The sequence below is a fragment of the Scyliorhinus canicula genome, chromosome 2, assembly GCF_902713615.1.
Source record: "Scyliorhinus canicula chromosome 2, sScyCan1.1, whole genome shotgun sequence".
Lineage (NCBI taxonomy): Eukaryota > Metazoa > Chordata > Chondrichthyes > Carcharhiniformes > Scyliorhinidae > Scyliorhinus > Scyliorhinus canicula.
Window position 1 is genome coordinate 87,510,614 of NC_052147.1, and position 134,797 is coordinate 87,645,410.

Below are 134,797 nucleotides of genomic sequence, written 5' to 3' on the forward strand. Positions count from 1 at the left end.
AGACAGTCTAAATCATTGGAATTAGCTAAAATTCAATTCTAAATTAAATAATTAGAAATGCAGGAAAAAGAGAAAGAGAAAGAAATAGAACTGAGACAGCTTGAATTGGAATTTAAAAACATAGGAAAAAGATAAGGGGGATACGAAAAGGAAAACCAAGGAGACACATCCTGAGTGAGACACATCTAGAGTGGGATTGCAACTTGGTAATTTGGTGCAGTGAGGTAATTCGGTGCAGAGTGAGAGAAGGTGATTTTTGGAGGTGCTTTTTAACCCTGGTAAGTAGTTTTTCTTTTCATTGTCTAATTTATTTATTTTTATTTTGAAATTGTTGTTGTATAAGTTTACCTAAGGTTTAAGATATGGCAGGAGATCCCAGACCCGTGTCATGCTCCTCGTGTGCGATGTGGGAGCTCAGGGACACGTCCACTGTCCCTGGCTCTTTCACGTGCAAGAAGTGTGTTCAGTTGCAGCTCCTGTTAGACCGCTTGACGGCTCTGGAGCTGCGGATGGACTCACTTTGGAGCATCCGCGATGCTGAAGAGGTCGTGGATAGCACGTTTAGCGAGTTGGTCACACCGCAGGTGAAAATTAATGAGGGAGATAGAAAATGGGTGACCAAAAGAAAGAGCAAGAGTAGGAAGGCAGTGCAGGTGTCCCCTGCGGTCATCTCCCTGCAAAACAGATATACCGCTTTGGATACTGTTGAGGGAGATGACTCACCAGGGGAAGGCAGCAGAGGCCAGGTTCATGGCACCGTGGCTGGCTCTGCTGCACAGCAGGGCAGGAAGAAAAATGGCAGGGCTATAGTGATAGGGGATTCGATCGTAAGGGGAATAGACAGGCGGTTCTGTGGACGCAATCGAGACTCCAGGATGGTATGTTGCCTCCCTGGTGCAAGGGTCAAGGATGTCTCGGAGCGGCTTCAGGACATTCTGGGGGGGGGGGGGGAGGGTGAACAGCCAGCTGTCGTGGTGCACATAGGCACCAACGATATAGGTAAAAAACGGGATGAGGTCCTACAAGCGGAATTCAGGGAGTTAGGAGTTAAACTAAAAAGTAGGACCTCAAAGGTAGTAATCTCAGGATTGCTACCAGTGCCACGAGCTACTCAGAGTAGGAATGTCAGGATAGATAGGATGAATGCGTGGCTCGAGAGATGGTGCAAGAGGGAGGGATTCAAATTCATGGGGCATTGGGACCGGTTCTGGGGGAGGTGGAACCAGTACAAACCGGACGGTCTGCACCTGGGCAGGACTGGAACCGATGTCCTGGGAGGGTGTTTTCTAGAGCTGTTGGGGAGGGTTTAAACTAATGTGGCAGGGGGATGGGAACCGATGCAGGAAGTTGGAAGGTAGTAAAACAGGGACAGAAGCAAAAGGAAGTAAGGGGAAAAGTGCAAGGCAGAGAAGACATAGTCAAAAATCTAAAAGGGCGATAGTACAAGGTACAGTGACTGAGGGGAGCTCAGTGAATAGGCCCAGTAATAACAAAAGGAATAAAACTGGAGATGTTAAGATTCAAAACAGAGGTAAAAAAAACAACATAAGTGTACTTTACCTGAATGCTCGTAGTATTCGGAATAAAGTAAATGAGTTGATGGCACAAATCATCGTAAATGACTATGATTTAGTGGCCATTACTGAAACATGGTTAAAGGATGGTCACGACTGGGAGTTAAATATCCGAGGGTATCAAACTATTCTGAAGGACAGAGTGGATGGTAAGGGAGGTGGTGTTGCTCTGTTATTTAAGGATGACATCCGGGCAATAGTAAGGGATGACATCGGTGCTATGGAGGATAAGGTTGAATCCATTTGGGTGGAAATCAGGAATAGTAAGGCGAAAAAGTCACTGATAGGAGTAGTCTATCGGCCACCAAATAGTAAGGTTATGGTGGGGCAGGCAATAAACAAAGAAATAACTGATGCATGTAGAAATGGTACAGCAGTTATCATGGGGGATTTTAATCTACATGTCGATTGTTTTAACCAGGTCGGTCAAGGCAACCTTGAGGAGGAGTTTATAGAATGTATCCGCGATAGTTTCCTAGAACAGTATGTAATGGAACCTACGAGGGAACAAGCGGTCCTAGATCTTGTCCTGTGTAATGAGACAGGATTGATTCATGATCTCATAGTTAGGGATCCTCTCGGAAGGAGCGATCACAATATGGTGGAATTTAAAATACAGATGGAGGGTGAGAAAGTAAAATCAAATACTAGTGTTTTGTGTTTAAACAAAGGAGATTACAAGGGGATGAGAGAAGAACTAGCTAAGGTAGACTGGGAGCAAAGACGAACAGTGGAGAACCTTCCAAGCGATTTTTCACAGTGCACAGCAAAAGTTTATACCAACAAAAAGGAAGGACGGGAGAAAGAGGGAAAATCGACCGTGGATATCTAAGGAAATAAGGGAGAGTATCAAATTGAAGGAAAAGGCATATAAAGTGGCAAAGATTGCTGGGAGATTAGAGGACTGGGAAATCTTTAGGGGGCAACAGAAAGCTACTAAAAAAGCCATAAAGAAGAGTAAGATAGAGTATGAGAGTAAACTTGCTCAGAATATAAAAACAGACAGTAAAAGTTTTTACAAATATATAAGACAAAAAAGAGTGGCTAAGGTAAATATTGGTCCTTTAGAGGATGAGAAGGGAGTTTTAATAATGGGAAATGAGGAAATGGCTGAGGAACTGAACAGGTTTTTTGGGTCGGTCTTCACAGTGGGAGACACAAATAACATGCCAGCGACTGATAGAAATGAGGCTATGACAGGTGAGGACCTTGAGAGGATTGTTATCACTAAGGAGGGAGTGATGGGCAAGCTAATGGGGCTAAAGGTAGACAAGTCTCCTGGCCCTGATGGAATGCATCCCAGAGTGCTAAAAGAGATGGCTAGGGAAATTGCAGATGCACTAGTGATAATTTACCAAAATTCACTAGACTCTGGGGTGGTCCCGGTGGATTGGAAATGAGCAAACGTGACGCAGAAAGCAGGAAATTATAGGCCAGTGAGCTTAACTTCGGTAGTAGGGAAGATGCTGGAATCTATCATCAAGGAAGAAATTGCGAGGCATCTGGATAGAAATTGTCCCATTGGGCAGACGCAGCATGGGTTCGTAAAGGGCAGATCATGCCTAACTAATTTAGTGGAATTTTTTGAGGACATTACCAGTGCAGCAGATAACGGGGAGCCAATGGATGTGGTATATCTGGATTTCCAGAAAGCCTTTGACAAGGTGCCACACAAAAGGTTGCTGCATAAGATAAAGATGCATGGCATTAAGGGTAAAGTAGTAGCATGGATAGATGATTGGTTAATTAATAGAAAGCAAAGAGTGGGGATTAATGGGTGTTTCTCTGGTTGGCAATCAGTAGCTAGTGGTGTCCCTCAGGGATCCGTGTTGGGCCCACAATTGTTCACAATTTACATAGATGATTTGGAGTTGGGGACCAAGGGCAATGTGTCCAAGTTTGCAGATGACACTAAGATGAGTGGTAAAGCGAAAAGTGCAGAGGATACTGGAAGTCTGCAGAGGGATTTGGATAGGTTAAGTGAATGGGCTCGGGTCTGGCAGATGGAATACAATGTTGACAAATGTGAGGTTATCCATTTTGGTAGGAATAACAGCAAACGGGATTATTATTTAAACGATAAAATATTAAAGCATGCCGCTGTTCAGAGAGACTTGGGTGTGCTAGTGCATGAGTCACAGAAGGTTGGTTTACAGGTGCAACAGGTGATTAAGAAGGCAAATGGAATGTTGTCCTTCATTGCTAGAGGGATGGAGTTTAAGACTAGGGAGGTTATGTTGCAATTGTATAAGGTGTTAGTGAGGCCACACCTGGAGTATTGTGTTCAGTTTTGGTCTCCTTACTTGAGAAAGGACGTACTGGCAATGGAGGGTGTGCAGAGGAGATTCACTAGGTTAATCCCAGAGCTGAAGGGGTTGGATTATGAGGAGAGGTTGAGTAGACTGGGACTGTACTCGTTGGAATTTAGAAGGATGAGGGGGATCTTATAGAAACATTTAAAATTATGAAGGGAATAGATAGGATAGATGCGGGCAGGTTGTTTCCACTGGCGGGTGAAAGCAGAACTAGGGGACATAGCCTCAAAATAAGGGGAAGTAGATTTAGGACTGAGTTTAGGAGGAACTTCTTCATCCAAAGAGTTGTGAATCTATGGAATTCCTTGCCCAGTGAAGCAGTTGAGGCTCCTTCATTACATGTTTTCTAAGGTAAAGATAGATAGTTTTTTGAAGAATAAAGGGATTAAGGGTTATGGTGTTCGGGCCGGAAAGTGGAGCTGAGTCCACAAAAGATCAGCCATGATCTCATTGAATGGCGGAGCAGGCTCAAGGGGCCAGATGGCCTACTCCTACTCCTGCTCCTAGTTCTTATGTTCTTATGTAAAACAAAAGAGATTCTCAAAACAAAATTGAGATGAGGAGTGCAAGAGAATATCAACTTAAAATGTTGACGTTACAGGCTGAAGTTGAGGAAAGTTTAGAGAGAAGAGTAACTCCTCCCAGTTAAAAGCGCAGTGAGGATATATTTAAATATGTTAAGCACTGCTAAGTTTGATGAGGAAGATGTGGAAGCCTTTTTTGATCTACTTTGAGAAAGGAGCTAAACAACTGAAGTGGCCAAAAACCATGTGGGTATTATTGGTTCAAATAAAGTTGTGCTGAAAGCAGGGATTTCAGACATATTGTATTATACATATTTGGTGCAGTAATGTTAAAAGCCTAGATTAGTGTGTGTATGACTGGTGCAGTAGTGTTTTTAAAAATCCTGGTTTGCAAAACAGCTTGGCTTTTTGGGAGCCAGAGGTTCGATTAAAGCATTGTAATAGCTTGGTCTAATGGATTTCTGTTTGGATTAAGAAGGTTCCTCGGGGAGTAGATAGTTGGAGAAACTGTGATTCAGCTTGGTAAGATGATGTAGCTAATGGGAGGAGCTAGAGTACCAGGCATTTTGCGGAAAAGCAGTTTAGTTTTAGATTGTAACGTGAACAGAAGTCAAACTTCTGCTCTCTATACAGTTCAGTTGATGATCTGTGTGTCGACAGACGAGCAGTTTCTTTCCAAGCAGTTCAGTTAATTGTGTGGCTGGAAGGCAAGCTGAGAGGCAGCTCTGAATAAATAAACCCAGAGTTTCTGCGTTGTTCCAACAGGGTCAATTCTCTTTCTTTAAAGCAGACTCAAAAGTTCTTTCTTTTTCAAACTGGAGTTTCAAGGCATATCTGTATAGCACCTATTCCCGAGTGCTAACTGTTTCCATTAGCAGGGGAGACTAGGACGCGGGGGCACAGCCTTAGAATAAAAGGGAGTCACTTTAGAACAGAGATGAGGAGAAATTTCTTCAGCCAGAGAGTGGTAGGTCTGTGGAATTCATTGCCACAGAGGGCGGTGGAGGCCGGGACATTGAGTGTCTTTAAGACAGAAATTGATAAATTCTTGATTTCTCGAGGAATTAAGGGCTATGGGGAGAGAGCGAGTAAATGGAGTTGAAATCAACCATGATTGAATGGTGGAGTGGACTCGATGGGCCGAATGGCCTTACTTCCACTCCTATGTCTTATGGTCTTATGGTATCCAACAGTGGCTTGGGATCTGAGATGGTTTGGTTGTTTGAATGAAGTAAAGATAGCAGTCAACGGTTATTGTATCACTGTGTTAATTAGACTGTTTAAGGGGTAATTGTAAGCTAGTTTCTTGTGATGTTGAAGGTATTTTAATACTGTGTTAATAATAGTTTGTTTCAATGTACAATATCCCTATTTTATGTGAAATCGCTCCTGAAGCGAGGTATCCTTTCTTCAGTCTTACAAAATGAAAATAATTATTGGGGTTTCTGTCTAGTATCCTAGCCACTGTTGGGGTCTGGTCTCGGATTGTAATATAGTTAATAGGTAGAGCTAGTGAAGCATTTGCATCACTATCAGATGAGGTATCTCGGGATTATGGTGAGGTGAGAAAAGCCATCTTAACCGCATACAAACTACTGCCAGGACCTTGGGACAGAAGTTTAGAAATCTAAGGAAAGAACCAGATTAGATGTATGTAGAATTTGAAAGAATTAAACAAAATAATTTAGATAGGTGGATAAGAAATTTAAAATTGCCTAATGTCTGAAGCTCTTAGAGAAACGATTATTCTGGAGGAATTTAAAAATTCACTTCCCACAGTAGTGAGACCTCGTGGAACAGCAAGGGGTTAAAACAGCTAGACCAAAGGGCAGCATGGTGGCCTAGTGGTTAGCACAACTGCCTCACGGCGCTGAGGTCCCAGGTTCGATCCCGGCTCTGGGTCACTGTCCGTGTTGAGTTTGCACATTCTCCCCGTGGGTTTCGCCCCCACAACCCAAAAATGTGCAGAGTAGGTGGATTGACCATGCTAAATTGCCCCTTAATTGGAAAAAAAATTGGGTAATCTAAATTTTTTTTAAAACAGCTAGACCAACAGCAGAAAGGCACATGATTTTGAATTAGTTAATAAATCAGGATTTGGTTTTCAACATCAATTTCAATCTGTGAAGTATAGAAACTGGGGAAATGAGAAATGTACAGGTGGTCGTGGCAAAGTTGGTCTAGTTTGAAATATTGGAAAGATTTTGCCTCAGGTTAAAAAGAAAACATGAGAATGGAAGAGAGATAAGAAAACTCAAATGTTTTTATTGGAATAAAGTTCGACACACAAAGTCGCAGTGTTGGTAGCTTAAGAAAAGTATTGGGAAGACAGACATTTTAAAAGAGGATAAACCAGTAGGGTTTATTAAAGTGGCAAAAGAAACCATGGTTGCAGTTGAAGATGTGCAAAATAATGTACAGCCGGTTCAGAGTTTTTTTTTCTAAATTTCCAATTAAGGGGTAATTCAACGTGGACAATTCACCTTCCCTGCACATCTTTGGATTGTAGGGGTGAGACTTGCGCAGAAACATGAGGAATATGAAAACTCCATTTGGAGAGTGATCCGGGGCTGAGATCGAACCTGGGGCCAGGAACAAACCCAGGATCTCAGCGCCTTGATGTAACAGTGCTAACCAGTGCACCACCGTGCCATCCTAGAGGTTGGTTGATAAGAGAGTGTCAAATTATATTTGTGAGGGTAAAGTTTAGTCATGTGTACAAGGTGGAGTATGTAAGGAGGTTAAAATCTTCAGTTTTCAGGAGCAATTCAATCTTTAATGGTGAGAGATAAGGAGATGTGTAGTGCAGAAGAAGTATTGCCAGAAAAGGTGGTAATATGTGGGATTACTGGTGAAGTAAGTAGTATTTCATTATGTAAGGTAATGTTAGAAAGTCCGGTTAAAAGTGATGGTGGGATTGGGAAATTTTGATATAACTGGATCACAGGTGGAAGCGATGCCTACTGTTGTTGAAAAGCCAGTGGAAAGTCAAACCACTGAGGTGTTGCAAGGTGTGTCCAGACTGTGTGGTAACAAGATCAAAAAGCCACAGGTTGAAACAGGAGGAGAGGAAATCAAGGAGTAAATATACGGAGACTGAGGTTCAGTTCTCAGAAACAATCTTTGACCAGATTGTTAACGAAGAACAAGAGCAGGTGGTGGATGAAGCGGATATCTTAGTTCAGGAAAGTTGGTAGAATTACAACAGAAGAATTCAGATATAAAGCAGTTGTATCAGAAAGCATACACAGAAATAGAATCTGAGTGAGGGGACCACGGTGGCGCAGTGTAAAGTTAGCACTGCTGCCTCACGGCTCCAAGGTCCCAGGTTCAACCCCTGCTCTGGGTCACTGTCCGTGTGGAGTTTGAAAATTCTCCCCATGTTTGCATGGGTTTCGTCTCCACAACCCATCTTTGGTTGGGTAGGTAGATTGGCCAGGCTAAATTGCCCCAGGATTGGAAAATGTGAATTAGGTAATCTAAATTTATTTTTAGAAAAGAAATAGAATCTGAGTGTATATTGAAACATTATTACACTAGAAAGAATGTATTAATGAGGAAGTGGAACTTTTACATATTCAGGCAGATGAGAAATGGGCAGATGGGGAGAGAGCGGGTAAATGGAGTTGAAATCAACCAGGATTGAATGGTGGAGTGAACTCGATGGGCCGAATGGCCTTACTTCCGCTCCTATGTCTTATGGTCTTATGGTCTTATGTTCATCATATGGTATTACCAGTAGGTTATTGGAAGGAGCTTTTGTGGATAGTGCATGAGGTTCCAGTAAGGTGTCATTTAGGAGTAAGGAAAACTCAAGCAAAACTACAAAAACATTTTTATTGGCTTGGACTGCATAAGGATGTGGTTGAATTTTACCGTACGTGTCAGGGAATAGGAAAACCTCAACTGGTAATCAAACCAGCACCCGGAATACCCATTCTGGCATTTGTGGAACGTTTTACTCGGGGTCCTAACTGATGGGATCTTTTCCGAAGACGAAAGTGGAAATCAGTTTTTATTGACCATAATGCATACTAGATTTCCGGAGGCAATTCCATTGCAGAATATTACAGCTAAGAGGGTTGTAGAGAAGTTAACTAATTTTTTTTTACCATATACGGATTACTGAAAGAAATTCTATCAGATCAAGGATCCAATTTTATTTTATTCAGTACCTCGCCCATTTCCTCTGGCTCCACGCACAGATTCCCTCCCGTGTTCTGGAGTGGGCCGTCTCAATGACATTTGTGGAATTTTGCTGTGTGCAAATTTGCTGTTACAACAGTGGCTGTACTTGATTGATTGTAAATTTCTTTGGGAACCTTCTGCGGTACGGAGAGGTACTATATAAAACACAAATTCTCTCTTTATTTAACATTCTCCGTCTTTGATGTAACCCATCTTTATTTTCCCAGCTTTTAGAATTTGCCAGCACAGAAGTCCATTCAGCCCATCATACTTGTGTGGGCTCTTTAAAAATGCTACTCAGTGAGCACCACATGCCACCCCCTCCTCCACTGTAGGAAAAAAGACAGTAAAACTTGGGAAATGAGTGATGTTGGTCCAAAGTGGTCTTGTATATCTTAAAGTGGGACTCCAATCCTGACCAGTACCAATCATTTCTCACCTAATATATTGCTTTTTCTATTTATTTTAATTGAATCTGCTTCCACCATCCAATCAGACAACGCATTCTCCTTAAGAACAACTTTCTGTGCATAAAAACATAACTCCTCCTTCACTGTTTCTTGTGTTAATTGTTGGTGGCGTTGGTTACAGAAGTGTGTCTTAAAGCAGGGGTTTTCAAACTCAGGGTCGTGACCCGTAGGTGGGTCGCAGGCAGGCTTCAGAAGGGTCGCGGCGTGATCGGTCACATCATTCCCAATCACGGGAGGAATGTCCAACATCCACAACAGGCTTTTTAAAATGCCGGGCACAACAGATTTTTGAGATTACCGGCCATCCCGTACATGCGTGCCGGATCAGGCAGTGCACAGGCCCGGAGCCCAGCAGTGTGGACAGCCTCCTCCTGACATGAATGCGCTGTCCAGGGCCTGTTTTTTCAGCAAACGGCAAGAGTTCTCCCACCGGAAGCGGCGGCAGAGAGCAGGTCACCCGCAGGTACGCTGATGTCACGTGTTCTGGGCGCAAGAGCGATCCCTCCATTTTGAAGCTGCCAGCATCCTATTGTGAACTCCAGGACCTCTGTTGAACAACCCATGAAAAAGCTGAAAACAAGAACAAAGCAGCATAAAGATGATTACATGAGGTATGGATTTATTAATTGTGCCAAAGAAAACCCGGATTCAAAGTTCATATGCAGGGAAGCACCGGCAAATTAAAGTTTAAAACCCTCAAAACTTCAAGGACATTTGAAGACTAAACATGGGGAGTTTGAGGACAAACATCGTGATTTTCTTTCAACAGAGATTTTAAATCACCAGCTGAAGTCATTATTTGAAATGTAACATATAACATAGAACATAGAGTGCAGAAGGAGGCCATTTGGCCCATCAAGTCTGCACCAACCAACTTTCTTTTCTGAATTTAGAGTACCCAATCCACTTTTTCCAATTAAGGGGCATTTTAGTGTGGCCAATCCACCTACCCTGCACATCTGTCGATTGTGGGGGCGAAACCCACGCAGACAAGGGGAGAATATGCAAACTCCACATGGACAGTGACCCAGAGCCGGGAATCGAACATGGGTCTCTGCCGCTGTAAAGCCAGTGCTAACCACTATGCTACCATGCTTGAATAACAAAGCAAGTGAGATCATGAGGACCAAGTAGGCTCACCTGTCACAGTAAAGTGAAAATGGTCGGTCGTGAAGTCGATCAGCATGGGTCATGATGGTTGGCTGGCATGAGTCATGATGCTCAGCTGGCATGGGTCACGATGCTCAGCCGGCGTGGGTCACGATGGTTGGCTGGCATGAGTCATGATGCTCAGCTGGCATGGATCACGATGCTCAGCCGGCGTGGGTCACGATGCTCAGCTGGCATGGGTCACGATGCTCAGCCGGCGTGGGTCACGATGGTCGGCCGGCGTGGGTCACGATGCTCAGCTGGCGTGGGTCACGATGCTCAGCCGGCGTGGGTCACGATGCTCAGCCGGCGTGGGACACGATGGTCGGCCGGCGTGGGTCACGATGCTTAGCTGGCGTGGGTCACGATGCTCAGCCGGCGTGGGTCACGGTGCTCAGCTGGCGTGGGTCACGATGGTCGGCCGGCGTGGGTCACGATGCTCGGCAGGCGTGGGTCACGATGGTCGGCCGGCGTGGGTCACGATGGTCGGCAGGCGTGGGTCGTGATGGCCGGCCGGCGTGGGTCGCGATGGCCGGCCGGTGTGGGTCGCTAAGGTAGGCCATGGTGGGTCCCGAAGGTCGGCCGGAGTCGGTCGCGAAGGTCAGCAGGAGTCGGTCGGGAAGGTCGGCTGGAGTCGGTCGCAAAGGTCGGCCGGAGTCGGTCGCGAAGGTCGGCCGGAGTCGGTCGCGAAGGTCGGCCGGAGTCGGTCGCGAAGGTCGGCCGGAGTCGGTCGCGAAGGTCGGCCGGAGTCGGTCGCGAAGGTCGGCCGGAGTCGGTCACGAAGGTCGGCCAGAGTCGGTTGCGAAGGTCGGCTGGTATAGTTTGCGAAGGTCGGCTGCCATGGGTCCCAAAGGATGGGTGGTTGGTAAAATTGGGTCTGTGCAAAAAAAATATTGAAAAACACTGGCATATAGAAGTCTTTCTAGTTTTCAGTCAGTTAACAGTCTTTAGTGACTACTCAAGCTATTTACACATGTACAGTAAACGATACAGGCTAGGAGCTGTCTCCGTGCCTTTACATGCACAACACCCACTGAGCCCTGCTGGGTCCTGTGCCTTCATACATCACTGTGTGGGGTAGTACTACACTCAGTCCCACATTAACCCTGTATGTGCCAGACACTTATACTACTCCAATTACCTTAACTTGCATCTTGTTACTGACCTTTCTGTTACTGGAAGCCGTTTCTCCTGATTTAAAAACCTCTGTTATATCTCCCTTTTCTACTCCCAGGTGAACAAGGTCGCCTTCCAGTTGCCTGAAGCCCCGCCTATCCCGTTGCCATAACAACAGCTGCTCCTCCCCGTGCCCTGGGAATGCCTCCTGGCCTGTTGGGCTGTATTCTCGCTATTGGATGTCCGGTTCGGGATGCCGGAAGTGGAATGGTTGGCAGGGAGCTGGCTGTCACCCCCAGCCTGCTCCAGTTCGCCGCCTGAGGATGTTACGTGTCTTCAGCATGTTGGTCGCCACCGGTCTACTGCTGGCCTGCCTCACCGCCTACGTCTTGGAGAATTACACAGTGCAACCTGCCTTCACCGAGGGTAGCGGCGGCGGCCACCCGCGGGCTGAGCAGCCTCCCTACCCGGGCCGGGCCATGGACAACATCTTCTGGTTCCTACAGGTAAAGGACGGCGGGCCTCCGCTCCTGTGCCAGCCCAGAGAGGGAGAGCGGTGCCCGTGGGTTATTTTGCCCGCCTGGGGCTCACCTGCGCCGGCCTGGGGCTCACCTGCGCCGGCCTGGGGCTCACCTGCGCCGGCTAGACTTTGCCCCATCATGTCTGCGGTATCACAAGTGAGGCAAAGTCCACCTACCCCCTTGCCACACTTCGCCTGTTGAATCATTGCTGTATGTTACCGAAATTGTGAAGATTAATTCATACGATGTTAGGGTGAGAATCACCTAATATACAAACGTTTTCTGAGATTTCAAATGAATGAAACCCGTTTAAACCATGGCCAATTTCTGTGCCTGCCCCCCCCCCCCCCCCCCCTCTACCTAAACATGGGTCCTTTTACAAAACCCATGGACAAGTGAATCTGCTGGATTGAATTCACTTTTACCGTTTCTTTCTTTTTGTTTGCCTTTTTTTTCCACATACGTTTTATACCTGGAGCCACATTAGTGGAACAGTCTGATGTTCAAGATGATCTCCTGATCAGTGTCTCAAATTTTTTAAAAATATAAATTTAGAGTACCCAATTATTTTTTGTTTTTCCAATTAAGGGGCAATTTAGCATGGCCAATCCACCTAACCTGAACATCTCTGGGTTGTGGGGGTGAAATCCACGCAGACATGGGGAGGGTGTGCAAACACCACATGGACAGTGACCCAGGGCTGGGATTCAAACCCGGGTCCTCAGCGCTGTAATCCCAGTGCCTCATGTTGCCCTCGACCAGTGTTCAAATGACTCGTATGCAGACCAAAATTAGTCCTCCTTGAACACAAAAACAGATGTGCACATTGACCATTTAAGATTCAATAATGTCTGTGTCTTCAGCAATACCATGAAAAAAAAATCAGCTCACTTGGAATTTTGGACTTGTTTGGCCAGTAGTCCTGCCCTGTTAAAGAATTTGAATGCTAAGATATTTTGCATGTTGTCATTATGTAAAAGGATTGATTCATACAACATGAAATGCAGATTTATACATTATACCAAATGCGTGTAATTGATGAGGGTAGAATTGCATACCTGAAGGATTAGTATGTTTTTGTGGCAATGGCTGGTGTTTTTTTTAATTTGTTGAAGGAGGAGGAGGCTTTGTGTATGCTGATTTTTAACATCTCTTTTACAAATATATATGTACTGGCTTTGTTCTAGTGGATTTAACTGAAAAAATGTTTTTCTGCTCAGGTGTCTGACCTTCATATCAGTAGGTTTATAGATCCCCAAAGAACCCCTGACTTTAAGAAATTTTGCACAGAGACCATTGATGTAATTAAGCCAGCAATCGTTTTCGCCACAGGTAGGTCATGAAACCCAACAAAAAATAATGGTTGTGAATAGATTTATCATTGCTCAAATATTCTAAATTGGCACAGGGGGATCTTGCAAACTTGCAGCAATATTACAAGATCACTAACCACTTTCTTAACCAGAGAGTTGCTTAGAACAGGGGTTCTCAGCTAGGGGGGGGGGGGGGGGGGGGGGGAGGGGGGGGGGGGGGGGGGGAGTGAGAAGTGATCTGCCAAATCAGCGACTTTCAACTTTTCAAGAATAAATCAACTCAAGGTCAACATAGGAAAACAAAATTATTCACTACCAACATTAGTGGTGCCTCCTTTTATTAAGAATGAAATTGTTTATATATTTTTTACCTACTTCCAAAATCAAGAGAGTTTAATTTAGTGCGCCAATGTGAAGTTGGCTGAGGTACAGCTGACCCACCCCCACTGATGTTAGAGGAAGATCATCACATCTTTGGGTTGTCCCATGCAGACACGGGGAGAATGTGCAAAATCCACACGGTGACCCGGGCCCAGAATCCAACCCAGATCCTTGGCGCCGTGTGGCACCATTGCTAACCACGCAACGACATTTAGTTATTTGTATTATATCTGAGTTCAATGCAATATTTGAAAGGGAGAAACATGGAGCAGTGACTAAGATTCCAGGTTCAAGCAAGGCTGACTTCAATGGCATGAAACCAACATTGTCAACAGTAACTGGAAAATCTGTTTATCTTTATATACACCTGAAAGGCAAGATATCTACTTGCCAAAATGAAGCTGTAGATGCCTGAAGAGCAAAAAGAAAACATATAAAATTCAATGCAACATGTAGAAATGCAAGAATTAACGTAGACCCTAGCAGCTGGGAGAGAGATAATGTACAGCAAAATGTGGTATGTTCAGAGCTACAAAAGGGGGTATTAAAATAAACTTACAAGGGATATCAAAATTAAAACAATTGTTTCATAATTATTTTAGGAAATACAGGGTTGTCAGGGGTGATGATATTGTCAATGTATATTTAGAAAAGCAGATATGTTGAATAATTACTTTGTATCACCATTACAGTAATAAAAGAGGTCTGCATGTCAGACATCCCAAGGAAACTAATATTCAATCAGGGGAGAAAGGCTTACCAAAATTAATGTAAGAAAAATAATGTAAGAAATAAAGAAAATAATGGCATCAAAGAGTGACAAATCCCAGGACCAGGCTTTCTATCCCAGGGATTTAGTAGAAGTAAGTGAGAACATTTCTCATGTCCTAACTATAATCTTCCAATTTTCTCTTGATTTGGGAATTGTTCTTTAAGATTGGAAAATTAAGCATGTCACCCAGTATTTTAGGAAGGTGAGAGAAGGAGACTATGGAACTAGCTAACCTAACGCATGTTGTCAGGATATTGCTACAATTTATAATTAATCATGGGGTGACTGAACATCTTGAAATGTTTCAACTGACCAGAGACCAGCATGGACATGTAAAACAAATCTTTGGATCCTCACTGTCTTCAGGTGATGTCCTGGAGGACTGGAGAATAGCCAATTTTGTTCCTTTGTTGAAGAAGGGTAGCAAGGATGATCCAGGGAACTACAGGCCGGTGAGCCTTACGTTAGTGGTAGGGAAATTACTAGAGAGAATTCTTCGAGACAGGATCGACTCCCATTTGGAAGCAAATGGACGTATTAGCGAGAGGCAGCACGGTTTTGTGAAGGAGGGGTCGTTTCTCACTAACTTGATAGAGTTTGTCAAGGAGGTCACAAAGATGCGGGTAGGGCAGTGGATGTTGTCTATATAGACTTCGTTAAGGCCTTTGACAAGGTCCCTCATGGCAGACTGGCACAAAAAGTGAAGTCACACGGGATCAGCGGTGAGCTGGCTAGATGGATACAGAACTGGCTAGTCATAGAAGGCAGAGAGTAGCAATGGGAGGGTGCTTTTCTGATTGGAGGGCTGTGACTTAGTGGTGTTCCGCAGGGATCAGTGCTGGGACCTTTACTGTTCATAGTAAATATAAATGATTTGGAGGAAAATGTAACTGGTCTGATTAGTAAGTTTGCAGACGACACAAAGGTTGGTGGAATTGTGGATAGCGATGAGGACTGTCAGAGGATACAGCAGGATTTAGATCGTTTGGAGACTTGGGCAGAGAGATGGCAGATGGAGTTTAGTCCAGACAAATGTGAGGTAATGCATTTTGGAAGGTCTGATGCAGGTGGGGAATATACAGTGAATGGTAGAACCCTCAAGAGTATTGACAGTCAAGAGAGATCTAGGTGTACACAGGTCACTGAAAGGGGCAACACAGGTGGAGAAGGTAGTCAAGAAGGCATACGGCATGCTTGCCTTCTTGGCCGGGGCATTGAGTATAAAAATTGGCAAGTCATGTTGCAGCTATACAGAACCTTAGTTAGGCCACACTTGGTGTATAGTGTTCAATTCTGGTCGCCACATTACCAGAAGGATGTGGAGGCTTTAGAGAGGGTGCAGAAGATATTTACCAGGATGTTGCCTGGTATGGAGGGCATTAGCTATGAGGAGAGAATAAACTCGGTTTGTTCTCACTGGAACGACGGAGGTTGAGGGGTGACCTGATAGAGGTCTACAAAACTATGAGGGGCATAGACAGAGTGGATAGTCAGAGGCTTTTCCCCAGGGTAGAAGGGTCAATTACAAGGGGGCATAGGTTTAAAGTGCGAGGGGCAAGGTTTAGAGGAGATGTAAGAGGCAAGTTTAAAAAAAAATTTTTTTTTTAACACAGATGGGTAGTGGGTGCCTGGAACCCGCTGCCGGAGGAAGTGGTGGAAGCAGGGATGATGGTGACGTTTAAGGGGCATTTTGACAAATACATGAATAGGACGGGAATAGAGGAATACTGACCCCGGAAATGCTAATTTTAGTTTAGACAGGCAGCATGGTCGGCACAGGCTTGGAGGGCCGATGGGCCTGTTCCTGTGCTGTACTTTTCTTTGTTCTTTGTTCCAAAGCCAAAGGGAAAATGCCGTAAAATCTTAGCAGATCTGAGATGTGGGATCATCCAATAGCTAACAGTTTGAGAGTTACTTTGTCAAATCTCTTCTGGAAGTCCATATCAAGAATATCCACAGAGATTCACTACTTGAATTAAAAAACTTCAATCTAGGGTGGCACGTGGCACAGTGGTTAGAATTGCTGCCTGCGGCACTGCGGACCCGGGTTTGAATCCCTGCCCTGTGCCACTGTCTGTGTGGAGTTTGCATATTCTCCCCGTGTCTGCGTGGGTTTCACCCCCCACAACCCAAAGATGTGCAGGTTAGGTGGATTGGCCACGCTAAATTGCCACTTAATTGGCAAAAAATATCAATTGGGTACTCTAAATCTAGAAAAAAGAAGAAAAAATTCAGTCTGATTCATCAGGCATGACCTGTGCTTTACACGGCCATAGACCTGCTGAGATTTTCCAGCATTTTCTCTTTGGTTTCAGATTCCAGCATCCACAGTAATTCTCTTTTATTATGGACGTGTAAAGCAGAGGTCATGCCTGATTAATCAGATTGAAGTTTTTTAACTCAAGTAGTGAATCGCTGTGGATGTTCTTTATATGGACTTCCAGAAGAGATTTGACAAAGTAACTCTCAAACTGTTAGCTATTGGATGATGGGGTGTAATATTCAAGTTTGCTGATGATCCAAAGATAGGCAGCATTGTAAGCAGTGTCTATGACTGCATACAATTACAAATAGATAGTAATAGATTAAGTGAGTGGGCAAAAGGAGGAACACTAACGATCCAAAGAAACTTGGGGGTCCAGGTATATAGATCATTAAATTGTCATGAACATATACAGAAAATAATCAAAAAAGCTGATAGAATGCTGGTCTTTATATCCAAATGACTAAAATACAAGGAAACAGAAGTTATGATTCAGCCATACAAAGCCTTGGTAAGGCCACACCTGGAGTGCTCTTGAGCAGTTCTGGGCATCGCGTCTTAGGAGTGTTATTTAGTTGTGGAGGAACTATAGCATTGTTTAATCAGAATGATATCTGAATTCCAATGGCTAAGTTATAAATTCTAACACAAGCTTGCCTTGTAGTCCCTGGGATTTAGGAGATTAAGAGCTGATTTGATAAGTTTTCAAGATGTTAAAAAAAGCAGATGAGGTAGATAGAGCGAAACTATTTCTGCTCTTCGCAATCTCAAAGACTGGTGAGCTTAAGTGAAATTATAGGAAACATTTACATGCGAAAAGGAAGGTAGAAGTATGAAATTCTCTTCTACAAACTGCAGTTGACCCATGATCACAGTCGGACAGTGGTTAGCACTGCTGCCTCAAAGCTCCAGGGATCTGGCCTCAATTATGGCCTTGGGTGACTGTCTGTGTGGACATTCTCCCTGTGTCTGCTTGGGTTTCCTCTGGGTGCTCCAGCTTTCTCCCACAGTCCAAAGATGTGCAGGATAGGTGGATTGGCCAGGCTTACAATTGACCCTTAGTGCCCAATAAGATGTGCCGGTGGGTGAGAGTGCTCTTTCAGAGGATCAGTGCAGACTCGATGGGTTGAATGGCCTCCACTGTCTGCATTCAGAATCTATGGTCATTTGAAATCTGAAATTCATAAAACTTATTGCCCAAAGATATTAAAGGACATGGGGAAAAGTTAGGTCTCAGATCAGCCAGGCTCCCATATAATGACTGGGTAGGCTCAAGGGGATAAATGTTCTCCTGTTCCTGTGTAATTGGGTCGAGGGTTACTTGTTGCCCCTTTCTCTGAGAAATGCATGATGGGTGTTCAACCATTCTGCTTTGGGGAGCAGTCAAGCCTCTGAGGTTTGATATTAGCACTCTATAGATTCTTGGTCACAGACTTGCATCACCCCAGTCTGTGGTATAGTGCATCACAGAAGCAGTACACCATGCTGTGACATAGAAGAAGAAATGAAGAAAAATAGAACATGCTGGAACTATTTATATGGCAAGCAGCATCAATGGAGAGGAAAATAGAGACTGTTTTTCAGTACAGACCTAAAACATTAACTCTGTGGGGTAACTTTTTCATAAATATAAGATTGGTTGGCTAACTGGAAGCAGAGAGTAGGTATGAATGGGTCATTTTTGAGTTGGCAAACTGGGACCAGTGGAGTGCCACAGGGATCAGTGCTGTGGTCTCAACTGTTTACCATCTGCATCAATGATCTGGATGAAGGGACCGAATATATGGTTGCTAAATTTGCTGATGATACTCGATAGGGTGGAAAGTAATATATGAGAAGGACATAGAGTTTAAAAAAGGACTTGGATAGGTTAAGTAAGTGGGAAAAGATTGGCAGATGGGAAAATGTGAACTCTTCCACTTTACAAAAATAATAAAAAAGTAGCATATTATCTAAATGGAAAAAAGTTGCCCACAGCAAGACCCCATATCAATGAACAATTGAGCTGTCTGCCTGATGTTGGTTGAGTATTGACAGTTGAGTATTGAAATCTCCCTTGCTCGTTGCAAAGTGCCAGGCACCTTTTAAATCCTCCTTAAAGAGAAAACCGGACCTTGTTTTAATGTTTTATCCAGCAAAGACACCTTGGATTGTGCAGCACTCCCTCAGTATTGCATGGAGTGTCAGCCTGGATTATGTGCAGACCATGTCAATCCCTCTTGCCAACCATTTAGCATCCTATTCATGTGCAGTATAAATTGTTGTTCCTTGAGATTTTGTATTCTTGCAGTTTTTGTTCCTATAACATTGTACTTGTACAGTGCCCACTGCTTGTAGTTGGCCCATTGGTGTGAGCACAATTTTCTCACTCTAAATGAGAGCAGTGCAGAAAATATATAATGGATGTGACCTGATGGAGACACAAAGGAATTCTGGATGAATCTAAAAGAATGCCCAAAAGTCAGGATGCTATGTTTAGCCATGGAAATGTCTTAACGGTAGTCTGATTGCGACAGAGGTAGACAGACAGTACGTATAGAAAATCAAGCCCAAATCCAAAGCAAATACTAGTTGCCTGATTCTCAATAAGCTCCTATTTCAATTAAAATTGTCTCTCAAGAATGCTTAATGTGCTGAAGGACAGTCTTTGTCACTGACATGTTCTTTATACACGTAAATGTAGCACTCTATCATTTGGAGTAGTTGAGATGAGTGACATTGATGCATTTGTCTGTGTGGTGTTTGCATATTCTCGCTGTGTCTGTGTGGGTTTCCTTCCACGGTCCAAAGATGTGCAGGTTAGGTGGATTGGACATGCTAACTTGCCCCTTAGTGTCCAAAGTTGTACAGGTTAGATGGGGGTTACAGGGATTGGGTGGGTAGTGGGGCTAGGTAAGATGCTGTTTTCGCAGGTTGATTCTGCACCGTAGGGATTCTATGGATTTAAGGGGAAACTGGATAAATATGCAGTTGAAAGGAAAGAGGGCTCTATTGATGAGATTAGAATTAGGGTAGAAGAAGATGAGTACCAGCATTGATCTTTTGGGCCAAATTTTCTTTATCTGTGCTGCAAATTTTATTGTAAGGCAAGTGATTACTGCAATTTGGCCACTGTAGGTGGTTACCTGGAGTTAAGTGGGTTAGTGTAAGTGGTATCTGTTAGGATCGAAAGAAGTGGAAGGAATTGCGATGTGAAATGTTAGCATTTAATAAAACCTAAATGTCATGCAGGCTTCCTTAACTTAGCAAAGGTATTTTAATTTATGCAGTACTGGTCAGTTATATGTAGATTTTTATGTTCAATAATATCTTGTGACATTTTAGTTTAATATTGCAATGGGCTGACCTTGAAACCATCTCTGCAGCTGAGTTAAAGCTTTAATAAGTACACTGCATTTATCTGTTACTGATCAATCTTGGGTCTTGGAGAGGCCTAAATATGTGCTGAACAGCTACAACCCAGAACCCTTTGAATGTCTTGGTTCATAATGGAAAATGAAAGTGCCTTCTCCTGCTGTGATACATGGACAGATTTATGTAATTCTGACATGAGGAATAATTTATTTACCTAGGTCATTCCCAGTCCCACCCCTTCCAGTTTCCACCAACAATAACACCTCCATTCCAAGAGGGTAATTCCTGAGTCACCAAGACCAACATTACAGGAGGTTGGCTAATATGTGTAAACCAGCACAGTTTACGAATTTCTTTTAGAACAGTTCAAAGTCCCCCTCAAAAACTTATACTGGTATGCAACCTCTAAGCTGTAAAGGCAGAGTGTTCAGGATTGTGTAAGCCATCTTTACCATTATTCATAGAATTAACAGTGCAGGAGGAGGCCATTCGGCCCTTCGAGTCTGCACAGACCCTCTGAAAGAAAATTCTGTCTAGGTCTATTCCCCCACCCACCCCCTGATACCCCATAACCTCACCTTACCTTTGAACACTAAGAACATAGAACATAGAACAGTACAGCACAGAACAGGCCCTTCGGCCCTCGATGTTGTGCCGAACAATGATCACCCCACTTAAACCCACGTAACCCGTATACCCGTAACCCAACAATCCCCCCATTAACCTTACACTACGGGCAATTTAGCATGGCCAATCCACCTAACCCGCACATCTTTGGACTGTGGGAGGAAACCGGAGCACCCGGAGGAAACCCACGCGCACACGGGGAGGACGTGCAGACTCCACACAGACAGTGACCCAGCCGGGAATCGAACCTGGGACCCTGGAGCTGTGAAGCATTGATGCTAACCACCATGCTACCGTGAGGCCCCAACAATGACTAAGGGTCATTGTTTTTCGCATGGCCAAGGCACCTAACCTGCACATCACCTGCACACCGGCAGCACAGTGGTTAGCACAGTTGCTTCACAGCTCCAGGGTCCCAGGTTTGATTCCCGGCTTGGGTCACTGTCTGTGCGGAGTCTGCACGTTATCCCCGTGTCTGCGTGGGATTCCTCCGGGTGCTCCAGTTTCCTCCCACAGTCCAAAGCTGTGCAGGTTAGCCGGATTGGCAATGCTAAACTAACCCTAGTGTCCAAAAAAGGGTAGGTTACGGGGATAGGATGGAGGTGTGGGAATAGAGTGGAGCTTTGGGCTTATCTTGGGTAGGGTGCTCTTTCCGATGGCCGGTACAGACCTGATGGGCTGAATGGCCTCCTTCTGTGCTGTAAATTCTGTGAAATCTTTGGACTGTGGGACGAAACTGGAGTATCTGGAGGAAACCCAGGCAGACACTGAGAGAATGTGCAAACTCCACACAGGCAGTCACCCAAGACCGGAATTGAACCCGGGTCCATGGTGCTGTGAGGCACCATGTCATTATCAAATCAACATTCGAGACTTCCACCTCAACAGCATGTTGATATAGCATAATGTCTTATTACCATATGGAGGCACGGTGGCACATTGGTTAGCATTGCTGCCTCATGGTGCCAGGGCCCTAGGTTCAATTCCTGTCTTGGGTGACTGTATGGCGTTTGCACATTCTCCGCGTGTCTGTGTGGGTTTCCTCCGGGTGCTCCGGTTTCCTCCCAAAGCCCAAAGATGTGCAGGTTAGGTAGATTGGACATGCTGAATCACCCCTTAGTGTCCAAAGATGTGGACATTAGATGGGGTGACGGAGATAGGTTGGGATGTGGGTCCAGGTGGGGTGCTCTTTCAGGGGGTTGGTGCAAACTAGATAGGCCGAATGGCCCCCTTCTGCACTTTAGGGATTCTATGATTAGTAAAATACTGGTTTGTGCGAGTCTTTTCCTTCTAAAGATATATCCAAGGTGGTCAAGAAAAACAAAGGGAAATCAAGTCTGTATGGTTAGACCACACTTCAGTACTTTGCATGGTTGTGGCCTCCATATTGCTCAATTAGAAGCACTGGAGAGTATGATACTAGAATTGAGAGGTTCTAGTTGTCAGAGACATTTGAATCTTTTCTCTCGAAAAGCGAAGGCCAACGAGTGACCTAATAAAGATCTTAAAATTATGAATGGGTTTGATAGAGTACGATGGTTGCCACTAGGAGGGCAATTCAAAACTAGGGGCCATAAATGTAAGAATAATTTAGAAATTCAGGAGAAATTTGTTTGCATTAGGACATTGAACAGTTGGTGTTGGGGGGTGTGTTGTGGTAGATGAATTTAAGGAGAAACTCGGTAAATGCATGCGGGTGAAAGATTTGTTGATTTTGGGGGATGTTCGAATAAGTAGCATTGGGAGGACGTTTGAGTGTATCATAAACTACAGCATAGACTTGTTCTTTTACTGTAGGTTCACAATTCTATCTTTAAAAAGCTCTCCTGAGGAACATAGGCATTGCTGGCTGAAAAAAGACTATGTTTTAGCTAGTCCATCCGTGTGCATTTCTTGGTCCTCAAGTGGTATTGTTAGAGCCCTCTAACACATCATCATTTTTTTGAGTCAAACAATGTTGAATGACTCCGCATGACCAAACTGAGGGGCAGAAAAATACACCAGGAGCCAGGAAAACTGGCACAATGTAATTCCCAACAGTGGCAGCTGATAGGCACTGTGCATAATGGAGAGAGCAGGGTCCTTTTCTGTTGTGTCCTTATGGCCTTGATTTCATGGTTAGATTGCATTATGTCTCACAGGAGATCTGACAGATGCCAAGACAAAGAACAGGATTGGATCTGTTCAACACGAGATTGAGTGGCAAACCTACCAGGCGACCCTGAAGCAATCCAGAGTTTTGGAAAAGACAAAATGGATCGATATCAAAGGAAATCATGGTACAACAGTTGCCCTGATTCTTTTTGGCATTTCCCCTTATGGTTATAATGCAGCTATTCAGTTATTAAATCACTATAATTGTATCATAGAATCATTACAGTACAGGAGGCCATTCGGCCGTTGTGTCTATGCTGGCTCTCCTCTGCAAGAGCAATTTGGCTGGTCCCTCTTTCCTGCCATTACCTCTTTTCCCTGAAGTTTCTTTTCTCCTCTGCTAATTATCTACAACCCTTTTGACAGCCAGCATTGAATCTGGATCTCTCAAGTCATGCACTCCAAATCCTGACCACTTGCTGCGAGAAAACCTTTTTCCTTGCGTTGGCTTTGGTTCTGCAGCAATTCGCATTAAATTGGTGTTCCCTGAAAAAAAGATTTGCATTTGAACTGCTCTCACAACCTCGAGCTGTTTCAAAGTGCTTTTGAGCTAATGAAGCATTTCTTGAAATGTAAGAACCCACAATAGCATTAAACGATCCAAACCAGACTATCAGTGTTTTTGTTTAGCAACATTGGATAAATATTGGCCGGGACACCAGGACCTTGGTTTAACATCTTGCACAAAAGATTCCACCTCCCATAGTACAGTACTATCTGAAGTGTGGGTCTGGATTAACTGTTCAGGTCTCAGGAGTTGGACTTGGACCCACAACCTTTTGAATCTGTGATGAGAGTATTGTCACTGAACTATAATGAGGGATCAGTAAAAACAGCCACCAAAAAAACAGGGGAAATCCAGTGTTGTTTCAAGTGTCATAGAGTCACATAAAGGGGCCATTCAGCCCATCAATCTATGCAAGCTTTCTATAAAGCATTCCATCGTTCTATCTTCACAGAAGATTCATCACCTCCGCTCCCATCTCTCTCGAAGGAAGCAAGTATCAGGTCATTCCCACCCAAAACCTAAATCTGTGTCTACTCATCTGTGCCCCATCAGCTAATGGTAACAGTTCTCATTTGTCCACCTTATCAAAACCTGTCATAATCTCGTACACCTCAAACAAATCTCCCCTCAGTTTCCGCAGATGCTGTTAGACCTGCTGAGATGGTCCAGTATTTTCTGTTATTGCTTCAGATTCCAGCATCTGCAGTAATTTCCTTTAATCTCCCCTCAATCTCCAATGCTCCAGGGGGAACATCTCCAGGTTCTCCAACCTAAACGTGTCGCCAAAACCCATCATTGTTGGAACCATCCTGGTAAATCCCTGCATTGTCCCAAGGACCTTCCAATGCATTCCAAAGTGTAATGATCAGAATTGAACACGTTTGTGACCTAACCATTGCTTTTAAAAGGTTAAGCATAACCTCCATTCTTTTGTACTCAATTGACTGAATCTTCTGAGGAATAGCAATCACTGTTGGATTGCTCCACCACACCTATTCTTCTTTTAAAAATATTTTTATTCTCCTTTTTCACATTTTCATCCAAATTTACTCCCACCAACAAACAATCAACGGTAACAAATACGATGTCAATCACCTGGCCAACAATTCTTTCCTCCCCCAAACAATCCTCAACATTTTAAATACAAATATTTTTTAAAAAGGAATGAGGAATGCACCATCACCCCATACATAAGTCATCAACAACATACACAGTTCAAACCCCCCCCCCCCCCCCGCCCCCACTAGTGTTCAATGTCATCCAACTCCTGAAAGTGCATTATAAACAAACCCATGAATGATAGAACCCTTCCATCCTTCCCCTCAACTCAAACTTTACTTTCTTGAGTGTTTAAAAATTCCAACAAATCCCCCTGCCACGCTAGGGCACAGGGTGGAGAAACTGACCTCCACCCCAACAGGACCTGCCTTCGGGTGATCAGCGAGGCAAAAGCTAAAACATCTGCCTCCGCACCCGTTTCCAACCCCGGCCAATTCGATACTCCGAAAATGGCTTCCAGAGGACCCGGTTCAAGCTTCATATGTAATACCGTCAAAATTACCCTGAAGATCTCCCTCCAATACCCCTCCAGGTTTGGACAGGATCAAAACATATGAACGTGATTTGTGGACGCCCCCCCCCCTCCCCCCACAACGTTCCAGCCCCTCAGAGTCGGCTCAACCTCTCCTTTGTGAGGTGTGCCCTAAACACCACCTTCAGCTGTAGCAGCCGCAACCTCACGCACGAAGTTGAGTCATTCACCCTCCGGAGCACCTCACACCACAGCTCTTCCTCCCAATTGGCCTTAATCCCCTCAAGCGATGCCTTATCTTCTCCCAGAATAGCCTCATAAATCGCCGACACCACCCTCTTCTCCATTTCCCCCGTCGTCGGCACCTCCTCCAACAGTGTAGGGGCTGGCACCACCGGAAAGCTCTGTATCTCCTTCTTAGCAAAATCTCGGACCTGCATATATGTAAACATTTCTCCCCCAGTTTCTCCAGTCCCACAAACCGCCCCCAGAAACAAATCCTTTAGCGCCTGGATTCCTTCTCCCATCTCCGAAAACTCCCATCCCACTTCCCTGGCTGAAATCTATGATTCCCCTGGATTGGCATTTCCCTTGACCCCGCCCCCAGCCTAAAGTGCTGCCTCCAGATTTTCAACATATAAGGTAATCTTTTCAACCTCCTTGTGCCTTTGGCAGGAAGAGTGTCAAGCACTGAAAATAAACAAAAATCGCGGCAACACATTCATTTCAATTGTCTGTACTTGACCTGCCAGCAACAGAGGAAGACCTTGGAGGAAGCCAGGTCAGACCCCATTTTTACCTCACTAGCTACATCTTCACTCACTAATACACTGAACAGCTTTGAGACATTAAAATAGCTTTTCACTCTGTTAGTGAATTAGTGTAAGTGAGGTATGTGGGTAGTAGCCAGCTGGGTAGGGTGGCTAGGTGGGTGGGTCAGGAGGGGAGTGGGAGGGTCGGGGAGATTCTGAGATTCAACGCGAGGGTAGTCGGAGAGTTGGAAGGAGGGTCAGGCGGTGTGTGAGTCGGGGAGTCAGAGAGTGAGTGGATGTGAAGAGTCGGATGGCGAGTGGGTAGGGGAGGAGTCGGGATGGCGAGTGGTTGAGGGACTCGGGTGGGTGAGAGGGAGTAGGGAGGGCGAGTGGGTGAGGGAATCGGATGTGTGAGGTCGTCGGGTGGGTGGGGAGAGTCGGGAGGGCGAGTGGGTGGGGAGAGTCGGGTGGGTGGGGAGGGCGAGTGGGTGAGGGGGAGGGCGAGTGGGTGAGGGGGAGGGCGAGTGGGTGAGGGGGAGGGCGAGTGGGTGAGGGGGAGGGCGAGTGGGTGAGGGGGAGGGCGAGTGGGTGAGGGGGAGGGCGAGTGGGTGAGGGAGTCGGGAGGGCGAGTGGGTGAGGGAGTCGGGAGGGCGAGTGGGTGAGGGAGTCGGGAGGGCGAGGGAGTCGGGAGGGGGGAGTCGGGAGGGCGAGGCGAGGGGGAGTCGGGAGGGCGGGAGGGAGACGGGAGGGTGGGTGGGGGAGACGGGAGGGCGCGTGGGTGGCCGGGGGAGACGGGAGGGCGCGTGGGTGGGCGGGGGAGACGGGAGGGCGCGTGGGTGGCCGGGGGAGACGGGAGGGCGCGTGGGTGGGCGGGGGAGACGGGAGGGCGCGGGGGAGACGGGAGGACGCGTGGGTGGGTGGGGGGGGAGTTGGGCAGGCGAGTGGGTGGGGGGGGAGAAACGCGAGTGGGGGGGGGGGGGGGTGGCGTGTCGGGAGGGCCAGTGGCTGGTGGAAGCGCTGCGTCATAGGGACATAGGAACATGAGTAGGCCATTCAGCCCCTCGAGCCTGTCCTGCAACTCAATGAGATCATGGCTGATCTGTGACCTAACTCCATACTCATATCCCTTAATATCTCTGCTTAACAAAAATCTACCTACCTTAGATTTAAAATTAACAACTGTTCTAGCTTCATCTGCTGTTTGTGGGAGAGAGCTCCAAACCTCTACCTCTTGGGTGAAGAAGTGCTTCCCAGCATCTCTCCTGAATCGTCTCGCCCTAGCCTTAATTTACAGACGGTGCCCCAGTTTTAGAACCTCCATCCAGTGTAAATAGTTTATCTTTATCTTCATCTACCCTGTCTTTCCCTGTTAATATCTTGAATAAGTTGTGCAGCTATCCAGGAATTTGACATGTTTTTTTTCTCCCTCTCGTATACCTTTGGGTAAAAATAGCCAGGTAAATCAGCCATGAAGTTTGACACTTTTTTGGAAGGTCCTGGCAATAGGAAAATTGTCTCATGGAAGTTGAAACTTCCCAAGCAATTCCTGTGGAGTCTTTATGTTGTGACTTCCAAGGGTCCTTTCGTGCTTCCTACGGGGCATATCTAGTCTCTGGCCATCTGAAGACAGGAAGATTTGGGCCGATCTCTATTTATGAAGCCTAAGATCCATATGCCTTGCTAACTACTCTCTCAATATGTCCTGCTAAAGATCTGTTCACATGATCCCCCATCTGTCCTTGCACACGCTTAAGTGTATATTGAACTTCCAATCACCTTTATTGCAGAGGGTTACTAATGTTGGTGCCACTGGATAGGGATTACCCTGGGCTGCCAGTCCAAGGTCTGTGGGATGCCGTGAGAAATTAACAATAGCAGCCTCCACAAGACTGCACTTCAACGCTAAGCCTGGAAGTCCCCATGAAATAGATTTTTAAGATTCCTGAATGGCGCCTCTCTCTTCTCACACACCCCACAACCCAATTTGGCTATCAAAAGTCCACAGGCACAAAGTTATAATGGAAGACCTTTATCCTTACCATGTCACCAACCACATTTGAAACCATTGATGTTCTTCTCGGAATGGATGTTGTGACTCAAACAAGGCAGCATTCATTGGAAGTGAAATAGTGCAGGCAGCTTTTCACAATGTGGTCATGAACCTGAATAGTACAGTTTGGAAGCAGCCCTATTTTTAAATTCTCACCTATGTTTTCAAATCCTTCCATGGCCTCGTTTGTCTGTATTTCCCAAATCTCCTCGAGCCCCATATCCCACTGAGCTCTCTGTCGCCCTCAAATTCAGACCTTTTGTACATCCCCCACTCCGTACACTATGGGTGGCAGTAGACTCAATTGTCTAGGTCCTAAGCTCTGTAATTCCTTTCCTTTTTTAAATTTTTTTATTTTTTTTATAAATTTAGAATACCCAATTCATTTTCTCCAATTAAGGGGCAATTTAATGTGGCCAATTGACCTACCCTGCACATCTTTGGGTTGTGGGGGCGAAACCCACGCAGACATGGGGAGAATGTGCAAACTCCACACGGACAGTGAACCAGAGTGTAATTCCTTTCCTAAACATCTCTCCCTCTCTCTCATCCTTTAAGAGGGAGAATCTACCTCTTTGACTAATTTTAATTTATCTTCATGTTGTGTCAAATGCTGTCTGATTATGTTCCTGTGAAGTATCTTGGGACATTTTACTCTGTTAAACTGCTTATATAAATGCAAGTTATACCCACCACAATTCAATCTTTTCTATCTCATTACAGATGCCTTCAACATTCCATCGCTTAAGAGCATCAATAACTACTACAGGTATTATGCTTGAAGTTGATCTAAAATTAGTTTCTCAAATGCACTGTGAAACATGGTGTTGAGCTGAACAGTTTAATTCCTATGTCAAGCTAAGAAACTGACTCAAGGCAGGAAAAATGCAGCAAGCGTAATTTTTTGGATCACTTGGAGTGAAACTTGCCTGAGGTGTTTTCTCACTTGGCTCATGAAGTGTCATTGGTGACTTCACCAGCAGTCTGTTCTCACAGACTCAAGACGGTCTGCTGGGAACTTCACAAGACGAACAAGCTTGATTTTCTTTCCCTTGCTATGGATATTGTCTTAGCTCCCAACTACTGCTTTTCAGAATCGTATAAATAAGAGGGCTGTGGCAAGGAAATCTTGTCAAGCCACTGTAGGAGAAAGGGAGGTTGGCAAAGGATGGGCAAAGGAGGAGTGTGCTTGATGGAATTTACATATCACTGGAAATTCTGACTTAACCACTTTGAATAAGGGGCTGGATTCTCCGCCGGCGGGATGCTCTGCCGGCAGCCCGGCGGGGGGGCTTTCCCGACGGCGTGGGACAGCCCCACAATGGGAAACCCCATTGACCAGCCGGTGTAACGGAGCATCCCGCCAGCGTACTGAAACAGAAATGTGGCACGGCGGGGCGGTGAATCCAGCCCAAGGTTTCTCTCACATTTCCTGTGAGTACATCTTTTAGACTTTGGGCATCATAAAGTCATAATGGCACAGAAGGAGGCCATTCAGTCCGTCGAGTCCATTGCCCCCGTCTGTACTATAATCCAGTCAGTCTCATTCTCTGCTCTATCCCCGTAAATGCAGGAAGTTTATTTCCCTCAAGTGGCCATCCAATTTCCTTTTAAAATCATTGCTGGTCTCCGCTTCCACTGCTGCTCTTGTAGGTAGTGAGTTCCAAGTCAATGACACCTACCACATAAAAATGTTCCCTTTCATTATCCCCCCCCCACCCCCCCCAATATCTGCCTAAAATTTAAAATGTGTGTCCTGTAGTCCTTGTACAATCAACTAATGGGAAGAGCTTTTCTTTGTCTTCCTCAAGCTTTGTTAATCAGCCTTTTATGAAGCACTTTGTCAAATGTTTTCTTAAAAATATTTCCTTCCCAAAAAGTGCTGCCCAGATTTGGAGATAATACTCCATCTGGGGCTGAACTTGCATTTTATATAGGTTCAGTGAAACTATCTCTATTTATAAAGCCCAGTTTTATTAACTGCCTCATTAACCTGTCGTACCATCTTCAAAGATTAGTACACAAATTGCCCAGGTCTGCCTGCTCTTGCACCACTTACACCATTAGGTTTGTATTGCCTCTCCGTGTTCTTCCTATCAAAATGTATCACCGCACAAGTCTTCCACATTATTTTTTCCTATATGTCCACCCATTCCACCAGCCTATATATCTTCTCTTGAAGTCTATTATACTTCCCAGTTCTGTCATCTGCAAATGTTGATATTGTTCCCTGTACCCTCCAGTTCAAGACATTAATACATATCAAAACAGCTTCGGTCCTAACACTCTTGGGAACACCACTGTATACCTCCCTCCAGTGTGATAAATAGCCATTATCACAGCACTGAGTTCTATCTATCCTTTAGGCATTTTTTTATCCATGCTCTTACTGATCTTCTATCCCATGAGCTTCAATTTTGCTAGCATGATTAACATGCGATTTTTATTATCAAACGCCTTTTCGTTAACCCCTGTTGGTACTTTTACTTTTGGTATCTGAACCCATGATCCCTCTGCTCCTCTTCCCAATTTTGGCACTTATTTTCCAAGAAGTATGTGGGTTCTTACCAAAGCATACTAATTCTCACTTATCTATGTGTCAAATTGCACAATCATTCTGCAAATTTTTATCAGTCTTCCTTCGTATCAACTACACCACCTCGAATTTGGTGTTGTCTGCATATTTTCAAAATTTGTACCTCTCACTTCTGGGTCCAAATTCTTTCCGTAAATGGTGAACAGTGGTCCCAGCACTGATCCTTGTGGAACTCCACTTCCCATCTTTTATTTGTCTCAATAGCATCACCCTCTGTTTCCTACTTTGTAGCCAGCCTGCTGTCTATTCAGCTGTCATGACTCCAGATGCTCTGACTATAGTATTATAGTGAATACTATAATATAAATACTGTGGGGTGGCACGGTGGTTAGCACTGCTGCATCACAGCTCCAGGGACCTGGGTTCAATTCCAGCCTCGGATGACTGTCTGTGTGGAGTTTGCACTTTCTTCCTGTGTCTGCGGGGGTTTACTCCGGGTGGTCCGGTTTCCTCCCGCAGTCCGAAGATGTGCAGGTTAGGTGGATTGGCTTTGCTGAATTGCCCCTTAATGTCCAAAAGGTTCGGTGGGGTTACTGGATTACGGGAATAGAGTGGACGTGTGGATTTGAGTAGGGTACTCTTTCCAAGGGTTGGTGCAGACTCGATGGGCCAAATGGTCTCTTTCTGCCCGGTAAATTCTATGACTGAGAACAGTTCAGAGGCTGAGAATTCTGTGGCAAGTAACTCACCTTCTGACTCTCCAAAGTTTCTCTACCATCAACAAGGCACAAGTCAGGAGTTCTCTCCACTTACCTGGATAGCGTGCTTCAACAACATTGAGGATGCTCGACACAATCCAGGACGAGGCAGCCTGCTGAATCAGCATGCCATCTGCCACCTGCAACATTCACTATCTCATTGGTGCACAGACACTGTATACCATGTACAAAATGCACTGCAGCAATATTCCAAGGCGCCTTTTATGTGCCTTTCCAATTCACAGCCTCGACTACCTAGAGGGACAAGAGCAGCAGACACATGGGAACGCCATCACCCGGATATTTCCTTCCTGATTGGGAACTATATTGTATTTCCTTCACTGTTGCTGGGTCAGAATCCTGGAGCTTCCCTTCTAACAACACTTGTACCATGTGGACTACAGTGGTTCAAGAAGGTGGCTTATCACCACCTTCTCAAAGGAAATTAGGGATGAGAAATGTTGGCCTTGCCACTGACGCTTGTATCCCATAAGAATTTTTTAAAATATGTTAGCTTATCACAGGCTCTTTGGACATCTAAATATAATACTCTCATCTACACTTTTCATTACTTCAAAGAATTCAGCCAAGTCGGTCGAGTCTGTGTTAACTACCGACTCTTAATTTTGTTTGGATGTTTAAATGTGCGAACCTTAACATTTCTTTTGCACCACTGCACCTGTGCGTTAACGTAAAGAGACCAATTTGTGTGCAGCCAGCGTGGGGACTTTGGAATTGCTGCATAGCTTGAAAGAAAACATTGCTGACTATTGTTTTCAATTTATGGATGCTTTCCTATTTCATCTTTATGTAAGGGTTCCATTATTATCCTTACTCTTGATAAGCTAATTGGTCTGTTTGAACTGGACTTGTTCTGTCCCACTTTATAAATATAAAAATCGCTTTATGGGCAGAATGTTTAACTTCTGACTCGTAATAATTCACTTTTAAGATTTAAGGTTAAAGCTAAAGTAGACTAGTAAAAGGAACTAAGCGAGATTGGTAGTTAATACATATCCATAAAAGTTTGTGACTTTGAAACTTATGCTCATTTTACAGGAAATATTCTGCCCATCGTCAGGATGGTTCCTTCCATTATGTACATCAGACTAACTTTGGAAATTACTCCTTCATCTGTGCTGATGCCACCCCGAGTCCTGGTCCCAAAAGACCATTCAATTTCTTTGGGTTCTTGAACCAGGTAAGAACATGGATACTAGAGAATTAAACCTTTTTTCAAATTCATTCTCAGGGTGTGGGTGTCACGGCAGGGCCAACCTTGAGGGCAACCAGGGCTGGACAATAGACCTTTGCCCCTTCAGAAGGCAGTTAAGAGTCAGGCATGTGGTGTGGGGCAAGTCACATTAAGGTCAGACCAGGTAAGGGTGGCAGGTTTCCCTCCCTAAAGGACATGTGAACCAGCTGTGTTTTTAATGACAATCTAACAGTTTCATTGTGTTTACTTCCAAATCTTTGTAATCCTATTAAAATTCTCAATGTGCCAAAGTTAAATTTAAACTTGCGCTCCCCACATTATCTGCCTGGAACCACTCATCACTACATCCTAAGTGGGACCAGCAGAAGCACGTTCTCCTCTGAGTCAGGAGGTCATTGGTTCAAGCCCTGTTCTAAGAAACAAGTGCCACCTGTTTTATTCAAGTGGATCTAAAGTTTCTAGTAAGCATTTCTAAGAGAAGGGGATTTCTCCCCAGTGTCTTGGCCAATAATTAGAGAAGCATAAAAAGATATTCAGAACATTTCGCCCTTTGTGTCTGTGCTTGCTGAAGAAATATATACTAATTAATAAACCTCATCCCACCTCACAGCACCAGGGACCCAGATTCAATTTCAGCCTCTGTGGAGTTTGCACTTTCTCCCAGTGTCTGCGTGAGTTTTCTCCAGGTGCTCTGGTTTCCTCCCACAGTTCAAAGATGTACAGGTTAGGTGGATTGGCCAGGTTAAATTGCCCCTTTAGTGTCCAGGAATGTGCAGGTTAGGTGGAATTGGGACAGCACGGTGTCACAGTGGTTAGCACTGCTGCCTCACTGCTGCCGAGGATCCGGCTTCGATCCTGGCCCTGGATCACTGTCCATGTGGTGTTTGCACATTCTCACCATGTCTGCGTGGGTCCCATCCCCACAACCCAAAGATGTGTAAGGTAGGTGGGTTGATCATGCTAAATTGCCCTCTTAATTGGAAAAAAAAATTGGGTACTCTAAATTTTTTTTAAAAGTTAGGTGCGGTTACGATGATAGGGGGGTGAGCCGAGATAGGGTGCTCTTTCAGAGGTTCGGTGCAGACTTGATGGATAAATTGCCTCCTGCACTGTAGGAATTCTATGATTCTAACTGAGCACCTTCCAACTCTTGGTTGGTAGCCTTGTAAGTCACAGCACCTCAAGAGCATGGCCAGGTTTTTTTTTCAATACAATCAGAGTTTCGACCTTTGGGTTTCACCCTTTCAGGTTGAGTTCCAGACCCCTAACCGATGTTTTAAAACTGATTAACTGAGCATAATCTCATTGATATTTGTGAGCACTCTGTTTGTCAGTGGGCTGTCTACTGTTTCCAGTTCAAAGATCTGGAGCATATTTGACATCTTCACATTTACACTTCATCCTGTCTCTTCTGTTCAGTGCTATCCCGGGCTACTCCAGTCTGGCCAGCTCAAACCTTCTGAGATGTTAACCTATCTTTTACCTGCAATGGTTTGTGTATTTCCAGCATTTTGTATTTGTATTACAAAATAATAATTTACTAACTAGAAAAAAAAGGCCATGCAGTAAGAGGATAGAAAAATAGAGAATTGTATTAAATGAATAGAGATCAAGAAACCTCATACAGCGTCATTCATGAGTTCCAAACATGTGAAAGGAAGCATGTAGTTTGTGAAGTGTCATCACTGTGATAATGTGGGAAATGAGCAGCAAATTTGCACACAAATTTCCACAAACAACAATGTGATCTGATCAGAGGATCTGTTTTAGTTTTGTTGATTGTGGGATAGACCAATTCCAATTCACGTCTTCAGTATTCAATCCAAGGTGGCACTCACAGCATACTGAGTGAGTGTGGCATGATCAGAGGAGCCGTTTTTCACATAAAACATTAAACCAATCTGCCCTCAGGTGGATAGAACAGATCTCGCAACACAATTTGTTTTTTTAAAAATATTTTTATTCCAGGCTTTTCGACAAAATATATACAAAATATTAAAAGAACAACCAGAGAACAACAAAACAACATCACATCAACCCACCCAACAACCCCAGCCCTTCAGACACCGACCTCAACCATATACCACCTTTCCCTTTTTTAGCCCCACCCCTTACCACACAGCACTTCCCTCCCCCTCGCTGACTCCTCATCCTCATTGGAGAAATCGCTGAACGGTTTCCACCTCCAAGTGAACCTTTCTACCGACCCCCGCAGAGCGAACTTGATCTTCTCTAACCTCAGGAATTCTGCCAGGTCGCTCACCCACACCCCTGCTTTCGGCGGCTCCAAGTCGCTGCATCGTAACTAAATCTGCCTCCGGGCTGTCGGGGAGGCAAAGGCCAATACCTAACCCCCCCCCCCCCCCCCAATCTTGGACACGCCCAAAACTTGGGTGTGATTTGTGGACCCTCCCGCGCACCCCCAAAGCTATCTGCCACCCCTTCAAAAAAAACCTGCTCATCCTCGCCACAGTCATATCTCACAATTTGAAGAAGAACGAGGGATTTCTTCGGTCCTCGAATGCTAAAACTGATTATCTGGTCATTAATTTCATTGTTGTTTGTGAAACTTTGTGCACATACTGGCTGCCTAAAGTACATGAGCAGGGGTTTTTTTAAATTTAGAGTACCCAATTCATTTCTTCCAGTTAAGAAGCAATTTAGCGTGGCCAATCCACCTACCCTGCACATCTTTGTGTTGTGGGTGTGAAACCCACGCAAACACGGGGAGAATGTGCTAACTCCACACGGACAGTGACCCAGAGCCAGGATCAAACCTAGGATCTCAGCGCCTTGAGGCATCAATGCTAACCACTGCACCACCGTGCTGCCCCTCATCGGCAGGGTTGGGTATAGAGGGATATGTGCCAAATGCCGGAAGTGATAAAAACTGGGTGGCATGGACAAGCTGGGCCGAAGGGCCTGTTTCCATGCTATAAACATCTATGACTCTACAGCAGTGATGTCAAAACCAATCAATTGGATGTAAGGCCCTTCGGGATTTAACTACAAATACTAGTTATTTCTTTAGCGTAAAGTTCATTCAAGAGTAGAGGAAGCTGTAGCCCATGTGTGTTATTGCTTAATTGAACACAACAGCTTACCTTACAGGAAATCAATCTGCTGTATATGGGGAAGGGTTAGAAGAAAACTGCTGGAAAATACAGGATGGGGGAATGGGTGAAAGTTTAGCAAACTAGCATCAGTAAGTATATCCAATGCTTTACAGAATAAAATGGATGAATTGTCAAAGCTAGCATCTGAAACAGTCTGCAGTAATCAAACCATTTGGCTTGGCCATTACACCACCTCCACTATTATCTCCGCTTCTCCTGGAATACAGAAAGTCATGAGGTAAGGACTTTTCCTTTTAAACTACAAGGCAGATTTAGGAATGCAGAATGCAGGGAGGCCATTTAGCTTTTGAATCAGTTCCACCATTCACTTAGATCATTGCTGATATGTATCTTAACTCAGTGGACCCAATTTGGTGCCATCTTTAACTGTTAAAAAAACTATCCATTCTTGATACAAGCCCTGAAGCAGTCCTCTGTTTTCTCTCCACAGGGGTTGTCTCAGCTTTTGTGTTTCAAACATTTCCTGTTTTTATTTCAGGTTTGCAGCAGTATTTGGCTTTTGTAAAAGTCTCATCAACCTCAGGTTTGAAATTGTCAACTGACCCCAGCAGCTCAACAGCTTTCTGGGGGAAAGAGTTCTAGATTTCCACTATTTTGTGTGAAGAATTGCTTCATGACAGCCTTTCTGAATGGCCTGGCTCTGATAATGATAGGCCCTCTTGTTCTGGCCCCTTCAACAAGAGGAAAGCATTCCGCTCCATCTACCCTGTAAATCCTTTAACTCCTTCAACACAGTAATTAGCTCATCCCTACATCTTCTACACTCCGCGGAATACAAGCATAGTCTGTGCAACCTATCCTCATATTTCCAATTAATTAGGGCAGCAAGGTGGCACAGTGGTTAGCACTGCTGCCTCACGGCGCCGAGATCCCAGGTCCAATCCCGGCCCAGGTCACTGACCGTGTGGAGTTTGCACATTCTCCCCGTGTCTGGGTTTCACCCCCCACAACCCAAAGATGTGCAGGGTAGGTAGATTGGCCATGCTAAAATGTCCCTTAATTGGAAAAAATGAATTGGGTACTCTAAATTTATAAAACAAATATATATTTTCAATTAATTCACAAATTCTAGAATCTGAAAATCAAGGTAGATGGTACTAGAAACGTAACAGGCTTCTTGGCATCTTTAGAGATGAAAGTTGGGTCAGCAGTTCCTCTCAGGCAGGACCCAGATTAATGGTCCCTATTCAAAATGCCAAATGCTGAAGTATCTAATGAGCAGCTTGTTCAATCATCTTTGTTTTTACTTAAATGTAAGTCACCACAACACAGGAGAAGGACATTCAACAGCAAACAGTTAAACACTGAATGAAGCCATGCAGTTGAATCAGAGATAGTGTTGCTTCCTTTTACTTAAAATCATTTCCAGCTGACTGGATTGTTCAACAAGGGGATTTATTGTGGATTCGTCTTTATGTGGCTCTGTGGTTTAACACCACGTTGACCAGAAGACTGGAAATTAAAAACATTTCTGAAGCTCCGATTGAGAGATAAGGAAATTTTGTCTTTTCTTCATCAGACTACTTCACGGAAACAGGGAGGTGCTTTTGGGAGGAGGGAAGGAATAGTGGTCATGGGGCTCAAATCATTGCTACGTCGAGCCTCAGACAGGGATAATGATGACAGGGGAGAGAGGGGAAGGGACTGGATCATGACTCTTGTGACAATGTGTTACCACATTCAAGAAAAGACTAGAGGCAAGAATTACTGACTGAAGGAAAGAACAGATAGAATAATATTCGGGGCCTCACGGTAGCATGGTGGTTAGCATCAATGCTTCACAGCTCCAGGGTCCCAGGTTCGATTCCCGGCTGGGTCACTGTCTGTGTGGAGTCTGCACGTCCTCCCCGTGTGTGCGTGGGTTTCCTCCGGGTGCTCCGGTTTCCTCCCACAGTCCAAAGATGTGCGGGTTAGGTGGATTGGCCATGCTAAATTGCCCGTAGTGTAAGGTTAATGGGGGGATTGTTGGGTTACGGGTATATGGGTTACGTGGGTTTAAGTGGGGTGATCATTGTTCGGCACAACATCGAGGGCCGAAGGGCCTGTTCTGTGCTGTACTGTTCTATAAAAATAATAGAAATGTAAAACAAATAAAAGCCCAGTCAAACCATCACGCTTATGCTGTCTCCTTGAATGAGCTGTCCAGTTGGCCTCAATTCCCCTGAGTAAGTTTATGGCTCTCTGTTGTAACACTGCTTGTAGGAGCACAAGGCTAACCAAACACTTGCAGGCATTTGGTTTATAAGTCAACCCCAACAATTCCAACTCAATTTGCCGGAGGGCGGCACAGTGATACATTGGTTAGCACTGCTGCCTCACAGTGCCAGGGACCCGGGTTCAATTCCAGCCATGGATGACCGTCTGTGTGGAGTTTGCACTTTCTCCCCGTGTCTGCATGGGTTTCCTCTAGGTCAGGAGTGGGCAAACTTTTCCGTGCAAGGGCCACATTCAGAAATTCACAATTCACAAAGGGCCGCATAGTATATTAAGTAAAATAATTACTTCACCCGGTTATGATTCTGGGCGCCTCATATAGAACATAGAACAGTACAGCACAGAACAGGCCCTTCGGCCCTCGACGTTGTGCCGAGCAATGATCACCCTACTCAAGTCAACGTATCCACCCTATACCAGTAAGTAACCCAACAGCCCCCCATTAACCTTAAAAAAAAAATTTTTTTTAATGACTTGGTGGGCCGCAGAAATACCTTTGGCGGGCCGTAGTTTGCCCACCCCTGCTCTAGGTGGTCTGGTTTCTTCCCAGAGTCCAAAGATGTGCAGGTTAGGTGGATTGGCCATGCTAAATTGCCCCTTAGTGTCCAGGGATGTGCAGATTAGGTGGGGTTGCTGGGATGGGGCAGGGTAGTGGCCTAGGCAGGGTACTCTTTCCAAGGGTTGGTGCACACTCATCTGCATTGTAGGAATTTTATTGTTGTAACAGAAGGCCACCACAACATGTTAGAAGTAATTCCAAGAGAGGAGGACAATTCCTCACAGCCTTCTAAGTCCACGAGGCGGTAAGCTAAGATGATTAGATATAGTAGGGTGGAAAAGGGCTCTTGTGGATCATAAACATCAGCACAACCTACTAGGCCGAATTACCTGTTTGCATGTTATAAATTCTATGGACTAATCACAGAACCACAGTACAAGATTATACAGCAGTCTAATGGAAACACAAGATGAAACAACCAGTGGAATGCAATAGTTCTCATTCCTGCATTGTAATTGTGTTTGTGGAATGCAGCTGATCTACATTATTGAATGGGGATTGCCAGGTTAAAGTGACAATACTGCAGGGAGTACCTGTGGGAAACAGCGAGCTCTTGCATTGGCTGTGAAAAGAACCGTCTTGATCTGCTCAATACTTTCTCTCATGCCATATTTAATGTACTTATGTCATCATAAACCATGAGAGCAAAGCTTTAAGCCAGTGACAGATCGGTATGTACCTCAACACTGAGAAAGTTTGGCACCATCCTGTCCAAAGCAGCCCACTGGATTGCTACCCCATCCACAAACATTCACTCCCTCCACAAAGAACAGTGGCAGCTGAGTGTACCATTTACAAGATACACTGCAGGTTCCTTAGGCAGCACCTTCCAAACCTGCCACTACTACCACCTGGAAGGGCAAGAGCAGCAAATACATGGGCACATCACCACCTAGAGGTTTCCCTCCAAGTCACTCACCACCCTGACTTGGGAACATATTGCCGTTCCTTCACTGTCACTGCGGGTCAAAATTGTAGAATACCCTCCCTTTCGATTTTGGATGACTTTTCGAGTCTGGGTGACTCTTTGTCAAAGCTAACAAAGCTCAAAGAGATATCCAGACTCGAAACGTTAGCTCCCTTTTCTCTCCACCGATGCTGTCAGACCTGCTGAGAATGTCCAGTATTTCCTGTTTTTGTGTCAGATTCCGAGGTAATTTTCTTTTACCTGTAGATTAATATTTTTTAATATAAGTTTAGAGTACGCAATTTAAAAAAAATCTAATTACTGGTCAATTTAGCGTGGCCAACCACCCACCCTGCACATCTTTAGATTATGGGGAGAGAGCCACGCAACACTGGGAGAATGTGCAAACTCCACACGGACAGTGACCCGGGGCCGGGATCGAACCCAGGTTCTCAGTGCCATGAGGCAGCAGTGCTAACCACTGCACCACCCTGCCGCTCCAACCCCACCTAACCTGCACATCCCGGGACACGAGGGGCAATTTAGCATGGCCAGTCCACCTAACCTGCACATCTTTGGACCGTGGGAGGAAACCAGAGCAAATCATGTTCCGAAATCTGCCCACCGCTGCAAATCGGACCAGACCCATTAACCAGCCCAAGCCCACAGAATTGACCACACCAGGAAACATAGACTCAAAACTGACTATGTTTTGACTGCCAAATTCAAGCCTCCTCTAATCACATTGGCCTCGGTGCACCAGGAAACAGTCGTTTTCGTGGTCTTCTAAACTTTTTGAGCATTCAGGGGCAGCACGGTGGCACAGCGGTTAGCACTGCTGCCTCACAGTGCTGAGTACCTGGGCTCAATCTCGGCCCTGGCTCACTGTCCGTGTGGAGTTTGCACATTCTCCCCGTATCTGCGTGGGTCTCACGCCCAGAACCCAAAAATGTACAGGGTAGGTGAATTTGCCAATCTAAATTGCTCCTTAATTGGGAGGATAAAAGAATTGGGTGCTCTAAATTTATTTTTAAAACATTTTTTTGAGCATTTAAAATAAAACTTATTCACACTCTTATTAGGTCTATATCTTCTGCTTTTTTGAATGTGGGTCTATGGGTGGCACAGTGGTTGGCACTGCTAGCACTGGCGCTGAGGATCCGGATTCAATCCCGGCCCCGGGTCACTGTCTGTGTGGAGTTTGGACATTCCCCCCGTGTCTGCATGGGTTTCACTCCCATAACCCAAAGATGTGCAGGTTAGGTGGATTGGCCATGCTAAATTACCCCTTAATTGGGGGGGGGAAATAATTGGGTACTCTAAATTTATTTTTTAAAAAGAAATGTGGTTCTATGATGCAAGTCAGGTTAAAAATAGAAAATCTTTTCTGATTGTAGCCGCCGTGCCGACCTTACAATGAGTTATTTCACCCTGTCCAGATGCATGTCCCCCTGCAAGCACCTGCAGATGACAGGTCAGTCTACGCAAACCAAAAGGGGTTCCACTTGATGAACATGCAGCTGATATGTGACCATCAGCCACACATCATGCACGTCTGCGTGGGGGGGGGGTTATCCACTGTGATCGTGGCTGATGACACCTATCCGCGGGCCACAGACCGACACGGAAACCTACTACAACCAAGCCCATACAGCAACCACGCGAGTGATCGAATGGTGTGTCGGCCTCCTGAAGATGCGGTTCAGGTGCCTGCACTGCTCTGGAGGGGCCCTCCAGTATGATGCTGAGAGGGTCACCTGCCTCGTGGCGGCCTGCTGTGTACTCCACAACATCGTGCAGCAGAGGACCGACATGCTGGAGGAGGAGGAGGAGGAGGAACGCCAAGCCTCGTACGACGAGGAGGATGGACAGGACATGGAACCCAGGCAGGCACGGGAAGCCACACTCTGTGCCAGGGCCAAGGCGCACGGGGTTCTCTGATCGCCTCCAAGCTCAGGAACTAGGGGGGGTGGTGATTGGCCAGGGTACGGACACCGCATCTCATCTCCCCCTACCACCCTCCCCTGCAACCCCTTCCGCGATACATACCTGCCGCACTATGTGGTGTGGACCCTAGGTTGGCAGTAACACCGGGTCTGGTCCATGGGATGGAGGATGATGACAACCTGCTCTACAATGAGCTCTGGTGCTCCACATTGTATGCCAACGTCTGACTCCTGCCCATGGTGACACTTTTCACCGTCCACCTGGGTGATCCCTGCAAGCGAGCTGGCCATTCCATCACGGTCCCACCGAATCCCTGGGGACGGTGGCGGGGACAGTCGGGTGGGAGCCCAAGCCTCCCCCAACGTTCACCCAATTCTCCTCCCACCCCTCTCGCTTGCCAAGATCAGCCCACCCCTCACAGCCATCTGTGAGGCGTTTAAAATGACAGCATATATACATAACTAAACTGTGCGCTGCACCCGGGTCAACGTAACCAGTGTCTTAACGTATTTGCCTTACGGGCCCCAACGCTAAGTCTTGATACCTCCGATATAACAGCAGGAGTTGAGGCGGCCTGCTGTGACTCCCGCCCTGGGACCTGGGCCATGTTGGCAGCTGCCTTCTGGGCGAGCGGGCCTGCCTGCGTGTTCCGCCACCTCCCCTGCAGGAGTCACCTCCTCCTTTCTCGGGCGGCCGATGAACCCGGGCTACTCCATGGGTCAGGGGTGTGAGTGGAGCTATCCCCTGAGCCTCCCCACCACCTGGCATTTCCAGTCCCGGAAGCCCGCTCTGGTCTCGACCAGGGTCCGCATGCTCGCGCCATGCACAGGGAATGGACCATCTCTGTCTGGGACTGTGCCACCACCTTCTGGGTTTGTGTCACATCAGCCAGTGACTGCACCATCTCCCTCTGGGACTCGGCCACCTCCCTCTGTGTCTGCGCCATATCGGCCTGCGCCTGGACAATGCCGCTGAAGCTCTCAGCCATGGCCTGCTATGACTGGGCCACGCTCTGGAGCGCTGCTGCGATTTCCAGTTGGCCGTGGGACACATAGAACACAGAACTGTACAGCACAGTACAGGCCCTTCGGCCCACGGTGCTGCGCCGAGTCCAAGGACGACGTGGATTTCCCGACACAGTTGCCTGTGAGCCAGCAACCCTGTCCTCGGCCTCGGCCAGCGCCCGCACAGAATGCCCCTGGTCTTGGACATGCTGATCCATAGTCAAAACCATCGCCTCCATTGTGGACGCCATCCGTGCAGTGTTTGCCTCGGTGGCATGCATGGTCGGCACCACCTCCTGCTCCTGCACACGGTTGGACAGCATGATAGCATAATGGTTAGCACTGTAGCTTCACAGCTCCAGAGTCCCAGGTTCGATTCTCTGCTGGGTCACTGTCTGTGCGGAGTCTGCACGTTCTCCCCGTGTCTGCGTGGGTTTCCTCCGGGTGCTCCCGTTTCCTCCCACAATTCAAAGATGTGCAGGTTAGGTGGATTGGCCATGATAAATTGCCCTTAATGTCCAAAAAGGTTAGGAGAGGTTATTGGATTACGGGGATAGGGTGAAAGTGAGAGCTTAAGTGGGTTGGTGCAGATCGACGGGCCAAATGGCCTCCTTCTGCACTGTATGTTCTATGTTCAACTGCAGGTGCTGGATGCCCGAGAATCAACCCCTCATCGTCCTTGGCTCTGTGACTGCATCTCCACAATCGATGGGACTGTCCGTTTCAGAAGCCCAAAACCCGTCTGGGCGGCAGCTAGTCCCTGGGGTTGGCCCGCCCTCCGACTGTCCGCCTGCTCAGTTGTTCCTACCTCCATCTGCTTTACCTGATCAGCTGTGTGATGAGCACCAGAGAGTATCCCAGGAGCCTCTTCACAAAAGTGTGCGTCTCTGGGATGGTGGAGGGTATTGGAGACAGCTGTGATGGGAATTCCTGTCGTCCTCCCACTCGAGCTCTGGGGTGTCCTGAATCTCGGGCGGAGGGCTGGCGTCTGAGCAGCTTTCAGAGTTGGTGCCCGGCTCAAGGTGGTGTGCTCCGACTGAGGCACTGGCTGGGGGAGGATGGACCCACCCAATCTCCAGCAAGTCCTGCAAGACACAAGACAAGATGCACAGTTGGACTGCGGCCCAGAGGGTGGTGGGGGTGAGCAAGTGGTTGAGGGTGGTGTGGGGGTGATGTTGGGGAGGTTGGATTCAGACATGTGTCACGGGGAACCGCAACTCAGCAGGGTCTCGCTTCCATGGCCGAACTCCACCTCGGCGACCTCCCTTTCCTCCAGGTTACCGACCACATCCATGGTACTCTGCTCCACCATGAGGGGCTGCATGTCCGACGGTCCCCCTCTAGTCTTCTCCCGCTCCTGGCAGTTATGGGGAGGGGGGGGGCGGCGGCATTGCATACTGCCAAGGGGGTGGGTAGCTGGTGGCCTCAATGGCCAGGGCATCTGGCCATGGCAGCTGGTATGGGTACCGGTATGTGTTTCAGGGTGGGGATTCGGCCACCCTCCTGGTTGGGGGGTTATGGTAACGGTTGTGTGGGACAGGATTGGTGCCAGGGGCACAGTGCTGCCTACTCACCCTGGTCGCCCTGAGGAGGTCATGCAGTTTTTTTCCAATACTGACCGCCTCTGCTACCTGCGTCCAGGCGCAGCAAATGGCAGTGGCTGGCAGCCTCCTTCCCAAGCATGGTTATCCGCCTCTCTTACACTGCATCCAGGAATGTCTCCAGCTCAGCGTCGGTGAAGCGTGGAGCTGCTCTCCTTACTACCATCTTGCTGGCTGGAATGGTGTGTGGGGGGAGTACAGTGTGTATATGTGGCTTCAGCTTGTCAGCCTCGCGAGTGTCAATGGCGAATCCCTCACTGTTTCTCATTAGAATCAGTTGTATTCCACATGGCGCTGGTGCAAGCCCCTTAGCAGTAGCAGAATCCAGGAGTGGCACCAGTTTTGCTGTCATGGAATGTTGCTCGTTCTGGGTGAGTGTGCTTAACACTCAATTTGGCTCTGTTTCATTCCTTAGCTCTAGAGTCGGCAGGCATCGTTAAGATACCGCCACAAGTTTCAAGTTCAAAGCAATAAATCCATACACCAGTTAGTAATTTCAAACAAGACACGTTTATTATATTACAGTAATCTACTAATCATGCATATAAAACTATAAGACTAGGCTAATCCTACCACTAATAGGCCAAATACTTATCTGGATAAGGGGACTGCCGGATCAGGGAACAACGGCCTCTAGCTTTGTCCTGGGTCCGCAGGCTTCCAGTAGTTATGGACTAAAGGGGGTCAGGAGTGTCTACTCTCGTAGCGTGCGTTGTGACACTTACTTGTTGGCGGCTGCTGTCCAGACCTCTCCTCAAGGTCCTTCTACTGCAACGGTGTTCTCCTGGGAGGGCTGGCTGGTCAAGGAGAGGCTGGCTAAGAGAGAGAGCTGGGGTCGCGGTCTCTGTCTCTTGTGCCCACCTGGGTGGACCCTCTATACTCTTGCAATCAATTGGGTCTCTTCCCAATCGATTGATTTGAATTCCCCAATAACGGGGCAGTATCTCGATCACTGGGGAGGTTCTTGGGACTTGTTGTTTTGGACTTCTTTGGCGCCGAGAAGCCTGGCCTTCCATTCAATGTACCGATTTGTGTTTAACTTGTTTCCACTTGTACCTGGGGATTGCCCAGTATCGCCTCATTAGTATGCTAACTGGTTTCTTTTCATAGTGCTGTCTGGTTTCTGCAGCAGTCAGAACTGGTTTCTGCAGTAGTCTGAATATACAAGCGCTCTGCAAGCTGCTTGCTTTTACAACATGTCCAATTTCCCTGCATTCCTTGCAATCTTCCATTTTGTGTTGGGCAGTGGTCACCCCAGGTGGCTACAGGAACCACTAATTCTGCACCAGCATCAACACTCAATCTCAGAAATGGAGAATCCAGCCCCTTGTTCCAACTGTATTGGCGAGGCTCAAAATTTATAGAACCATTTAGAGTAAGTGGCTGGCAATGAGCATGCCCTTGAGGTACAGATAAGTCTGTAGCTGAAGTTTCACTCTCGCAGTTCATGATGACATAAGTACATTGAATGTTGAATGAAAGTATTCAGCAGATCTTCCCACAGTCAATGTAAGAGCTCGCTGATTCCCACAGGTACTCCCTGCAGCATTGTCACTTTAACTTCCACTCTAGAATGTAGATTAGCTGCATTCCACAAACACAATTACAATGCAGGAATGAGAACTATTGCATTCCACTGGTTGTTTGATCTTGTGTTTCCATTAGATTGCTATATAATCATGTACTGTGGTTCTGTGATTAGTCCATAGAAACAGGTTATTCGACCCAGTGAGAAGGCAGGTCCTTCGTGAAGAACCTCAGCCGGGAGTTGAACCCGTGCTGCTGACCTTGCTCTGCATCACGAACCAGCTGTCGAGCCAAGTGAGCTAAACCAGCTGCATCTGTATTTTGGAAGGAGGAATTATTGTACTTGCCTTTCAATAGGGTTTGTTCACCAGTGTCCTGCCCCTGGCTGGAAACACTAACCCTTTTTTCTCCCTCATGATGCTGCCAAACATGTTGGGCGGGATTCTCCGTTGGCTGACGCGGAAATCGCAAAACGCGATTGGGTGGAGAATAGGTTCCGGCGCTAGAATTACAGCGAGCACCAATTTGATGCCAAATCGCTATTTTCCGTCACCTCAACAGTGGCGTCAATACAGTCTGGAACGCATGTACAGTAAACACGTTTGCATGTCATTAGCGGGCCTGACCCAGTATTCTCTGGGGCCTCCGCGACGCGTTTCCCCCAATGGGCCATGTTCCCAACGGCATGGTTCACCTGTACCTTTGGAAATTCTGAAACCAGCATCGTGACTGCTGAAGGAGATAGAGGGGGTACGGAAAGCGTCCAATATCGCCATAGTTTGCTGACAGTTGTACCGCTGGCCGGGGAGTTTATGCCAGGGCCGGGGAGAGTAGCGGGGGGGGTGGCCAGGAGGTGGGCTGTGGGGTTGGGGTGGACGGACACTGAATACCATTGCCACAGCCGGAAAGGCAGTCATGCAGCTGCACACGCCACTGACAGCCCACTGTGAACTTAGGGCCATGGGTCGTATAGATGTCCCGCGCCAGGCCATCCCCGAGGTGCCCTCTGGCCCCAGCCGATCGATCAACTGTATGGGCACACTCCAGCATAACCAGTGTCATCATGTTGACTGGGATTAGTGTGTGTGGGGATTGTAATGTGTATATGCGGCTGCAGCTCGTCCGCCTCCCAAGTGTCAATCACAGACCCGGCGAATCCCACATCGCTTTTCATTGGAATCGATTGTGTTCCACATGGCGCCGGTACTAGCCCCTCCACAGTTGCTGAATCGATCCTGGTTCGGCGCCAATTTTGCTGGCGTGAAAGTCCATGAATTCTATGTCGGCATCAACACTTGGTCTCAGAAAGGGAGACTTCCGCCCGTTGTGTTTGTAGCACCATCTGCCTTCATTTTAGTTTCCAGGATTTGCAAATTAACTGAAAATATAAGAGCAGGTTACATAGACTTGTATTCCTTTGTGTGTACTTGAGGTGAGACTGGGATGCTGATTGGTTTAGCTCAGTTGGCTTGACAGCTGGTTCATGATGCAGATCGAGGCCAACAGTGTGGGTTCAATTCAGTCCAAAGATGTGCGGGTTAGGTGGATTGGCCATGCTAAATTGCCCGTAGTGTAAGGTTAATGGGGGGATTGTTGGGTTACGGGTATACGGGTTACGAGGGTTTAAGTAGGGTGATCATTGCTCGGCACAACATCGAGGGCCGAAGGGCCTGTTCTGTGCTGTACTGTTATATGTTCTATGTTCTAATTCCCATAGCGGCTGGTGTTAATCATGAAGGCTCCGCCTTCTCAGCCTTGCCCCTTGCCTGACGGGTGGTGATCCTCGGGTTAAATCGCCACCAACCAGCTCTACCCCCTCAAAGGGGAAAGCAGCCTATGGTCAGAAGACCATAAGACATAGGAGCAGAATTAGGCCACTTGGCCCATCGAGCTGAAGAAATTCCTCCTCCTCTCTGTTTTAAAGGATCATCCCTTTAATCTGAGATGGATTCCTGGTTCTAGTTTTTCCTACAAGTGGAAACATCCCCTCCACGTCCACTCTATCCAGGCCTCGCAGTATCTTGTACGTTTCAATAAGATCTCCTCTCATCCTTCTAAACTCCAACGAGTATAGACCCAGAGTCTTCAAATATTCCTCATACGACAAGTTCTTCATTCCAGGGATCATTCTTGTGAACCTCCTCTGGACCCTTTCCAAGGCCAACACACCCTTCCTTAGATATGGGACCCAAAACTGCTCACAATACTCCAAATGGGGTCTGACCAGAACCGTATACAGCCTCAGGAGTACATCCCTGGTCTTGTATTCTAGCCCTCTTGATATGAATGCTAACATTGCATTTGCCTTCTTAACTGCCGACTGAACCTGCACATTAACCTTAAGAGAATCATGAACAAGGACTCCCAAGTCCCTTTGTACTTCTGCTTTCCGAAGCATTTCCCCATTTAGAAAATAGTCTATGCCTATGCCTTCCAAAGTGCATGACCTCACACTTTCCCACATTGTATTCCATCTGCCACTTCTTTGCCCACTCTCCTAGCTTGTCCAAGTCCTTCTGCAGCCCACTTGCTTCCTCAATACTACCTGTCTCTCTACAGATCTTTATATCATCTGCAAACTTGGCAACAGTGCCTTCAGTACCTTATTCCAGATCATTAATATATATTTTAAAACGTTGTGGTCCCAGCACAGACCCCTGAGGCAAACCACTAGTCAGCGGCTGCCATCCTGAAAAAGACCCCTTTATCCCCACTCTTTGCCTTCTGCCAGTCAGCCAATCCTCTATCCATGCCAGGACTTTACCCTGAACACCATGAGCTCTTAACTTATTTAACAGTCTCCTATGCGGCACCTTGTCAAAGGCCTTCTGGAAATCTAAATAAATCACGGCCACTGATTCTCCTTTGTCTAACTTGCTTGTTACCGTCTCAAAGAACTCTTAACAGATTTGTCAGACACGACCTCCCTTTGACAATAAGACTCAGTCCTATTTTACCATGCACTTCTAAGTGCTTTGCGATCTCATCTTTAATAACCGACTCTAAAATCTTACCAATGACCAAAGTTAGGCTAACTGGCCTATAATTTCCTGTCTTCTGCCTCCCTCCCTTCTTAAACAGTGGTGTTACATTAGCCACCTTCCAGTCCTCCGGGACCCTTCTAGCCTACAGTGATTCCTGAAAGATCATCACTAATGCCTCCACAATTTCCTCAGAGATCTCGTTTAGGACCCTGGGGTGTAGTCCATCCTGTCCAGGTGACTTATCCACCTTCAGACCTTTCATTTCCCCAGAACCTACTCTTTAGTAATGGTCACTGCACTCACCTCTGCCCCCTGGTTCTCCTGGAGCTCGGGCATCCCACTGGTGTCTTCCACCTTGAAGACTGATGCAAAGTAATTATTCAGTTCCTCTGCCATTTCTTTGTTTCCTATTATTACTTCTCCAGCCACATTTTCTAGTGGTCCAATGTCTATTTTTGCCTCTCTCTTACCTTTCATATATTGAAAAAAATCTCTTCCTATCTTCCTTTCCCAATCATCTGGGACTCGCGGCTTTACTAATAGTGTAGAGCAGAGTGCGACTTCTGGAAATTTTCTACAGCAGTATGTTTCCAGCCCAATGAGGAAGGAAACACTGCTAGACCTGGTTCTTGGGAATGAGGTGGGAAAGGTGGATGAAGTTTCAGTGGGAGAACATGTAGGACGCAGCGATCATTGAATCGTAACATATAGAATGAATATGGTAAAGGGTAAAGAACAATCCGGAATAAGAATAAATAACTGGGGGAAGCCAGCTTCAATGGGGTAAAAATGGATCAAAGATTCACAGCAAAAAAGATATTTCCATGAAGAGGAAGTGTCGGATAAACAACTCCAGAGCTCCCTGGATGACAAAAGAGATTATGATGAAGAAACAAAAGTGTGCTTATGATTTTTTATTTTTTTTTAATAATTTTTATTCAAAATTTTTATAAAATATCAACAACAAAAAAAATGTTTTTACAAAGAACGGAAAAAAGAAAAAACAGTACCCCTCCCCCCCGCGCATACACAAAGGAAGAGGTAAATTAACACCCGACATTCGCACAAAACACGCGCCCGCCCCTTCGACAAACCCCCCCCCCCCGCCCCCCGTGTATACGTAGAGATAGAAATAAATCAGCGCCCGCCATTAACATAGAACAACTATGCCTGTCCCTCCGGTCCAAAGCAACAAAACAACCCCTCCCCCCACTCCCTTCCCCCCCCGGGCTGCTGCTGCTACTGGCCTTTTCCTATCGTTCTGCCAGGAAATCCAGAAATGGCTGCCACCTCCTGAAAAACCCCTGCGCAGATCCCCTTAGGGCAAATTTCACCTTCTCTAATTTAAGAAACCCCGCCATATCGTTGACCCAGGCCTCCACGCTTGGGGGCCTCGCATCCTTCCACTGAAGAAGAATCCTCCGCCGGGCTACGAGGGATGCAAAGGCCAGAACACCGCCCTCTTTCGCCTCCTGCACTCCCAGCTCCACTGCAACCCCAAAAATTGCGAGCCCCAGCCCAGATTGACCCTGGATACTACCACCCTCGACACCGTCCTCGCTACGCCCTTCCAAAATTCCCCCAGCGCTGGGCATGCCCAGAACATATGGGCATGATTTGCTGGGCTCCCTGAGCACCTGATACACCTGTCCTCACTCCCGAAGAATCGACTCATCCTTGTGATGTCATGTGGGCCCTATGCAGCACCTTAAACTGTATGAAGCTAAGCCTCGCACAAGAAGAGGAGTTCACCCTCCCCAGGACGTCCGCCCACGTCCCCTCCTCTATCTCCTCACCCAGCTCCTCCTCCCATTTATCCTTCAGCTCCTCGACCGAGGCCTCATCCATCTCCTGCATCACCTGGTACGCTGCCGAGATCCTCCCCTCACCAACCCACACCCCCGAAAGCACCCTGTCCTCTGGATCCCACACGGCGGCAGCAGAGGAAACTCAGCCACCTGCCGCCTGACAAACGCCCTTACCTGCATATACCTGAAGGCGCTCCCCAGGGGGAGCCCGAACTTCCCCTCCAGCGCACCCAGGCTCGCAAACTTCCCGTCTACAAACAGGTCCCTCAACCTCCTGATACCTGCCCAGTGCCAACTCAGGAACCTGCTATCAATTCTCCCCGGGACAAACCGGTGGTTGCCCCGTATCGGGGTCCCCATCGAGGCCCCCACCTCCCACCTGTGCCGTCTCCATTGCCCCCAGATTTTGAGGGTAGCCGCCACCACCGGGCTCGTGGTATACCTCGTTGAAGGGAGCGGCAGCGGCGCCGTTACCAGCGCCTCTAGGCTCGTGCCCACACAGGACGCCATCTCCATCCTCTTCCATGCTACCCCCTCCCCCTCCATCACCCATTTGCGCACCATCGCTGCATTGGCAGCCCAGTAGTACCCACAGATGTTGGGCAGCGCCAGCCCCCCCATCCCTGCCCCGCTCCAAGAACACCCTTCTCACCCTCGGGGTCCCGTGTGCCCACACAATCCCCGTAATGCTCTTGTTAACCCGCCTGAAAAAGGCCTTCGGGATAAGGATGGGGAGGCACTGGAACAGGAACAGAAACCTCGGGAGCACCGTCATTTTGACTGACTATCGTACCCGCCAGAGACAGCGGCAACATGTCCCACCTCTTAAACTCCTCCTCCATTTGCTCCACCAACCTTGTGAGATTAAGCTTATGCAAGGCCCCCCAACTCCTGGCCACCTGAACCCCCAAGTAACTGAAGCTCCTCGCCGCCCTTTTCTGTGGAAGCCTGCCGATTCCCCCCTCCTGATCCCCTGGGTGTATCACAAACAGCTCGCTCTTCCCCAAGTTGAGCTTGTATCCTGAGAAATCCCCAAATTCCCAGAGAATCCCCATCACCTCCGGCATTCCCCCCACCGGGTCCGCCACATACAACAATAGGTCATCCGTGTAGAGCGACACTCGGTGCTCCTCTCCACCCCGGACCAACCCCCCCCCCCCCCCCCCCCCCCCCGCCCCCCCCCACCCAACTCCCCGACTCCCTCAGTGCCATAGCCAGGGGTATGCTTATGATTTATGGATAATTCAACTGCAAGCCAGGCTGAATACAGACGGTTCAGAGGGAAGTTAAAAAGCAAATTAGAGAAGCAGTGTCAAGAGAGACTGGCAACTAATCCCAAAGTTTTCTATATCAATAGTAAGAGGGTGTTTAGGGACCAAAAAGGGAATTTACGTATTAGACAGAGGGTATAGCCGAGGTATTAAATGAATACCTCCATCATGTCAGAAGTGGAGATGTTTGCGGATGACTGCACAATTTCAGCACCATTCGTGACTCTTCAGATAATGTAGCAGTCCATGTCCAAATGCAGAAAGACCTGGACAACATCCAGGCTTGGCTGACAAATGGCAAGTTATGCTCGCTCCACACAAGTGCCAGGCAATGACCATCTCCTACAAGAGAGGACCGCTCCTTGACATTCAATGACATTACCATCACTGAATCCCCCACAATCAACATCCTGGGGGTTACCATTGATCAGGAACTGAACTGGACTAGCCACATTAATACTGTGGCTACTAGGGCAGGTCAAAGGCTAAGAATTCTATGGCGAGTAACTCTCCTCCTGACCCCCCAAAGCCTGTCCACTATTTACAAGGCACAAGTCAGGAGTGCAACAGAATACTCTCCACTTGCCTGGATGAGTGCAGCTCCAACAACACTCAAGAAGCTCGCCACCATCCAGGACAAAGCAGCCTGCTTGATTGTTCCCCCTTCCACAACCTTCAAACCCTCCACCACCGACGAACAGTGGCAGCCGTGTGTAGCGTCTACAAGATGCACAGGAACTCACAAGGCTCCTTACACAACACCTTCCAAACCCACGACCACTACCATCTAGAAGGAAAAGAGCAGCAGATACTTGGGAACCCCACCAACTGGTAGTTTCCTCCAAGTCACTCATCATCCTGACTTGGAAATATATTGCCATTCCTTCGCTGTGGAACTCCCTCCCTAACAGCACAGTGGGTGTACCTACACCTCGAGGACAGTAGCAGATCAAGGCAACTCACCACCACCTTCTGAAGGACAACTAGGGATGGGCAATAAATGCTGGTCGAACCAGTGACGGCCACATCCCGTAAATTATTTTTTTTAAGTTTTGCGATATCTTTGCTAAGCTGCTGCCAAGACCATGGTGAAAGAGGAAGTAATTCAGATGCTTGAAGGGTTCAAAATTGATTAGGAGGTGGTATTGACCCAGCGAAGTAGAGGCGACATTTTTCTAGTTAGGATGGTGTGACTCTGATGGGAACTTGCAGGTGATGGTGTTCCCATATACTTGCCCTTGTTCTTCTAGGAGTTTGGAAGATTCTGCCAAAGAAGCCATGGCAAGCTGCTGCAGTGCATCCAGTAGATAGTTCACACTGCTGCCACTATGCATCAATGGTAGAGGGAATGAATATGTAAGTGGATGGATATGTGCTAATCAAGCAGGCTGCTTTGTTCTGATGGTGTTGGCTATGGACTGCTTTACCTTTTGTTTCCTTTCATTATATTAAACATTCATCAGTTGTGACAACGCAGAATTAGATCTTTGTTTTTAATAAGTTGATGTTATATAATTTGACATGAGTACCTAGTCAAATCATGTAATACAATTCTATTAATATTGAATTCACTATGAGCTCACGCACCACACTTCACAATTCCAGCCTGATTACACAGTCAAAACACTCACACAAATTCTACCTTTTGATCTTCACGTTCTCTGCAAACTAACACTAAACTACAAGATATCAAAAGACTAGTAATGTTGACTTTCGATATCGTAAAGCCAAGAAGATTCACTCCTCATAACCATGTTAACAGAATCAATGAGAGATTACGTGGTCCACTTAAGTGAAATTAAACTTGTGTGCTGATACCACAAATGACAAGGTGCATTGAAATGGATCAGTAGTGTGGACTCACATTTCCACACTGAGCTTCTTGAGTGTTGTTGGAGCAGCTTTCATCTAAGCAAGGAGAGACTATTCCATAGCACACCTAACTTGTACCTTGTAGATGCGGACAGGTTTTGGGGTGTTCGGTGGTGAGTTGCTTGCCATAGAGCTCTCGGCCTCACAAGTTGTTGGGAGATTCAGCAATGTCAATGCTGTTGAACGTCAAGGGAAGATGGTTAGATTGGCTTTTTGGAAATGGTTATTGTCTGGCACCAGTGTGATGCAAATATTGCTATATAGCTTGTAACTTATTGGGAAATGGCAATCTGGAACTCTTTCTCTCCCCCCCCCCCCCCCTCCCTTGAAAATTCCAATGCTGAGGTTGACAGATTGGTTATTAAGCAAAGATATTATGGGTTGCAGAACAATTAACAATTTGGAAATAACTGAGGGAAGTAAATGGATTTAAGACACAGAATACAGATTAGCCATGATCTACCTGAATAGCAGAACAGACTGGAGGGGCTGAATGGCCTACTCCTGTTCCTGTAAAAAATAAAAAGGGTTTTATGGGGTGCAAGAAGAGGAACAAGCTACAATTTAAATTTTGTGCTTCGCAAATTGAACATTTCTATACTTTGCAGCTCTGCTATCGCGTACCTGTGTGGACACTTGCACACACTGGGTGGTCTCATGCCTGTTCTGCACAGCAGAAATGAACAAGGGACACTGGAATTGGAGCTAGCCGACTGGATGGACAACCGAAAGTTAGTATCTTTGGAAATAACAAATACACTAGTGCGTGAGAAACTTTGGACAGTTTTCTCACTATAAAGCTTGTGACATGCACTGTAATTCATTGTTGAAAGTCTTAAGTTCATAGTGAGCAGTTAAGACACTGAGCAGTGTTCTACGTTGTATTATCAAACCCATGTCAACTGTAGTTTTGTTGGTACTCTTGTCTCTGAATCATAAGGTTCTGGGTTCAAGTTGAATGCCAGGGCTTGAGCACAAAATGAAGGCTAACACTCGAGTGGAGTACTGAGAGAGTGCTGCGCTGTTGGAAATGCTTCAACCAGGGCCCCTCTGTCTGTCTGGTGGATGTAGAAGATGCCACTATTTTGAAGAATCCCCGATGTTCTTGGCCAATATTTCTCCCTCAATCAACATTTTAAAAAAAGTACATGACACAGCAGTTTATTGGAGTTTACTATGTGCAAAATTGGCTTTGGTCTCTTTTTAATCTTAAAGTGAGGACTTAACTGTAGAAATTTGAAGTTGCCCTATTTTAAGTTTGGATTTAACAATAAACAGTTATTTCTATAAATCTAAAGTGAAAGAAACTCTAAAGGGAATTAAGGAGTCCCACAATTCTAAGACTTTTTTGAAAGAATGAGTTTGAATAGAAAATGATTTCTGAAGTTCACTCTCACAAGGAAATAAGATTGTGTTTTGGAGCAAAGTTTAGAGGACTTGACTAGTATCGATGCTCACTGGGCTACAGTTCCAATGGTGTAGAACACCTTCCGATACAGTGGCTCTCCTTCATGTATGAACCTGGACAGGAAGTGTTTGACCTCTTAGGCCTTGAACCTGGGGTGATCATGTCCTCACCGTACCTGTAAGTGGGCAACCTGTTTGAGTTTTTCCACTTCCCATCCCTGGGACACTGAGGTGAAGTGTACTATCCCACATGCCCAGTAGCTTATCCTAAATGGCAAATGCATGGAACAAAAACAACTTGCATTTCTATTGATCACATTTTCTACAGAGAACTCTCCGAGCAGTTTACAGAGCAATGAATAATGATTGTAAACCAGTGGGGGGAATGGAGGAACATAAACATAACCGGGAGGAGGTAAAAACACGAGGACAATCTTAAGGTAGTTGACAAGGCAGAAATGATGAGGATGTGCATTCCAGTTTGCAGGAGGCCTATTATGGAGTTGAGACTGAGAAGTGTGTTGGAGTTGGAGGGGGGAGGGTTTCAAAGATGGAAGGCTGTGGACATATTTGGAGATCTGGCAGATGAGCAGAGGAGGTGTATAGTGTGAGAAGTGAAAGAATGCCACAGATCCAATGTGATGAAGAAGTGGACTTTAAGATTGTGCAGTTCATTGTGGTTCAGGACCTTTGACCTGATGCTGAGGTGGAAGCCAGGGAGGGGGATGGAGTGAATCCAAGGAGAGTGGATTATTTGACAAAGATTTGACAAAGCTTAGACAGAACTTTGAAAAAGGGTAATCTGGACTCGAGACAGTAGCTCTTTTCTCTCCATACAGATGCTGCCAGACCTGCTGAGATTTTCCAGCATTTTCTCTTTGGGTCCAAGGAAAGTGGCTTCAGTTTAAAAGCTGAAGCAAACTTTGGCTTGTCCAGATCTTTGTGTTGGATAAGCAGATGTGTGTCTTTAATGCAACAAAATGTCACAAGCCGCTTCAGAGGAGTTTTAAAGCAAAATTATACACCAAACCACGTATGGCAAGATTAGGGCAGATTGACCAAAGCTGCAGACCATCGTTGCCAGGAAGGTAGTTTGTAAATCATGAAGACCTAGGGTGGAATGGGTGATGGTAGGTAGAAAAGATGAGACCCTGATGCCCATCAAAGGTAAATATATGGGTACAGGAGGAGAAACGGTTTAAAGCATTGTAATACAGGTAGGAGTAATATCAGAAGCAAGCAGTGTCACAGAAATGGCGTGCAGAGGAAAGGTGTCCATAGAGAATTGATTAGCTGCAACACTGAAATCAGCAAAAAGGTGAGGGGATACAAAGGAATTTAACAAGACTTAAATCAGGCCTATTCTCTTTCCAGTACATGACCCAGCCATGACAGTTGATTATGACCAGCTAATTCATTATAGATCATGAATCATGCCTGCCTTGTTCTCTGAAGAACCGACTCATCAGGAGAGTATAGTTGCTGATTTTGAGGAGAGGATAAAGTAATCTTCTAGTCACACCTGAAGTCAGTTCTGTGTGGGCTCATTTAGGCTGAATGTTGTTATCCTGATCACAAATGTTGTGTATCGTTGCTTTTCTCTTGGCAGGTACCGTCTACTAGCATTTGACCATGATCTGTTTAGCTTTGTGGATCTGAAGTTTGACAAGTGGCCAGCAGTTCTCATCACAAATCCAAAGTCTGCTCTATACAGTAGCCCAAGACATGAGCCCCTGGGGAAAATGAAGCATTCTACACATATCAGGTACGATCCAATGTGTTTTCTATTATTTTTAGGTATATTCCTTTTGGCTGTCTTTGTCTGAATAAATCTCTCGTCTAAGGATTTAAGAACATGAGAAACAGGAGTAGGTGCAGCAGGAGTAAACCATTCACCCCCTTGAGCCTGCTCTGACATTCAGTACAGTCCGAGATGATTGTGTCTCTCAATTCCGCTTTCATGTATTATACTCGTATCCCTTGATTCCCTGAAAGACCAAAATGCTAACTACCATGACCATAAATGTATTCAGTGATGGAGCACCTGCAACCCTTTTGGATAGAGAATTCCAGAGATCCAGAGGCATTTGTGCGATTAAATTCTCCCTCCAATCGGTCCCTTTACTGAGACCATGCCCAGTATTCGAGGTTCTCCAGTCAGGGAGAACAACCTCTGTATCTACTCTGTCAAGCCCCTTCAAAATCCTGTATGTTTCAATGAGATCTCTCTCATTCTCCTGAACTCCACGGAGTATAGGCCTAACTTACTCGGCCTTTCACCATAGGACAACCCCTCAGCCCAAGAGCCAATCTAGTGAACCTTTTCTGTACTGCCTTCAAGACCAGTATATCCTTCCTTAGTTTTATTTTTCCAATAAAGGGGCAATCAAATAGCTTCTCGAGCTCTTTTTGTTTTAATTGTTAAAAGTACCCAATTCATTTTTTTTTCCAATTAAGGGGCAATTTAGTGTGGCCAACCACCTACCCGTCACATCTTTGGGTTGTGGGGATGAGACCCACACAGAGACTGGGAGAATGTGCAAACTTCACACATACAGTTACCTGGGGCCAGGTCCTCAGCGCCATGAGGCAGCAGTGTTAACCACTGCGCCATCGTGCTGCCCCCACTGACCTCCATCTAATCTAAGACAGCATGCTTTGGCTGCTTAGTGTGCATGGGACTGGACTGTAAGGACCCAGTTCACAATAGACACACTTTTGGGGCAAAGGATTACAGCTCAAACCCAAATATCACACCTTGAACGCCGAATCTCAACTGACACTCCAATGCAAGTATTCAGACTGTATTTTGATAGCATTTTCTTTGTTGGTTACAGAACATTCAGTGGTAATGTTGCCAACCATGAACAATGCAAAGATGTGCAGATTTGGTGGATTGACCATGATAAATTGTACCTTAAGTTTGGGGGAAAGGGCAGGTTGGGGCTGGGAGTGGACCTGGGTAGAGTTCTCTTTCGAACATTGGTGCAGATACAATGGGCCAAATGGGAATTCTATGATTCGATCTGTTAATTTCCATGCCAGACCTTTAATCGAGTGGTTATAAATGTTTCACTTTCAATTTTTATTGCAGGAAAAGCACATGCATTCCTCTTTCAGTATTTAAAAAAAATAAAGATAAGAGTACCCAATTATTTTTCCAATTAAAGGGCAGTTTAGCTTGGCCTATCTACCTATCCTGCACATCTTTGGGTTGTGGAGGTGAAACTCACGTAGACACTGGGAGAATGTGCAAACTCCACACGGGCAGTGACCCAGGGCCGGGATTCGAACCCAGGTCCTCAGCGCCGTAGGCAGCAATGCTAACCACTGTGCCACCGTGCTGCCCCGGTTTCAGTATTTTCTAAACAGTGCTTGTATTTATATAGACCTCACAACATCCAAGGTACTTTCCAACCAATGAAGTAGTTTGCACTCTGAAGTTCCAGTTAACCTATTTTAGGTGGTGTTGAATTGAAGGAGAAGTGATGGCCTAGGTAGCAGGAGAACTTGCTGAGGGAGTAGAGAACCTATACATTTCACTTAAAACAGCTTGTTCGGGCATTAGGTTCAAGACCACCTCTTATGGTATAGTACTCCCTCAGAAATGAACCAGTGCTGTGTTAAGAAAGGACTTGTATTTGTACAGCGTCTTTCATAACCCCAGGAAGTCTCAAAGCTCTTTACAGGCAACCGCATACTTTTGAAGTTAGGTTGTTATTTTAATGTAGGAAATGCAGCAGCCAATTTGTATTCCCACAAACAGGAATGCAACGACGACCAAATAATCTGTTTTTACTACTATTGGTTGAGCAACAAGTTATTTTCTCCAGTCTGGATAGCTGAATCCTTTTCAGGTCGTCAAAATGTCTTTAATGGAGTACCGCAGGAGCCGCAACTATTTACAAGTTATTGACTTGGGTGAGGAGACAGATTGTCTTGTGGCCAAATTTGCTGATGACACAAAGATAGATATCGAAGCAAGCTGCAAAGAGGATACAAAGTACAGAATTATCAACTGGGGACTTTAGACAGGTTTTGTAATTCAGTTACCACTGATAACATGGTTTATATTTCCTCATCAGGGTTCTAACCTTCTCCCCATCACAAATCACCTCGGTCTTGATCAGTATTGATGGTATTGCTTTAGGCAATGCAGTTCACATCGAAGGCCCATTCTTCTCGATAGCCTGGAAGGCCGACAACTACAGTAAAGGAATGCACTACATCGAAGTCCGAGTACAGGTAACAAGATGCATTCATTGGATCAGGAATTTTCTTACTGATCGCCCTCAGATTTTATTGGATTGGATTGGATTTTGTTTATTGTCACGTGTACTGAGGGAAAAGTATTTTTCTGCGTGCAGCTCAAACAGATCATTTAAGTACATGAAAAGAAAAGAAAATACATAATAGGGCAACACAAGGTACACAATGTAACTACATAAACACCGGCATCGGGTGAAGCATACAGGGTGTAGTATTAATCAGATCAGTCCATAAGGGCCATCAATGGCTTTTTATCTGATGAACTTATTTTAAACACAAGTGCTCCCCTGGGCTGTATCCTGTCACCTCTGTTATTTTCCATACTCACCAACAAGATGAGAATCAAGGGATCAAATACTTATTTCTTTAGGTATGCAGATGGGATTATTTTTAGACGATAAAATGACAACTGAAAAAAATTACTTTGAATGTGTTTCCACCTTTCAGAAATGGTGCCAATTGAGTGCTCTGCAGATCAATGTAGATAAATCCGAACAGCGACATTTATAGAGCAATTGTTACGTTAACCTAGTTAACCTACGTCACCAAATGAGTTGATGGCACAAATCATCGTAAATGACTATGATTTAGTGGCCATTACTGAAACATGGTTAAAGGATGGTCACGACTGGGAGTTAAATATCCGAGGGTATCAAACTATTCGGAAGGACAGAGTGGATGGTAAGGGAGGTGGTGTTGCTCTGTTATTTAAGAATGACATCCGGGCAATAGTAAGGGATGACATCGGTGCTATGGAGGATAAGGTTGAATCCATTTGGGTGGAAATCAGGAATAGTAAGACGAAAAAGTCACTGATAGGAGTAGTCTATCGGCCACCAAATAGTAACGAGATGGTGGGGCAGGCAATAAACAAAGAAATAACTGATGCATGTAGAAATGGTACAGCAGTTATCATGGGGGATTTTAATCTACATGTCGACTGGTTTAACCAGGTCGGTCAAGGCAACCGTGAGGAGGAGTTTATAGAATGTATCCGCGATAGTTTCCTAGAACAGTATGTAATGGAACCTACGAGGGAACAAGCGGTCCTAGATCTTGTCCTGTGTAATGAGACAGGATTGATTCATGATCTCATAGTTAGGGATCCTCTCAGAAGGAGCGATCATAATATGGTGGAATTTAAAATACAGATGGAGGGTGAGAAAGTAAAATCAAATACTAGTGTTTTGTGTTTAAACAAAGGAGATTACAAGGGGATGAGAGAAGAACTAGCTAAGGTAGACTGGGAGCTAAGACTTTATGGTGGAACAGTTGAGGAACAGTGGAGAACCTTCCAAGCGATTTTTCACAGTGCTCAGCAAAGGTTTATACCAACAAAAAGGAAGGATGGAAGAAAGAGGGAAAATCGACCGTGGATATCTAAGGAAATAAGGGAGAGTATCAAATTGAAGGAAAAAGCATATAAAGTGGCAAAGATTGCTGGGAGATTAGAGGACTGGGAAATCTTTAGGGGGCAACAGAAAGCTACTAAAAAAGCTATAAAGAAGAGTAAGATAGAGTATGAGAGTAAACTTGCTCAGAATATAAAAACAGACAGTAAAAGTTTTTACAAATATATAAGACAAAAAAGAGTGGCTAAGGTAAATATTGGTCCTTTAGAGGATGAGAAGGGAGTTTTAATAATGGGAAATGAGGAAATGGCTGAGGAACTGAACAGGTTTTTTGGGTCGGTCTTCACAGTGGAAGACACAAATAACATGCCAGCGACTGATAGAAATGAGGCTATGACAGGTGAGGACCTTGAGAGGATTGTTATCACTAAGGAGGTAGTGATGGGCAAGCTAATGGGGCTAAAGGTAGACAAGTCTCCTAGCCCTGATGGAATGCATCCCAGAGTGCTAAAAGAGATGGCTAGGGAAATTGCAGATGCACTAGTGATAATTTACCGAAATTCACTAGACTCTGGGGTGGTCCCGGTGGATTGGAAATTAGCAAATGTGACACCACTGTTTAAAAAAGGAGGTAGGCAGAAAGCAGGAAATTATAGGCCAGTGAGTTTAACTTTGGTAATAGGGAAGATGCTGGAATCTATCATCAAGGAAGAAATTGCGAGGCATCTGGATAGAAATTGTCCCATTGGGCAGACGCAGCATGGGTTCGTAAAAGGCAGGTCATGCCTAACTAATTTAGTGGAATTTTTTGAGGACATTACCAGTGCAGTAGATAACGGGGAGCCGATGGATGTGGTATATCTGGATTTCCAGAAAGCCTTTGACAAGGTGCCACACAAAAGGTTGCTGCATAAGATAAAGATGCATGGCATTAAGGGTAAAGTAGTAGCATGGATAGAGGATTGGTTAATTAATAAAAAGCAAAGAGTTGGGATAAATGGGTGTTTCTCTGGTTGGCAATCAGTAGCTAGTGGTGTCCCTCAGGTATCCGTGTTGGGCCCACAATTGTTCACAATTTACATTGATGATTTGGAGTTGGGGACCAAGGGCAATGTGTCCAAGTTTGCAGATGACACTAAGATGAGTCGTAAAGCGAAAAGTGCAGAGGATACTGGAAGTCTGCAGAGGGATTTGGATAGGTTAGGTGAATGGGCTCGGGTCTGGCAGATGGAATACAATGTTGACAAATGTGAGGTTATCCATTTTGGTAGGAATAACAGCAAACGGGATTATTATTTAAACGATAAAATATTAAAGCACGCCGCTGTTCAGAGAGACTTGGGTGTGCTAGTGCATGAGTCACAGAAGGTTGGTTTACAAGTGCAACAGGTGATTAAGAAGGCAAATGGAATTTTGTCCTTCATTGCTAGAGGGATGGAGTTTAAGACTAGGGAGGTTATGTTGCAATTGTATAAGGTGTTAGTGCGGCCACACCTGGAGTATTGTGTTCAGTTTTGGTCTCCTTACTTGAGAAAGGACATACTGGCGCTGGAGGGTGTGCAGAGGAGATTCACTAGGTTAATCCCAGAGCTGAAGGGGTTGGATTATGAGGAGAAATTGAGTAGACTGGGACTGTACTCGTTGGAATTTAGAAGGATGAGGGGGGATCTTATAGAAACATTTAAAATTATGAAGGGAATAGATAGGATAGATGCGGGCAGGTTGTTTCCACTGGCGGGTGACAGCAGAACTAGGGGACATAGCCTCAAAATAAGGGGAAGTAGATTTAGGACTGAGTTTAGGAGGAACTTCTTCACCCAAAGGGTTGTGAATCTATGGAATTCCTTGCCCAGTGAAGCAGTTGAGACTCCTTCATTACATGTTTTTAAGGTAAAGATAGATAGTTTTTTGAAGAATAAAGGGATTAAGGGTTATGGTGTTCGGGCCGGAAAGTGGAGCTGAGTCCACAAAAGATCAGCCATGATCTAATTGAATGGCGGAGCAGGCTCAAGGGGCCAGATGGCCTACTCCTGCTCCTAGTTCTTATGTTCTTATGTTCTTATAACCTGGGCTAATGTGTAGTCAATTCCAGCCCCACTTGACCCGGAGTTACAACATAAGTGAATTAACCAATAATTCCTATAATAATACCAAAAATCTTTGGCCCTTGGCAGCCCAATAATTACAGTTTGTAAGTTTAAACACAATCGCTGTTTATTTGCTACAAGGTCTATCATTAAATATGCAGGAAATACAACTGGATAACGACAAGCTAATACCTACTATCCACTTTAACTATTCCACCCTCTACCCATACACGAAAGACAGGGGTGGAAAGGGGTGAAAAATAATTTTGATCAAGGTCAAAAGAGAAGAGTCCTTGATTTTAGATGGCGGTTCTTTAGCTTTGCAACAAGCTTGTAGATTGCAATCTTTGTATTGCAGCCCGTACTGGTTTTCCTGCAGTACTTGCACCTTTCCTAGAGAGGCAGTGACTTTCTTTCCTCAAACCCTGGTTCATCTTCAAGCTTCTGTAGTGTAGAAAAGATAATACTCGACTTCCGGTGGCGGCCATGGTGTGAGTGGTCGCACATTCGGCAGCTCCTGCTTGTGATGGTGTTTTTGGGCCTTTTCCCCGATTAACGGGCAGATGTTTTGGTTGAAAAAGGTGCAGGTTTGTTGGAGGAAGAGTTTATTCCACCGGTGGATGGATTCGTGGACCAGACGTGCTTTTTGGCGAAAGGAGGTGTCGGGGTGAGAAACCTTTCCTGCGACACAGGGGAAGATGGCGGAGGGCAAGGGATCAGCCCCATCATCTCAGTAATCTATGGAGCAGCTGGTGGACTTCTCAAGAAGTTCACCCAGCAGAGAAAGGAGACTCTGGAGGACCTGGCGAGGTCGGTGGTTCCGCTTAAAGAGCTGATGCTGGAGGCTCGAAGCCAGGCGATCCAGAAGGTGGAGGAGATGATGGTGAAGTATATGGAGCAGCTTACTTCGTTAGTGGCTGAGGTAGGGGTGCTGCGAGGTACCCAGAAGTGGCTTCAGGAGAAGGTGGAAGATCTGGAGAACCACTCCCGGAGGCCGAATTGTGGATTGTGGGGTTGCCAGTGGGCATTGAGGGAGCGGAAGCTGGCTCGTATGTAACCCAGATGCTGGAGAATTTATGGGCAGAGGGGGTCCTCGAACAGCCCCTGGAGGTGGACCGGGCGCCCAGGTTGCTGCTGAGGAAGCCACAAGGAATTGAGCCGCTGAGGGCATTGGTGGTGCAGTTGCACCAGTTCCTTGATGAGGAATGGATCCCGAGGTGGGCCAGGCAGACGAGGCAATGTACCTGGGAGGGCAGCGAACCTGAAGTATACCAGGGCCTGGGCATGGAGCTGGCCAAGAGGAGAGCGGGCTTTAACAGAGTGAAGGCTGTCCTCTTTAAGAAGGAGGTAAAGTTCAGGAAGCTGTACCCGGCCCGTCTCTGGATGACCTACAATGATCAGGAATATTATTTTGGGACACCGGAGGAAGCGATGGATTTTGTGAGAGACAATGGACTGGCAGGAGAGGGAGGACATTGAACTTTGGAGGCGGTGTTTGGGGAGGTTGATTCTCCCTGCCCCCCTGTACAGGGGAGTCGGGGTTTGGGGGGAGTGGGTGGGGGGTGGAGGAGGGAGGTTCCCCCAGCCTGCTCCTTTCTTGTCTTTCTTCCCCCTGGGGGGCTTGTTTGGGTTTGGGGGGATGGCGGAGGGTCATGTGTGAGTGCATTGGGCTCTGTCTTGCTTTTGTTTCTCTGCGGGCCATTGTCCTTCTTCTCTGGGGGTTTTCCTTCAGTCTGATTGACATTGCTATTTGCACCAGGATAGTGTGTGAGAGGTGGAGGGAACCCCCGTAGGATGCTAAGTGCCATATGTGGGGGCTGCCAGGCTAGCTGGGCGGGCGAGTTCTTGGAAGCACATTGGGGGGTGAGCATGTGGTTTGAGTGTTGATAGGGGTTTGGATTCTTGTTCTGTGGGCGGGCGGGAACTGCTGACCGAGGAAGGGCCTTTGAAATATGGTATAAGGGGGGTTGATGGTGGTAGACATCCAAGGGCGGGCCTGAGGGTGTGCGGGACGCGTGCCGAAGACTGGCCCAGGAGGGGCTATGGTTGATCGGCAGGGCGGGGTGGGGGGAGGGGGGGTGGTAGGACGTGACGGGACAGGGAATCTCTCGACCAAGCTGATCACATGGAATGTGAGAGGGTTGAATGGTCTGGTCAAGAGGTCCTGCGTGTTCGTGCATTTGTGGAGCTTAATGATGGATGTGGCAGCTGAATATCAGACCAGGCTAAGGAAGGGGCGGATAGATCAGGTCTTTCATTCAGCGTTAGATTTAAAGAGAAGGGGGGGTGGCTGTCTTGATAAGTAAGCGGATAGTGTTTGAAGTGGGGAACATTGTGGCAGACTCCGGGGGGAGAATTGGAGAGGATGTCGGTGGTGTTACTGAATGTTTATGCCCCGAACTGGGACGATGTAGAGTTTGAGACGGGTGCTGGGGAAGGTCGCAGACCTGGACTCTCACTGGTTGAGCCGAAATTGGATCGATCGAGTCCGAGATTGGGAGGGTATTGGCAATGGCGAAGGAATTGAAGGTGTTTATGGGTTGTGAGAGTGAGACCCACTCAGACACGGGGAGAATGTGCAAACTTCACACCAACAATGAGCCGGGCTTGAACCCGGGTCCTCAGCGTCATGAGGCAGCGGTGCTAACCATTGCATCACCGTGCCGTCCTGGTGAATCGCTCATGCACGCACCAATCACTTCTCTTTTTCTTTTCAGGACGTAGCTGGAAGAATTACGGTTAACGGTCATAGCTTTGCAGTGGAAGAAATAAAACTACTCCCTTTTGACATTATGGCCTCATTCATCCTCCTGGCTCGTCATCACATTATGGTAAGTGCAGTTGTTGACTTCAAAACCACAGCAAGGAAGGACTTTCATTCACTCACAGTTGGAGTGCTGTTTGCAATTTTGTAGGTTAATTTGCTTAAATGGATATTCGATTTATGGAGAAGATGCAACATAAGTGTCCTAGAATGTTTGAACCTCCTGTTAAGTGATTCAGTACCCCGCTCTCCTGTTTGTTCTGTAGGCCCTAAATTTAAACAAAGCATGGCTGAAGTAGGTTGGAAAATTAAATTAAAAGGTATGGAAGTCAATATACAATGGCAAACGTTTCAAGAAATTACTAGTAATTCACTATGAATATACAGCCCCTTGAGGAATAAAAACTTTGAGAAACTTTGTCCAACCACAATGAACAAGAGAAGTTGAATTGAAAGAAGAGGTTTACAAATTTACCAAAGGGAATAGATGGCCTGGAGATTGGGATGGTTTTAGAATTCAGCAAAGAATGTTCAATAAATAGGTGGCGCAGTGGTTAGCACTGCTGCCTCATGGCTCTGAGGACCCGGGTTCGATCCCAGCCCGGGTCACTATCCGTGTGGAGTTTGCACATTCTCCTCATGTCTGCGTGTCTCTCACCCGCACAACCCAAAGTTGTGCAGGATCGGTGGATTGGCCACACTTAACTTTTTTACAATTAAGGGGCAATTAATTGGGTACTCTAAATTTGTTTTAAAAAGGCCACTAAATTGATATAGACTGAGAAAGTAGAAGATGACCGTAAACTTTGGAAGAAAAATTAAAAATTGACTGTGAATAGACTCGACAAGTAAATGAAAAATAATGAAAGTAAGCACAAGTCCCAGATAGGGAATAAGGCAATAGCAATAATAATAGAACATAGAACAGTACAGCACAGAACAGGCCCTTCGGCCCTCAATGTTGTGCCGAGCCATGATCACCCTACTCAAACCCACGTATCCACCCTATACCCGTAACCCAACAACCCCCCCCTTAACCTTACTTTTATTAGGACACTACGGGCAATTTAGCATGGCCAATCCACCTAACCCGCACATCTTTGGACTGTGGGAGGAAACCGGAGCACCCGGAGGAAACCCACGCACACGGGGAGGACGTGCAGACTCCACACAGACAGTGACCCAGCCGGGAATCGAACCTGGGACCCTGGAGCTGTGAAGCATTGATGCTAACCACCATGCTACCCTGCTGCCCCTAAATCCCCTAAATGCCCCTAATCTAATATTTTTTATTGGTGTCACAAGTAGGCTCACATTAACACTGCAATGGAGTTACTGTGGAAAAAACCCTAGTTGCCATACTCCGGTGCATGTTGAGGTACACTGATGGAGCATTCAGGATGTCCAATTTACCGAACAGCGCATCTTTCGGGACTTGTGGGAGGAAACCAGTGCACCTGAAGGAAACGCTTACAGACAGGGAGGGAGCGTGCAGACTCCGCACAGGCAGTCATCCAAGCCGGGAATTGAACCCGGTCCTTGGCGCTGTGAAGCAACAGTGCTACCATTGAAGAAGAAGGAGGGGGGGGGGGGGGTTGTTGGGTTACGGGTATAGGGTGGATACGTGGGTTTGAGTAGGGTGATCATTGTTCGGCACAACATTGAGGGCCGAAGGGCCTGTTCTGTGCTGTACTGTTCTATGTTCTAAGTCACAAATAACGTTCTGGAAATTGTGGGAACCAAATGTCTAGTGGAAATTAGGAACTTTAATTAAAACTAAAGAGCAAAGGCACTGAAGAAATTAATGGAACTGAAAGCCAACAAATGCCCTGGACCTGATGGCCTACATCCTAAAGTTCTCAAAGAGCTGACTGCAGAAGTGCTCGTTTTCATCTGGAATTTCCTATATTCATAGAATCTCTACAGTGCCATTCGGTCCATTGAATATGCATCGACCTTCCAAAAGCGCAACCTACCTGGAACCACTCCCCTGCACAGCTTTGGACTGAGAGAGGAAACCAGAGCACCCAGGCAGACACAGGGAGAACATGCAAACTCCATACAGTCACCCAAGATCGGAATCGAATCCAGATCCCTGGCGCTATGAAGCAGCAGTGCTAACCACTGTGCCACCATGCCGCCTGATGGTCCCTATGGATTTGAGGACAGAAAATGTAAATTGAAGAATGGAGTGACCGAGAAAGCAGGGACCAATTTGTCTGACAATAATAGTGGGGGTAAATGTTAGGATTTATTGTTGAGCATGTGGTACTAGGGAATTTAGCAAATTCTAATATGATTAGGCAGAGTCAACACAGAGACAAAATGGAAATCTACTCCATCAAATCTGTTAAAGTTTGAGGTTATAACTAGAAGAGACCACTGAATGTAGTTTATTTGGACTTTCAGAATATTTCAATAAGGTGCCACCGAAGAAGTCGTTGCACAAGATGAGGACTCATGGAGATGGGGGGATAATATATAAGCACAGATTGAGGAATGGTTAATGAAGAGAACAATGAGTAGGAATAAATATATCATTTTCAGGTTGGCAGAACTACAAGGATCAGTGCTGGGGCCTCAGCAATTTTCTTTTTTTAGAAATTTATAGTACTCCATTAATTTTCTTTTCAATTAAGGGGCAATGTAGCATGGCCAGTCCACCTAACCTGCACATCTTTTAGGTTGTGGGGGTGAGGCCCACGCAGACACAGGAGAATGTGCAAACTCCACATGTACAGTGACCCGGGGCCGGTATCGAACCTGGATCATCAGAGCCGTGAGGCAGCAGTGCTAACCACTGTGCCACCGTGCTGCCCTGATCTCAGCAATTTAGAAACTATTACTGGCTTGGAGGAGAGTTCATGAAGGTTGCAAAGAAGCTGCATAGGGATATGGATTTGTGAAATGAACAAAAAGGTGGCAGATGGAATTATATTGGCAAGTGTGAAATTATCCACTTTGGTGCTGTTGATCCTTTGAGGCAAGGATACCATGTTCACCATCTGGGGTGTTTGGTAGGCTCTGGTGGGTATACAGGTGACTGCAACGGCCAAGCTGTGCTCGGAAAGTTCTGCTGCAAATACGACAGGATAGCTCCGATGGCTACGTTTCAGTCAAGTTGCTGTACCCTCTCCTTGCGTTTTCTCACTGTCTCATATGAGCTTACTTTTGAAAGAGGCTGCATTGTTTTATTTGGTCGTGCCAGGTTCAGCAATCCTGGGCAAGCTTCTCTTCCAACCCTGGGTTGATACCAAAACTCTTAAGCGAAGCCTTCAGAATGTCCCTGTACTGCCTCCATTGACCATCTGGAGAGCGCACCCCAGACTCGAGCACTCTGGAGAAGATTCGCTTTGGTATGCGAGTTCGGCCAGTCTGGCCGAACTCTTTCCCCCCCCCCCTCCACGTTCCCAAGTGCAGTTTAAGATAAGACCACATTCTTCTTCTTTTTCCCTCACTGCTTCTTCTCAAGTCCGTTCTTTCATACAAACCTGTTCTCTTTCTCCGGTGTGCTGAAATAGTGTTCTTTATCGTTGAACATGACCAATGGTTTTGTTGGGTACAACATGGCGAATCGTACCTTGTTTTAAACCTCCCCGAGCTGATTTCAGAGTATCTTCGCAATAAATGACTAGAGTAAGATTAGGGCCAATCAAGGATCGTAGTGGAAAGTTGTGTGTGGAATCAGAGGAGATCGGGGAAGTGTTAAATGGATATTTTTCGTCAGTGTTTACACTGGAGAAAGACAATGTTGTCGAGGAGAATACTCCGGTTCAGTCGACCAGGCTAGATGGAATTGAGGTTCACAAGGAGGAGGTGTTAGCAATTTTGGAAAGTGTAAAAATAGATAAGTCCCCTGGGCCAGATGGGATTTATCCTAGGATTCTCTGGGAAGCCAGGGAGGAGATTGCAGAGCCTTTGTCCTTGATCTTTATGTCGTCTTTGTCGACAGGAATAGTGCCGGAAGACTGGAGGATAGCAAATGTTGTCCCCTTGTTCAAGAAGGGGAGTAGACACAACCCTGGTAATTATAGACATGTGAGCCTTACTTCGGTTGTGGGTAAAATGTTGGAAAAGGCTATAAGAGATAGGGTTTATAATCATCTTGAAAAGAACATGTTGATTAGCGATAGTCAACACGGTTTTGTGAAGGGTAGGTCATGCCTCACAAACCTTATTGCGTTTTTTGAGAAGGTGACCAAACAGGTGGATGAGGGTAAAGCGGTTGATGTGGTGTATATGGATTTCAGTAAGGCGTTTGATAAGGTTCCACACGGTAGGCTATTGCAGAAAATAAGGAAGTATGGGATTGAAGGTGATTTAGCGGTTTGGATCAGTAATTGGCTAGCTGAAAGAAGACAGAGGGTGGTGGTTGATGGCAAATGTTCATCCTGGAGTTCAGTTACTAGTGGTGTACCGCAAGGATCTGTTTTGGGGCCACTGCTGTTTGTCATTTTTATAAATGACCTGGAAGAGGGTGTAGAAGGATGGGTTAGTAAATTTGCAGATGACACGAAGGTCGGTGGAGTTGTGGATAGTGCTGAAGGATGTTATAGGATACAGAGGGACATAGATAAGCTGCAGAGCTGGGCTGAGAGGTGGCAGATGGAGTTTAATGCGTAAAAGTGTGAGGTGGTTCACTTTGGAAGGAGTAACAGGAATGCAGAGTACTGGGCTAATGGCAAGATTCTTGGTAGTGTAGATGAACAGAGAGATCTCGGCATCCAGGTACATAAATCCCTGAAAGTTGCCACCCAGGTTAATAGGGCTGTTAAGAAGGCATATGGTGTGCTAGCCTTTATCAGTAGGGGGATTGAGTTTCGGAGCCACAAGGTCATGCTGCAGCTGTACATAACTCTGGTGCGGCCGCTCCTGGAGTACTGCGTGCAGTTCTGGTCACCACATTATAGGAAGGATGTGGAAGCTTTGGAAAGGGTTCAAAGGAGATTTACTAGGATGTTGCCTGGTATGGAGGGAAGGTCTTACGAGGAAAGGCTCAGGGACTTGAGGTTGTTTTCGTTAGAGAGGAGAAGGCTGAGAGGTGACTTAATAAGAGACATATAAGATAGTCAGAGGGTTAGATCGGGTGGACAGTGAGAGTCTCTTTCCTCGGATGGTGATGACCAACACGAGGGGACATAGCTTTAAATTGAGGGGTGGTAGATATAGGACAGATGTCAGAGGCAGTTTCTTTACTCGGAGAGTAGTAGGGGTGTGGACTGCCTTGCCTGCAACAGTAGTAGACTCGCCAACTTTAAGGGCATTTAAGTGGTCACTGGATAGACATATGGATGAAAATGAAATAGTGTAGGTCAGATAGGCTTCAGATGGTTTCACAGGTCGGCGCAACATCGAGGGCCGAAGGGCCCGTACTGCGCTGTAATGTTCTATATTTTAAATTCCATCAGGTTTCTATACTCTGCGCCCTCCGGTAACCCAATGATCCAAAGGCCCTGCTGCCAGGACATGTTTTCTTGGTTGCTCACCTTTCCTTTTAGTGCCTTCTGGGTCACCACCAACCTTTGCTTTGAGCGTGGGTATCCGCTTGTCCAGATCCTGCACCGTCACTTCCTGGGCCTCCAGTCTCCACTTCATTCTGTCCACTGCTCCCTTTACGGAAGCCAGCTCGGTCTCTAATTCCGGCTTTATTGCCGACTTGAGATCCTCTTTCATCTTCTGTGCTCTTGGAGCTCAGCAGAGATAAACTCCATCAGCTTCTCTGTTGCGATTGGCCCAGCATTGGCAATCCTGCTGGGTCCGTCATGTTCAGGTCTGGATCGCTATGTGGGCATCCCTGTTCTGGGATTGGGGCCTTCCTCTCTTTGTTCTTGCTTACTTGCGGCCTGGCTGTTGGTTTCCTGGCATTCTGATCGGTTGGTTAGTGAGTGGGGGTTACGTTTGGGAGATTTTTCGTACTTTTGGTGCCTGTTTGATGGGTTGAAAAATTTTAATAAGAAGCTCCTAGAAGAGAACCACCTTTCATGCAGCCACTTAGCTCACGGCCGCCACCCGAGGTCCCATTCTGGCTACATGACCAGCCCAACTCAGTTGTGACTGTGTTTATCTCGTGGGGATGCTTGGCATGCCAGCTGGGGTGTTTCACATTGTCATGGGGAAGTGCCAAAGAAGCCCTTTTTAAGATCAGATTATGGGCTTCCCTTCCAATCAGTGAGTATCACAAGCAGACAACAGTTTTTGTGTGGTCGGGAGAGAAGCTGCTTGACTTTACGAGCTGCCACAGCCAGATGAGGGAGGGAGATGGGCTCTATCGAAGAGACACATGCCGCAGGCACTTAAGAAATGTAGGAACATAGGACTTGGGAGCAGGAGGAAGGTCTTTGGCCATTGCCTGCACCTCCATTCGATAAGATCATGATTGATCTTGTTATGATCTTAACTCCACTTTCTTGTCAGTCCTCCATAACCCATCTATCAGAAATCTGTCTATAATGGCGGCAAGGTGGCACAGTGGTTAGCACTGCTGCCTCATAGTGCCAAGGACCCAGGTTTGATCCCGGCCTCGGGTCACTGTCCGTATGGAGTTTATTGCGCTCACACAGTTCATGCTGAACTAATCAGAGTATGAGAACTCCATAATATGTCCCTGGAAGATTTCTGGCTAAATGTTGGTGACAAAATGCTGACATGGGGTTTGATGAAGTTCGAAGACGCCTGGAGTACAATATGCCACAGTGAAGGTGACAAAAAAGGGCAGTCAGAAGTGAAGTGACTGGGGTGGAGGCAACTCCCCGACATGGTGGCTTAGTGAGCAGACCACTCAAAGGCATTTCAACTGATGTCTGCTAACATTATTAAGGTAATGAACAAGAAACTCTGTTAGCACAAAATATCAGTGCTCATACTATAGAACTGCAGAATACTGGTAAAAGGTTTGACAAAGCAGAGGAGAGAATTAGTACTGTTGAAAATGCAACTTCCTTGATAAAGGCCCGCTTGCAATCCTTGGAAATGCATGCCACATCAGAATTTCTTGACAACCTCGAAAAGCAAGGCTGGAGGAAGAATGTCAGGGTTGTCAGAAGGAACTGAGTAAGTTTCCAGTTAAATTCTTTTGAGAGCTGGCTACTACATTGTCTTCATTTAGAAACAAAAAGTGGGCACATTAAATTAGAAAGGGCGTATCGCATCCTGGCTCTTGAGGCCTAGGGACAACCAATGACCCCGACCTGTAATTATCTGTATTCATTACTTCAAGGATTGCCAAAGAGTATTGGAGTAAGGTAGACATAGTGGGGCCTTGCCCTCTGAAGGAGCAAAGTTTTTTTTTCAAGATTTCCCGGCCGCGGTACATCAGAGATGGGTTTTGACGAAGTTCGAAGACGCCTGAAGGCCATTGGAGTATAATATGCCATACTATATCCTACTACACTGAGGGTAACATCCGACAACTCTATCAAGACTTTAGACAATCCGTCTAAAGCCTTGACTTTTGTGAACTCCATGAAAAGCAATAATTTGGAGTAACAAACTGCAGTTCACTGTATAATCTGGACTCTATCCCTTGTCATTGTAACTCCTTCCTGCTTCTGTGTTGGTATTTTTCATCCTGACAGGGATGATTTAGCAATAGAGCACTACCATGAATGTTTATCCTTAAGAATGACCGGGTCAGGATATCAATCTGTCTGAAATGAAATTTACTCCATGGCATGCTTCTTCTAATTAAGGAATATGCTGTGCTGGTTGTATGACACTCTGGCTGTCTGAAGAATATCCTTCTTCCTTTCTTTGTATCCGTACACTTACAATGGAAGGCTATGTTTTAGGTCTCCTTTGCTCTGATATTGATGAATATAAGTGTGGTGGTATGATTTGCATAGCTGTCTGCCATTGGTGCAGAACACCAGCTTACCATTGGCCCTGGTCGGTCATGTGCCTCTCGACTGATTGGTTGAGACCAGTCATGTGACGGCTCTCCGATTGGTCGAGTGGCTGAGTTAACCACGCCTCCATACCGAGGTATAAATAGTCAGAACGCCCGGCGGTCGTCCATTTATTTTTATTTTTTATAAATAATTTTTATTGAAATTTTTACAAAATACAAAATATAAACATCTTAACTTTGTTAACATACATCCGCGGTAACCCCCCATGAACAGTACCCCCCCCCCCCCCCCCCCCCCAGCTTCAAGAGCAACTTCAAACAAAAAGAAAGAACAAAAACAAAGAAAAAGAAAGAAGAGAAAAACAAAAGAGGAAAAAAAAAGAGAGAGAGATAGCACCCTCCACAAACCCATGTGCACAGTTCTCCCTCCCCCCAATCCTTACACCCCCCCCCCCCCCCCCCCCCCCCCGGGTTGCTGCTGCTGTCGGCCTAATTCCCTACCGTTCCGCCAAGCGGTCGTCCATTTATTGTAGTCGACCGCAGGGCTAAGTTCTAGCCTATTAAAGCCTAACTTTTCTACAGCAACTCGTCTCGCATGCAATTGATGGCTCATCAATAAGTAGTGCCACTGCTGGAAGGTGGGTGTGTGGATTAAGTCTCAATAGGACGGTTTGGAATGCAGAAAGGCTATTTTTGTGGCATATTTTGTCTCTCTTTTGAGGAGAAAAATTCCTTGGTGTAATGATGGAAAGTTTGTAGGTACAGCCCTAGGATCTTACAATTGTTGAGCTATTGGATTCGGGTTTTTTAATTTTTACTTTTTTGTTATTTTGGGGTTAAAGAATTGTTAATTGGTTCCTGAAAGGGTACAGATAAGTTTCATATGTCTTGGAAAATTACTTTATAAATGTTGTGATCACTGGCGCTTCCGGTAAGGCTGGAGACAGAAGTATCTTTTGATGCATGCCTGAACAGGGCACAAAAATCCTTGGCGGGTAAGCCGTTTTCTTTGTATCACTATCCTGTACTGAATAAGCAATGGCAGTAGCTAAATTAAATTATTTGTTCCAATTAAGGGGCAATTTAGTGTGGCCAATCCACCTAACCTGCACATCTTTGGCTTCTGGGGGTGAAACCCACGCAAACACTGGGAGAATGTGCAAACTCCACAATGACAGTGACCCGGGACTGGGATCGAACCCAGATCCTCAGTGAGGTTTGCAGCAATGCTGACCACTGGGCCACCGTGGCACCCTGTCAGTAGCTACTTTGAAACTCTGCTCCTGGAATGCACGGGGGATGCATCACCCTATTAAAAGGAAAAAGATTCTGTCTTTGCTTAAAAATGAGAAAGTATACATAGCTTTGTTACAGGAAACTCATTTGGATGACGAGGAGCACTAGATGTTGAAGTGGGATTGGGTGGGGCAGGTGATTTTTGCCTCATTCTCAGCTAGTAGCTGGGGGAGGTTGAGAATTTAGTTAATAAGAATATGCCCTTTAGACTGGAGAACTGTGTGAAGGCCAAAGGGGAAGATATGTAATCATTAAGAGAACGCTACATGGGGAAAGTGCTTTGATAATGAATGTCTATGGCCCTCCAAACTACTCTCTTGATTTTGTTACTAAAGTCTTTATGAATTTTGCCGAATTAGCTTCATGGGTAAGGACTTTAACTGCCATCGTAATCCTTTAATGGAAATACTTCCTATAACTAGGAATTCTCCCACTCAATAGACAAAGGCATTAGCATCATTATGTGAGGATATGGGGTACTTGGATGTTTGGAGATCATTGCATCCCAAAGATAAAGATTCTCTGCTCCCCACCAATGTAATACTGGAATTGATTATTTTTTTATGCCCAAAACAATATTACATTCAGTAGCCTCCTGCTCTATAGGTAGCATTGTAGTTTCTGATGTCCCAGTCTTATTGGAATTTTTATTTAGGGGGATGTATCCTCCGTCTAGATCTTGGAGATTTAATGCAACTCTGCTTAAGAATCATAACTTTATGTTGTACTTTAAGGTCAAATTTGATCTCTTCTATTTAGTCAATTCTCTCTGAAGGAAGCCCTCCAATCCTGGGGAAAACCTGTAAGGTGCTTCGTCTTTTCGTATATGGTCAGCAAAAAGAGTAATACGCTGGAGTGACAGCACCAGCTTGAGGTAAAATTGGCCGAAACAGTGAGGGAGTGTTGGAGCCATTCAATACTGAAAAGCATTAGCGCAGTCCAAACAGCCCCGGACTCCTTGCTGACTCAACATGTTAGGAGGAGTATAAAGTTTGCCAAACACAAGGTATATGAGTTTGGAAATAAAATGAGTAGGTATTTGGCTTTCCTTACTAAGAAGAAGGTGTACAGGAGGGCTATTTCCTCTGTGCTAGATTCCAAGGGTAATCGGATTATTAAGACAGAGGATATTAATAGGGCATTTAAAAGCTTCAATGCTGATTTTATATCAATCATGTCAGTTGAGGGATGTGCTAGTACATATGGAGCGTTTTTACCTCTTCCTTTAAATCCCAACAATATCTGTGGACCAACGGTCAACCCTAAATGCTCCCATTTCTGAGGGGGAAAATGGTATTTGCCTTGAGAGATCTGCAGTCCGTTAAGACTCCAGGACATAATTTGATGAAAATGTGAAAAAGGAGAATAAAAATATATATTTTTTAAAAGGTTCCAGGACCTGATGGCTTTGGGAGTGAATTTTATAAGGAATTTATAGACTTGCCAATAGACCCTCTGGTGTGTATAATCATTCATTCGAAGCAAGCCTGCTGCCTCAGTTGCTTCGAGAAGGGAATATCTCCTTAATTTTGAAGTCAAGCCAGAATCCTGAGGAATGTGCATCATCAAGGCCGATTTCACTCTTGAATGTAGACTTGAAATTGTTGTCTAGAAATGTAGACTTGAAAGTGTGGCGTCAGGAAGAAACCCTCCCCTTGATCAATGGGAGTGAACAGATTGCATTCTTAAAGGGGCAAAATTCATGCAACAATGTTAAGAGATCAGTAAATATTATTCGGGTCTTCCAAAAGCAGGCGATAGACAGTTTAGTCTCGCTAGATGCAGAGAAAACCTTTGACCCAGTGGAGTGGAATTATTTATTCTACATGCTGCAGAACTTTGGAGTGGGAGGGGAGTTCGTTAAGTGATTTATTAAAATTCTGTGGCGGCAGTTTATCATAGAATTTACAGTGCAGAAGGAGGTCATTCGGCCCATCGAGTCTGCACCGGCTCCTGGAAAGACCGCCCTACCTAAGGTCAACACCTCCACCCTATTCCCATAACCCAGTAACCCCACCCAACACCAAGGGCAATTTTGGACACTAAGGGCAATTTATCATGGCCATTCCACCTAACCTGCACATCTTTGGACTGTGGGAGGAAACAGGAGCACCCGGAGGAAACATACGCACACACTGGGAGGATGTGCAGACTCTACAGTGACCCAAGCCGGAATCGAACCTGGGACCCTGGAACTGTGAAGCAATTGTGCTATCCACGATGCTACCGTGCTGCCCGTAATTCTTACTTACTGTTATAGATCTGATCATTTTAATCTTCAGCGAGGGAATAGGCAGGACATTATCACCATTATTGTTTGCAATAGCTATTAGCCCCTAGCAGACGCATTTTGAATCTAGTGGTGGAAAGCAACGTAAGGTCATGTTATACGTGGACGGTGTGTTGCTATTTGTGTCTAAGCTGGAAGACTCTGTTCCTGCTATTATTGAGATTGTGAGTAGGTTTGGCTCCTTCTCGGCTATAAAATTAACTTTGTGAAATCCGAGGCTATGCCTCTGGGAAAGCTTTGAGGGAGGCCTACACCAAGCTGAAGACACAGGATCGACCCCACTATATCCTCAATGTGCCAAAACTGCAAACTAGTGAGAGGAGACTATACACATAGCCTGGTCCTGGCGCGACTGTGGGTTACGTATGAGAACCAGCACCACTATTTTGAGGAACCCGAGGAGGCGATGGACTTTGTTTAGAAGCAAGGGCTGGCTCTGAGCTGAGGACTCTTGGGCTCATGGTAGAACTTTTAAGTATATTTTGTTTCTCTCTCGCTTTGAGAGATGCCTGCATGCTTGGATCAGTTCTTTTCATTTTTTCGACCTTTTTAGGGTGATGTATTTTGGTTGCAAGTGTTTTTCTTGTTCTTTTTTGTGGTTTCCCCTAACTGTTTCCTTTTTGGGGTCTCTTGTTTGGCTGGAGGTTTGGTAGGGGGAAATTCAAAAAAAATAAAAATAAAATATAGCTAAAAAGGTGTGGTTATGATGGGGGTTTCGGGGGAATTCTTTGCAATCTTCTGTGTGTGGAGGGGAAGGGCTGAGAGTGCCTGGTACCTCTTATCTCTATCTGTTTTATCTAAATTGCACTATTGTAGGGGATGTCTTTGACTTGTATAGAGTGTGTGTTTAAGCAGGGCTGGTTTGGGGAAGTGGTATGGATGGGCCAGGGGGAGGGGAGCCAGGGAACAATGGGTGAGAGATGCGCTGGCGCCGAAGCGGGGAACCACCAGGCTAGCTGGATGGGCTAGTCAACGGAAGCCAGGTTGTGGGGGGGGGGGGGGGGGGGGGGGGATTCATACAGCTAGACCAGAGCAAGGGTTAGGTGGTAGGATGGTGTTACTGGGGGGGGGGAGTTGATCTGCTGACCAAAGATGGAAGCTGGACATATCAACAGTGAGGAGGTCATGGGTGGAGCCGGCTAGGAGGCGGGCCAGAGGAAGCGCGACACATGGCTGGGGGGCTGTCCAAAAAAAGGGGATGGCTGATCGGCCAAGGGGGGGGGGGGGGGCGGCGGCGAAGTGCCCCTCCAACCAGGCTGATCACCTGGAATGTTGGAGGGCTAAATGGGCCAGTGAAGAGGGCACGTGTGTTTGCGCATTTGTGGGTTCTGAAGGCGGGCGTAGTCATGCTGCAGGAGATGCACCTGAAAGTGGCAGACCAGGTTAGGTTGAGGAAGGGCTGGGTTAGTCAGGTCTTTCATTCGGGGCTTGGTTCTAAGACGAGGGTGATTGCGATCCTGCTTAATAAAAGGGTTCAATTTGTGGCGGAGGGCACAGTCGTCGATGGGGGTGGCAGGTTCGTTTTGGTGAGAGTAGTCCTGGTCAGTGTGTACGCCCCTAATTGGGACGATATGGATTTTATCAGGAGGTTGCTAGGGAATCTCTGACTTGGACTAACGCAAACTGATCCTGGGTGGGGACTTTAACACAGTCCTGGACCTGAGCCTGGATTGGTCGTCTTCAAAAATGGGCAGGTTGCCAGCGATGGCAAAGGAACTGAGAGGGTTCATGGAGCAAATGGGGGGAATTGATCTGTGGAGATTTAGCCGGCCGTCAACGAGGGAGTTTTCGTACTACTCCCACATCCATAAGGTGTATTCCCGAGTTGATTTCTTTGTCATGAGTAGGGACTTGCTGTCTGGGATGGTGGGGGCAGAATATTCGGCAATTACCATATCGGACCATGCTCCGCATTGGGTGAACCTACGGATTTGTAAGGACAGCTTTCAGCGTCCACAATGGAGGCTGGAAGTTGGATTGTTAGCCGACGAGGCGGTGTGTGAGAGACTCGTGAAATGCATGCAGAATCACCTGCAGATAACTGATACCAGAGAAGTCTCGGCAGCGGTGCTCTGGGAGGCACTGAAGGCAGTGGTGAGAGGGGAGCTGATCTCAGTCCGGGCCCATAGGGACAGGACAGACAGGGCAGAAACGGACCAACTGGTTACACGGACGGGCAGGAGCTACGTGGAATCCCTGAGGCCAGAGTTACTCGGGAAACGACAGAGGCTGCGGCCGAGTTCGGGGTGCTGACTGCAGGCAAGGCTGTAAAGCAGCTTAGAAAGGCAAAAGGCGCGATATATGAGCATGGAGAGAAGGCCAGCAGAATGCTCACGCAACAATTAAGGAAGAGAGAAGCGGCTAGGGAGATAGGAAGGATAGCGGATGGGGAGGGAAATCTGGTGGGGGCCCCGGCAGGGCTGAACAAGGTGTTTAGGGACCTTTATAGTAAGCTATACACTTGAAATGAAATGAATGAAAATCGCTTATTGTCACAAGTAGGCTTCAAATGAAGTTACTGTGAAAAGCCCCTAGTTGCCATATTCCAGTGCCTGTTCGGGAAGGCTGGTACGGGAATTGAACCGTGCTGCTGGCCTGCCGAAGTGATTTAGCCCTGTGCTAAACCAGCCCCAGAACTGCTTCGGAACCCCCCCCCCAGGGAACCGGAGGATATGAGATGATTCCTGGATGGACTGACCTTCCCAAGAGCGGGTAGGGGGTTGGTAGACTGAGTGGGGGCCCTGGTTGAGATCGAACAGGTATTGGGGGGGCCTGAAGGTCATGCAGTCGGGTAAAGCCCCGGGGCTAGATGGGTATCCGGTGGAGTTTTACAAAAAGCCGAGATAGTGGGGCCGGTGCTGGTCAAGGTTTTTTTTTAATAAACAATTTTATTGAGGTAGTTTTTGGCTTTATAAACAGTTACAGACATCAACAGAAAGAAAGCAAAAAAGGCAAAAATGTGCAAACATCCACGTACTTTCAATACTTCCATCGTAACATACTGCACAAGCCCGCTCCTCTCCCACCGGTACTACCCGCCATATTTTCCCTCCTACTCTACTCTACTCTACCCCCACCCCCTGCTGACGCTCACTCTCCCGCAAAGAAGTCAATAAATGGTTGCCACCTCCGGGCGAACCCCTGTACAGATCCCCTTAAGGCGAACTTAATTTTTTCCATACCCAGGAAACTTGACATGTCCGCAAGCCACAACTCAGTCTTCGGGGGCTTTGAGTCCCTCCACACCAATAGTATTCGTCGCCGGGCTATCAGGGAAGCAAAGGCCAAAACATCGGCCTCTTTCTCCCCCTGGACTCCTGGGTCTTCCAAAACCCCAAAAATTACCACCCCTGGACCCATCGCCACCCTTGTTTTTAGCACCCGGAACATGATGCCCGCAAATCCCTCCCAGTACCCCTAAGCTTAGGGCATGCCCAAAACATCTGGTCAGGGTTTTTAACGAGGCAAGAGACAGAGGGGTCCTACCCCAGACGATGTCGCAGGCCACTATTTCGGTTATTCTGAAACAGGATAAAGACCCAGAGGCCTGTGGGTCTTATAGGCCGATCTCTTTGATCAACGCAGATACTAAGTTACTGGCCAAGCAAGATCTTGGCGACTAGAATTGAGGACTGTGTACCGGACATAATTGCGGAGGACCAAACTGGGTTCGTAAAGGGTAGGCAACTGGCGGCCAATTTAATGTGATCATGATGCCCCCGGAGAGCAGGGAGGCAGAGATAGTGGTAGCTATGGATGCGGAAAAGGCTTTTGACCGGGTCGAGTGGGACTATCTGTGGGAGGTGCTGTGTAGGTTCGGGGAGGGGTTCATTGACTGGGTTAGGCTGTTATACCAGGTCCCAAAGGCTAGTGTAAGGACGAACAGGACAACATCAGATTACTTCAGACTACACCGCGGGACATGACGGCTGCCCTCTCTCCCCACTGCTGATCGCGCTGGCCATAGAGCCGCTGGCAATTGCTCTGAGAGCTTCAAAGGACTGGAAACGGCTGGTCGGGGGTGGGGGGGTGGGGTGGGGGGACATAAAGTCTCGTTATAGGCGGATGACCTGTTGTTATACGTAGCGGACCCAATGGCGGGGATGGACGGCATCATGAAAATCCTGAGGGAATTTGGCCGGTTTTCAGGATATAAATTGAACATGGCTAAGAGCGAGTTGTTCGTAATTCAGGCGAGGGGGCAGGAGAGGAGGCTGAAGGGGTTGCCGTTCAAACTGGTAGGAGAAAGCTTTTAGATACTTGGGGATACAGGTGGCACGGGACTCGGGCAGGTTGCATAAGCTCAACCTGTCCCGATTGGTGGAACGAGTGAGGGAGGAGGTTCGGAGTTGGGATGCGCTCCCGCTGTGCAGACTGTCAAGATGATGATTCTCGGACTTCCGATGACGGCGGGCGGGAGGCAGCCGCACAATGGAGAACACCCGTTCGGGAATGGCATTTTCGGGGCTTTAAGCCCGGTCCCAGGGTCCACGGAGGCGACAAAAGCAGGGAGAAGGCACAGTAAAGGAAAATGTCGAGGGCGAGCAAAAAAACGGCCGTAAAAAAAAACAGCTGAAGGTCCGTCGGGGAGTGGAAAGGTCACCGCGGGGTCACCAAGGAAAATGGAGGCTGGAGCACCGGGGAGGCCGCATTGCTTACGGCTGAAGAAATGACTAACGTGATTGCTGCAAAATTCGAAAGGCAGTTTACAAAATACATGGAGACAATGAGGAAGGAGATGAGGGAGGTTTTGAGTGTGCTAGTGGAGGAGGCGATTTCCCCGGTGATGACGGCGGTGGCGAGCGCAGTGGCGGAGGTGCGGGAGCAAGGGGAGGCGCTGAAGGAAGTGGAGGAGACATTATTGCAGCATGGTGATCAACTTAACTCGATGGGGAAGGAGATGCGGAAGGTGATGGAGATTATCTGCAAGGAAAAATGGAAGACCTGGAAAATCGATCCAGGCGACAGAATATGAGGATTGTGGGGCTACCCGAAGGAGTTGAAGGACCGAGGCCGTTGAGTATTTTGCCGCGATGCTGGCGAAACTATTGGGGGAGGGGGAGGATCCCTCCCGATATGAACTGGATCGGGCTCATCGGTCATGGAGGCCTGTACCAAAGACGAGTGATCCGCCAAGGGTAGTGTCTCTGTGCTTCCGTAGGTACTGTGTGAAGGAGAAGGTCCTGTGCTGGGCCAAGCAGAAGCGGGTGGTGCAGTGGGCTGGAGCTGGTATACGTGTATACCAAGACTTTATGGTGGAGCTGGTGAGGAGGTGGGCTGCCTTCAACCAGGTGAAGAGGGCACTGTACATTAGCAAGGTGCAGTGCGGCATTGTATATCCAGCGAAGCTGAGGGTGACTTACAAGCTCAAGGACTTTTATTTTGGAACGGCGGAAGCAGCGGAGGAGTTTGCGAAGGCAGAAGGACTGTGGCAGAACTGAGAAATGGCCATGTGCCGATGTGGTGCTATGTCTTTTCGTCCAACGTCATTTCGTCCAACGACACTTCGTCCACGTCTTTTGGTCCAACGTCTTTTTGTCCGCACGTCTTTTGGTCCTACGTCTTTTTGTCCGATGATTTTTTTCGTCAAAGACTTTTTGTGACTTGTTACGTTTTTTTCTCGGATGATTTTTTTTGTCAAAGACTTTTTGTAACTTGACTTATATTGCCAGAGTTGATCTCTGCGATTATTGAAATAGGGATTATATAAACAGAACATTTACTCAGTCTAAATTTGATCCGGCCCTGTAACTAGCAGTGGGGACATCACTGAAAACCGATGCTGCAATTTGTCATAATCACGCCATTCCTTGTGATACACCTTTCGTATGTGTTTCCTACAAGAGGGGTGTTTGCACTTTACCTAGCAGAGGGTTGAAATCTTATATTGAATAATGTATATTCCGATCATGTACGGATTGATTCAGATTTTGCTGTGTTAGTGTACTTACGGGAACCAAGTTCCTTCCGACAATCTGTTTAATATCTGCGAAACGCAAAGCTGTCATTTCACATTTTGCAAAGACCTTTGCATTAAAATATGCCAGGCGCCAGTGCCCCAAATGATGGATATATTTTAAAATGTCAATCACCGGAAAATCAAGTACACCCTGCATATGCCTCCCTTAATGAACTAACAGAAGTTCACAGGCGTGAGGTGACAACGCTCTGCATGTCCCTCGCAGATTTTTAAAAATAACTTAAATCGGCTACATTTTATGAAGTTTTGTGGGAAAGGGTTACTTTCTAGTTTCATGCACTTAACAGTCAAATAAGAGCATTCGAACTCTAAACAAGTATTGTCTGTGTTACTGCACTACATCGAAGATAATTTGCAGTTATTTCTAGTTAAGAAAAATCACCAGGTAAGTCCAGCTAAATTTGTAATTGGATAATTGGACAAAAAGACGTTGGACCAAAAGACGTGCGGACAAAAAGACGTTGGACCAAAAGACATGGACGAAGTGTCGTTGGACGAAGTGACGTCGGACAAAAAGACGCGACACGGCCGATGTAACCTCATGACTGTATTTTCTTCTTTTTTGTTTCATTGCGTGAGGGTGTATGGGCTAAAGCAGCCAATGTAGTATATATTTGGACAAGGGAAGTAATGGGACTTTCTCTCAAAGTGAGGGCTCTTTGGGGTGTAGGTGGATATGCAGGGTTTGTGTGCTAAAAGGGGATTTCTGGGCTTTCCGAGGACTGAAGGGGGAAAGGGACCCGGGTGGGGGCCTCCACGCTGGCCGGTTTAAGCCGGTCAGTGAACGGGGGTGAGGTGGGGGGAAGGAATGCGGCCATCGGAGCCTGGCAGAATAGGGCCCGAGTGATCTAGCCGGGGTGGAAAGTTAGGGGAAGGAACCGAGGTTGGGGAGAGGAGTTTTACAAGAGGCAGTGGACGGGAGGAGCTGGAGAGTGGGGGGGTGTTTACAACTCTTGGGTATCATGTACGGTACTCTTTCAGAGGTCGGATGGCATTGAGTGTGGGAGCGGGGGGGGGAGTGGACTCTATAGGTTAATGGTGACCATGGGCGGTCCCGGACTCCTTTGTTTTTTGTTTCCCCCGTGGGAGGGTTTGTTTTACTGGATGCATATATTGACAGGTGGGCCGTTGTTTGAGGTGGTGGGAGGATGGGATCGTTGTTATTGTTAAGGGGATTGATTTTGTATTTGTTACCGTTTACTGTGTGGGTGGGGTGTAAATTTTGAAGGAAAATGTGAAAATGGGGAATAAAAATATATTTTTTAAAAAGATGCGATTCTCCCGAGATTCTTGTTCATATTTCAGTGTCTCCCCATTTTCATCCCGAGATCCTTCTTGAAGAGGCTGAATAAAATTATCCTCGGATTTGTCTGGGCAGGGAAGTCCTGCGGGTAAGCAAGATGATGCTCAAAAGGAACGGGGGGGGGGCATTGCCGAACTTTAGCAATTACTATTGGGCTGCCAACATAGCGATGATAAGGAAATGGATGGTGGGTACGGGGTCGGTCTGGGAGCGGATGGAGGCTGCTTCGTGGGGGAGGGGGCACCAGTTTGGCAGCCCTGGTTACGGCACCTCTGCCGCTCCGGCTTGTGTGGTACTTCACCAATGGTGGTGGCTTTGCGGATCTGGGGCCAGTGGAGGAGGCATATAGGAGAAGTGAGAGCATCAGTGTGGACCCCAATCTGCGGCAATCACCGATTTGCCCTGGGGAACATGGACGGTGGGTATCGACTGTGGCGGAGGGTGGGGATTGTGAGGGTGATTGATCTGTTCCTGGAAGGGAGCTTTCCGAGTTGGAGGAGAAGTTCGGGCTGGCGGGAGGGAATGACTTTAGATACTTACAGGTGCGGGGTTTCGTGCGCAGACTGGGGCCGTTCTTCCCACACCTGCTAAAGGGGAGGCAGGACAGGGTAGTTTCTAGGGGAGAGGGAGGTGAGGGTAGAGTCTCAGATATTTACAAATTCATTTTTTCCAGTTAAGGGGAAATTTAGCGTGGCCAATCCACCTAGCTTGCACATCTTTGAGTTGTGGGGGCAAAATCCATGCAAACACGAGAAGAATGGGAAAACTCCACACAGGCAGTGACCCAGAGCCGGGATTCGAACCTGGGTCCTCAGCGCTGTGGGGCAACACCCTTTGTTCAGAACAAGCATAAAATTATTATGGAATGCATCACAATGGAGTTTCTAAGCTGTGCACTCCGATCCAAATTGGATGCATTCCAAAAAATATGGGGCCGCTATCTCAAATACTCAGGCGCCATAGCGTCTGACTTACTCCTACAAGGTTTTCTGTAGGTTATGTAGTTCCGCCTCTAATATACAAAAGGCGAGGGTCTGCACCACTTTGCCATGTTTTCTTCCCATTATCCTTAACACCCCCCCCCCCCCCCCACAGCTGCGTTGTTTTCCTTGTGACTGTCATGTACCAGTTTTGAGGGTGTGTCGTATTGTTTATAAAAATGGAAAATCCCTAATTAAAAGTTGTATTGTTTATAAAAATGGAAAACCCCTAATAAAAATGTATTTATTTTTTTTAAAAGCCAAATTTACTGAACGAACTAGATTGGTTTACTCATGACTGTCCTGTACCAGTTTTGAGGACATGTTGTATTGTGTATAAAAATGGAAAACCTCTAATAAAAATGTATTAAAAAAAAAACTACCAGGTTCACTGAACCAACTGCATGGATTTCCTCATGACTGTCCTGTACCAGCTTTTGAGGTCCTTAGTTCTGTTGCCCAAGTTCTTTCAAAGAGCATGGTTATGGGCCCCTCGTGTGCACTGGTTTATCTGCATGTATACTACAACATAACATTTTATCAGCATGTATAGGGTTTAAATTCTGTTGGCCCTCTTAACATTATAAACATGGTTTGATTACGGACAATTTGGCAGCATGTGCCCCTCACTTATAGCTGTTGCGAGGGGGCCAGGTTGTAAATTACCTATCACTGTTTGTTTGTAATGTAATGAGACCCATGGTTATGATGGTGAAACTTTCAGCCATATGGACATGGCAGATTTTAGAAGATTTGCCCTGGTTCAGACAGGTCAGGCTTTGTGCTGGTATTGGCTTTAGGAAACTCTTTGAAAACTAAGGAAAGGTGTCTGGAGGTGATCACTCAAAGTTATTACTTGATGAATGGGAAAATGTAAACCCATTGGAAGCGGGGAGCAACTATGGATTGTTTACAATAAGGACTGTAATTCGAGTGAGATTTTGATATGTGATTTGTTTGAAAAAAGAACATTCCTTTCTGTAGTTTAAAGTGATGTGGAGATGCTGGCGTTGGACTGGGGTAAGCACAGTAAGAAGTCTTTCTTACAACACCAGGTTAAAGTCCAACAGGTTTGTTTCAAACACGAGCTTTCGGAGCGCAGCTCCTTCCTCAGGTGAGGAAGGAGCTGCGCTCCGAAAGCTCGTGTTTGAAACAAACCTGTTGGACTTTAACCTGGTGTTGTAAGACTTCTTACTGTAGTTTAAAGTGTAAGTTGTCTACAAAAGGAAAATAGAGCCTAGTCAATATTTATTTTTAGCCATTTGTTAAAATGGAAGTTTTAAAATGAGAAATCATTTCACTTCCAGTTCAGCTATTAACTGGAAATTAATTTTTTTTAAAGTTATTGATCTGTATGGCGATTGTAAAAGCAGTAAGGCACGTGCATAGCCACCATCTTTATCGGACACAGTGTGCAGCAGAGAACATGTGCAGACACAATAAAAACAGAAAATACTGGAAATGCACGGCCGATCTGGCAGTATCTGTGGAGGGAGAAACAGAGTTAACGTTTCACGTTGAATATCACCATTCTTCTTTGGAAGAAGTCTTAATCGACTTGAAATATTAACTCTGTTTCTCTCTCCACAGAGAGACATTTTGTTTTTATTTTAGATTTCCAGCATCTGCAATATATATTTGATACAAGCATGTGCAGCCATCCTGAGCCAGGAATCTGGATGAGAGGGGTTTCACTGAGTCTTCTGTCATAGGGGGAGTATGGAAAGCTTGACTGAAATGATAAGTTTTACAAACTACTTCAAAGCATGGATTTGCATATTTAAATGATGTATTATATTATAGTTTGAGAAACACTGCTTTGGAAGGTTTAGCTCCAACCTCTGCTATCAATCCCACCCACTGCTGCTTTTACAGTAAATTTCCCCCCACCCCCACTGTCACCAGCACCTCCAACCCAACCCCTGCCAAATCAAAGAGTACCTTATTTTTTTTATTGAAAATTTAAAGCACCCCATTTTTTTTTCCAAATAAGGGGCAATTTAGCGTGGCCAATTCACCTACTGTACACATCTTTGGGTTGTGAGGTTGAGATCCACACAAACATGGAGAGAATGTACAAACTCCACACGGGCAGTGACCCGGGGCTGGGATTGAACACAGGTCCTCAGCGTGCCACCGTGACACCCTCAAAGAGTATCTTATTTTATCTAATAAGAATTGGTCATTCTACTCTTGTTGTACATTACTGAGTCAGTGCCAATCTCTCATTCAACATTGTTCTCCTTCAAGAGGGGTAGTGCATCAAGGCTCCTGGAGAAAAATGGCAGCTTTCAAAATTAATTCTCTGAGAAGCTACCTGGTGGAAGATAGGAACCCTGCATAGATTAGAGAGCAGGTGAGTTTTGTGATGTGCAGATGTTGACTTGATGATCGTTGTGACTTTATATTTTCCAGGCCAAGGTCCTCTTTGTTTTGGTTTTTCTGGCTAATATCATCGTTATTGTCGCCTTTCGGTACCAAAGGAAACCACAGCTTAAAGGCAAGTTCAGCTCTTTGGGTTTGATACTAAATGCTGCTGAAAATATTATCTCATGTCCAGTTGCTCTCAACTGAACCATACACTGGAGAAATACTCTACTTTTAACCAGGATAAATGTTCAAGAAAATATCCAGCCCTGTTGAAGATGTGTCTCTGCAGCTCCCTCGGGTTTACTGAGTGTGTCCAGTGAGATTTATACATTGGGGGAGGGAAGGGTGGCCATTATAATTATGGTGGAAGAGTGGCAATTTGTAGGGTTGCAAACCCAAAGTTCACCGTGCCTAATTCGGTCCCTTTAAGCTGCACTCCCATATGCAGCTGCACAGAACTTGAAAGAGGGCACACAGTCCAAAGATGCGCAGGTTAGATGAGTTAAGGAGAAAGGGCAGAGAGTAGGCCTAGGTAGGGTGCTCTTTCAGAGGGGAAGGGTGGTATATAAAACACTGCTACAACCAGTGGCATCTCAAACGAGGGTGGAAAATTAGGGGGGAACACAGAAGAGTACGAAACAAAAGAACCAGAAGAGAGATTGGGAGTATTTTATTTTTACACAGTTAGGTTTTCTGATTTGGAATGCAGTGCTTGAAATGGTGGTTGGAAAAGATTCAATAGTAACTTTTAAAAGAGAACTACCCAAGTACCTGTAAAGTTGAAGTTTGCAGAATTATTGGGAATGAGCTGAGGAGTTTAGAATAGAATTTACAGTGCAGAAGGAGGCCATTCGACACATCGAGTCTGCACCTTGGAAAGAGCACCCTACCTAAGTCCACTCCTCCACTGCATCCCAGTAACCCCACCCAATCTTTTTGGACACTAGGGGCAATTTAGGAGGGCTAATCCTCTTTCAAAGAGCCCGACTAGTATAATGATCTAAATGGCTGCTTTCTGTGCTGGATGATTCTTTGATCATAGTATCATAGAATTTACAATGCAGAAGGAGGCCATTCGGCCCATCGAGTCTGCACCGGCTCTTGGAAAGAGCACCCTACCCAAGGTCAGCACCTCCACCCCTTCCCCAGTAACCCCACCCAACACTAAGGGCAATTTTGGACACTTAAGAGCAATTTTAGCATGGCCAATCCACCTAATCTGCACATCTTTGGACTGTGGGAGGAAACCGGAGCACCCGGAGGAAACCCACGCACACACGGGGAGGACATGCAGACTCCGCACAGACAGTGACCCAAGCCGGAATCGAACCTGGGACCCTGGAGCTGTGAAGCAATTGCGCTATCCACAATGCTACCGTGCTGCCCACTGTTGATGTTCACTTATTTTTAAAACCTTGAGAATGAAACCATTTTATAAGAAATTAATGCAATTTTCTTTTCCACACTAGAGAGCTCTGGTGTCTTCACTCTGACAATATTTTCATTTCATGTGTTATGCAAGACAAACATATTCTACTATCCTGTATTGCTGTTCACTTGCTACGTGGCTGTGGGTGAGTATTTAACACTTGGTGTCCATGCATTATTCCCAATAACTGATCTGTCGGCTGGATTATTGCACATTGTAACCAGTCTCGTTGGACTTCTTTTCAAATGTGGTGCAGTGTTATATAGCAACATTGCCTCCAATACCTTTCATTTAAGGAGGAACATGGGTTATTTTTTCTTCTTGTCTTGCCCCACATTCTGTTTGATGACTAATTTTATTTTCCCCTCCTTTCTTCCACATGTTACAGACAGAGTTGCTCGCTATAGCTGGATATGTTCCTGGAGTTTTCATCACATAATTGCTCTCCTCCAGCAGTCAAACCCACAGGCTATTGGTCACTTGAAATGTCCATCTTTCCAGAGCCTTGCCTCCTTCTGCACTGTAAATTCTATGATCTATGATTCCCACACCGATTGGATGATATTTATCTGTCGGTTACACAGTCTCCTTGCCCCATTGCCCAAGTTTTTATTACTAATACTCAATGTTCCCTCTCTATTTTCTTTTAAGTGCACTGTTGATTTAAGTCCCTTTAAACTTCAATATCCAACTTGTCTGCATGGGGACGTCCATGGAATTATCAATCTCAATTTTTGTTCAGGCCCTGATGATTTTTTCCCAGTTTCTTTGAAGCACAGAATAATCTTCAATTCTTGGAGACTCCAGGGCAATCTTAGAGGGCAACCCAAAACCGCGAAATATGTTGGAATGCCATTCTATGAGGGAGTTGGACAAAGTAACCTGGAATGACCTACCCTCTATTGGTTTCCACTTCATGCCCACCTATCTTTCAGATTGGAAGATTGGATTAGCTCCGCTAATTGAGAAAAATGAAAGCAGCAACCAGGGAATTATTGGTCCGTTAACCTAACATCTGCTGTAAGGAAATTACTAGAGTTCATCATAAAGGATAGGGTGACTGAGCACCATAAAAATCGTACTAGAAATTAGGAGCAGGAGTAGGCCACTCGGCCCTTCGAGTCTGCTCCACCATTCAATATGATCATGGCTGATTCTCTATCTCAACACTATACCCCTGTGCTCTCCCCATAATCCTTGACACCTTCAGATCTAGATATCCATTTCCTTCTTAAATATATTCAGTGACTTGGGGCAGAATTTTAAAAAATATTTCTGTGTTGGCTCTGGCGGCAAAAGTGGAGGAAATCCTACCAGCTGCCTTGCTAGATTTTCCTGCTGGATTTTTAAACTCTTTCAAAAAGAAGATCCTGGTGGCGGATCCCACGACATGATGCTGGCCGGGTGGGCTTATTCATGATCCAGGTCTGTATTTATCAGTGTGCCCCTGCTGCATTCTGTTCACCAGTTCCCAGTTTGTCAAAACCTGCTGTAAACTCCGTTGACATGAGGTCGAGCCAGTGGCTGGGGGGAATTCCCTGCTTGGGTGGAATGATACAGTAGGGAGGCCTGTTAAGTGTATTTAAAAGTCATAATCGAGCAGGGAAATCCTGCCAGTGTGAATATCGTTTTAGGACTCCCTCTCAATTCTCTGCCGCCACCACCATTCTTGCATGCTGAAAATGGGGCTTTATAGCCATCTATTGAAGAGAATTCCAATGGTTCTGAGTGAAGAGGTGCCGCTTCATCTTAGTCCTAAATGGCCTACCCTGTATCCTGAGTGTGTGACCCCATGTTCTTGTGCCCCCCCCCCCCCCCCCCCGCATCCAATCTGTCCTGCCCTGTCAGAATTTTATATGTTTCAATGAGATATCTTCTCGTTCTTCTAAATTCCAGTGAATACAGGCCCAGTCAACCCAATCTCTCCTGAGAGAGCCTGACATTGATTTGTCAATGCTAGGTTATGCCTGATGAACCTGACTGAATATTGTTAAGAGGTCATTAAAGTAATGGACTGGAGAATGTCCACGGATGTTATTTATATGGACTTCCAGAAGGCATCTGATACAAGTCCCTCTTCAGCGATTGTTAGCTAAAGTTAAATATCTTGAAATTGAAGGAAACTTTTTGATCTGATTTAGAAATTTGCTGAATGGCAGGAGACAGAGAGGAGGTATAATGAGTCGGTACTCTAATTAACAGGGTGTAATCAGTAAGGATGTGTTGTGGGGCTTCACTTATTTACCATATTCTATTAATTTAGATTATGGGATAGAAATCCTTGACACCAAGATAGGGCGAGTTGTAAGCAGTTACGATGAAAGTGTTCAAATTACGTAATTGTTATTAATAGATTAAGTGAATTAGCAAAACTATGCAAAATGGATTTCCATATTGAGAAATGAGGTCATCCACTTTGGATCTAAAAAAGATTGAATAGAGCACTTTTTCTCAATAGTGAAAAGCTAGGAACAGTGGAAATCTGAAGCATTGCAGCTACACACATTGTAATGTTGTGACCCGGTGAAGAATACTATCAAAAAGACTAAAGGATGTTGGTCTTTATCTAGAGGTTTAGAATATTGGGTAGAATGGTCTCTTCCTCCCTGGTGCTGGGGTCAAGGATGTCCCGGGCAGCACGGTAGCACAAGTGGCTAGCACTGTGGCTTCACAGCGCTAGGGTCCCAGGTTTGATTCCCTGTTGGGTCACTGTCTGTGTGGAGTCTGCACGTTCTCCCAGAGTCTGCGTGGGTTTCATCCGGGTGCTCCGGTTTCCTCCCACAGTCCAAAGAAATGCAGTTTAGGTTGATTGGCCATTCTAAATTGCCCTTAGTGACCAAAAAGGTTCGGAGGGGTAATTGGTTTACGGCAATAGGGTGGAAGTGATAGTTTAAGTGAGTTGGTGCAGGCTCGATGGGCTGAATGGCCTCCTTCTGCACTGTATGTTCTATGACTATGTCTATGTCTCGGAGCGGGTACAGGACATTCTGGAGGGGGAGGATGAACAGCCAGTGGTCATGGTACACATCAGTACCAACGACAGGTTTAAAAAAATTCACCTGAGGAAGGAGCAGTGCTCCGAAAGCTCGTGTTTGAAACAAACATGTTGGACGTTAACCTGGTGTTGTAAGACTTCTTACTGAGGTTAAAAAAAGGGATGAAAAAAAGCAGACTATAGGGAGTTAAGAAGAAAGTTGAGAAGTTGAACACAAAGGTAATGATCTCGGGATTACTAGCAGTGCCACATGCTAGTCCGAGTAGAAATAGCAAGAGATATCAAATGAATACGTGGCTGAAGAGATGGTATGGGGTGGTGGGTTTCAGATTCTTGGGGCATTGGATCCGGTTCTGGGGGAAGTGGGACCAGTACAAAGTGGGCAGGACCGGGAGTATTTGCTAGAGGAAACCAGGACAAAAACAAAAGACAGAAAAGGGAATAAGAAAAGTGATGGGCAGAGAAACCAAGGGCCAGATTCAAATAGGGCCACAGTGATAAATATTGTGAGCGAGACAAGTAATGTTCAAAAGACAAGCATAAAGGCTTTGTGCCTTAATGCACAGAGCATTCGCAATAAACCGGATGAACTAATCTCATAAATAGACATGTGAGTATGATGTAATCAGGATTATGGTAACATGGTTCCAACCCCCACGCCGGGTGGGAGAATCGCGGGAGTGCCGGCTGATTCCTGCCACGCCGCCCTGGCACCCGCACGCGATTCTCCCACCACCCCCCCACCGCCAAAATGGCGTGCCGCGTTTTACGACGGGCCGCTCGGAGTATCGCCGCTTGCCGTTTCCAACAGGCGAGCGGCGATTCTCCAGCCCAGATGGGCCGAGCGGCCTGCCCAATCCGACGGGTTCACACCGGCGCTAACCACACCTGGTTGCTGTCGGCGTGAACAGCGCGCGAACGCTGCGTGTGCGGCCTGTGGGAGGGGGGGAGGGAGGATCAAGCACCAGGGGGGTGCTCCGTAGGGGTCTGGCATCTCTAAAGGACGCATTCTTTTTCCTCCGCCGCCTCGCAAAATCAATCCTCCATGTCTTGGCGCTGGCCAACCTGCGCATGTACGGATGACGTCATTTAAGCGCCGCCGGCCACGTCATTTACGCGGCGCAGCTGTGACGTGGCGCCAAGGCCCTGCGCGCAAAATTGACACGATGCCGCTATTAGCCCCCTGGGGGTGGGAGAATAGGGGGCGAGGAGCAGCCTCCGACGCCAGAGTGAAACACGGTTTTCCCTCCGGCGTCGGCACTTTGTCTCCCGTTGGGAGAATTTCGCCGCAGAGATGGGAACTGAATGTCCAGTATCGAGGAAGGACAGACAAAAAGGAAAAGGCAGTGGAGTGGCAGTGCTGGTTAAAGAGGAAATTAACGAGGGTAGCACAGTGATTAGCACTGCTGCCTCACGGCACCGAGGACCTGGGTCTGATCCCGGCTCTGGGTCACTGTCCGTGTGGAGTTTGCACATTCTCCCCGTATCTGCGTGGGTCTCGCCCCCACAAACCCAAAGATGTGCAGACTAGGTGGATTGGCCACACTAAATTGCCCTTTAATTGGAAAAAAAAGAATTGGGTACTTTAAATTTATTTTAAAAAGGGAAATCAATGCAATAGTGAGGAAGGAAATTAGATCTGACAACGTGGAATCTGTATGGGTAGAGCTGAGAAACACCAAGGGGCAAAAAAACATTAGTGGGTGTCATATATAGACCCCCAAACTGCACTGGTGAGGTTGGGAATGGCATGAAACAGGAAATTAGTGATGCATGCGATTTAAGAACATCTACAATCATGGGTGATTTTAATCTGCATATAGATTGGGCAAAATCAAATAGCCACATAGAGGAGGAATTCCTGGAAGTATACGGGATAGTTTTCTGGACCAATACGTTGAGGAACTAACTGGAGAGCAAGCCAACCTAGACTGGGCAATGTGTAATGAGAACGGAATCACTGGCAATCCAGTTGTGCGAGACCCCTTGGGGATGAGCGACCATAATATGATAGAATTTTTCATCAAGATGGAGAATGAAGTAGTTGATTCTGAGACTAGGATCCTGAATCTTAATAAAGAAACTAGGATAATAAGAGATGTGAGCTGGCTTTGATCAATTGGGGAATGTTACTTAAAGGGATGACAGTGGATAGGCGATGGCAGTCATTCGAGGAGCACATGGGAAACTGCAACAATTGTTATTCCTGTCAGGCACAAAAGTAAAATGGAAAATGTGGCCAATCCATGGCTTATAACATAAATTAGAGACAGCATCCGATTAAAGGAAGAAGCATACAAAAATAGGCAAGGAAATCAACAGGTCTGAGGATTGGGAGCTGTTTAGAATTCAGCAAAGAAGGACCAAGGGATTGATTAAGAAGGGGAAAATAGAGTATGAGAGTAAGCTTGCAGGGAACATAGAAATTGACTGTAAGTTTCTATAGGTATGTGAAGAGAAAAAGATTGGTGAAGACAAATGTAGGTCACTTACAGTCAGAAACGGGGGACAAAGAAATGGCTGAGCAATTAAACGCATACTTTGGTTCTGTCTTCACAAATAAGGACACTCATCAGATTCCAGAAATGTTGGGGAATGTAGGGTTTAGTGAGAGGGAGGAACTGAAGGAGATTAATATTAGTAGAAAAATTATGTTGGGGAAATTGATGGGATTGAAGGCCGATAAATCCCCAGGGCTGAGAATCGGCATCCCAGAGTACTTAAGGAAGTGGCTCTAGAAATAGTGGATGTATTGGTGGTGATATTCCACGATTCTATAGACTCTGGAACAATTCCTGCAGATTGGAGGGTGGCTTACGTCACTCTAATATTCAAAAAGGGAGGTAGAGAGAAAACAGGGAATTATAGACCAGTAAGCCTGACGTCAGTGGTGGGGAAAATTCTAGAATCCATTATCAAAGATTTTAAAGCAGAAAACATAGAAAATAGTGGCAGGATCGGATATGGATTTATGAAGGGACAAATTGTTTGACAAATCTACTGGAATTCTTCAAGGATGTAACTAGTATAATTGACGAGTGGGAGCCAGTAGTTGTGATATATATGGACTTTCTGAAGGCTTTTGACAAAGTCCCGCATAAGAGATTAATGTGGAAAATTAAAGCGCATTGGATTCGGGGTAGTGTATTGAGATGGATAGAAAACTGGTTGGCAGACAGGAAACAAAGAGTCGGAATTAACGGGTCTTTTTCAAATTGGCACGCAGTGACTAGTGGGGTACTGCAGGGATCGGTGCTCGGACCCCAGCAATATATATATTAATGATTTAGATGAGGGAACAAAATGTAATATCTCCAAATTTGGAGATGACACTAAGTTGTGTGGGAGGGTGAGCTGTGAGGAGATAGAGATCCTACAGTGTGATTTGGGCAAGTTGAGTGAGTGGGCAAATGAATGGCAGGTGCAGTATAATTTGGAGAAATGCGAGATCACTTCGGTAGCAAAAACGAGAAGGCAGACAATTATCTGAATGGCCATAAATTAGGAGAGGGGAATGTGCAACGAGACCGGGGTGTCCTTGAACATCAGACAAATTGCAGCAGACAAATGGTATGTTGGCCTTCATAGCAAGAGTACAGGAGCAGGGATGCCTTGCTGCAATTATACACCCTTCAAACTTACCTCTTGGACTCAGGTTTTGAGCACCCTGTCCTAATATCTCTATGCCAATTACTTAGTGCTCCTGTGAAGCTCCTGGGAATATTTTTACTGTATTAAAAGCAAGTTAATGCTACACGATACTGTTGCACGTTTTACTATGGGCGTAAAACGCGTTTATTGGAGTGTATTAACACGCTTCCGAGTTCGACGTGTGCTTAACACTACTAGGCTCTGTTCTATGTAATTATTTAGCTCTGGAGTCGCCAGTTGCCGTATAGGCAACGTCACAAGTATTCCAAGGTCAAGTTCAAAGTAATAAAGACGATACACCGATTAGTAAAGTTCAAACGATCAATATTTATTATACAGTTATAATAAATACTCATGCACACACTAAGAGACTAAGCTATAACTAAACTTAAGCAAACAGAATACTTATCTAACAGGAACAGGCAAGGTCAGAGAACGAGGCCTTCGTCCTGGTTTTGTCTGCAGCCTTCAGCAAGCGTTCTGGTACTTGGGAGTCTAGTGGGCTTGGATCGCGTAGCGAGCGTTGAACTTACGGTTTCGGCGGCTGGTGCTCAACGGCTGGAGTCAGGATGCAAGATGTCAGTCAGAGCCGGAGCACGGGTTTAACAGACCGGGGCTCTGTGGGGGATTTGCTTTTATACCCCTCTCTAATGTCCTTTCCCCCTTCTAGGCGGGCTCTACCTTTCGGTACCGATTGGAACGTTTCCAAACGGCTACCTTCGAAATCCTCCAATGCGGGGCTTTCCTCGATGTTGGGGGGGTGGTTTCGATATTTGTTACTCTGGTGCCATTCTGTCTACTCCACCAATTAACTGCTACATTGAGATGGAAATGTTGCCATTGTTTGTGTCTGGATCTGGGCTGCCTCATCAGGATGTTAAGCGTTTTGCCATTAACACCTTTGCTTGGAGATCTGCACCTGGCCAGAAACTGGTTTGCTGTTTGCAAAATGCTAATTAGTTGAGAGCAGGCTGTCTGTTCTTACTAAACAGGCTTTCCCTGCTGCCTTCCATTTTAGTTTGGCTCAGTGTCCATTTTGCGTGGCCAGCATGGCTACATTCCCTCCTTGTGATCCTCACAATCATACTATTGTGAAGGATCACCTATGTACTTTGCCTTCCTTGTGTTCTGACCTCTTGCCAGTTCCTGTTCTACTCTGTTCTAAACTATGGGAAGAAGAGAAAAAAAATTTTAACTAACATTTCTACTTGGCCCTATGTCAAAAGGGACATGCATTACTACAATTGGGAACCTCTACCTATCACTATTAACCTTAACCTTAACTTAAACATTTAATCACTCTAAAATCTTAACCATTCACACCACAACATCACACTTCCCAACTCGGCAGTCGAGTATGGAACAATATAATACATGGCTGAATTTTATTTACAGAGTGTTGTAATCAGTGAGGGGTTGAGGGGTTTGGTGGAATCCGAAGATGGGGGATTGCACTCTATAGATGGGTGAGGTGCTGGAACGAGAGGCTCTCCTCTTCCATTTCCTCAACCTGAGGGTCTGCACTAGGATGATGAGGATCGCGATCACCAACAGTGATTCGATTATGTAGGACATGGAGTACCACGTCATGAATTTAGTACACCAGGTCTGAACCTCGCTGATCAGAGCTGAGCACTGGGGGTTTGTTGTACTAACATTTACGGTGGGGGTTGTGGGGGAAACGTGTCTTGTTTCCACACATATACATATGACATTAAACAGTAATAAGTGGGCTTCCATCATCTTTTGTTGTTCTTCTTCTTTCTCTTCCTTCTTCCTCCGGTATTGACAATCCTGGCTTCGACCTCTGTCTCGTCCTTTGAAACCTTTGGGATCAAGCACAGTATCTGTCAATACACAGTTTAAGACCTTTACTTGTTAGTGCATCTGTCTTTCAAATCCCAATTGACCCTTTAAAATGACTGGCTAAGTCACACCCTGTGACTCCCCTCATTTTCTTTTTTTTCAAAAAGCGAATTTTAAAGACCAGCATACACCTAACAATCCTTCCTTCTGCGAGCCGTCTCGCAGGCTTTGCTGATTTACCATCCGAATGTTCCCGGATGTAAATAGCATGTGGGATGGTGGCCGAAGGGCTACCTAACGTAAAATGAAAACAAACTTGGAAACAAACATCCGAATGAGTTGCGTATGGGCCGCTACGGGTACGAGTTGGATGGAATCCCCGGGTAGGGCGTGCTGTGCCATACCCGAGCTTGGCTGACCAAGGGTTGGTTCTCAGACAGGGCGGGTCCTCAGTGCCGTTTGTCCACTGCCTGAGTAACCTGGAAAGAGACGGGTACGAATGTGTTGACCATGACTTGCAGCCTCTATTTCGCCGAATAGAGGGGCACCTAAAAAACCAAGGGAGCCAAGATGCTCCGTTCTGAAAACAGGGAACAAGTCGTGAACCGTGTCGGTTCACCAGAGGATACAACTGAAGTTCTCAGAAGTATCTGCGGACAAACTATTTGGCGTGTGGCCTTACAACTTTGGAAAGGATTTCCAATCAAACCGAAGTTCTCAAAAGTTTCGGCAGACAAACTAACGTGTATGTGAGGTGGTCGCAATCTTTTCAGCTGAAAAGAAGATGTCCATCCTCCAGCTGAACAATGTACAATCCTGAGACAAACAAACATAAAACGAAGACAAACATACGTGCAGGTTCCATCAGAAAGGACATCGTTTCCCTCAAACGATTCCTATTTTACATCATCTGGACACCTCACTTTGATTCTGCCTCTGTGAACAGGGTCACAAAGGGGTTGTCGGGAGTCAGACACCGTGTCGTCCTGCTCTCCCGGATCCCACACCCTTGTGTGGATCAGGCATGCTATTTTGGAATTGTGTGACCGGGGGTCACTCTCGTCATTGCGGACAAGTCTGTAGGAATTGTCCCTGTGCCATTGTGTAGTGTCGAGTGTGTTGTCGGGGTAGTCGGGGTCGGGTGGTGGTTCTGGGTTTTTAAGGTAGGTGACTTCCATGGGGTCACTGGAGTCGGGGTCGTAGTTGGTGCAGTGTGGGCTGTATGGCTGTGTGCTGTCGCTGTCTTCAGAGTCAGTGTCTGTCCTACTGTCTCTGCTGTGGCAGCTTGTGGGCGTGTCGGGGCGTGGTCTGTAGTGGTCTGTGGGCGGAGTCGTGGGCGAGTCCGTGGATGAACTGGTCTGTGAGGGGGATGGTGGAAAAGTGTCTCTGGTGGGCGGGGTGAAGTGTTCAGCTGCATCCAGCAGGACATGGTGAGCATGGTTGGCCTGTGTTCCATATGCCTTTAACTGGTTTATATGGAACCACGCGGTCTTCCCATTAGGATACTTTATCCTGTAAACGGAGGGGCTAATTTTGTCCGAAATTGAGTAGGGACCGGAATATTTTGGAGCCAAAAAACTGCTGGGGTTATAAACAGATAACATTACCTGTTGCCCAACCTGGAATTCTGTGGTGTGGACGGTCTTATTGAAACAGGCAGTCCGTTGCTGTCGGCGTTTCCCTAGCTGGACTGCGGCTGCGAGCTGTGCAGACCTCACAGTCTCAACTAGATCTTTAACTGCCTTTTCATGTGTGAGGGCCGTCACTTCGGGGCTTGTCATGTCCAGTCCTAAAAGGAATTCTGTACCTTTCATAGGGCGTCCGGTCATGAGTGTATGTGGTGTGTATCCTGTAGATGTGGAGACAGTGTTCCTTATGAACATGAGTGCAAATGGGAGCACTGAATCCCATGTGGAATTATTCTCTTGAACCATTTTCCTAAGGGTAGTTTTTAGGGTCCGATTCATGCGCTCCACAATCCCGCTGGACTGTGGATGATACGCAATATGGAAGTTTTGTTTGATTCCGAATATTGTCAGGACGTTCCTCATGACCCGTCCTGTAAAGTGAGATCCCTGGTCCGAATCGATACTTCGGGGTAAACCCCATCTCGTGAAGATGTGGTGGGTCAGGATCTTTGCAGCTGTCTTTGCTGTGTTTGTTCGTGAGGGAAATGCCTCTACCCATTTGGTAAAGGTGTCGATGACCACCAGAACGTATTTATAGCCATTCCTACAAGGGGGCAATGGACCTATAAAGTCGATCTGGAGGTTTGTCCAAGGGCCGTTAACTGGGCGAGTATGCCGAAGTTGTGCTTTCTTAGAATACCGCTCCGGGTTATTCTGAGCACAAATCAGGCAATTCTCTATGTAATGTGTGACATCAGTCCTGAGATTAGGCCACCAACAGAGTTGCCTGAGGTGCCTCGTTGTTGCATCAATTCCCTGATGCCCGTGTCCGTCATGGAACAAGGCAATCATCTGATTCCTGTCCTGCTGTGGGACCACATAAAGTTGGTCCTTAATGATCACACCCTCATGTGTGGTCAGTGCGTGTTTAAAGTGCTCGTACGCAGGCACAAAGTTTCCCTTGAAAACCTCCCTGAGGTCTCCGTCCTGTTTCTGTGCTGCCACGAGATCTTTAATATCAGTCTGTGAGACTTGGACTGCGCTCACAGGGGCGCTAGCTGGTGCGCTAGCTGGGGGGGTCCATAAGTGTCCTCTCCTGGAACCTGCCTTAGCCAACGCGTCGGCTTTTACATTCCCAGGGGGTGATGACCTATGGTGGCTTCGAACTTTTATAATGCCGAAGGTCCTGTCCTTCGCTTTCTCTAGGATATGCTGGAGTAAGGGGGCTGATGGAAGGGGTTTTCCGTCTGCGGAGACAAAACCTCGTGTCCTCCACAGGGGCAGAAAATCTGTTAGGCTATTGCAGACATATAAGCTGTCTGAATATATGTCTGCTGGGCTGGGGAAAGAATCGGGGTGGTCCACTATATACGCTATGGCTGCTAGCTCTGCTGCCTGCGCGCCTAAGTGACCTGGTAACTTAAGAGCTATCTCTTCGAGAGCGCGCCCCTGCGCGTCCTCGACATAGATGCCGCATCCTGTGATACGCTCACCATTTAAAACTGTGGAGGAACCGTCTACATAAATCCTCAAGGGTCCACACGTGTCTGTGGGCTGGGGGCTTTGTTTCAGGTTCCCTATCTTCCTGGGGGGTGTTTTTGCTAAAAAGGGTCCTGTGTTATGCAGGGGAGCTACAATTTCACAGTCATGGGGCTGTCCGGGGTATTGGAGGTTGTCTGCTAAATATGTGTGTGTGCGTGTCCGTTTTACAGTAATGTCCCGTCCTTGTAAAAGTAGGGTCCACCTAGCTGCCCTAATCTGGCTAACTGAACCGTCCTTCAGTCGACCGTCTAGTAGTAGCTGTGTGGGTGTGTGTTCGGTCAGAATAGTAATGGGGTTGAGTCCGGTGATGTATGAGAAATACTGTACTGCCCAGAAGACAGCAAGGAGGTGCCTCTCACAGGCTGAAAATCCTTGTTCTACCGGGTCTAACAGTCGGGAGGCATAAGCCACTGGTCTTAGCTGCTCGTGCCGTTCCTGAAGCAACACGGCCGAGAGGGTCAGATCGGTGCTCGCTACCTCGATTGCGTACGGGGAAAGTTGGTCGGGGACTAGCAGCGCGGGTGCTGCACTAAGGGCTCGTTTTAACTCTTCCACAGCGCCTGTATGCTGCGGAAGCCATTCCCAGGGGGCTCCTTTCTTAAGGAGGTCTGAAAGTGGGGCGGCTTTTGTCGCGAATCCGTCTATGTGGTTCCGACAATAGCCAACCAGTCCTAAAAACGACCGGAGGGCTGAAACATTCTGGGGAAGGGGCAATTTGACAATCGAATCAATTCTTTTGAATTCGATCTCGCGTTTGCCGTGCGTGATGACTGATCCCAAATACATCACTTTACTTTCCAATATTTGGGCCTTTTTCGGGTTAACTTTACAGCCAATTTCAGTTAAGAGTTCCAGGAGTTCGGCCAGAAGCGAAATGTGCTCTGCCTTTGTGTCTGTCTGCAGTAGTAGGTCGTCTACATACTGTACCAGACATTCGGGTCGGGAAAATTTTTCTAATCCACTTGCCAGCTGTCGGTGGAAAATGGAGGGTGAATTGTGGAATCCTTGTGGGAGGCATGTCCACGTGTACTGCTGCGTTTTAAAAGTGAATGCGAATTTGTATTGGCACGCTTTTGCCAATGGTATTGACCAGAATCCATTACTGATGTCCAATACCGTGAAGTACTTGGCGTTGAGACCCTGCTTGAGCATGGTCTCGGGACTAGTAGCTACCGTTGGGGCTACTGCGGGGGTTACTTTGTTGAGTTCCCGGTAATCGATGGTCAGACGCCATGATCCATCGGGCTTCCTCACTGGCCAAATAGGGGCATTGTTGGTGGAGGCTACTGTTCTCAGTACACCTTGGTCCAACAAGCTGCCTATAACTTTTTCTATTTCCACCTCTGCTTCAAGGGGAAATCTATACTGCTTTTGCGGTCGGGGGTCCTGTCCGGTAACATGAACTTGTCCAGTCATTCTGCCACAGTCATGACGGTGACTTGCAAATGCTGTCCTGTGTTTGTTTAGTAGGGCCTTAATTTGTCGGTCGGTGTGGAGTGTAGTCAGGTCGAATGAGTACTCTCCCACTGCGCTAATCCGATTAGCGTAGTCTCCTACTGTGAGGGTGGCTGGGGCTCTGTCTGATCTAGCCATTCGCCAGACACACTGGTTCACTGGGTCGAACGACAAGCTATGAGCGTTCATAAAATCTATCCCCAGGATGTGCTCTGCTGTCCGGGGAAGATTTACTAGAACCACGGGGTGCCTTGTGCTAATGTTCCCTAGCTGAATTGCTACGGGTGCTGTGATATGTCCCTGCTGCGAGTGTCCGGTGAACCCGCTAAGTGTAATGGTGGAGGTGGTCGGCCACGTGTCGGAGTGTGCCGTGGTTGTGGAGTTAATGGTGGTGCGGGATCCTCCTGTGTCCCACAGTAACTCTATGGGCTTCCCTTTGACTTTTGCTGTGACTACGGGCCTCCCTGATGAGTCCCATAGTGTGTCACAGACCCAAGTGGGGGAGCCCGAACACCGTCAGTTCGTCTCGTCCACATTGGTGGGTCCTGACTGTACTGTTACATTGTGGATGGGTTTTGCTTTGTTGCGGTTCAGAGTGCCTGTCTGCTGGCCTCTCTGAGATCGCTGGGGTGCATTACACTCTTTTGCCCAATGCCCTAACTGTCCACAGTTATAGCATTCCTGTCCTTTCTGTTGAGGGCTGCTCTTGCCTTCATTTACCCATGCGGGCTTCTGGTGCTCTCTGACTGCTTGGATATCTGCAGCAGCCTGAGCCTCTTCTGGGGATCTAACTTTTCCTTTTGCCTGAAGCGATTGCTCCCAAGCGCGGGACAATCTTTTCAGGACCCATTTTTCGTTATGGGCCTCTTCTGAGGGGTCGTAACTATTGCAAGCGCTCTGTCCTGCTTCTGTTGCGTGTGAGATAATTGTGCGCGTCCACTTAACCATGTTTTCGCGGGTTAAATGCGCTCTATCTAGCTGTCCGAAAACTGCGCTGAAATGAATCCACAGCCTTCCTGCGAATGCTGTGGGGTGTTCGGATCTCTTCTGCCTGCACTTATTCAATCCTTCTACGGGGTCACCTCTATTGTACCCGATGGCATCTAAAATGGCAGTGTGCATCTCCTCTAGGCTGCCTCCTGCCACGTTTTGTGGGTCGGGGAGGGCTGCCACTACACTCTGGTCTAAGCTCAGCACGGTGAGCTTAACCTGCTCTCTCTCATCCAGGCCGTACATGGTAGCCTGCTGTTTTACTTTAGCAAAGAACTGGTGGGGGTCTGCGGTGGGGAGGAACGGAGTGATCTTTTCACAAGCGTCCCTTAGCTGGGTTACTGTTAAAGGGGTGGTGTAAGTTATGTCTGGGGCGCCTTCGGATTCGGCTTTCCTCTGTGTGGTTACGGGATTCATGGGTGCGGTTATGATCTGAGCTGTGGGGGGTTGGGGTGCCTGTCGTTTCTGCTGAGCTGCTGGCGCACATGTTCCCTGAACATAACGCTGCGCTGTCTCGCTTAATTCCTGCCAATCTGGGGCGTTTTCCCCATCTAACTGTGCTCCAAAGGTGCTTTGGAAGCCATTCTGCACCGAAAGCAGAGATTGCAGTTCCGCAATCTGTTTCCTGCATTTCGCGTGGTCAACTGTGCTTTGTCTTTGTTCGGTCGTTGCAGCATGGAGTGCTCTCAAAGCTGCTTTGAGATCGGAACATTGCCTCTGCAATGCCTCCACCTGCTTTTCCGATTCCTGTCTTATCAGAACGGCACGTTGCACGTCCTGATAGGCTTTCTCATACTGGGTCTGGGAACTGCTCAGATGAGCTAGCCAAGACTGGTGAGCCCTCTTGGCATCATCCACCTCTCTATCCTTCTCTGCCAACTTCCCTTTTAATTCCAGGTTTTCTTTCTCGATGTCCCTGACATCGACCTTACTCATTCGGTTCCTTTCCTCTAAATCTGTCCTCTGCGCCTCGCAACTGTGCCAAGCAGGACACAATCGCCATCGGCTTGCGTGCTTTACCTAAACTCTTTTTGTGTATTTGAGAGAGGTTCTCCCACCAAGTATGACCTATACTCCCGGGACCTGTCTCCTCATTTGCACAAAACTCTTTCCAAAGGGGCCATCCCTTTCCTTGTAAATATTTGCGGAGTTCCAGCTCCCACGTGGGACACTGGCCTACTCTGCTACTGCTGCTGGTCGCTGCGACCACAAACTTTGCTGGATCCATCAGACGTTCCATTGCCTGCATGGCCATTTCCTCTGACTCTCTTTTTATAATTTGGAACAGGGGGTTGCTGGGGTGGTGTTTCGAGAAACGGGTACGGCTTACGCTATTTTCCGATCACAAAACTACCGAAAGTTTGTCGCAACAAAAAGCTTCCAGTTTTACCTTACAGCCCTGTTAGTACGCATGCACTAAAACACACTTCCGAATTTCGCTTATTATTTTGAGCACCTTGAATACTTGTGATCTCTTTCTTTCTCTGCAATTTGGAGTTCTAATTCAAATTTCAGGGTCCTGGACACTGTGGTGTTTCCACTTACAACAGGGTCCCGGCGGATGTCGCCACTAAATGTTGCACGTTTTACTATGGGCGTAAAACGCGTTTATTGGAGTGTATTAACACGCCTCCGAGTTCGACGTGTGCTTAACACTGCTAGGCTCTGTTCTATGTAATTATTTAGCTCTGGAGTCGCCAGTTGCCGTATAGGCAACGTCACAAGTATTCCAAGGTCAAGTTCAAAGTAATAAAGACGATACACCGATTAGTAAAGTTCAAACGATCAATATTTATTATACAGTTATAATAAATACTCATGCACACACTAAGAGACTAAGCTATAACTAAACTTAAGCGAACAGAATACTTATCTAACAGGAACAGGCAAGGTCAGAGAACGAGGCCTTCGTCCTGGTCTGGCACTGCAGCCTTCAGCAAGCGTTCTGGTACTTGGGAGTCTAGTGGGCTTGGATCGCGTAGCGAGCGTTGAACTTACGGTTTCGGCGGCTGGTGCTCAACGGCTGGAGTCAGGATGCGAGATGTCAGTCAGAGCCGGAGCACGGGTTTAACAGACCGGGGCTCTGTGGGGGATTTGCTTTTATACCCCTCTCTAATGTCCTTGCCCCCTTCTAGGCGGGCTCTACCTTTCGGTACCGATTGGAACGTTTCCAAACGGCTACCTTCGAAATCCTCCAATGCGGGGCTTTCCTCGATGTTGGGGGGGTGGTTTCGATATTTGTTACTCTGGTGCCATTCTGTCTACTCCACCAATTAACTGCTACATTGAGATGGAAATGTTGCCATTGTTTGTGTCTGGATCTGGGCTGCCTCATCAGGATGTTAAGCGTTTTGCCATTAACACCTTTGCTTGGAGATCTGCACCTGGCCAGAAACTGGTTTGCTGTTTGCAAAATGCTAATTAGTTGAGAGCAGGCTGTCTGTTCTTACTAAACAGGCTTTCCCTGCTGCCTTCCATTTTAGTTTGGCTCAGTGTCCATTTTGCGTGGCCAGCATGGCTACAATACACTTCCAAAGCTTTGTATCTGACCACTCTTGCATGCTGAACACATCTTTATGATTATGTTAAACACTACTTAATAAGCTATTAGCATCATTTATCACATTTGATATAATTTAGAAGGGAGAAATCATTTTCAAGAAGGGAGTGATGAAGGATACAAATACCAAACATTATCATCACAGAATCCCTACAGTGTAGGAGGATGCCATTTGCCCCATCGAGTCTGCACCGGCCCTTGGAAAGAGCAACCTACTTAAGCCCATGCATCCACCCTATCCCTGTAATCCAGTAACCTCAACTAACCTTTTGGATCAGTTCAGAACTGTGGAAGATCAAATGTGGATTGCCAAAAGTTTTAAGATACAGAAATGTTTTGATAGGTTTGGTTGCATCCTATTTTCCCTTCCGCTGTCACTTAAATCAGCATGGAGAAATATGACTGATTCCTTGAACCCTTACATTTTGCTCTATGAAGCAGTTCTGTGATCCAGTGTGTACTTTGTGGAAAAATTGAACAAAACAGTTCTTCACAAGTGATAAATGGTAAAAAACCCATCAGTTGTTCCCTCTGATGTTTATAAATTTCATGGAAGATTTGTTCACAAAGGAGAGAGACTGGTGTCGAAGGGAATATTTCCAGTTCTGCCCCAACCCTACAGTTTTTTGAATCTAATGTCAAAAGTCTCAGCATTCACTTTTCCCATGCTGCAGGGCCCTGGTTTGTTGGTGAAGTTGTGGATGGTCAATTTGGAGCCTGCTTTGTCTTTGGACTCGTGGTGGATGGTCACTTCTTTGAGGGAAGCCTATCTTTCATCTTTGGAATCTTTCAGGTAAATGGACGGGCAATGATTCGCAATTGTCACTCTTGCTGCACCGATTGGCTTCATCAACATTCAACAGTGTAGAGATCTATATTCTGGTTATTTGTTGTTTAACACTGATATAACATTAAAAGTGTTGTGTGGAACATAGTTTGATGTAACATTAAAAGTGTTGTATGGACCATAGTTTAGATAGAGTAACTAAGGAGAAATTGCTTCCACTCGGAGGATTGATAATCAGAATATTCAGGTTTACGATTTGACACAAAGAACCAGAAAGGAGATGAGCGTTTTTTTGGACCGCTCTTTCAGAGGCACGATGTGGTCCAATTTAAAATTCTGTAATTGACAAAAGGTGCAAAACGCCTCCTGAATTGTCACGTCATTTGAAATTAACCAATTTAGAATTAGCAATTTATTCTACTAATTGAATTATACCACATAGTGCCTGTATTGTTACAGAGCACCATATCTATTCAGCAAGTGTACAACAGTGTGCTGATTACGTCACTGGACTAATAATTCAGAGAATGAGAATTTAAAAGGTACCATGCTGTTGAAGAGTTTTAATTCAGTTTACAATACCTGGTGTTTATTGCAAAGGGAATAAAATATAAAAATGGGGAAATTTTGTTGCAGTTGTAAAGGGTCTTGGATCACATCTGGAGTACTGTGTGCAGTTTTGGTCTCCATACTAAGAAAAGATATAATTGCATTTGAAGCAGTTCCGAGACGGTTCACTTCACCGATTCCTATGGTGTAGAGGTTATCTTATGAGGAAAGGTTGGACCTGTATCCATTGGGGTTTATAATAATGTGGTGATCTTTTTGAAACCTATTGGTTCCTGAGGGGTTTTGGCAGAATAGTCTAGAACTAGGGGACACATTTTAAAAATAAGTGGCCTCCCATTTAAGATGGCGAGGAGAAGAATTGTTTTCTCCACATCATTAGTCTGTGGAAACCTCTTTCCCAGAGAACAGTGGAGGCTAGATCATTAAATATTTTTAAGGCCGTGTTAGATAGATTCTTGATGAAAAAGGGATAGTGGGTCTAGACCGGAAATTGAAATTGAAATTAGATCAGTCATGATCTTATCAAATGTCACTGCAGGCTCATGGGACTGAATGGCTTAGTCCTGCTCTTAATTCATATGTTCGTGCATTTGGAGCTGGTGGAATTGTGGTCATAGGACATAGAACATTACAGTGCAGTACAGTCCCTTCGGCCCTCGATGTTGCGCCGACCTGTAAAACCACTCAAGTCCAATCTACACTATCCCCTTATTGTCCATATGCCTATCCAATGACCATTTGAATGTGTTTAGTGTTGGCGAGTCCACTACTGTTGCAGGCAGGGCATTCCACGCCCTTACTACTCTCTGAGTAAAGAATCTACCTCTGACATCTGTCCTATATCTATCTCCCCTCAATTTAAAGCTATGTCCCCTCGTGCTGGACATCACCCTCTGAGGAAAATGGCTCTCAATGTCTACCCTATCTAATCCTCTGATCATCTTGTATGCCTCAATTAAGTCATCTCTTAACCTTCTTCTCTCTAACGAAAACAGCCTCAAGTCCTTCAGCCTTTCCTCGTAAGATCTTCCCTCCATACCAGGCAACATCCTTGTAAATCTCCTCTGTACCCTTTCCAATGCTTCCACATCCTTCCGATAATGCGGCAACCAGAACTGCACGCAATACTCCAAATGCGGCCGCACCAGAGTTTTGTACAGCTGCAACATGACCTCATGGCTCCGAAACTCAATTCCTCTACCAATAAAAGCTAACATATCGTACGCCTTCTTAACAACCCTATCAACCTGGGTGGCAACTTTCAGGGATCTATGGACATGGACACCGAGATCTCTCTGCTCGCCCACACTACCAAGAATCTTACCATTAGCCCAGTACTCTGTCTTCCTGTTATTCCTTCCAAAATGAATCACCTCACACTTTTCTGCATTAAACTCCATTTGCCACCTGTCAGCCCAGTTCTGCAGCTTATCTATGTCCCTCTGTAACTTGTAACATCCTTCTGCACTGTCCACAGCTCCACCGACTTTAGTGTCATTTGCAAATTTACTCACCCATCCTTCTATGCCCTCCTCCAGGCCATTTATAAAAATGACAAACAGCAGCGGCCCCAATGGTACACCACTAGTAACTGGACACCATTCTGAACATTTCCCATCAACCACCACCCTTTGTCTTCTATCAGCTAGCCAATTTCTGACCCAAACTGCTAAATCACCCTGAATCCCATGCCTCTGTATTTTCTGCAATAGCCTACCGTGGGGAACCTTATCAAACGCTTTACTGAAATCCATATACACCACATCAACTGCTTTACCCTCATCCACCTGTTTGGTCACCTTCTCGAAGAACTCAATAAGGTTTGTGAGGCATGACTTGCCCTGTAATGTCACTGGGCTAATAATTCGGGGACCTGGACTAATGCACTGGGGACATGGGTTCAAATTCCACTGCAGCAGCTGGTGGAAATTTAAATTAAATGAATTTAATGTTTTTAAAAATGTGGAATTGATCGTTTCTCGGCCTTTTGACTAAGATCAGCGTTAGGTCACCTGTAATGCCTGGATCTGGTATGTCCCGCTTGTGGAGACCATGAATTGGAAATGGAAGGGAATATTAGGGGCTGGTTTAGCACGGGGCTAAATCGCTGGCTTTGAAAGCAGACCAAGGTAGGCCAGCAGCACGGTTCAATTCCCGTACCGGCCTCCCCAAACAGGCACCGGAAGGTGGCGACTAGGGGCTTTTCACAGTAACTTTATTGAAGCCTACTCGTGACAATAAGCGATTTTCATTTCATTCATTTCATTTGAATTGGTTTTTGGAGCCGGCAAGGAGCTGGATTAGGGGTTTCCCCCTGTCCATTCTGCACTTTGGTTTTGTAACAATGAAAAAGGAATTTAAAATAGTGAAATTGAAAGCTGGTCTCCAGAATGGCAACCATGAAACCATCATTGATTGTCATAAAAATCCATTGGTTCACCAATAGCCATTAGGGAAGGAAGTCTGCCGTCCTTGCCTGATCTGGCCTACATGCGAGTCCAGATCCACAGTAATGTAGCTGCCCTCTGAAATGGCCAAACAAGTCACTCAGTTCATGGGCAATTGGGGATGGGTGGCACCCACATCCAATGAAAGAAAGAAAAATCTTCTTGTCCTTACCCGGTCCAGCTAATATGTGACTAGTCTCCACACCAAGTGTCACTCAGTTGCATGAAGAGAGTCTACCACCACCCAGAGTCACTGGTTAGCAACGGATATTTTCTTTTCTAGTCAAAGACAAAACCTTATGATAGGAGTAATCTCAGTTTGGGCAGAACAGGACACAGAGCTGAGATTTAGACAGGGAGAAGGGAGGACCCGGGAGAGGTGAATAATGGGATTACTCATCCATTATCCCTACTAATCCACCTCTTTAATCTTATTAGGAAATGTCCCTTTTTAATACTATATTTAATATTTTTCCCTTTTCCTTTTCTACATCCAGCTGACACTGTTTAACATTCCACTGATGTGCTACCTATGCTGGTGCCTACTCCTTCGCTGTCGTGGGGCCTGCTTTCGGTCGCACATCAAATACACCGGTTGGATCAGGACTGTCCCCATGCACATTTTCATAGTGGCACTTTTCCTGTGGCAAGTCTACAGTTGCTACTTTTTGCTGATAACCTACGGGACAGCTGCCTTCTTCCTGTCTCCAGTAAGGACATGGTCGGTGCCCTTGGCCCTGGTGCTTGTGTACAAGGCTTGGACTCTCAACAACTCCTCCATCAGAATGTTTAAAGCCGAAATGAAAAACTGCACCTACTCCTGATGGCCTGTTGAGTACAGCCCATGAGCTGAACACAGTGATCAAACATTTTGACTGCCAGTCTCGTATTGAAAATAAATCTTATCAAAATCACATAAGATGAAGATAAATGCCATCAAATAATTCGTACTCATCTCAAAATAAATTGCAGTCAGGGAAGCAAACTGAAAATCTACTTGAATGCAAATGGAGATGATACTCAAGAAGGGGCCTGGTAGAAGTGGCTCACATTTTACTTCACTGTCACACCAAGTATCTTTTACAATGCCTGCTGGTCGGAACCTGAGGGATACTCTGTGTGGGTGTGTGTGTGTGTGTGGGTGTGTGTGTATTGCCCTCTAGGAATGGAATATGCATTGCATCCTTTCCACAATATTCCTTCACTTCAGGACCTTGGAGTGGGTCGAATAAATCAACTGCTGCTGTTCCTGATCTCTGTATTGCTTTACCAGAACAATGTGCACTTTGAAGAGCGATGGATGTTGAACACACATGAAAAAACATTTGAAAGAATATTTTGTTACATATAATTCTGTAATTTTATTAATTTAATTCCAAAACAAATGCAAATTCATGAGACCAAAAGCAAAATGCTATGGTGCCGGGGGACTAGATGAAAAAGCAGAAAATGTTGAAAAACACCCGAGTTCCAGCCACATCTGTGCAAAATCTTCAGTCTAAAACATTGGCTGTTTCTTCGCCTATACCGATCAGAGATGCCGACCAGAGGTGCAATCTTTTGGATGCGATTTTAAACTGACTGCCCTATCATATTGGATGTAAAGATCAGGGGCGGGATTCTCCCCTAACCGGCAGTTGGGCGGTCCTGGCGTTGAGGAGTGGCGTGAACCACTCCGGCGTCGGGCCGCCCCATTCCTCACCTTCAGGGGCTAGGCCTGCCCCAGAGTGGCTTGCGCCCCAGCGGGGAAAAGGCTTGGCGCCACGCCAGCCGGTGACGAAGGGCCTCCGCCGGCCTGCGCAAGTTGGCGCATGCACGGGAGCGCCAACGTGTGCTGGCATCATCCCCGCGCATGCGCAGAGGGCTTCGTCTCCGTATCGGCCATGGCGGATGACCACGGCGGCCGATGCGGAGGAATATAGTGCACCCACGGCACAGCCCGCCCGCAGATCGATGGGCCCCAATCGCGGGCCAGGCCAGCGTGAGGGCACCTCCTGGGGCCAGATTCCCCCGCGTCCCCGTCCCCCCTAGAACCCCGGAGGCCGCCTGCGCTGCCAGGTCCCACCGGTAAGGACCTACTCTAATTTACGGCAAAAAACGGGCAATCACTCGGCCCATCGCGGGCCAGAGAATCGCTGGCGGGTCGGAGAGTCCTGCCCCAGGTCACTATTTCAAACAAAAGCAGGAGAATTTTCCTATTTCCTGCCAAATGCCTCAATCAAAAATAGAGATTTGTATTTATACAATGCCTTTCACAACTACCAGACCTCTGAAATATTCTTGAAGTAGAGTCACTATTGTAATGTGGGAAATACAGCAGCAAATTTGCACGCAGCAGTGAGACAGTGAACATCTAATCTGTTTTCGTGATTGGGTATAAATATTGACAAGGATGCAGGGAGAACTCCCCTGCTCTTATTCAAAATAGTACCATGGGATCTTATAGATCCATCTTAGCCCAGATGGGCTTCAGTCTAACATCTCAAACAAAAGACACAACCTCAAAGTGCCATACCACCTCAGTCCTGCACTGGAGTGTCAGCCTTGTTTTTTGTGCTCAAGTCCTGGAGTGGGGCTTAAACGCACAACCTTCTGACTCCATGGCTGTGCTACAGCTAGCATGAAAAATAACACCGCAAATCAGATATCTCAGGGTGGTGCAGTGGTTAGCACTGCTACCTCACGGCGCCGGGGACATGGGTTCGATACCGACCCCAGGTCACTGTCCGTATGGAGTTTGCACATTCTCCCCATGTCTGTGTGGGTCTCGCCCTCACAAGCCAAAGATGTGCAGATTAGGTGGATTGGCCACAATAAATTGCCCCTTAATTGGTATAAAAAATTGGGTAATCTAAATTTATTTTTTTTAAATCAGAGATCTCGACTTTATCATATTGCTGTTTGTAGGATGTTGCTGTGCATCAAAATTGACTGCTGTGTTTTCCTAGATCACTCCAGTGATTGTAAAGTACTTTGGGATATCCTGAGGCTGTAACAGGCGCCACAGAAATTAATGTTCCTGTTTTTTCTCCACAGTTGCTGAGCATTTCCAGCATTTTCTGTTTATTTTTAAATTTGGCGAGTTAATCTCATATGTTGTAATCTTACTGTAAAGAATTCTTTAAACAATTTACTAAAATGATTATCCAGTGAAGCACTGATTCAAAACTCTATACTTTGGAAACACTATTTCAGAGATCTTGTGCATTTTGAACACATAAGTTGAATCATCTGGGTCTTGCATAGAAGAATTCCTATTTCAATTTTAGTGTGAGAATATATTGCTTGTTGCCGAGGGAGACATTTTGAAAAAAAATAAATGTGAAAATGAATGATTTTAAAATGTTGTCAAATGTCGTATAAAACATGCCTGTTTATCCAATTCACTGCTGCGCATTCAATAACATTGTATTTGTATAGCACCTTTAATGTGATAAAACATCCTAAGGTGCTTCACAGAAACCTAAACAAACAAATCTTGAAACTGAAACACTGTGGGAGATATTAGGACAAATAACAAAAAGCTTCATCAAAGAAGTAGATGCCTTAAAGGACGCAGAGGTTTGGGGGATAGAATTCCAGCGCTTAGGGTATAGAAAGCTGACGGCACAGTCTAGCTATGGAGTGCTTAATATCAACGATGGCAAGAGGAATACAGATTTTTGAAACAAGTTACAGAACTGAACTAGATTTATGGGGTTAGGATACATGACGAAAAGGCTGGAGGGGCTGATTGGCTTCCTCCTGTTCCTATGAACCTTAATAACCTTTTATTGTCACAAGTATAAAGTTACTGTGAAAAGCCCCGAGTCGCCACATTCCAGCGCCTGTTCGGGTAAGCTGGTACGGGAATGGAACCCGCGCTGCTGGCCTTGTCCTGCATCACAAACCAGCTGTCTAGCTCACTGAGCTAAACCAGCCCCTCACTGACATATCGTAGACGAAAACGCTTACGGTTCTCACCATTGTAACACTTCTCCTTTAAAATCAAAAGGGAGAGGCTGTAAATTTCACCCTGGTCTATTGAAATCTTCAGCAATACCCACCTTCTTCTTTGAGCCAGGGTGATGCTATTTTCAAAAATTGAAGGGTAGTCAGTTATCCTTGTTTGCTCAAGTGCAGGATCCTGTAATCATTTAACCCACGAGAATAAGCCCATCTGAAGGACAAAGCAATAAAATGCTGCAGACGCTGGAAAACCAAGGTAAATTCAAGATGAGAGATCATTAACCTGAATCATTAACTCTATATATCTCTCTTACTCCACATGAATGTTTCCACCCTTACACAACAGAAAATGAAATCTAATAGCCTCCCCATGCTTGTCCTAACACACATTTGTCTCTCATGGAATGAGTCTGATAACTTTTTTTCCCCCCAATTAAGGGGCAATTTAGCATGGCCAATGCACCTATCCTGCACATCTTTGTGTTGTGGGGGTGAAACCCACGCAGACACGAGGAGAATGTGCAAACTCCACACGGACAGTGACCCGGAGCTGGGATCGAACCTTGGTCCTTGGAGCCGTGAGGCAGCAGTGCTAACCATGCTGCCCCTAATGAGTCTGATAATTAATTTGCTTGCAAGACATCAGGGTCAAACATCATTCAGTGCTCTGGCAGGTTGAAGAGGTAATGTATTGCCCAATATATGATTTTTGAAATCCAACTTTTGGGGGGGGGGGGGGAGAAATAAACCCACAATTTAAAAAGATGAGTGAGTCATATGAAAATGCAGCCTTTCAAAGGTTTGTTTTCAACTATACGTTCATGAGGTACTTTCCAAGAATGCACCAGATCATTTAATTTGGTGTAAGATGTTCATTCACACCCTGGCTATTGTATGGTCAATTCCAGTCCCACTTGACCCGGAGCCGCACCATAATTGAAATTACAATTCATTCATTAAAAATTCCTGAAGTCTCTGGTCTTCGGCTGCAGATTAACTACAGTCACCAGGTTTGTAAATTCAAACATAATTTTTATTTAATAATTATATTTAAATATGCACAAAATATAACTGGTTACCTATTATCTAATTCCAAGCCCCCCCCCCCCTCCCTTTAACTCCCCCCACTCTCGATATCTATGCACACACACAAGACAGACAACAGTGGAGAAAGAGGGGTGTAAAATAATGATGAAAGTAAAGGATAAGAGTCTTTGTTTCAAATGGACATTTTCGAGTACACCTTTCTACAATCTAGGCCTTCAGTTGGATGTTTTGGATTCAGTCTGCAATGATTTTCACTGTAGATTCATCCAGGTCTCAAAACGTCTCTGCAAGTTCAGAAAACAGCAGCTAGGCCGTATTGCTGGAGAGAGAGATAGACACTCGCAGCTCCTCCTCTCAGCTTTCAGCAGCCGACTGTCACTTCCTGCATCCTCTGAAAACCATCCCACTCTGATAGGACCCAATCACCATCTGTCGCCAGGCAGAATACGGCCTTTGGCCAATTTATTGGCCACCAGCCGACCAATTGAACTGAATCCCTCCAATCTCTTAGGTGCCAAAAAGTCTTGTGTTCCGCTGTTCAAAATCTATGGAAACAATTTAATGGGAAAGTGTGGTGGCAAGAGGGAACTGCCACGAGCTTCGCAATGTCCGGCCCGGTGAGGCCGTCACTTTGATAACACGTTAATTGGTCTGCTTAACGAGGCACCACACATTTCTCCCTGCAAATCATGGTCCTGCCAGCTGATTCGCCAGGACCATACTCGCCAACCTCCTAACAAGTGAGAGCAAGGGCGGCATGTGGTGCAGTGGTTAGCACTGGGACTGCGACGCAGCGGACCCAGGTTCCAATCCCGGCTCTGGGTCACTGTCCGCGTGGAGTTTGCACATTCTCCCCATGTCTGCGTGGGTTTCACCCCCACAACCCGAAGATGTGCAGGTTGGGTGGATTGGCCATGCTAAATTGCCCCTTAATTGGAATAAAATAATTGGGTACTTTAAATTTATTTAAAAAAACAACGGAGAGCAGCACTTAAACCAATCCTCCACAACCAACCCCACTCGGCTCTCAGCCATGTTGCCAAGACGACCAGCCCCACGATAGAACATAGACATAGAACAGTACAGCACAGAACAGGCCCTTCGGCCCTCAATGTTGTGCCGAGCCATGATCACCCTACTCAAACCCACGTATCCACCCTATACCCGTAACCCAACAACCCCCCCCCCCCCCCTTAACCTTACTTTTATTAGGACACTACGGGCAATTTAGCATGGCCAATCCACCTAACCCGCACATCTTTGGACTGTGGGAAGAAACCGGAGCACCCGGAGGAAACCCACGCACACAGGGGGAGGACGTGCAGACTCCACACAGACAGTGACCCAGCCGGGAATCGAACCTGGGACCCTGGAGCTGTGAAGCATTTATGCTAACCACCATGCTACCCTGCTGCCCCTTGCTACCCTGCTGCCCGATGCGGCGATGTCAACCTGGATGGACTACAGGAAGCAGAAGAGGCCACTGAGGTTCTTGGAGGGTCACCACAGGGCGGCCAGTGCTGCCTGGGAGGAAGTAGCAGTGACGGTCAGCTTAGGGAGCGTGACTAGGTGGATTGGCACCCAGTGCATTGGACCTCTGACCTCCCCATCCCAGTGCACTCCCTCCCACCCCGATGAACCAAGCGTGCGGCTAGCGATGACCCCTCTGTGTCCCTGCATGAGAGGGCCCTGAAAGGCCGTGGGGTGCCAGACATCAGAGTCCTCACCCCCTATGAGGAATGGACCCTGGAGGTCTCAGGTAGCCGAGGACAAAGAATCCTGCTGCCGGGCATCTTATTGGGCCTAGTCCATGTCAACTTTATATCGTTTTCTGCCTGGGCTAACAGGCCATCTGTAGCCTCACGGCTGCACTTGTGGGCTGTAGCTTGCGAGGTGCTGCACAAGTCCCCACTCGGGCCCAGGAATCATCCTGAGGCGGAGACATTCAAAGCCACCGGGAGCGCTTCTCCTCCTCCACTTGCTGCCAGGTCTGGAGACGCGGCACAGATGCCGCACTGTCCCCTTGTTATAATAATAATAGCTTATTGTCACAACTAGGCTTCAATTAAGTTACTGTGAAAAGCCCCTAGTTGCCACATTCTGGCACCTGTTCAGGGAGGCTGGTACAGGAATTGAACCCGCGCTGCTGGCATTGTTCTGCATTGCAAGCCAGCTATTTAGCCCACTGTGCTAAACTTGTTGAGGTGGAGCCTCCTGTGGCACATGCTGTATGTCATCTGTTTGAAAGGTCAGCCACTCCTGTACACCTTGAGCCGTCGTTGGCCTCCCCTCTGGGTCCCTCCCTGGCTGGGTCCTCGGGGTGTGGTCTGGGTCCCTGCACATGGGTCGCTGCCTCGAGCCTCTGTCGACACCGCTGCATCCTCCGGCTTCTAGCTGGCAGACCTGCCAGCAGCACCGTGAGGGCAGCTTCCACAGGGTCCAAGATATCGTCCCTCCCGTGCAATATCTGTAAGGAATTGGTGAGGGTGAGAGACTGACAAACAGCAATGTCTCCTACCTCGGGACCCTCCAGTCCCCCAATTGTTCCTCTTTCTCTCCCCCATCCAATACGCCCTGTCCATGCACCCCCAGCCGCTGCAGGAGGCCCTGCTCACCAGATCTCAGAACCTGTACCCCAGACAACCAGCATGCAACATTAGCTGGACTTGGCGCTGTTCTCCCCCCCCCCCCCCCCCCCCCCCGTGCACACACCCACCCATCGGTCGTCGATATATCCCCAGTGTGGGGCCCAACCCCTGGGCGTTTGGATGTTGCCTCCCACAGTGTTTGGGCATGGTGTCCAGGCCTCATGGTCTGAATGGGATGCTAGGCAATAACCCCCACATGCTACATGGCAGCCTACCTATGGGAATCCACTTGGTATGTGTGAAGTGCTCACTTCACTATGATTGCCAATTCCCAATTAGCGATGGCCTTCAGCCACGCAGCCAGAGATCTCCACGGTCAGTCGGAGTTATGGGTGATCGGTGGGACAGGTGGGCAGGGGCTGGGATTGCCCCCGGAACGGAACCACACGGTCCAAGGGTTGGCATGGTGGAACCGCGGGTGCTGAGACTGGGGCTGGCCCTCTGGTGGCTCCCCCACCCCCCTCCGAGCACGGGGCAGCAACCCCAGAGCCTCTGGGTTCATTGCCTGTTCTGTTTGATTAAATTATTTGATGAAGTAGCAGACAAATCAAGGTGGTGCAGTAGATGTATATATAAACTTTCAGTTTAACTTTTTAAATATTTTTTATTTATAAATTTAAAGCACCCAATTCTTTTTTTTCCAATTAAGGGCAATTTAGCGTGGCTGATTCACCTACTCTGCACATCTTTGGGTTGTGGGGGTGGGACCCATGCACCCATGGAGAATGTGCAAACTCCACACGGACAGTGCCCGGGGCCGGGGCGGAACCTGGGTCCTCAGTGTGATGAGGCAACAGTGCTAACCACTGTGCCACAGTGCCGCCCTCTCTGGGCCTTACTCTAAGTGAGGCTTAACCAAAGCCGTTAACAAGGATAATATGGTGCTTTATATATATATTATGTTGAATCTTCCTAGCAATGCAACCATTTACCTTGCATTTCACTACATGGCTGTGTGTGTAAATTGCTGAGAATGATGTACCCAACACCAAGATCTTTTTCTTTCTTTCAGTTCTTGACTCTGTGGGAACTTGCTGTTGATCCTATGCACATACACAACAGCAATTTATCCAAGTTAAATGATTGTGACCAAATGTGGGTCTATTCCCATCGCCTCAAGATCCAAAGTCTCAATATTGACACAAGTTTTAACAGGAATAGGCCGCTTGGCCCGAAGGGTTTGATCCACCATTCAATAAGATTGTGGCTGATCTGTAACTGAACTCCACTTTACCCAGAACCAGAATCTATCAATTGCATATTGAAAATTTGCAATTGACTGGTTGCTCACCACCACCTTCTCAAAGGCAATTAGGGATAGGTAACCATAGATTTCATAGAATTTACAGTGCAGAAGGAGGCCATTCGGCCCATCGAGTCTGCACCAGCTCTTGGAAAGAGCACCCTACCCAAGGTTAACACCTCCACCCTATCCCCAAAACCCCAGTAACCCCACCCAACACTAAGGGCAATTTTGGACACTAAGGGCAATTTATCATGGCCAATCCACCTAACCTGCACATCTTTTGACTGTGGGAGGAAACCGGAGCACCCGGAGGAAACCCACGCACACACGGGGAGGATGTGCAGACTCCGCACAGACAGTGACCCAAGCCGGAATCGAACCTGGGACCCTGGAGCTGTGAAGCAGTTGTGCTATCCACAATGCTACCGTGCTGCCCCAATGTTGGCTTATCCAGCAATGTCCATACCCCATGAAAAATATTTAAAAATTGATCTAGCTTCATTTGCCATTTGCAGAAGACATTTCCAAATTTTGCCTTTTGCATGTAGAAATATTTCCTAATTTCAGGCTCTAATTTTAAGACTATACTTCCTGGTCTAAGATTCCCCAACCAGAGAAACTTGTTCCTGACTGCTTACCTTATTAATTTCCCCTTAATATTATGGAAAGTTCAAACAAACCACCTTGTAATGTATTAAAACTCAAGGTGATATATCTGCAAACTTGCTGACCAACACCTAAATATAGGTCAGTAATGAAGATCAAGGACAACCTAATTTGTAACACTTCATTAAATCATAGATTCCTTTAGCTCCCTAAATCTCCCTCATCCCTTTGAGACACCTCTGATCACAGTTGGTCCACTGTTCAAATAGGTCATAAGTTATTATCGTGGAGCACCTAACACCTCGGTAGCACGGTGGTTAGCACTGTTGCTTCACAGCTCCAGGGTCCCAGGTTTGATTCCCGTCTTGGGTCACTGACTGTGGAGTCTTCACATTCTCCCTGTGTCTGTGTGGGTTTCCTCCGGGTGCTCCGGTTTCCTCCCACAAGTTTCAAAAGACGTGCTGTTAGGTGAATTGGACATTCTGAATTCTCCCTCTGTGTACCCGAACAGGCGCCGGAATGTGGCGACTTAGGGGCTTTTCACAGTAACTTCATTGCAATGTTTATGGAAGCCTTCTTGTGACAATAAAATTTTATTATTATTATTTAACTATTTAATGTAAGGGTCTTTAAAACATTGTTGAAACCACTGTCATAAACACAAATGTATTACTTCGATAGGCATACACCAACAAAGCATTTCAAATATTGTTCAATATCTATGAAAAAACACATTTAGAGGATGATAATGTCACTGAATAGTAAGCCAGAGATCCAGGTTAAAAGGTTCAAATCCCACCATGGTAGCTGGTGGATGTAAAATTCCATTCATAAACATGGAATAAAAAGCTAGTGAATATGAAACCATCATTAATTGTCATTTAAAAAAAACATCTAGTTCACTGATGTCCTTTAGGGAAGGAAATCAGTTGGCCTTGCCCAGTCTGGCCTATATGTTATTCCAGATCCACGGCAATGTGGTTGTCCTCTGAAATGGCCAAGCAAACATCTGCGGAGAGACAAACAGAGTACGTGTCTCAGGTCATGAAAACGTTAATGTTAAAACGTTTGTAATGTTTATCGAAGCATTCTGGTGAAAAGTCACAACCTGAAATGTAACTTTCTCTCCCCTGTGATGCTGCCAGACCTAGAACATAGAACATAGAACAGTACAGCACAGAACAGGCCCTTCGGCCCTCGATGTTGTGCCGAACAATGATCACCCCACTTAAACCCACGTAACCCGTAACCCAACAGTCCCCCCATTAACCTTACACTACGGGCAATTTAGCATGGCCAATCCACCTAACCCGCACATCTTTGGACTGTGGGAGGAAACCGGAGCACCCGGAGGAAACCCACGCGCACACGGGGAGGACGTGCAGACTCCACACAGACAGTGACCCAGCCGGGAATCGAACCTGGGACCCTGGAGCTGTGAAGCATTGATGCTAACCACCATGCTACCGTGAGGCCCCTCACGGTACCTGCTGAGTATTTCCTGCATTTTCTGTTTTTATTTCAGATTTCCAGTATCTGCTTTTGGATCTTTTTTTGTTGTGTGAAGGTCAGGGAAGAACTTCCTGATCTTATGAAATTGCACCATGGCATCTTCACCCACCAGAGATGGCAGATGGGGTCTCGATTTAACGTCACATCTGAAAGATGGCACTCCCTCAATATCAGCCTGGATGATGTCCTCAAGTGGCTAAGTGGAATTTGAACCCATGACCTTCTGACTTGGGTGAAGGTGTTACCCAGGGCCACTGCTGACAAACTTACCAGAAGCCTGCAAAAAATTAACAGGAAGCTCCTAGAGGGCTCAATGTGCATCTTGCAGTTTTGACAAGGAGACCAGAATAATTCATACAGACTTTGAATTGTTAACTTTGTTTCTCTCTTCACAGAAGCTGCAAACCCTCCTGAGCTTTTCCAGCATTTCCTGCTTTTGGACCAGAATAATTGTCTGCATCAGACAGGTCAGGGCTGACCTCGGTGATATAGGGTTCTAGGTAGCCTCAGCAGCCCCGTGCTAGAGAACAGGAGAGAGATCCGTTCATAAGATTGAAGTTTGCCTGATTACACGCTGGTCAAAAAACCTTTTACTCTGATTGAAAGGACACTCTACAAGTTGTTGGGTATTGAACATAACACAATAGTGTATTTTCAAGTGCAGCACTATGTTTCATTCACTTTGAGAATGGGTTTGGTTAGATGCCTCCTGCTGAATACTCATTCTCAGTGTAAACTGCTTCTCTTTAGCAACAGCAGGCTGACCACAAACCATTAACAGTGTGTGTCATGAAATGTGTGGAATGTTTCACTCTGGTCTAATGAATAAAACATTCTGAACTGAGCTGCTGGGACTTGTACCAGTTTATGAAATTATAACTCCTTTTGGGATGATTTTCTAGACAATATTAGTTACTGTCCTTTACAAGAAAATAATGCAGCCTTTAGGGAAAAGCTAAAATGCTAGGGTGCCAGTAATCCAAAAGCCTGGAAAACACAACCAGAGAATATAGCTTCAAATCACTATAGAGCAGTGGGAGAATTTGGATTAAACTTTTTTTAAACCCACGAAGTAAAAAGCAGGTGTGGACGTGCAGTGGCGACAGTCACATGCGAGGTGGCTCTTGCCAGATTTTGGCCCTTTTTGCCCTGTTTTTGGGGGTGAGGTGGGGATAAGGTTCCTACGTAAAAGGAATGCCCAAAAAGTACAAGACCAGGCAGCAGACAAGCAAAGAATGATTGTCAGACTCTGGAGCCTCTCGAGCCTCACCTGCAGAGAAAATGATAGAGGCTCCAGCTGCGACTTTGGCCACTATGCTGACAGTCGAGATGCTTACAGGCATCTTGGTGGCAGAATTTAATCTGAGGACTTTGACAGAGCAATGGAAGGGGCCCAGGCCCCCATTCGTGCAGCTTTGGCAAAAATCAACCAGTCAGTAAAGGCGCAAGGCACGGTGGTGCACGGGGTGGAGGTGGCCCTCTCGAGGCATAGTGACCAGGTCGCCTCACTGGAAGCGGATATGGCACGGGTGGCCGGGGATAATAAGGTGGCCGGGGATAATAAGGTGGCCGGGGATGATAAGGTGGCCGGGGATGATAAGGTGGCCGGGGATGATAAGGTGGCCGGGGATGATAAGGTGGCCGGGGATGATAAGGTGGCCGGGGATGATAAGGTGGCCGGGGATGATAAGGTGGCCGGGGATGATATGGTGGCCGGGGATGATAAGGTGGCCGGGGATAATAAGGTGGCCGGGGATGATAAGGTGGCCGGGGATGATAAGGTGGCCGGGGATAATAAGGTGGCCGGGGATAATAAGGTGGCCGGGGATAATAAGGCGCTCAGGGCCACGGTGGATGATCTGGAGAATAGCTCCAGAAAATAGAACCTCAGAATAGTGGGGCTGCTGGAAGCCCAAATACATGCCACAGATGTTTGGAAAGATTGTGGGGGAGGGTGGAGTAACATCCCCTCTGAACTGGGTCGGGCCCACCGCTAGCTCAGGCAAAAGCCACATTCTGGTGAACCACCAACGGCGATCCTTGTGCATTTCCGTAGCTACCAGGGGAAGGAAGGAGTCCTGCGGTAGGCGAAGGACCATCAGGACAATAAATGGGAGGGCCATGTTATTAGGCTCTATCAGGATGTAGGAGCAAAACTACGAAGAGGCGTAAGGCGTTCAATAAGGCCAAGGTCGTGAGTACGGAAACGGTATGCGATTTGGTGTGGTAAACTCTGCATGTCTCCAAGTGAATTATGACTTGATCCGCCAACAGGGGCTGGGGACGAGCTAATTCTTAAGTGTATTTATTGTGAGACCTCGGTATGGGGAGAGGGCATGTGATTTTTGGGATTTGCTTGGGTTTTCTCTGGGCTAATTTGGAGTTTGTATTTGTATTTTTTTAATGGGATGGGTATTAAAGTTGGATGTGGGTAAGGAGATGGTTGGTGTTATGGTTATTTCTTCTGGTTTTGTGGGGGGGGCGGGTACGTTTTCTGAATAAAACTTTTCCTTTGTCCTGTTCAGGTGGGGCTTTGGTGGCCATCTTGGGTGGGCCCAGTATTAGGTGGGCCCAGTATTGATGATAGGACCTGGGGGCTTGCGGTTTTGATTAACAAAAGGGCATCTCCTTTGGTGGTTAAAATATTGGCGTACCCAAATGGGAGGTCCGGGCTCATTAGTGGCTTGTTGGAGGGTACTCCGGTGGTGTATGCACCTAATTGGGACGATGCAGCTTTTATCAGCAGGTTACTGACTTCTATTCCCAATTTAGACTCGCACCAGTTAATTCTGGGGTGGAGATTTTAATTGTGAATTGGACCCTCGGTTGGGTAGACCGAGACCTAAGTCTTTGATTACATCGGGAGTAGCAAAGGCATTATTAGCTTCTATGGAACAGGTGGTTGCGGGGGCAGAGAATGACTTTTCTTTTTTCTCTTATGTCTATCAAGTCCACTCTCGGATTGACTTTTTTTGTGGTGGGTAGGTCTCTCCTTCCTGGGATGAAGGGGGCGGGATTCTCAGCAATAGTTATTTTGGATCATGCTCCACATTTTGTGGATTTGTTATTGGAGCCGGGCCCCCCTCAGCCGTGGAGATTGGGTCCAGCGTTGCTGCTGGACAAAGGATTCTGTGAGAGCATATCCTCCGCAATTGGGGACTACATTGAGTTTAATAGGGGTGAGACTATCTCGCCCTCCACATTGTGGAAAACCCTGAAGGCAGTCATTAAGGGGGAGATGGGCAGCACAGTAGCGCAGTGGTTAGCATTGCTGCCTCACAGCACCAAGGTCCCTGGTTCAAACCCGGCTCTGGGTCACTGTCCATGTGGCGTTTGCACATTCTCCCCGTGTTTGCGTGGGTTTCGCCCCTACAACCTAAAGATGCGCAGGGCAGGTGAATTGGCCACATTAAATTGCCCCTGAAATTGGAAAAAAAGAATTGGGTACTCTAAATTTAAAGAAAAAAAAAATTAAGGGGGAGACAATCTCCTTCAAGGGACATATGGAGAAGACTGAAAATGTGGAGAGGCAGAGATTGGTGGACTCTATTTTTGAGGTGGACTGCCGGTACCCGTTTGCTCTAACACTAGAGTTGTTGGTGAGTAGAAAGAAGTTGCAGATGCAATTTGAGCTTCTCTCAATGGACAAGGCGGTGCATTAGCTATGACGCTCGAGGGGGGCATTTTATGGACATGGGGAGGTCAGTCGCCTTTTAGTGCACAAGCTGAGGTGGCAGGCTGCCTCCCGGTAGATAGCACAGATGATGGACTTGAGTGGCGGGTTGTTTCCCGCCACAGCAAAGGTCAGTGCTACTTTTAAGGCCTTTTACCGAAGCCTATATAAATCGGAGTCCCTAGGGGAGAGGTTGCCCATGCTGCAATTTTTGGATGGATTGTCCATCCCAGTGGTTGGACAGGAGCGAAGCGATAAGTTGGAATCCCCTTGAGCCTGGATGAAATCATGAAATGTATGGGTTTAATGCAGCATGGTACACCTCCGAGTCCAAATATTCCCTATTGAATTGTATAAGAAATTTGCGGGTCAGCTGATTCCATTGTTGTTAGACGTGCTTAATCATGTTTAACCAGGTACTGGCGGTCACACTGGAGCAAGCATCGATCTCCTTGATTTTGAAGAAGAGTAAATATCCAACAGAGTGTGGGCCGTAACATCCCATCTTGTTGTTGAACACCGCTGCTAAGCTGTTGGTGAAGTTGCTGGTAACACACTTGGAGCCCTGCCTTCCATGGGTGATTTCGGAGGAACAGACTGGCTTTGTCAAGAGTCAACAGCTGTTGGCTAACACATGTTGACCACTTAATATTGTCCTGTCCCCCTCTCAAATCCCTGAACCAGAGGTAATTATTTAAATGGATGCTGAAAAGCATTTGATAGGGGTTCATAAGAATCCACTAAACTCTATCTAAGGAAGGAACGCTGCCATATCCTTACCTGGTCCTTTCTAAATTCACAGGTATTGCCCACAAGGCCAGCACTCGTTGCCCATCCCCAATTGTCCTTGGGGGCGATGAGCCGCCTTCTTGAACTGCAGCAATCAGCTGTAACCTACCTTATAGTTGGAGGGATAACTGCCCCTTCTCTTTTATGGATCTATGAAGCTGCATGTACTTGGCAGCAACCACATCCTGGTGACTGCTTTGATTGACAAGGCCAAACTCGAGGAGCGCAGTAACAGGCAGCTGGTGTCCATCTCCAACCAGCCTTTTCCAAAAGCACCAAAAAATGGCTTTGAGGAATGAAGCAGAGGATATGGTATTCCCTTGTCGGTACTGAAAGCTTTGCAACACACCTATGGGGATAGATAGGTAGTGGGAGTTGGGCCTATGTTTATATCTTGGATCCATCTTCTATACAGTGCCACCACCACAAGTGTTCATACGACTGCCCTTAGCTCAGTTGAATAAGGGTACGAGGCAGGGTTGCCTATCCCACCTTTGTTTGCGTTGGAAATCAAGCCTCTGGCCATAACGTTGAGGTCATCTACAGGGTGGAGGGGGATAGCAAGGGAGGGAGGGAGCCGAAGGTTCCATGTATGCAGATAATCTGCTTATGTATATGGATTCCACTCTCCAATGTGGAGGAGATAATGAAGCTATTTAGGAGTTTTGGCTCCTTCTCGAGGAATAAGTTGAATCTGGACAAAAGCAAATACTTTCCGGTAAATTCACCAGGGAGGAGATCTGATTTGGGGAAGTTGCCTTTTCGCTTGGCCAGGTCTAACTTTCGTTATCTGGACATTTGGGTGGCCCCCGACTAGGCCTCACTCCAAAAACTCAAATTCGCTAGTCTGGTGAATGAAGTTAAGTCTGACTTGAAGAAGTGGGATAACCTCCTTCTGTCTTTGGTGGGCGTAGATGGTTAAAATGAATATCTCTCAAGGTTTTTATTTTTGTTTCAGTGTCTCCCCATTTTTCTTCCCAAGTCTTTCTTTGTGAAAGTTAACAAAATGATATCTTCCTTTATTTGGGTGGGCAAGACCCCACAGACTGGTAGGATGTTTCTGCAGAGGGAGAGGCAGTTGGGGAGCCTAGGGCTACCTAACCTGGTATTTTATTATTAGGCTGCGAATATTGAAAAAGTATGGGGTGGCTTAAGGATCCTTATTCCATATGGGGGCAGATGGAGGCGAGCTCTTGTGGAGGTATTAGTTTGAGGGCCTTGGCTACTACTTTGCTTCCGTTTCCCCCGCAGCATTTACTTTGAGTCCGGAAGTGGTGGTCACTCTGATGATATGGAGGCAGTTCAGGCAGCATTTATAGAGGGGCAAGGGGGGAGTGAGGTGGGGGTGGGGATGGGGGGGGGGGGGGGGGGGGGGTGGCAGGAGAGATTTGGGAATATGTTTGTAGAGGGGAAGTTAGCCATTTTTAAACATTAATTTGGAGTACCCAATTTTTATTTTTTTTCCAATTTAAGGGGCAATTTAGCATGGTCAATTCACCTACCCTGCAAATCTTTTAGGGTGATGGGGGTGAGATCCACGCAGACATGGGGAGAATGTGTAAACTCCACACAGACAGTAACCCGGGCCGGGATCGAACCCGGTGTTTTTTGTGTACACACGCAACCAAATTCTCAGCCTCTAGCCTGCTTTTGCAGGCACAGTATTTATTTATTTTCTATAACTTTAGAGTACCCAATTCTTTTTTTCCAATTAAGGGCAATTTAGCATGGCCAATCCACCTCCCCTGCACATCTTTTTGGGTTGTGGGTGTGAGACCCATGCAGACACGGGAAGAATGTGTAAACTCCACACAATGTGGAAGCAGGGTCGAACCCAGGTCCTTGGTGCGTGAGGTAGCAGTGCAAACCACTGCGCCACCATGCTGCCCAGGCACAGTATTTAAATGGCCATTCCAGTAACTTTCTGATCAACGATGACCCCCGCCCCCAGGATGTTGATATAGGGGGTTCAGCGATGGTAATGCCAGAGAGAGATGGGTACAAGATGGTCTCTTGTTGGAAACAGACATTGCCTGGCACTGGTCTGTTGCAAACATCTGACCTATATGTCATTCCAGTTCCAGACCTATTGCCACTGAAGTTGCATAGCTAGTCACTCAGATGTTACCAATCAACGGAAAGCAGCTCGCCACTACTTTCCCAGGACAATTTGGATAGACAATAAATACCAATGATGTTCACATCTTGAGAATGAATGAAGAATAAAGGAAAAGCTACTAAAGTGGAGCCAAGTCTTCACATCCAATAACTTTGTAATGCTGCTGTAGATGATAGCCAACAAATTAGCAGACTCACGGAGCTGAATGGACAACTCCTGTTCCGATGTTAATGTCAGGACCCATTTTAAAGAATTGGGTTTGTCAAGAATCTGCCTAGAGTCAGCAGCAGACAGTATTGAAAGGGGCCTCAATTGGTATGGCATCTCCCGGTAACCGATTTAAAATGGCAGTATAGATAATAATGAAGTATGAATAGCTTATGGAGAAGAAACAGATTGCAGAGGATTGGAAAGGTCCCTTAGATATACATATGTTAAAGTATGGTCAAGGAAGTTGATGGGAGCAGACAGCCGAATACACAAAAGGCATAATCAAAGAACAACAAAGGTATAATTGCCCAGACCCTTAGAGGCCAGGCGAGGTAGTTACCGTCTAAATAAAAATAAATAAATAAATAATCGCTTATTGTCACAAGTAGGCTTCAATGAAGTTACTGTGAAAAGCCCCTAGTCGCCACATTCCGATGCCTGTTCGGGGAGGTCGGTACAGGAATTGAACCCGCGCTGCTGACCTTGTTCTGCATTACAAGCCAGCTGTTTCGCCCACTGTGCTAAACCAGCCCCAGTAATCTAGCAATCTCAGAAAGTGAACAGGCCAGTTTCCAGCCACCAAGCCTGAAGGCCAAGTTTACAGCAAACAAGCTTCTACGTCTTAGAGCCAAGGCAGTGCAGAAAACCAGTTTTAAAACAGCAGTTTTAAAATGTCTTCACTGGATCAGGAAAAAGACGGTTCCCAGATTTGAGTTTCATCCTATCATGGGTAACTATAGCGGGTTATTCAATTTGGATGTTGTTTGGGGAACAGAGGAAGTCTTATACAGTTCAGGTATCGGAGACATATTTAGTAACAAGGATTATGTTCTATAGAAACTGCATTTAATAATTTATATATCTTAATTGTGTGAGTGTAGAGTCATGTTGTTTGTGCATATTTGTCTTTTCTTTACTTTATTAAATAGTCTTTAATAATTGCTACACGGGACTTCCGGTTACGGTGATGGGGAGCTAAGCCGCACGTTCGGTAGCTCCCGCTTTTTTTGGTCTTTTGGGCTCTTTTAAGGGCCCATAGCGGTACTGGTTGGACTTTTCCCGGTGTGGGAACACACTCTCTAAGATTCTCCGCCGGTGGTTGGCCTGGACTAGGAGTGGTGCGGTCAAAAAATTGGCTTTGGAGCAGAGAAAGGTGCGAGGCAGAAGAAGAAAGATGGCGGCGGGCGGGGAAGCAGCAGCAGCGTGGCAGCAGTGGGCGCGAGAGCAGCAGGAGCTGCTTCAGCGCTCCTTTAAGGAGCTGAAGGCAGAGATTCTGGAGCCGTTTAAAGCCTCCCTGGACAAGCTCATGGCGACCCAGACGGCTCAGGGTGCGGAGATCCGAGGGCTTCGGTAAAAGGCCTCGGAGGGCGAAGACGAACTCCTGGGCCTGGCAGTGAAGGTGGAGTCGCACGAGGCGCTCCACAAGAAGTGGTCAGTGAGGATGGAGGAGATGGAGAACCGGGCCCATCGGAAGAACCTGCGGATCCTGGGCCTCCCAGAAGGGCTGGAAGGTTCGGATTTGGGGGCCTATGTGGCCATAATGCTGAACTCGCTAATGGGTGCGAGGTCGTTCCAGGGGTCTTTGGAGCTGGAGGGTGCCCATCGGGTGCTGCTGAGGAAACCCAGGCCAAACGAGCCGCCTCGGGCGGTGCTGGTCTGTTTTCACCGCTTCGTCGACCGTGAGTGTGTGCTGAGATCGGCGAAGAAGGAGAGGAGTAGTAAGTGGGAGAATGCGGAGGTCAGGATCTACCAGGACTGGAGTGCAGAGGTGGCGAAGAGAAGAGCTGGCTTTAACCAGGCGAAGGCAGTGCTCCACAAGAAGGGGGTCAAGTTTGGTTTGTTACAGCCTGTGGGTCACGTATAAAGATCGCCAGCTATATTTTGACTCCCCGGTGGAGGACTGGAATTTTGTTGAGGCAGAGAAGCTGCACTTGAACTGAGGACTGGGGAATGCTGTATACAGCCCGGAGGCTTTGCCCTCCTTGGTATCCTTTCGCTTTATCGGTTCTATTGGATGATTTGTTTTTCCTGTTCTGCTTTTTTTTTTTGCTTGTATGGGACTGTTATCTGTTTATTTGGGTGCTTTGTCATGTTTGGGGTCTGTATTTTGTTCACTGGTTGAGAGTTTGGGTGTGGTTCGCAGTCCTGTGGTGTCATGTGCCTGTCTTTTCCTGCGTTTTGGGTCGAGCGGGTGGGGCTTGGGATGGAAGCGCGGGCTTTACTCCCACGCTAGAGGAGCGGTGGGCGGGGCCGGCACTGGGGAGGTGGTTATGTTGCCCTGGGGGGGGGGGGGGGGGGGTGTCATTGGGGTGGCGGGAGCAGCCGGGCTCAGCAGGAGTCGGCTGACTTACGGAAGTACAATGGAAGGGGTTACGCAGCTGGGGGTTTTTTTTTGGGGGGGGGGGGGGTACCGGATTGCTGCTGGAATGGGCAAGGCAGAGCTGGAGCATGTAGAGGGGGTCGGGATGGGGGGTGCTATGTCTTTTCGTCCGACGTCATTTCGTCCAACGACACTTCGTCCACGTCTTTTGGTCCAACGTCTTTTTGTCCGCCCGTCTTTTGGTCCAACGTCACTTCGTCCAATTATCCAATTACAAATAGTTTAATTTAGTTTTTCAATGTTACTGCTCAAGGATCCTCTCCACCTATTTCGCCTCTTGATGTTGAGTTCTGCATTTGTGCTGCTTGATCTCCAGACATTATTAAGATAAGCTGCAGGATATTCACCCATGTATGCTCCAGCGTGATGAGAGCCATTGTATCTGATGGAATATTTGATCATTTCAGACCTGTAATGTCAGAACCCACTGCCAACCAGAGGTTTTAATCACTCGACGAAAATCGAGTTTAAATCTGCTTCTTTCAGAACTGCACTCATTGTCTAAATCCAATTAGACTCCCACTTATATCTGTGTCTGTCGGAATTGTAGAATATCAAATCATCTTGTCCTCTCCCCATTATTCTCTCTCGGGTACAGTTCTGGAAATCTAACTTTTAGGGAATTTCGGGAATTTACAATTTACATCAATTTTAAGTAATTTCGGGAATTTTAAGTAATTAGTAAACTTTTAGATTTTTTAACTGCATTTTTAGATTTTTTAACTTTTTAACTGCATTTTTCAACTTGCATTTTACTTGCATTTTATCAATTACTTGCATTTTAACAATTAAATTCACTTGCTGCATTGTACTTGCATTTTATCAATTAAATGGTTTTATACAGAGTTAATTTGTAATTGGATAATTGGACGAAGTGACGTTGGACCAAAAGACGGGCGGACAAAAAGACGTTGGACCAAAAGACGTGGACGAAGTGTCGTTGGACGAAGTGACGTCGGACGAAAAGACGCGACACGGGGATAGGGGTCTGTCGCTGTGGGGAACGGGCTGAACGGGGGGCGCGGGCAAGTGGCAGGCAGAGGAAGGGTTATGGCTAGTCGGCGGGGGAGGGGGGGGCAGGGAGCCCAGTTATCCAGCTGATCACCTGGAATGTGAGGGGACTGAATGGGCCGGTCAAATGGGCCCCAGTGTTTGCGCACCTGAAAGGGCTGAAGGCGGATGTGGCCATGCTTCAGGAGACGCACCTGAAGGTGGCGGATCAGGTTAGATTGAGGAAGGGATGGGTGAGCCAAGTGTTTCATTCGGGGCGATCCTGGTGGGGAAGAGGGTGCCGTTTGAGGCGTCGAATGTGGTGGCAGACAGTGGCGGGAGGTATGTGATGGTAAGCGGCAAGCTGCAGGGGGAGCGGGTGGTGCTGGTTAATGGATACGCCCCGAATTGGGACGATGCGGGTTTCATGCGGCGCATGTTGGGCCGGATTCCAGATTTGGAGGCGGGTGGTCTGATAATGGGGGGGGGGACTTCAATACAGTGCTGGATCCCCCATTGGATCGATCCAGGTCCAGGGCGGGGAGGAGGCCAGCGGCGGCTAAGGTGTTGAGGGGGTTTATGGACCAGATGGGAGGGCTGGATCCATGGAGGTTTGCAAGGCTGAGGGCCAGGGAATTTTCATACTTCTCCCATGTGCACAAGGCCTATTCCCGGATTGATTTTTTCTTTATGAGTAGGGCACTGATTGCGAGGGTGGAGGATGCTGAGTATTCGGCGATAGCCATTTCTGACCATGCCCCGCACTGGGTGGACCTCGAGCTGGGGGAGGAGAGAGACCAGCACCCGCTGTGGCGCTTGGAGGTGGGGCTGCTGGCGGACGAGGAGGTGGGGGGACGGGTTCAAGGATGTATCGAGAGGTACCTGGAGGCCAATGACAATGGGGAGGTCCGAGTGGGGACGGTCTGAGAGGCGCTGAAGGCGGTGGTTAGGGGGGAGTTGATCTCCATCCGAGCCCACAGGAAGAGGAGAGAGCAGAGAGAGAGGGAGAGACTGGTGGGGGAGATGGTGAGGGTGGACAGGAGATACGCGGAGGCCCCGGAGGAGGGATTGCTGAGGGAGCGGCGCAGCCTCCAGGCTGAATTTGACTTGTTGACTACCAGAAAGGCGGAAGCTCAGTGGAGGAAGGCACAGGGAGCGGTGTATGGATATGGGGAGAAGGCGAGCAGGATGCTGGCACACCAGCTCCGTAAGCGGGATGCGGCAAGGGAGATTGGTGGAGTTAAGGATCGGGGAGGGAATGTGGTGCGAAGGGGGGTAGACATTAATGGGGTCTTCAGGGACTTTTATGAGAAACTGTATCGGTCCGAACCCACAGCGGAGGAGGGGGGGGGGATGGGGCGCTTTTTGGACAGGCTGAGATTCCCAAGGGTGGAGGAGGGACAGGTGGAGGGACTGGGGGCGCCGGTTGAGCTGGAGGAGCTGGTCAAAGGGATAGGGAACATGCAGTCGGGGAAGGTGCCGGGGCCGGATGGGTTCCCGGCTGAATTTTACAAGAAGTACGCAGACCTGTTGAGTCCACTTTTAGGTTAGGACCTTCACCGACGATGTCTCGGGCGCTGATCTCCCTGATTCTTAAGCGGGACAAGTATCCCCTGCAGTGTGGGTCATACAGGCCGATCTCACTTTTGAATGTGGACGCCAAGCTGTTGGCAAAGATCTTGGCCGTGAGGATAGAGGACTGTGTGCCACAGGTTATCCACCAGGATCAAACGGGGTTTGTGAAGGGGAGGCAGCAGAACACCAACATAAGGAGGCTCTTGAACATTATAATGATGCCGGCGGTAGAAGGGGAGGCGGAGATTGTGGTGGCGCTGGCCGCGGAGAAGGCCTTTGATAGGGTTGAGTGGGGGTGTTGGAAAGGTTTGGGGAGGGGTTTGTTAGTTGGTATGAGGCCCCGATGGCGAGCGTGGCCACAAATAGTAGGAGGTCGGAGTATTTTCGGCTATTCCGAGGGACGAGGCAGGGGTGTCCCTTGTCCCCCTTGCTCTTTGCGTTGGCAATCAAACCCCTGGCTATGGCGCTGAGGGAGTCGGGGAGTTGGAGGGGGCTGGTCCGGGGTGGGGAGGAGCACCGAGTGTCGCTCTATGCGGATGACCTATGTGGCAGACCCGGTGGGGGGAATGCCGGAGGTGATGGGGATTCTCTGGGAATTTGGGGATTTCTCAGGATACAAGCTCAACTTGGGGAAGAGCGAGCTGTTAGTGGTACACCCAGAGGATCAGGAGAGGGGATTGGCAGGCTTCCACTTAAAAGGGCGGAAAGGAGCTTCAGGTACTTGGGGGTTCAGGTGTCCAGGAGTTGGGGGGCCTTGCATAAGCTTAACCTCACAAGGCTGGTGGAGCAAATGGAGGAGGAATTTAAGAGGTGGGACATGCTGCCGCTGTCTCTGGCGGGTAGGGTACAGTCAGTCAAAATGACGGTGCTCCCGAGGTTTCTGTTCCTGTTCCAGTGCCTCCCCATCCTTATCCCGAAGGCCTTTTTCAGGTGGGTTAACAAGAGCATTACGGGGTTTGTGTGGGTGCACGGGACCCTGAGGGTGAGAAGGGTGTTTTTGGAGTGGGGCAGGGACAGGGGGGGGCTGGCGCTGCCCAACCTCTGTGGGTACTACTGGGCTGCCAATGCAGCAATGGTGCGTAAATGGGTGATGGAGGGGGAGGGGGCAGCATGGAAGAGGATGGAGATGGCGTCCTGTGTGGGCACGAGCCTAGAGGCGCTGGTAACGGCGCCGCTGCCACTCCCTCCAACGAGGTATACCACGACCCCGGTGGTGGTGGCTACCCTCAAAATCAGGGGGCAATGGAGACGGCACGGGGAGAGGTGGGGGCCTTGATGGGGGCCCCGATACGGGGCAACCACCGGTTTGTCCCGGGGGAGAATTGATAGCGGGTTCCTGAGTTGGCACAGGGCAGGTATCAGGAGGTTGAGGGACCTGTTTGTAGACGGTAAGCTTGCGAGCCTGGGTGCGCTGGAGGGGAAGTTCGGGCTCCCCCTGGGGAGCGCCTTCAGGTACATGCAGGTAAGGGCGTTTGTCAGGCGGCAGGTGGCGGAGTTTCCTCTGCTGCCGCCACGTGGGATCCAGGACAGGGCGCTCTCGGAGGTGTGGGTTGGTGAGGGGAGGATCTCGGCAGCATACCAGGTGATGCAGGAGATGGATGAGGCCTCGGTCGAGGAGCTGAAGGATAAATGGGAGGAGGAGCAGGGTGAGGAGATAGAGGAGGGGACATGGGCGGACACTCTGGGGAGGGTGAACCCCTCCTCTTCTTGTGCGAGGCTTGGCCTCATACAGTTTAAGGTGCTGCATAGGGCTCACATGACATCACAAGGATGAGTCGATTCTTCGGGAGTGAGGACAGGTGTATCAGGTGCTCAGGGAGCCCAGCAAATCATGCCCATATGTTCTGGGCATGCCCAGCGCTGGGGGAATTTTGGAAGGGCGTAGCAAGGACGGTATCGAGGGTGGTGGGATCCAGGGTCAATCCGGGCTGGGGGCTCGCAATCTTCAGGGTTGCAGTGGAGCCAGGAGTGCAGGAGGCGAAAGAGGCCGGTGTTCTGGCCTTTGCGTCCCTAGTAGCCCGTCGGAGGATTCTCCTTCATTGTCGAAGGGGCGGGCGCGTGTTTTGTGCGAATTTACCTCTTCCTTTGTGTATGCGCGGGGGGGGGGGGGGGGGGGGGGGTCCTGTTTTTTCTTTTTTCTGTTCTTTGTAAAAATTTATTTTACTTTTTGTTTGTTGTTGTTGATATTTTATGAAAATTTTGAATAAAAATTATTTTTAACAAAAATAATTGCTACACAACCGGGCTATTTATTCTCACTGGGGTCTCATCACACCAAAACAAAACTATACACCCCCATGAACCGGTGTTCCAATTTGGGATACCCTTGAAAATAATATCAGCGTGCTTCGTGACTGTTTTCACTGAAGCCTCTAGAAGTAGCACCACCTTGATTGGACCAATGAGAAGCAAAATTAAAACCATCTACCTATTGGAATTCTGAAACAAGAACAGAAAATGATCGAAACATCATGAGAGCAACGCATGTTGATTAGGCACCTTTAAGGGCAGCACGGTGCCGCATTGCTGCCTCACGGCGTCGAGGTCCCTGGTTCAATCCCGGCTCTGGGTCACTGTCTGTATGGAGTTTGCACATTCTCTCCCTGTTTGTGTGGGTTTCCCCCCACAACCCAAAGATGTGCAGGGTAGGGGATTGGCCATGCTAAAGTGCTCCTTAATTGGAAAAAATGAATTGGGCACTCTAAATTTATTTTTAAAGAAACAAAAAAAAAGATTAGGCATCTTTGATGTAGCAAAGTGTCCCAAGGTGCTTCACAAGAGTAGACAAAAATTGACACCAAGTCATAGGAGATGACTTTTAGACACAAAACCAAATGTTTCGTAGGTTTTAAGGAGCATCTTGTAGGAGGAGGGTTAGGGAGGAAATTCCAGGGAGGCTGAAGGTATGGCCACCAATGAAAATCGAGGATGTGTAGAAGGGCGATAGAGTGGCACAGTGGGTTGGCACGGTGGCACAGTACTTAGCACTGCTGTATCACAGCGCCAGGGACCTGGGTCCGATTCCAGCCTTGGGTGACTGCCTGTGCAGTGTTTGTACATTCTCCCCGTAGAATCATATAATTTACAGTGCAGAAGGAGGCCATTCAGCCCATCGAGTCTGCACCGATCTTGGAAAGAGCACCCTACTTAAGCCCACACCTCCACCCTATCCCTGTAACCCCATTTAACCTTTTGTGGACACTATGGGCAATTTAGCTTAGTCAATCCACCTAACCTGCACTGGGGATTCTGGACTGTGGGAGGAAACCGGAGCGCCCGGAGGAATCCCACGCAGACACGGGGAGAACGTGCAGGCGCCACACAGTGACCCAAGCCGGGACTTTAAC

The 134,797-nt window shown here is 46.7% G+C and overlaps 1 protein-coding gene and 1 long non-coding RNA gene across 4 annotated transcripts; one reads left to right on the forward strand and one right to left on the reverse strand.

Annotated features, from left to right (window-relative positions):
• Positions 1 to 8,761: 8,761 nt before the first annotated feature.
• Positions 8,762 to 11,515, reverse strand: LOC119955675. 2 transcript variants are annotated; one of them, XR_005458514.1, is made up of 2 exons: positions 11,386 to 11,515; positions 8,762 to 9,641 (listed from the first exon to the last, which is right to left on the reverse strand). It is a non-coding gene; the product is annotated as an uncharacterized LOC119955675 (long non-coding RNA). The 2 variants fall into 2 exon arrangements; XR_005458513.1 differs by lacking the exon at positions 11,386 to 11,515 and adding an exon at positions 10,212 to 10,588.
• Positions 11,516 to 11,527: 12 nt separating this feature from the next.
• On the forward strand, positions 11,528 to 112,050 carry tmem62 (transmembrane protein 62). Of its 2 annotated transcripts, XM_038782100.1 has the most exons (14): positions 11,528 to 11,842; positions 13,078 to 13,189; positions 22,709 to 22,846; positions 28,286 to 28,331; positions 31,916 to 32,057; positions 35,302 to 35,426; positions 53,512 to 53,634; positions 55,920 to 56,075; positions 58,396 to 58,555; positions 64,736 to 64,849; positions 86,893 to 86,977; positions 88,317 to 88,421; positions 105,578 to 105,696; positions 109,205 to 112,050. In XM_038782100.1, exons 1-14 carry the CDS (start codon positions 11,576 to 11,578, stop codon positions 109,529 to 109,531), a joined length of 2,019 nt encoding a protein of 672 aa, XP_038638028.1. In that variant the 5' UTR covers positions 11,528 to 11,575; the 3' UTR covers positions 109,532 to 112,050. The 2 variants fall into 2 exon arrangements, with proteins under 2 accessions (XP_038638028.1, XP_038638035.1); XM_038782107.1 differs by lacking the exon at positions 53,512 to 53,634 and having other exon boundaries at positions 11,533 to 11,842.
• Positions 112,051 to 134,797: the final 22,747 nt, after the last annotated feature.

Bases quoted from the DNA above. Each gene is read 5' to 3' on its own strand.
- tmem62 (XM_038782100.1), top strand. From the start codon at position 11,576: ATGTCCGGTTCGGGATGCCGGAAGTGGAATGGTTGGCAGGGAGCTGGC. The intron at 35,427-53,511 runs GTAAGGACTTTT...TATACTTTGCAG, and splicing joins GGAATACAGAAAGTCATGAG to CTCTGCTATCGCGTACCTGT. The intron at 56,076-58,395 runs GTACGATCCAAT...TTTCCTCATCAG, and splicing joins AAGCATTCTACACATATCAG to GGTTCTAACCTTCTCCCCAT.